The 142,988-nt window shown below is 53.3% G+C and overlaps 5 protein-coding genes across 9 annotated transcripts in view; 4 read left to right on the top strand and 1 right to left on the bottom strand.

The window, feature by feature from the left end:
• Positions 1–9,517: 9,517 nt before the first annotated feature.
• On the top strand, positions 9,518–18,045 carry LOC116955455 (tubulin beta-4 chain). The gene is made up of 6 exons (XM_076052972.1): positions 9,518–9,694; positions 13,286–13,394; positions 13,868–13,978; positions 15,320–15,564; positions 16,007–16,609; positions 17,009–18,045. The coding sequence occupies exons 1-6, from the start codon at positions 9,638–9,640 to the stop codon at positions 17,219–17,221; spliced, it is 1,338 nt and encodes a 445-aa protein (XP_075909087.1). The 5' UTR covers positions 9,518–9,637; the 3' UTR covers positions 17,222–18,045.
• Positions 18,046–22,732: 4,687 nt separating this feature from the next.
• On the top strand, positions 22,733–55,212 carry LOC116955370 (cystine/glutamate transporter-like). Of its 3 annotated transcripts, none has more exons than XM_076052976.1 (13): positions 22,733–22,850; positions 26,159–27,080; positions 29,079–29,205; positions 29,493–29,608; positions 30,278–30,403; positions 30,677–30,779; positions 33,418–33,462; positions 35,564–35,687; positions 43,875–43,978; positions 50,229–50,325; positions 50,916–51,065; positions 51,871–52,063; positions 53,603–55,212. In XM_076052976.1, the coding sequence occupies exons 2-13, from the start codon at positions 26,804–26,806 to the stop codon at positions 53,665–53,667; spliced, it is 1,527 nt and encodes a 508-aa protein (XP_075909091.1). In that variant the 5' UTR covers positions 22,733–22,850; positions 26,159–26,803; the 3' UTR covers positions 53,668–55,212. The 3 variants fall into 3 exon arrangements, with proteins under 3 accessions (XP_075909091.1, XP_075909092.1, XP_075909093.1); XM_076052977.1 differs by lacking the exon at positions 22,733–22,850 and adding an exon at positions 22,962–23,091; XM_076052978.1 differs by lacking the exon at positions 22,733–22,850 and adding an exon at positions 22,964–23,125.
• Positions 55,213–58,367: 3,155 nt separating this feature from the next.
• LOC142905821 (uncharacterized) lies at positions 58,368–76,523 on the bottom strand. Its single transcript, XM_076052973.1, has 14 exons — positions 76,410–76,523; positions 73,854–73,890; positions 72,955–73,231; positions 72,523–72,733; positions 72,254–72,279; positions 71,217–71,253; positions 69,761–69,786; positions 69,402–69,441; positions 68,472–68,502; positions 66,933–67,080; positions 63,713–64,478; positions 62,221–62,351; positions 60,862–60,957; positions 58,368–60,099 (listed from the first exon to the last, which is right to left on the bottom strand). The coding sequence occupies exons 1-14, from the start codon at positions 76,426–76,428 to the stop codon at positions 59,368–59,370; spliced, it is 2,577 nt and encodes an 858-aa protein (XP_075909088.1). The 5' UTR covers positions 76,429–76,523; the 3' UTR covers positions 58,368–59,367.
• Positions 76,524–76,971: 448 nt separating this feature from the next.
• LOC142905822 (uncharacterized) lies at positions 76,972–94,152 on the top strand. The gene is made up of 14 exons (XM_076052974.1): positions 76,972–77,092; positions 79,148–79,184; positions 79,789–80,062; positions 80,238–80,448; positions 80,682–80,707; positions 81,789–81,825; positions 82,678–82,703; positions 82,823–82,862; positions 83,772–83,802; positions 84,609–84,756; positions 87,476–88,238; positions 89,603–89,733; positions 92,750–92,845; positions 93,319–94,152. The coding sequence occupies exons 1-14, from the start codon at positions 77,074–77,076 to the stop codon at positions 94,051–94,053; spliced, it is 2,574 nt and encodes an 857-aa protein (XP_075909089.1). The 5' UTR covers positions 76,972–77,073; the 3' UTR covers positions 94,054–94,152.
• Positions 94,153–129,120: 34,968 nt separating this feature from the next.
• Positions 129,121–142,988, top strand: part of LOC116955308 (discoidin domain-containing receptor 2-like) — a 124,022-nt gene continuing 110,154 nt past the window's right edge. For 2 of the 3 annotated variants that reach the window (XM_076052980.1, XM_032976321.2), the window contains exon 1: positions 129,121–130,274. The gene's annotated coding sequence lies outside the window, so the exon portion shown is untranslated. The remainder of the gene's footprint in view (positions 130,275–142,988) is intronic. The other variant, XM_076052979.1, reaches the window with a different exon arrangement.

Below are 142,988 nucleotides of genomic sequence, written 5' to 3' on the forward strand. Positions count from 1 at the left end.
CCCAGGTACACGCAGGTAAATCCACCCAGGTACACGCAGGTAAACCCACCCAGGCACACACAGGTAAATCCACCCAGGTGAACGCAGGTAAACCCACCCAGGTACACGCAGGTAAATCCACCCAGGCACACGCAGGTAAACCCACCCAGGTGAACGCAGGTAAACCCACCCAGGTGAACGCAGGTAAATCCACCCAGGTACACGCAGGTAAACCCACCCAGGCACACGCAGGTAAACCCACCCAGGTGAACGCAGGTAAATCCACCCAGGTACACGCAGGTAAATCCACCCAGGTACACGCAGGTAAATCCACCCAGGTACACGCAGGTAAATCCACCCAGGTACACGCAGGTAAATCCACCCAGGTACACGCAGGTAAATCCACCCAGGCACACGCAGGTAAACCCACCCAGGTACACGCAGGTAAATCCACCCAGGTACACGCAGGTAAATCCACCCAGGTACACGCAGGTAAATCCACCCAGGTACTCGCAGGTAAATCCACCCTGGTGAACGCAGGTAAATCCACCCAGGCACACGCAGGTAAATCCACCCAGGTACACGCAGGTAAATCCACCCAGGTACTCGCAGGTAAATCCACCCTGGTGAACGCAGGTAAATCCACCCAGGCACACGCAGGTAAATCCACCCAGGTACACGCAGGTAAATCCACCCAGGTACTCGCAGGTAAATCCACCCAGGTGAACGCAGGTGAACCCACCCAGGTACACGCAGGTAAATCCACCCAGGTACACGCAGGTAAACCCACCCAGGCACACACAGGTAAATCCACCCAGGTGAACGCAGGTAAACCCACCCAGGTACACGCAGGTAAATCCACCCAGGCACACGCAGGTAAACCCACCCAGGTGAACGCAGGTAAACCCACCCAGGTGAACGCAGGTAAATCCACCCAGGTACACGCAGGTAAACCCACCCAGGTACACGCAGGTAAACCCACCCAGGTGAACGCAGGTAAACCCACCCAGGTGAACGCAGGTAAATCCACCCAGGTACACGCAGGTAAACCCACCCAGGTACACGCAGGTAAATCCACCCAGGTACACGCAGGTAAATTTACCCAGGTACACGCAGGTAAACCCACCCAGGCACACGCAGGTAAACCCACCCAGGTACACGCAGGTAAATCCACCCAGGTACACGCAGGTAAATCCACCCAGGTACACGCAGGTAAATCCACCCAGGTACACGCAGGTAAATCCACCCAGGCACACGCAGGTAAACCCACCCAGGTACACGCAGGTAAATCCACCCAGGTACACGCAGGTAAATCCACCCAGGTACACGCAGGTAAATCCACCCAGGTACTCGCAGGTAAATCCACCCTGGTGAACGCAGGTAAATCCACCCAGGCACACGCAGGTAAATCCACCCAGGTACACGCAGGTAAATCCACCCAGGTACTCGCAGGTAAATCCACCCTGGTGAACGCAGGTAAATCCACCCAGGCACACGCAGGTAAATCCACCCAGGTACACGCAGGTAAATCCACCCAGGTACTCGCAGGTAAATCCACCCAGGTGAACGCAGGTGAACCCACCCAGGTACACGCAGGTAAATCCACCCAGGTACACGCAGGTAAACCCACCCAGGCACACACAGGTAAATCCACCCAGGTGAACGCAGGTAAACCCACCCAGGTACACGCAGGTAAATCCACCCAGGCACACGCAGGTAAACCCACCCAGGTGAACGCAGGTAAACCCACCCAGGTGAACGCAGGTAAATCCACCCAGGTACACGCAGGTAAACCCACCCAGGTACACGCAGGTAAACCCACCCAGGTGAACGCAGGTAAACCCACCCAGGTGAACGCAGGTAAATCCACCCAGGTACACGCAGGTAAACCCACCCAGGTACACGCAGGTAAACCCACCCAGGTACACGCAGGTAAATTTACCCAGGTACACGCAGGTAAACCCACCCAGGCACACGCAGGTAAACCCACCCAGGTACACGCAGGTAAATTTACCCAGGTACACGCAGGTAAACCCACCCAGGCACACGCAGGTAAACCCACCCAGGCACACGCAGGTAAATCCACCCAGGTACACGCAGGTAAACCCACCCAGGTACACGCAGGTAAACCCACCCAGGTACACGCAGGTAAATCCACCCAGACACACGCAGGTAAATCCACCCAGGCACACGCAGGTAAATCCACCCAGACACGCAGGTAAATCCACCCAGGCACACGCAGGTAAATCCACCCAGACACGCAGGTAAATCCACCCAGGCACACGCAGGTAAATCTACCCAGGCACACGCAGGTAAATCCACCCAGGTACACGCAGGTGAGTGAACCCAGGTGAACGCAGGTAAATCCACCCAGGCACGCGCAGGTAAACCCACCCAGGCACACGCAGGTAAACCCACCCAGGTACACGCAGGTAAACCCACCCAGGTACACGCAGGTAAACCCACCCAGGCACACGCAGGTAAATCCACCCAGACACGCAGGTAAATCCACCCAGGCACACGCAGGTAAATCCACCCAGACACGCAGGTAAATCCACCCAGGTACACGCAGGTGAGTGAACCCACCCAGGTGAACGCAGACAAAGGCGATGCGCACTCTCACATCCACGTCACCACGCGCCATGCGACGACGCAACAACGCAACAACGCGACCAGGCGACCACGCAAACACAAACACACAGACACACACACGCACACATACACACACATACACACACACGCAACGCGCACACACACGCGCGCACACACAAACACGCACACACAAACACACACACACGCATGCGCACACACACACGCGCGCACACACAAACACACACACGCCCACACAAACACACACACACGCGTGCCGCGCAACGCGAGAAGAGATGGGCTGATGTGAAGGAGTGGGTGAGTGAGTGAGCGAGTTGGTATGTGGGTGAGTGAGTGGGTGAGTGAGTGAGCGAGTCGGTAGGTGGGTGAGTGAGTGGGTGAGTGAGCGAGTCGGTAGGTGGGTGAGTGAGTGGGTGAGTGAGCGAGTCGGTAGGTGGGTGAGTGAGTGGGTGAGTGAGCGAGTCGGTAGGTGGGTGAGTGAGTGGGTGAGTGAGCGAGTCGGTAGGTGGGTGAGTGAGTGTGTGAGTGAGCGAGTCGGTAGGTGAGTGAGTGGGTGAGTGAGCGAGTCGGTAGGTGGGTGAGTGAGTGGGTGAGTGAGCGAGTCGGTAGGTGGGTGAGTGAGTGGGTGAGTGAGCGAGTCGGTAGGTGGGTGAGTGAGTGTGTGAGTGAGCGAGTCGGTAGGTGAGTGAGTGAGTGGGTGAGTGAGCGAGTCGGTAGGTGGGTGAGTAGGTGGGTGAGTGAGTGGGTGAATGAGCGAGTCGGAATGTGGGTGATTGAGTTCGTTGGTGAGCGAGCGGCACGCGCTGGGGCAGTAGATGGGCTGATCTGGGTGTGGGTGATTTAGTGGGTGAGTAGGTGGGTGAGTGAGTAAGTAGGTGAGTGAGTGGTTGAGTGATTGATTGAGTGAGTGGGTGAGTGAGTGGGTGAATGATTGATTGAGTGGGTGAGTGATTGAGTGAGTGGGTGAGTGAGTGATTAGGTGAGTGAGTGGGTGGGTAAGTGATTGATTGAGTGAGTGATTGGGTGAGTGAGTGATTGGGTGAGTGAGTGAGTGGTTGAGCGAGTGAGTGGTTGAGTGAGTGAGTGGTTGAGTGAGTGAGTGGGTGAATGATTGAGTGAGTGGGTGAGCGATTGAGTGAGTGGGTGAGTGAGTGATTAGGTGAGTGATTGAGTGGGTGAGTGATTGAGTGGGTGAGTGAGTGAGTGAGTGATTAAGTGAGTGATTGGTTGAGTGAGTGAGTGGTTGAGCGAGTGAGTGGTTGAGTGAGTGAGTGGTTGAGTGAGTGAGTGGGTGAATGATTGATTGAGTGAGTGGGTGAGTGATTGAGTGAGTGGGTGAGTGAGTGATTAGGTGAGTGAGTGGGTGGGTAAGTGATTGATTGAGTGAGTGATTGGGTGAGTGAGTGATTGGGTGAGTGAGTGAGTGGTTGAGCGAGTGAGTGGTTGAGTGAGTGAGTGAGTGGTTGAGTGAGTGAGTGGGTGAATGATTGAGTGAGTGGGTGAGTGGGTTGGTGAGTGAGTAGGTGATTTAGTAGGTGAGTAGGTGAGTGATTGAGTGAGTGATTAGGTGAGCGATTGAGTGAGTGAGTAAGTGGGTGAGTCTGTGGCACGGGTTTGAGACGAGATGGACTGGTGTGGTACAGGAGGATGTGGAACCTAGTGGACTTGCCGATGAGCGGTACCAGCGATGATCGCCCGCTATGGAGGCGGCTTGTGAAGGACGCAGCTGCTTCTGGGCAGTTGGAGGCAGTCGCCCTCCAGCAACAACGGAGGGCGGAGGAGCGACACTCACAACAACGAGCGGAGCGCCGGGCGGATAAAGCCCAGCGATTTGGCACAGTAGGGAGCACAGGTGGTGCATCTACCGGTCATCTCAGTCGGTCACCCCATGATAAGTGGGTCTCCGCTCCCGTGACCTCTTGCACCTAGCCTGGCACACCAGGCAACCCATGATAACTGGGTCTCCGCTCCGGTGACCTCCTGCACCTAGCCTGGCACACCAGTCACCCCATGATAAGTGGGTCTCCGTACCCGTGACCTCCTGCACCTAGCCTGGCACACCAGTCAACCCATGATAACTGGGTCTCCGCTCCCGTGACCTCCTGCACCTAGCCTGGCACACCAGTCACCCCATGATAAGTGGGTCTCCGCTTCCTCGTGACCTCCTGCACCTAGCCTGGCACACCAGTCACCCCATGATAAGTGGGTCTCCGTACCCGTGACCTCCTGCACCTAGCCTGGCACACCAGTCAACCCATGATAACTGGGTCTCCGCTCCCGTGACCTCCTGCACCTAGCCTGGCACACCAGTCACCCCATGATAAGTGGGTCTCCGTACCCGTGACCTCCTGCACCTAGCCTGGCACACCAGTCACCCCATGATAAGTGGGTCTCCGCTTCCTCGTGACCTCCTGCACCTAGCCTGGCACACCAGCCTGGCTGCTGCTGCTGCCCCCCTTCGTCGGTGCTGCTACTCGCTCACAGCACTTGCCCTCGGACAGCCCGTCACAGGCTACACGGGGGACCTTTGTCTTTGTTAGGGTGAATGTGGGGAGCGGTGGTGCATTGGTTACGAACGCGGCAGAGAGCCAGGTTCAATTCCAGCTAGCGGGCAACACCACGTGACGATTCTCTGAACCGCTCCGGCGCCTCCCCCTAGGTCGACTCGGCCTCAAACAAGTGCCCGGTGCGGTGGTGTAGTGAACATCGCCACTGGGGGAGACAAAGGCGGCCGTGCGTGGTGCTGGCCACCCACACCCCCACTCGTCTGCCGTGCCGGCCTTCATAGGTGCTGCTCGCTAACAGCACTTGCCCCGATAGTCTGCTGAGGCTACACGGGGGTTCGTTGTCTTTGTGCGTGCGTGTGGAGCGGTGGGACAGTGGTTAGCATTGCGCTAGGAACCCGGACACCCGAGTTCGATATCCCGCTCACGGTAAACAGGATCATGGGCCTCCCCTAGGTCGACTCAGCCTCAAACGAATAGCCGGTGCGGTGTGTCAACATCGCCACCAGGGAGACAAAGGGTGACCCCCCCACCCACCCAGCCAGCCCCCTCGTGTGCCGTGCCGGCCTTCAGAAACTTTCCCCCACCGCCAAAAGTCTGCAGAGGCTCGCCAAGGAGCAGGAAGCTACTTTGTATTTGTTTGACGTTGTGTGCCGTGTCCAAGCGCACAGAAAAAAACCACGTGGACGGGCACGGGCGTAGCAACGCATTCCGTGGCAACTGCGAAGTCTCCACGAGCAGCAGGCAGAGTGCAGTGACAATGCCCTTGAAGGTCAGGGCCCCCCCAGACCCTGGCCACACAGCACCAGGCACAAACTACCCCCACGTCCGGGCGGTATTCGCCTTCACCGCAGCGAGGCGATGGCTGTTTCACGAGCTCGCAGTGGCTCGGAGATGTTTACTACCTCGCCTGGTATACAGGAGGTCGTGGGTTCGATTCCAACCTGATACCTGCTGTATATTTGGAGTTTGCGGCGTCTCTCTCCCTGTTTTGAGATGTTAACGACCTCGCCTGGTCTACAGGAGGTCGTGGGTTCGATCCCAACCTGATAGCTGCTGTATATTTGGAGTTTGCGGCGTCTCTCTCCCTGTTTTGAGATGTTAACGACCTCGCCTGGTCTACAGGAGGTCGTGGGTTCGATCCCAACCTGATACCTGCTGTATATTTGGAGTTTGCGGTGTCTCTCTCCCTGTTTTGAGATGTTAACGACCTCACCTGGTCTACAGGAGGTCGTGGGTTCCATCCCAACCTGATACCTGCTGTATATTTGGAGTTTGCGGCGTCTCTCTCCCTGTTTTGAGATGTTAACGACCTCGCCTGGTTTACAGGAGGTCGTGGGTTCCATCCCAACCTGATACCTGCTGTATATTTGGAGTTTGCGGTGTCTCTCTCCCTGTTTTGAGATGTTTACTACCTCGCCTGGTATACAGGAGGGCGTGGGTTCGATCCCAACCTGATACCTGCTGTATATTTGGAGTTTGCGGTGTCTCTCTCCCTGTTTTGAGATGTTTACTACCTCGCCTGGTCTACAGGAGGTCGTGGGTTCGATCCCAACCTGATACCTGCTGTATATTTGGAGTTTGTGTGTCTCTCCCCGTGGTCGTGTGGAACTTATAGAAACATGCGTTGAGATTATTTAGATTATTTTGGCTGCTATAAATGGGCCACTTTGTTGGGCTATCATTTGATGGTGGCCAGGTCGCTTCTGAAAAATAAGTTCATATGTTCAGCGGGCTTTCCCTGGTATATGATGGGAATGGTTTAGTGTTGTATTTGTTTGTGTTTGGGCGATTTGTTTACCTTGCGCGTAGTTTGCACTGCTATCGTGTTTGTTGTAGCTGTTTGTTGTCGAAACGTTCTTACCCCGTGCCCCGACCGGACAACGGTGAAGAAATAACTTTGAAGCTCATCTGATTTCTCCTGCAGTGTAAATAAAGATTCTGATTTGTAAAGGTTGTCACATGATGAACAAACGCAAGGTATCCATAGCAACGTTTTTTTATTGGGGGGGGGGGGGTGGGCTTTCTCGACCAATATCATCCAGAGTTTTATTTTCCCTTGGCTCAGATCGCGTCCAATATGAATGCGTCGCGAAGCCCGCCACCACCCGACTCAGCCAATTCTCCACGTGCCGGTTTAGTGACTCGCTCAGTACACCTTGCCGATCGTGTGTCGCACGGTGAGTGGGCCCACAACGACATTGTACAATTCTAGTAGCTGCAGGTGATCACAGCAACAACCACCACCAGCAGCAGCAGCTGCTTCAATCAGGCGATAAAGTCATAATGGTGAAGCAAACCGGTGAAATGTTGATTTAAAGCTTTCGTGACTGCAGTGATTCATATTCTTGGTTCTTTCGGTAAAGTCACGTAGAAGGGAAACTATAAAATAATAAAAATATAAAACAATACAATTCTCACGACGTTTCGACTGTAACACAAGCAGTCATCATCAGGTGTGTGGTTTTCACACACCTGATGATAAAACAATCAAATTCTCACGACGTTTCGACTGCAACACAAGCAGTCATAATCAGGTGTGTGGTTTTCACACACCTGTTGATGACTGCTTGTGTTGCAGTCGAAACGTCGTGAGGATTTTGTTTCATATTTTTATTATTTTACGGTTTCCCTTCTACGTGACTTTACCGAAAGAACCACGAATACAAACCGGTGAAGTTTTATTATTATTATTCCTCTTTCGCTCTGAGATAGGGGCCGTGGCATTGCAGCTGGGGACCGATCCACGCACATTTAAGTCACGGATCGACCCGGCCCACCAAATGAATACCAGCCGTGAACGAGACTTGTTATTTATAATACTATTTTGTCTTATCTGTTTTAATGTCTGTTTTTTTTTTCTCTCAAACAGGTGATTCCAACTTGGGAGTCCATTCTGAGGAAGCCCAATAACAAACAAAGGCACAAATCCCCCGGATAGCCTTAACGGACTTTTGGGTCAAGTGCTGTGAGCGAGTAGCACCTTTTGAAGACCGGAACGGCACGTGAGGTGGGGGTGGGTTGTAAACACCACGCCCGGCCGCCTTTGTCTCCCTGGAAGTATGGATTCCTGCAGTCACAAAAGCTTCAAATCAAACATCAGGTTAAACTCATTTTGTAGGCTGAGTCAACCTTGGGGAAGGCCAACTGGACATCTGTGCAAAAACTATTGGGCATTTGTGAAAAAAAGAGCTTCATAGCTCATCGGATTCCCCCAGTGTAGATAAATACTGTATTCTGAACCGCTACACTACCGCTCCCCATTTTTAAGAAATAATCATTCTTAATCGATTAAAAGCCAGAACTCCGTAACGCTATCATTCATAATCACTCCACATGGAGCACCACCCACATGATTAATCATCATTAGCAGGTGATGTCACTCCACATGCCCCCCCCCATCTCATTAATAATCATGAGCGGAATATGATTTTCGATTGAACATTTCAGATGTACTTTGGGGCCGTCCATAAATGACGTCACGCGATTTTGGACGATTTTTTTACCCCCCCCCCCTCGTCACACGACGTCACAAAAAGTCAGACCCCCCCTCAAATATGACGTCACAAAGCTCTGCCCCCCCCCCCCAAAAAAACCAAATCGCTTTAAACTATTGTCATTGTAGTGCGTATTTAATGTGGCACTGCACTCTGATGTTGTCGGAGAGAACATTTATCAAAAAGTCTATTTAATTAAGTAGAACGTGTTGTCTATATTTATTTAAAGTTGCACATTTTGATGTGACGTCACATTTATAACCCCCCCCCTTGCTGTGGTTTTCACACCTGATGATGGTTGCTTGTGTTGCAATCGAAACGTCGTGAGAATGTAAGTTTAACTTTTATTATTTTATTATTTCTCTTCTACGTGACTTTACCGAAAGAACCAAGAAGATGAATCCCTGCAGTCACGAAAGCTTTAAATCGCCCCCCCCCCCCCCTCGTCACAAATGTCTGATCCCAGCCCAACCCCATAGGTGCGTGACGTCATTTATGGACGGCCCCTTAGCAATACACCCGTTGCCTCGACGGGCTTATAAGCGAGTGTAACGAAAGGGTACAATAGAGGGCGGCATAGATGTATGTGCTAGGCCAGCTAGGCGATGTCGCGTGACGCCGCCCGCCTTTCCCCAGCCACTAGGGGCCGCCGAGACTCGCCACTGTTTGGCCATCTTTGTTTGAACGAGCAACTTGGTGGTGATCGAGATTGGTGATGGGGGTTCGTTGCACAACAGCGTGGCCCAGCGACGGGAGGCTGGAGGGGGTTCGGAGAGGTGGGAGGGGCGTGTTCAAAGCGTTCTCGACCAATCGCAATCCGCCGCGGCGTCTCGCGCTCGCGCCGCGGTTGGTCAATTCGAACGCGACCGCCCCCTTCTCGCTCGCCCCCGCCCCCCCGCCCTCCACGCCCGCCGCGGGTATATAAAGGCGCGGCGGAGCCGTTGGTGACAGTTGGAGCCGGGGACCACACAGCCGTAGAAGACTTCACCAGAGGGGGTTTTTTGGTCAACGTAACGTGACAGTCAAAACACATTTACATACTTCACCATGAGGGAAATAGTTCATCTGCAGGCGGGCCAGTGCGGCAATCAGATCGGCGCCAAGGTGAGGAAGACGCGCCCCCTCCTCCCCCGTCCGTGATATTTGTCTTGAGAAATGTTCGGCTTTAATGTCGCGAGGGGCCCCGGTGGTTTACGTGGCTGCGTGTTGAACGAACCCGGATCTTGCCCGCGACATTTGGACTTTGGGCATCGACCGTATGAATGGTAATTATGAGGCGCTCTGGAGAGAAAGTAAGACGCGCCCCAAGGAAATGTTTGTGCTGTACGTCGGTTATACATTTAATGCACATGGGATCGCGCCACTAAATGCCGATTTTAATAAGACCCACCACGCCTGCATGGTTAATTAAAAAAAATCCCATAATTTAGGGAGTAGTTTAAGAGGTTTTGAGGCTAAGATGGCAACTTCTATCTTTTATTGGGATTTTTTTAATTAACTCGTAACCGCGGTCGGTGCGCTGCCGGGTGAGCGCTTCGCCGCCATTTCCCGCCATCTCGCGTACGCAACAGATTGCAATCAAATATTTAACACCCCTCAGAAATCCATTGTCTTTTGTCAAAATTAAATCGTAGCGGTTCGAAAGGGTTTGGTTGTCCCAGGGACGCATTGTGGCAACACAAAATCGCCGCTAATGTTAGCCGTGCGGGCAAGGAATCTGAAGGCGGGCGGGAATGCCTTCATCCAGCAGTGGATTGATGCGGACGATGATTTCTGCCTCTTACGCTAAAGCACTTTACCTGTAAGATTGATTTTTCAATGCTTTTTAATAAAAACAAATTTAGGATGACGCAGCGTTTGTTAATTTCGCCCGCAGCCGTTAGCAACTCTTCGTGGGATGGGGGGGTCCGCCCGTACGCGTGAACGAGAAACAAACTATTATTAAAAACGTCACGCTTGATGTTAAAAACGTCACGTTTGATTTTTAAAATAGCGCGTTTCTGTAGTTTGCGATGGATTAAACGTGCGTGTGTGGTTTGCGCCTTTTTCAACGTTTATTCCCGCCCCGTGTGTGCGTGAGGCGGAGTGGGCGAAATGTAAAATGGTGGCCACTCGGGGGTGGGGGCTCAGGGGGGGTGGGGTGGGGGCTCGGGGGGGTGGGGGCCGCCGTTTCCCGCGCTCGGCCGCGACCGTTGCCGTGGGGCGGTCGTTGCCCCGCCCCCCTCCCCCCACCCCTTGCGTCGCTCGTCCAATCGCGGCTCGACTTTGGGGATTCAAACCGCCCGTGTCCAATCGTCGCTCGCCAAAATTCAAAAGAAGTGGGGGTCGGGCCTGTGTGGGCTGCGTCCAATCGGCGGGCGCCGCTTCCGTGCGTGACGTCGCTAACGGATCCCCGAGGCTCGGCGGGGGGAGGGGGTGGTAGTCGGGTGTGCTGACCACGTGGTTACAATTCCACGTTAGCATGCCGGGGCCGCGTTTAGGGAAAAAAAATGTTTTGCTCTGTGATATTAATGTGGTACGGTCAATCGCCACCCTCCCACCTCCCCTGTGGATTAAAGATTGTTACCCGTAAACCACCCCCTCTATACACCCCCAACCGGCCGCCATCTCGCGATGCATCGCAGTCCGTCTCCCCGCTCGGGGGATGTCGCCGTTCACTCGGCGCTCTTTGCCCCCCCCCCCCTTACACGTTTTATATTTTCACCCGTCGCACGGACGTGGCCTGGGCGGTCCGCCTAGGTTAATGTTGTGGCAATCGCTCACCGTTTATTGAATGTGGAAATAAAACAAACTAAAAAAATCCACCTTTGAACGATGGCTTGGTTCAATCGACTAATCCAGGGGAAGCACATCGCAAAATGGGGGTGGAATCGTCAACGCCCTGATTAGGGCCCGCACCGATTCTGCCCAGCCAGGCGATTCCATGAATTCGATTGTAAGCTTTCGCTTTCATTTGGGAATCGATTCTACGGTTTTATCCCACCCCCTCAAATCCTTTGTGTCGCATTGCGGGCTGGCCGTGAAATCTCGCCACCACCACACTACATTGGCAGGATGTGGGAATCGCGAATGTTGGATTCGACCTGGATTGGAATCGAGTGTGCACCGATGTTGGTTTTGTTCCACCCAAATGCATCATGGACCCCCCCCCGCCTCACTCGGTGTCCTGGCGGCGGCAAAGCCGCCACCCACAGCTGACAAAGCCCTGACAACACACGGCCGAGTCACTCGCATCCGGCGGCTATATACAGATTTGCTGACCTATAACGTCACCCACCCGCGCAATGCTCTCGCCTCGCAATCCATCTCGTGTCCACACAGCTCGCAAGCGAAGCCTGGATGCCAGAGCTGTGAAAGCGCCACGCCGCCGTCCTGCATAATAATGATGCCACTTTGCTGCATGGCAATGGAAAGCGCTTTCTCGAAGCTGGCAGGGGACATTGCTCTTGGATGGTCACGGCTAGGCTGCTGTTAGAAACAAACACGATTTTTGTTTAGATGACAAGGTGGAGTTGTATTCGGTGAACAATACAACGTGTTGATTTGTTTTAATGAGCAGAGTTGGGTTCTATCCAGAGTTTGTATTTCCAATCCAGCCGGTGAGGTTTGACTACCTAGCCTGGCACGGGGGGGGGGCGTGTTACTTGGTCCGGGGTGAGCAGTCACTGACATTGCAGGTAGTACCACATTGATTTAAAACCTTTAGGCACGTTGGCAAGTTACTTCCCGTTGCAGGTATTAACACATTGTCTTTAAACCTTTCTGTATAGGTACATTGGCAAGTTGCATCTTACTGTCAACTCTAGATGAGGAACGGTCACGTGTCAGAAACCGTGGCCATTTTAACAAAGCGCATGGGACAAAAGCAAATCGCATGAAGGTGCGCGATTGGGATCGTGTAGAGAGGCGGCCACAGCCAGGTTAAAAGGACGCGTTTCAAACGCGATACATTTGGGCTTGACAGGGGACATCTACACTCGGACGTTGTTCATGGCCGGTGGTCAAAATTTTTTGGGAGACATTCATCCAGCAGTGGATTGGCCACGAGAGCTTTTAATGAGGCTGCGCGGCGTTGAGCAGCTGCGTTTTAGAGGCTGAGGGGGATCGTGTATCCCAGCTGGCTCTTACGGGGCCGAGCCAGCAGATGGGGTGGCGTCTAAAGTCTGGCGGATGGTGCTGAGAGATGCGCCTGTTTGAGGGGGGGGAGGGTCGCCGAGATTGGATGGCAAGGGGCAGATGCTGAGATGGCAAAGCTGACGTCGCTGCATTCCTCTCCACTTGAGAATTGGCTGCCACGCGCGTTCACACTCGAACCTCGTGCGGTCGCGCGCATTCACTCACCCCATGCGCATGCAGTCATTCCTACGCGCTCGCCTCTACACGCTCGCCTCGCTCATCCACACGCCTAGAACCCACTCGCCTCGCACTCATCTGTGCCCTTGTGCACGCCCATACTTGCGCTCACCCTCGCTGAACAGGGCTCGCCCCTCACTTGCACTCTGCACAACCACTCGAGCCAAACCGCACATACCTCAACAGATCGTCACCTTGTACTCAGCCGCCGACGTGTAAACACACCGTGCGTGTATAACGACGGCTACTCGTCTAGCGTGCGCACGCATTGTTTCTACGCGCTGCTCGTGTGAGGCGTGTTTGTGTTGCCTGTTAACGAACCGTGTGCGCGTCTGGTTCCAGTTCTGGGAGGTGATCAGCGACGAGCATGGGATCGACCCCACGGGCTCTTACCATGGCGACAGCGACCTGCAGCTGGAGCGCATCAACGTCTACTACAACGAGGCGTCTGGTAACGAGGCGCACTCAATAACTCGCGCGTCCACTCGCCCATCCCCTCGGTCGCACACCCGCTTGACCACTCGCTCTTGTCCCATGGCTCGCTCACCCCATTCGCTATTACACATTCGCTTGCATATTCACTTCCGCTCACTCCCCACTTTGCTCGCTTGGCATGGGTGACATGGTCTAGATGAACACGACCGGCAGGTTCCTGCGTGTGGGGGCTGTGACAGGTGTTGAGTCTTTAAGGTTCTCTGGGTGATGTAAAGGCTGAGTGATGGGTGTGCGAGTACAACGCCCTGTGAGGTAATGCCCTGGTGTGAGGTGGGTAAACAATACTGTTGTGCCGTGTACGAGTGGCCCGGTGTGCTGTGTAACCGTGTACGAGTGACCCTGTGTGTTGTGCTTTGTGTGTATTTATGTGTAACCCTGTACAACCCTGTGTACAATTAATGCCTTGTGTGTGTTGTGTCTGCTGTGCAGGTGGGAAGTATGTTCCCCGCGCCATCCTCGTAGACCTGGAGCCCGGCACCATGGACTCGGTGCGGTCAGGCCCATTTGGCCAGATCTTCCGGCCCGACAACTTTGTGTTCGGTGAGTGCCGACGGCTGGGGTGGTGACTGGTGCTGCTGTGTCACCAGAAGAGAATCGACATTTACACTGCATGGAAATGAACTCTCAGTTCATGGGCCAGAACAGTAACTGCTCTCGCCAAAAGTATCAACCTCCACGGAACGCCCGATTTTTAGTCACATGGCTACATAAGAGTGAATTGCTTTAACGCCTGCTCATTTCAAATAATTATCACATGGTTTGCTCTAATTGGCCTTTTTAAACGAAATTATAACTGCCAACGTGGTGCCACCTCTGACGCTGACGAGGAAGAGTATCTGTACTATGAGCTTGTGGACTGTGTCCTGTGTTTAATGTCGCTGTGCTGATTAGTGCCCTCGGCAAGGAAATGGCCACTTGCCCATTCCTTGGCTCCAATAAACACCGCTTTGTAAAACGAGAGCACTGTGCGTGTGAGGTGATCATGAAGGCAACACCAGTTGTCCTATGTTGAGACTTGCCGCCTCTGTCATAGGAGTGGTATTTCTACCACTGGCCTCTTGCATGGCTGCAGACAGCAATTGAACGCCAACAATGCCGTTCATTTTGAGCAGCGGGAATTTGGACTTGATTATCTTGGACACGGATTACCTTGTCCATTGACGCCTACAATATTCGTTGAAACGACGCGAGAGACCTCGTCCGTTTAGCTGACGCTGTTAAAGTGAGAATGGGGTGCATTATTAATAGTCCCGGACAACGCTTGCAGCCGCAGGATCAGTATAGGGTGGTGTGAGAATGGCTCGTGTGAAGCCGCCCTTTGTTAGCCAGCGTTGGACAGGCCCCGTGTTTTTGTAAATGTGGTGTGTACATGCTGTGAATGTACAATCATTGCTCCCTCCCACTCCCCCTACTGTCACAACTTGGCAGGACCCTCCTGAGGGCCGCAGGCTTCCTGGGTACACACTTGGTGGTAATAATGGATGTGTAGTGTACGCCTTGTGTTAACGTGCTATATGCCTGGTGTTAGCTGACGTGTGCTGTGCCTCGTGGTATAACTTGGAATGGCATCCTCTTGTGCCATTGCTGCTTTACACTTGAGTTCAACGGTCCCCATCCCTCGCAGGTTTCTGTTACGTAATGTGATCAGTCTAAAAAGTAACTTTAGCTTGAGGGAGTTTATTATTGAACATGGACTTTTATAATATTTTCGATTTCTCACGTGAAGCCGTTTGTGCGCCGACATTTTTTTTGTGCAATTGCTACGCCGTTTAGTTTGTGCTTTTGACCCGGGTAATTTATTTTAAAAGAAACGACTGTACGAGCTCTCGCTTGTGGTTAAAACAAAAACTCAACCCCTTGCTGCGCTTCGTCGTCCACCAGGCCAGAGCGGCGCGGGTAACAACTGGGCCAAGGGCCACTACACGGAAGGCGCCGAGCTGGTGGACTCGGTGCTGGACGTGGTGCGCAAGGAGGCGGAGAGCTGCGACTGCCTGCAGGGCTTCCAGCTGACGCACTCGCTGGGCGGCGGCACCGGCTCGGGCATGGGCACCCTGCTCATCAGCAAGATCCGCGAGGAGTACCCCGACCGCATCATGAACACCTTCAGTGTGGTGCCCTCCCCCAAGGTGAGACCGAGTGCTTTAGTTACTGGTACTCTAACCCCGACCGCATCATGAACACCTTCAGTGTGGTGCCCTCCCCCAAGGTGAGACCGAGTGCTTTAGTTACTGGTACTCTAACCCCGACCGCATCATGAACACCTTCAGTGTGGTGCCCTCTCCCAAGGTGAGACTGCGAGTACTATACATAATACAAGTACTAAATACCGTGGTCGCTTCAGGGTGAGGTGGTGCTCTCCTACACGACGGTGAGAGGCAGAGACGGCCCAGGATGGTGGACACGCGAGTCCTAGCCCTGATGGAAGTACCGCGCCGTGATGTTTCACATGCTGGCACAAACAGTGGCCTAACCCCCCCACCCTGAACAACAACAGCCACGCTTGTACACCAAGCCACTTGCCCACCGATGCACCGGCTCACGCGGTCTCTCCCCCCCCGCCCCGCGCAGGTGTCAGACACTGTGGTGGAGCCGTACAACGCGACGCTGTCGGTGCACCAGCTGGTGGAGAACACGGACGAGACGTACTGCATCGACAACGAGGCTCTCTACGACATCTGCTTCCGCACCCTCAAGCTCACGACGCCCACGTACGGCGACCTGAACCACCTGGTGTCGGCCACCATGAGCGGCGTCACCACCTGCCTGCGCTTCCCGGGCCAGCTCAACGCCGACCTGCGCAAGCTCGCCGTCAACATGGTGCCCTTCCCGCGCCTGCACTTCTTCATGCCGGGCTTCGCGCCGCTCACCAGCCGCGGTTCGCAGCAGTACCGCGCGCTCACCGTGCCCGAGCTCACCCAGCAGATGTTCGACTCGAAGAACATGATGGCGGCGTGCGACCCGCGGCACGGCCGCTACCTCACGGTGGCCGCCATCTTCCGCGGCCGCATGTCCATGAAGGAGGTGGACGAGCAGATGCTGAACGTGCAGAACAAGAACAGCAGCTACTTCGTCGAGTGGATCCCCAACAACGTGAAGACGGCCGTGTGCGACATCCCGCCCCGAGGCCTCAAGATGTCGGCCACCTTCATCGGCAACAGCACGGCCATCCAGGTGAGGTGTGGCGTTGGTGGCCTGCGGTATTTGACGGCTGTGACGGAATCTTTTGAAATCCTGGGTTTTGGTCGCCCGCCTGTAATTTAAACGGTCAGCGATGGCCGACTCCTGAGCCGCGTGCGGTGGGCTCCTTAATCCCCCGCTCGTGTCTCTTATCAAAGGGGCATCACGTAAAGCCATGCTTTCAAAGTAGTGTGCCTATGTACAACTTGGTTGTACAGGTTGGCCACCCCTCTGAACTAGGTTCCCAAGTGTGTAGTGCGTTAGTTTAAGCCCATTTGCCAGTGACTCCCACAGACTCATGGACTGAGCTGCGATTTATGCTGGTATCTCAAGGCGTTGTCGTCTGCTGACTGCATTTCGTCTCTCCTTAACCCCCCACCACCGCGCGTGCAGGAGCTGTTCAAGCGAATCTCTGAGCAGTTCACGGCCATGTTCCGCCGCAAGGCCTTCCTGCACTGGTACACCGGCGAGGGCATGGACGAGATGGAGTTCACCGAGGCGGAGAGCAACATGAACGACCTCGTCTCCGAGTACCAGCAGTACCAGGACGCCACAGCCGAGGAGGAAGGAGAATTTGAGGAGGAGGAGGGTCAGGAGGATGCCTGAAAGTTGACAACGCCCCAACCAACCCCCCCCTCGCCCCCCCCCCCCCCACTCGTTCTCTTACACTTCTGTTTTCTGTGTTGTCGGTGTCGTGTTTGTCGTGACTGCACGTGTCTTGTTTTTGGGTTGCAGCCATGAGGTTGAAGCGGGGGTTTAATCGGGCTGCGATGAAAGTTTTGTTGTGTCCTGGGGGTGGGGGATGGGAGGGATGGATCCCCCATGGAGGTTTGTAAATGGAGGGGACTGAGCCCTGGTCGTGCCAGCTGTGCAGCCGCAACACTTCCACAGGATTTCAAAATTCATGACCCGGTGGACCTGGGAGAGATTATTAAATCCACTTGGCAGGTCGCACCCCAGCAATCCATCTGGTGATCCCCAGACGCCTTGCAATCAGACCTCGAAGAGACATAACGACCTGTCCGTCTTAGAGTTGGGCCAGAAATATAACTCGTTACAGATTCTCCAGAGCCCTTTTAATTCTGCCGGCAGTGGCGTGTTCTGGTCTAGAAATTTCAGAGCTGCACCCTAAATAGATCACTTTGTAATGATTGGACGGCAAGCCCCCCCGCTCTTAATGTACATGCTAGCACCTGATGAATAAAATTGTTATTTGAGAAGCACTTGTGTTGGTAGGGGAAACCACTGCCCCCCCCCCCCCCATTTTGTGAGGTGGCAGCAGTACTCTGGTTGCTGTGAGCCTCACCCCGAGGAAATCCCCGTGTCTCTCTGCTCCGTTTTGTACATTGCTACGCTACTTCTCCTTGTGACTTTGACTTGTCCCAAAGATCGGCCGTGTTGAGTGCCGAATAAAAGGTACATCTCGCTGACTCCCGTGTGGTGCGTGCTCTCTTACACTGCTGGGGCTGTCCAATGTTGTGCACTCCCGGTCGGCAGTGGTGGGCATCCGCAGGAATAAGACATTACGTGCCACGCTGACGAATGTAAATTTTAGAACTGCTTTGACCTTCCCTCGCCTCCAATTTCAATACGGTTGGCAATGCAACATAAGCTACACATTGCCCATATTCGGCACTGCCCCTCATCAACACTGCACTTCCGTTCTACATATGCCCATATTCGGCACTGCCCCTCAACACTGCACTTCCATAGAGCACGGTTAACTACAGCGTACGGTGCATAAAAGTTACAACATGCATTTGGCGCCTGCCAGAATTGTTACAATCCTGCGAAGTGGGTGAGTGCTGCAGTGAGCATCCCGGGGTTTCTGCGCTTGGAGTCATCCTGAGCGTTTGCCACCGACCTGTTTGTAGCGATGACTTTGTTTAGCAGAGAGACGGTGGTGGTTATTTGGTGGCACGCTTCGATCGGCACTGCACTGCTCCAGTGTCGTTGAACAATGGCACGGTTTTGAAATCTTCACCACACCCCCAGAATTACAAAGCAGTATACAGTATAGGGTTATGCACTGCGGACAGTTTAGCAGGTCAAAGTGTGGTGGGGTAATGAGGGCACGCTCACCCTGGAAAAAGATGTCCATCTTGGAAGGGTAGTCCCAAGCAGCGAGCGCTACGTCGCCTCACGTCGCCTGTGGCGTGAGCGAGCAAGTACAGGGGCTCTTCTGCATGCCGATTAATTTTCCGCCACGAGAGGGCAGTGTCGGTGCGAGCTTGACTGCTGGGAATGTATTGGTAGTTGTGCATTATAGAGGCGGTGATAGCGTGTACAAGTAGACAAACACACTTCCTTTAACCCTAAAGTGCTGATTTGTTAATTAACTTGTTATTTACCAGGTAAAGCTATAGCTCTTTTCAGAAGCAACCTGGCCACACATGACAGCTCAATGAGAAGTGGCTTATTGTGTGGAACTTGATGGCCAAATAGGTACCGCTGTATGCACGTTTTTAAATGTGGAGGGGAAAAACCGGAGGAATAGCGGCGGGGGAAACATGCAAACTCCAAATATATATCGGAGGCAGGGGCGGGATCCAGCCCACGCATACCAAGGGAGATGATTAACATCTCGCCACTGCAGCACACCCAGTCCCTACCTCACTGCTCTTAGATCGAAGCGAGTTGATGGTCTCAGCCTGACTATCGATGACTCGCACAGAGACCCAAGGAGTTTAAGTTGAGACCGGGTTTTCTCATGGGGTGCGTTGATCTCGGCCTGGTCACTAATTCTTCGACCCATTGACTCGCACTGCCATAGACCGAGTGAAAGATTTGGGGCAGAAGATCCCCTGGGGGTTTGATCTTCCCCGAGGCTGCTCATGGGTCCCACCCTAAACCGCATCACCAACCGCATAAAGCATTGGCAGCGACAGCCGATGGGGGGATCGCTGATAATGCACGAATGGAAATTTGAAAACTCCCAGTGGTGGTGGTGGCGGCTGTGGCCGTCCAGAGCGGAGAGAGTCCAACGGTAAACGACGCAATGCCCCGGTCCGCAAAAACAAAGACCTGGCAGCGCTCATGCACTCGGATGCGGTTATCTGGGCGTGACCATCTGAATGTGAAATTGTCGTCGTCTGCTCTACATCCAACATCGGCAGTCGTAAGACAAAAAAGACGCACTGGGGTTGTCAGTGCTGGATTAAGCAAAGTGAGGGGCCTGAAGCATGTTGTTATAAAGGGGCCCTAAATTATAAATACATACATATTAAAACAACATTTTTACTTGCATCGTAAAGTGAATGTATTTCTTCGTTTGCTATACAGCCAGACAATACGACAAATCGCTAACCTTAAACACCCAGTCGTTCATAAAAGTTGGAAGGCGGTGGCGTACTATAGTAATAGAGCAAGTGCAGAATCACTGAACCAGAATTGATAACTTGAAAGCATTTAGCGCTACTACTTATGCAGTAGTAGCTACTACTTATGCAGTAGTAGCTACTACATATGCAGTAGTAGCTACTACATATGCAGTAGTAGCTACTACATATGCAGTAGTAGCTACTACATATGCAGTAGTAGCTACTACATATGCAGTAGTAGCTACTACATATGCAGTAGTAGCTACTACATATGCAGTAGTAGCTACTACATATGCAGTAGTAGCTACTACATATGCAGTAGTAGCTACTACATATGCAGTAGTAGCTACTACATATGCAGTAGTAGCTACTACATATGCAGTAGTAGCTACTACATTTGCAGTAGTAGCTACTACATTTGCAGTAGTAGCTACTACATTTGCAGTAGTAGCTACTACATTTGCAGTAGTAGCTACTACATTTGCAGTAGTAGCTACTACATATGCAGTAGTAGCTACTACTACATATGCAGTAGTAGCTACTACTACATATGCAGTAGTAGCTACTACTACATATGCAGTAGTAGCTACTACTACATATGTACATATGTAGCTACTACTACATATGTACATATGTAGCTGCTACATATGTAGCTGCTACTACATATGCAGTAGTAGCTACTACATATGTAGCTGCTACTACATATATGCAGTAGTAGCTACTACATGTAGCTACTACTGCTACTTTTGCTGCTAGGATTAATCCGGCACTGGTCCCATAGGAGCAAAATTTCATCCGTTTGCTGAGCGGCAGCATTTGCGGCTTTGGGGAGGGCAATTTGGGGAGGGCCTTCGTCATCCAGCAGCGCATTGACCGCGGCTGACGACGAATCCACCGCGGACAGCGCTGCAGGCGGTGGCCCTGCCGCCCCGCGCCTGACCCTCGTGGTTCGGATTCCAAAAAATAAACTTTTCTCTCGCGATGGGGAACAAACGAACCCTCTGTGATCGTGAGGGATTACGGTGGGAGGCGGTGAGGGCGCAGGCTGGGGGCCTTGTGATGAACGCCAACAAACAAGACGTGGCGAGCAGCATCCTCCCTCTGAAGCCACGTGCAGCCCCGGCGGTGGCCATTCTCGACGGAGCTGGCAGCCTCGCTCACTCGCTCGCTCGCTCGCACTATGTGGTGGCGTTGTTGTTCGGCGCGATAGTGCTGACGTTTCGCCCTCCACCCCCTTCCCCGCCGTGCGAGGCGGGAGCTTCTTCAGCGACTGAACGAGAGCCGCACGAAGGGTTAAGAGCGAAGAGGGATTCCTGTCGAGCGGTGGCGAGGGATGTTCACGATGTGTTGGGACTTTCAGGGTTTCTGGGTGGGTGGGGTGAGGGGGGTTTGTTCGGTGGGTGAGTGGGTGAGTGAGTGGTTGGGTGGATGTGTGGGTGAGTGAGTGAATTGTGGGCTGAAGTGTGAGTGAGTGGTTGGGTGGATGAGTGGGTGAGTGAATTGTGGGTTGCAGTGTGAGTGGGTGCGTGGTTGGGTGGATGAGTGGGTGAGTGAATTGTGGCCTGCAGTGTGAGTCGGTGAGTGGTTGGGTGTATGCGTGGACGAGTGAATTGTGGGCTGCAGTGTGAATGGGTGAGTGAGTGGCTGGGTGGACGAATGGGTGAGTGAATTGTGTGCTGCAGTATGAGTGGGTGTTGGATGAGTGGGTGAGTAAAGTATGGCCTGCAGTGTTAGTGGGTGAGTAAGTGGGTGGGTAAGTGGTTGGGTGGATGACTGAGTGGGTGGGTGAGTGGTTGGGTGGATGACTGAGTGGGTGGGTGAGTGGTTGGGTGCATGAATGGGTGAGTGAATGCATTGTGGCCTGCAGTGTGAGTGGTTGAGTGGTTGGGTGGTTGAGTGAGCGAGTCCATTGTGGCCTATGGTGTAAGTGGGTGAGTGGTTGAGTGGATGAGTGAGTGGTTGGGTGGCTGAGTGAATTGTGACGAGCAGTCTTGATGCCAGGGTGGATGTGAATCACTGCAGCGGTTAGCGCCATGCTCTACGAACCCGGCCGCCCGAGTTCGACTCCCGCTCACGACCTATAACAGTGGCGAATATTGGAACCGGCCCTGTTACCTCCCCGAGGTCGACTCGTCCTTAGACGAAGCACCTGGTGCGGTGTGTAAAACATCAGCACTGGGGAGACAAAGGCGGCCGGGCGCGGCGTTGGGCCACCCACCCCCTCGTGTGCCCTTTTTGGCCTTCATCGGTGCTCATGAACAGCACTAACCTCCAACAGTCTGTTAAGGCGATCCCAGCATTCTTTGTGTGATTGATTGATTGGGCGAGTTAGTGGGTTAGTTAGTAGGTGAGTGTGTGAATTGTGCCCTGCAGTGTGGTGGTAGTGGTTGACTTAAGTGTGCACGTTTGTTGAACTTATTTCGCACCTTACGTACATGATCGGAGGTGCAGTGTTGAGTCTATGGGTAGTGTTGAGTCTATGGGCAGTGATGAGTCTATGGGCAGTGTTGAGTCTATGGGTAGTGTTAGTCTATGGGTAGTGTTGAAGCTATGGGGAGTGTTGAGTCTATGGGCAGTGTTGAGTCTATGGGCAGTGATGAGTCTATGGGCAGTGTTGAGTCTATGGGTAGTGTTGAGTCTATGGGTAGTGTTGAAGCTATGGGGAGTGTTGAGTCTATGGGCAGTGTTGAGTCTATGGGCAGTGATGAGTCTATGGGCAGTGTTGAGTCCTCCCGCCGCCCCCCACCCCACGTCCCCCCGAGGCCCCCCACCCACCAACCCCCCCCCCAAGTTCACAAGAACAACAAGATGTCTACACAAGATGTATAAATCTCCCCCAAATCCTCATCCAGCACATTCCTGAGACGCAGCGGCTCCCTCTGTAGCCAGGCGCACAAAGACGGCTGGGAGTCGCCGTGAGTCCACAACCAACGCCACAACAACCACCACAACCACCACCACAACCACCGTCACAACCACCACCACCACAACCACCACAACCACCACCACAACCACCACAACCACCACCACCACAACCACCACAACCACCACCACAACCACCACAACCACCACCACCACAACCACCACAACAACCACCACAACAACCACCACAACCACCACCACCACAACCACCACCACCACAACCACCGCCATCGTGTGAGTCCCCCTACCCGAGTTCCCGAGTCGGAGTGTAAGTAGCCCTGTGAGTCTGTGAGTGTGAGTCTGTGAGTGTGAGTCTGTGAGTGTGAGTCTCAGTGTGAGTCTGTGAGTGTGAGTCTGTGAGTGTGAGTCTGTGAGTGTGAGTCTGTGAGTGTGAGTCTGTGAGTGTGAGTCTGTGAGTGTGAGTCTCAGTGTGAGTCTGTGAGTGTGAGTCTGTGAGTGTGAGTCTGTGAGTGTGAGTCTGTGAGTGTGAGTCTGTGAGTCTCAGTGTGAGTCTGTGAGTGTGAGTCTGTGAGTGTGAGTCCGTGAGTGTGAGTCTGTGAGTGTGAGTCTGTGAGTGTGAGTCTGTGAGTGTGAGTCTCAGTGTGAGTCTGTGAGTGTGAGTCTGTGAGTGTGAGTCTCAGTGTGAGTCTGTGAGTGTGAGTCTGTGAGTGTGAGTCTGTGAGTGTGAGTCTCAGTGTGAGTCTGTGAGTGTGAGTCTGTGAGTGTGAGTCTGTGAGTGTGTGTCTCAGTGTGAGTCTGTGAGTGTGAGTCTGTGAGTGTGAGTCTGTGAGTGTGAGTCTGTGAGTGTGAGTTTGAGTGTGAGTCAGTAAGTGTGAGTCTGTGAGTGTGAGTTTGAGTGTGAGTCTGTGAGTGTGAGTCTGCGAGTGTGAGTCTGTGAGTGTGAGTTTGAGTGTGAGTCTGTGAGTGTGAGTCTGTGAGTGTGAGTCTGTGAGTGTGAGTCTGTGAGTGTGAGTCTCAGTGTGAGTCTCAGTGTGAGTCTGTGAGTGTGAGTCTGTGAGTGTGAGTCTATGAGTGTGAGTCTGTGAGTGTGAGTCTGTGAGTGCGAGTCTTTGAGTGTGAGTCTGTGAGTGTGAGTCTGTGTGAGTCTGTGAGTGTGAGTCTGTGAGTGTGAGTCTGTGAGTGTGAGTCTCAGTGTGAGTCTCAGTGTGAGTCTGTGAGTGTGAGTCTGTGAGTGTGAGTCTGTGAGTGTGAGTCTCAGTGTGAGTCTGTGAGTGTGAGTCTGTGAGTGTGAGTCTGTGAGTGTGAGTCTCAGTGTGAGTCTGTGAGTGTGAGTCTGTGAGTGTGAGTCTGTGAGTCTGAGTCTGTGAGTGTGAGTGTGAGTCTCAGTGTGAGTCTGTGAGTGTGAGTCTGTGAGTGTGAGTCTGTGAGTGTGAGTAGCCCAGTGAGTGTGAGTTTGAGTGTGAGTCTGTGAGTGTGAGTCTGTGAGTGTGAGTCTGTGAGTGTGAGTCTCAGTGTGAGTCTGTGAGTGTGAGTCTGTGAGTGTGAGTCTGTGAGTCTGTGAGTGTGAGTCTGTGAGTGTGAGTCTGTGAGTGTGAGTCTCAGTGTGAGTCTGTGAGTGTGAGTTTGTGAGTGTGAGTCTGTGAGTGTGAGTCTCAGTGTGAGTCTGTGAGTGTGAGTCTGTGAGTGTGAGTCTGTGAGTCTGTGAGTGTGAGTTTGAGTGTGAGTCTGTGAGTCTGTGAGTGTGAGTCTGTGAGTGTGAGTCTGTGAGTGTGAGTCTCAGTGTGAGTCTGTGAGTGTGAGTCTGTGAGTGTGAGTCTGTGAGTCTGTGAGTGTGAGTTTGAGTGTGAGTCTGTGAGTGTGAGTCTGTGAGTGTGAGTCTGTGAGTCTCAGTGTGAGTCTGTGAGTGTGAGTCTGTGAGTGTGAGTCTGTGAGTGTGAGTTTGAGTGTGAGTCTGTGAGTGTGAGTCTGTGAGTGTGAGTCTGTGAGTGTGAGTCTCAGAGTGAGTCTGTGAGTGTGAGTCTGTGAGTCTGTGAGTGTGAGTTTGAGTGTGAGTCTGTGAGTGTGAGTCTGTGAGTGTGAGTCTGTGAGTGTGAGTCTGTGAGTGTGAGTCTGTGAGTGTGAGTCTGTGAGTGTGAGTTTGAGTGTGAGTCTGTGAGTGTGAGTCTGTGAGTGTGAGTTTGAGTGTGAGTCTGTGAGTGTGAGTCTGTGAGTGTGAGTCTGCGAGTGTGAGTCTGTGAGTGTGAGTTTGAGTGTGAGTCTGTGAGTGTGAGTCTGTGAGTGTGAGTCTGTGAGTGTGAGTCTCAGTGTGAGTCTCAGTGTGAGTCTGTGAGTGTGAGTCTGTGAGTGTGAGTCTGTGAGTGTGAGTCTATGAGTGTGAGTCTGTGAGTGTGAGTCTGTGAGTGTGAGTCTGTGTGAGTCTGTGAGTGTGAGTCTGTGAGTGTGAGTCTCAGTGTGAGTCTCAGTGTGAGTCTGTGAGTGTGAGTCTGTGAGTGTGAGTCTGTGAGTGTGAGTCTGTGAGTGTGAGTCTCAGTGTGAGTCTGTGAGTGTGAGTCTGTGAGTGTGAGTCTTTGAGTGTGAGTCTCAGTGTGAGTCTGTGAGTGTGAGTCTGTGAGTGTGAGTCTTTGAGTGTGAGTCTGTGAGTGTGAGTCTGTGTGAGTCTGTGAGTGTGAGTCTGTGAGTGTGAGTCTGTGAGTGTGAGTCTGTGAGTCTGAGTTTGAGTGTGAGTCTGTGAGTGTGAGTCTGTGAGTGTGAGTCTGTGAGTGTGAGTCTCAGTGTGAGTCTCAGTGTGAGTCTGTGAGTGTGAGTCTGTGAGTGTGAGTCTGTGAGTGTGAGTAGCCCTGTGAGTGTGAGTCTGTGAGTGTGAGTCTGTGAGTGTGAGTCTGTGAGTGTGAGTCTGTGAGTGTGAGTCTGAGTCTCAGTGTGAGTCTGTGAGTGTGAGTCTGTGAGTGTGAGTCTGTGAGTGTGAGTAGCCCTGTGAGTTTGAGTGTGAGTCTGTGAGTGTGAGTCTGTGAGTGTGAGTCTGTGAGTGTGAGTCTTTGAGTGTGAGTCTGTGAGTGTGAGTCTGTGTGAGTCTGTGAGTGTGAGTCTGTGAGTGTGAGTCTGTGAGTGTGAGTCTCAGTGTGAGTCTGTGAGTGTGAGTCTGAGTCTGTGAGTGTGTGTCTCAGTGTGAGTCTGTGAGTGTGAGTCTGTGAGTGTAAGTCTGTGAGTGTGAGTTTGAGTGTGAGTCTGTGAGTGTGAGTCTGTGAGTGTGAGTCTGTAAGTCGTCCTCTCTGCGAGTCGTCCCCTCTGTCTGCACGCGAGTGACGAGTGACCGCTGTGGTGGTGGTGGTGACCTGCACAGGGACGAGTCGTCACCACCACCACCGCCGCCGCTGCCGTCGCTCAACCCGCAGGGTCAACCCCGGGGCGGGGCCGCTGGAAACCGAACCGCCAACCTCCGCAACAACAACAACAACAACGTCAACAACAACAACGTCAACAACAACAACGATAACAACAACAACGTCAACAACAACAACAACGTCAACAACAACGTCAACAACAACAACGTCAACAACAACGACAGCAACAACAACGTCAACAACAACAACGTCAACAACAACAACGTCAACAACAACGTCAACAACAACAACAACAACGTCAACAACAACAACGTCAACAACAACAACAACGTCAACAACAACAACGACAACAACAACAACAACGTCAACAACAACAACAACAACGTCAACAACAACAACGTCAACAACAACAACAACAACGTCAACAACAACAACAACGTCAACAACAACAACAACAACAACGTCAACAACAACGTCAACAACAACAACAACAACGTCAACAACGTCAACAACAACAACGTCAACAACAACGACAACAACAACAACGTCAACGACAACAACGTCAACAACAACAACACTGGTAACAACAACAACAACGTCAACAACAACGTCAACAACAACAACGTCAACAACAACAACGAGCGATGTCATCGCCCATTGGTGGCGGCGGCGGCGGTGACGTCGGCGTCTGTGACGTCACAGACGCCTCCCGCCGGCGGCCCGTGTCTGCCCCCCCGGCGGCAGGCCCGGGCCCCGTGGCCCTGCGCCGCAAGATCGGCCTCTGGCGTGGGGTCTCGGTGCTCGTGGGCACCGTCGTCGGCAGCGGCGTCTTCATCTCGCCCTCGGGCGTGCTCCGCCACTCGGGCTCGCCGGGTTGGGCCCTCGCCGTGTGGCTCGCCTGCGGCCTGCTCTCCCTGCTCGGTGAGGACGACGACCGCCACCTGGTGGCCGCCATTGGTCTCTCGCTCGTTGTCGGCGTCACGGTGGCCGGGAGATGTCGACTACCTCGCCCGGTACACAGGAGGTCGTGGGTTCGATCCCGACCCTGACTGCGCCTGCTGCTGCTGCTGCTGTATATTTGAAGTTTGCGTGTCTCTCTCATCATCATCATCATCACGGTAGCTAGGAGATGTTAACTACCTCGCCTGGTACACAGGAGGTCGTGGGTTCGAGCCCGACCCTGACGCCTGCTGCTGCTGCTGTATGTTTGGAGTCTGCATGTCTCTCTCTCTCTCTCTCATCATCATACTCAAGGTGGCTATGAGATGTTAACTACCTCGCCTGGTACACAGGAGGTCGTGGGTTCGATCCTGACCCTGACGCCTGCTGCTGTATATTTGGAGTTTGCGTGTCTCTCTCATCATCATCATCACGGTAGCTAGGAGATGTTAACTACCTCGCCTGGTACACAGGAGGTCGTGGGTTCGATCCCGACCCTGACCACGCCTGCTGCTGCTGCTGTATATTTGGAGTCTGCGTGTCTCTCTCTGTCTCCCCTCCACGTTTATCATCAAGGTCAGTGACGCCTTTGAGAGTATCTGTCTGCTGCTGCTGCTGCTGGACATTCCCATCGCCGATGACCACGATGATGGCGACGTTTGTGGCCAGATGGCTTCTAAAAGGAGCTACACGCCTCAGTGTTTGGCGCCTTGAGTCTGGCACAGCAACACAGAGCTCAGAGGAGTGAAGTCCAGTTGGTTCTTCACCTTTCACTGTGGACTTGCACCCCATTTGCTTCTCAGTCGTCAAGCAAGGCGACGATGTCAGGACAGGCATGGGGTAGGGTGACGCGACAAAGTTGGAACTTGATGTGGGCCCCGTGGCTTCACTTTGGGTTTTAGATTATTAAAACCAAGTCCCTGTCTCGCCACACCGCGGGGAAGGGAATCTCGCACCCCCCACTGGGGTGTGACGTGGACCCCCAGGGGGTGTGACGTGGACCCCCACTGGGGTGTGACGTCCACCCCCACTGTGGTGTGACGTCCACCCCCAGGGGGGTGTGACGTCCACCCCCACTGGGGTGTGACGTGGACCCCCACTGTGGTGTGACGTCCACCCCCAGGGGGGTGTGACGTGCACCCCCAGGGGGGTGTGACGTGGACCCCCACTGGGGTGTGACGTCCACCCCCACTGGGGTGTGACGTGGACCCCCAAGGAGGTGTGACGTCCACCCCCACTGTGGTGTGACGTCCACCCCCAGGGGGGTGTGACGTCCACCCCCAGGGGGGTGTGACGTCCACCCCCAGGGGGGTGTGACGTGGACCCCCACTGGGGTGTGACGTCCACCCCCACTGGGGTGTGACGTGGACCCCCAAGGAGGTGTGACGTCCACCCCCAGGGGGGTGTGACGTCCACCCCCAGGGGGGTGTGACGTGCACCCCCAGGGGGTGTGACGTCCACCCCCAGGGGGGTGTGACGTGCACCCCCACTGGGATGTGACGTGGACCCCCAAGGAGGTGTGACGTCCACCCCCAGGGGGGTGTGACGTGCACCCCCCAATGGGATGTGACGTGCACCCCCAGGGGGTGTGACGTGTACCCCCAGGGGGTGTGACGTGTACCCCCAGGGGGTGTGACGTGTACCCCCAGGGGGTGTGACGTGGACCCCCAAGGAGGTGTGACGTGTACCCCCAGGGGGTGTGACGTGTACCCACAGGGGGTGTGACGTGGACCCCCAAGGAGGTGTGACGTGGACCCCCAGGGGGTGTGACGTGCATCCCCCCCCCCAAGTTACGAATAAGAAGAACCTCCGGCTTAGTCTGAGACACACACACAGGACGTGTGTTACATGGAGTAACAAGTTGAGCCAGTCACTAATATAAATGTCGATAGAGAGTTATTGATATTAAGTCGCGACATCAAGGTCGGGCAAGGCAAAGGGTGATTGGGGGTCTCTGTGGCGGGGGGGGGGGGTCCTCAGGGGCTCTGTCGTACGCCGAGCTGGGCACCACGTACCACAAGTCTGGTGGCCACTACGTCTACCTGCTGGAGACGCTGGGGCCCGCCACCGCCTTCCTGCGCCTCTGGGCCGAGTTCATTATCGTGCGGTGAGCTCACAACCACCACCCCCCCTCAACCCACCCCCCCCACGTGTGTCTCCACCCCCCCCCTCAACCCACCACCCCCACGTGTCTCTCCCCCCCCCCCCGTGTCTCTCTCCCCCCCCCCGTGTCTCTCTCCCCCCCCCCGTATCTCTCCACCCCCCCCTCAACCCACCACCCCCCCGTGTCTCTCCCCCCCCCCGTGTCTCTCCACCCCCCGTGTGTCTCCCCCCCCCCCGTGTCTCTCCCCCCCCCGTGTCTCCCCCCCCCCCCGTGTGCGTGTCGTGGAGCAGGCCGGCCATCACGGCCGTGGTGGCGCTGGCGTTTGGCCGCTACGCCCTGGCCCCGGCCTTCTCCCCGTGCCCCCCGCCACTACTCGCGGTGCAGCTCGTGACGGCACTCGCCGTCAGTGAGTCCCCGCCTCCTCCTCCTCCACCTCGCTCCCCAGTGTCTCCATGTCCCCGTGTCTCCCCAGTGTCCCCCCGCGTCTCTCCGTGTGTCTCCCCGTGTGTCTCCCCGTGTCTCCATGTCCCCGTGTCTCCCAGTGTCTCCATGTCCCCGTGTCTCCTCCATGTCCCCGTATCTCCCCGTGTCTCCATGTCCCCGTGTCTCCCCGCGTCTCCCCGTGTGTCTCCCCGTGTGTCTCCCTGTGTGTCTCCGTGTCCCCCCGTGTCTCCCCGTATCTCCCCGTATCCCCCCGTGTCTCCTCGTGTCTTCCCGTGTCTCCCCGTATCCCCCCGTGTCCCCCCGTCCCCCCGTGTCTCCCCGTATCTCCCCGTGTCTCCCCGTATCTCCCCGTGTCTCCCCGTGTCTCCCCGTATCTCCCCGTGTCTCCCTGTGTCCCCCCGTGTCCCCCCGTGTCCCCGCGTATCTCCCCGTGTCTCCCCGTGTCTCCCCGTATCCCCCCGTGTCTCCCCGTGTCCCCCCGTGTCTCCCCGTGTCTCCCCGTATCCCCCCGTGTCTCCCCGTATCTCCCCGTGTCTCCCCGTATCTCCCCGTGTCCCCCCGTATCTCCCCATGTCTCCCCGTGTCTCCCCGTATCTCCCCGTATCTCCCCGTGTCTCCCCGTGTCTCCCAGCTCTCGTGGTGTTTGTGAACGCGTGGAGTGTGTCGTGGACGGCACGCATCCAGGCCGTGCTGGTGGTGGTGAAGCTGGGCGCCATCGCCCTCATCGCGGTGCCAGGCTTGGTGCACATCGCCCGTGGTGAGCAGCCCGAGTCGCTCGCTCTCTCCTGCCTCTCCCCTCTCATCTCACTCCACTCCCCTCCACTCACTCTCCTGCCTCTCCCTCTCATTTCACTCCACTCCCCTCCACGCTCTCTCTTGCCTCTCATCTCACTCCACTCCGCTCGACAGTGAGAAGTGCTCCACAACTCGTGATGCGATTCCCATGCTCCCCCTTCTCCCTCACCCTGCCCACCCCCACCCTGCCCCGCCCCACCCTGCCCCCCCCTGTCCCCCCGCCCCCACCCCCCAGGCCACACAGAGAACTTCGTGGGGGCGTTTGTGGTGCGGCCGGAGCGCAGCGTGGGGACTCTGCCCCTCGCCCTCTACGCAGGGATGTTCGCTTACGCCGGCTGGTACCACGTGACAACTACCCACTCACCACGTGACAACTACCCACTCACCACGTGGCAACTACCCACTCACCACGTGACAACTACCCACTCACCACACGGCAACTACCCACTCACCACGTGACAACTACCCACACACCACGTGACAACTACCCACACACCACACGGCAACTACCCACTCACCACACGGCAACTACCCACTCACCACGTGGCAACTACCCACTCACCACGTGACAACTACCCACTCACCACGTGACAACTACCCACTCACCACGTGGCAACTACCCACTCACCACGTGACAACTACCCACTCACCACACGGCAACTACCCACTCACCACGTGACAACTACCCACTCACCACGTGGCAACTACCCACACACCACACGGCAACTACTCACTCACCACGTGGCAACTACCCACTCACCACACGGCAACTACCCACTCACCACGTGGCAACTACCCACTCACCACGTGACAACTACCCACTCATCACGTGACAACTACCCACTCACCACACGGCAACTACCCACTCACCACGTGACAACTACCCACTCACCACGTGACAACTACCCACTCACCACGTGACAACTACTCACTCACCACGTGGCAACTACCCACTCACCACGTGGCAACTACCCACTCACCACGTGACAACTACTCACTCACCACGTGGCAACTACCCACTCACCACGTGGCAACTACCCACTCACCACGTGACAACTACCCACTCACCACATGGCAACTACCCACTCACCACGTGACAACTACTCACTCACCACGTGGCAACTACCCACTCAACCACACGGCACCTACCCACTCAACCACACGGCAACTACCCACTCACCACGTGGCAACTACCCACTCACCACGTGACAACTACCCACTCACCACGTGGCAACTACCCACTCACCACGTGGCAACTACCCACTCACCACGTGACAACTACCCACTCACCACGTGACAACTACCCACTCACCACACGGCACCTACCCACTCACCACGTCACAACTACCCACTCACCACGTGACAACTACCCACTCACCACGTGGCAACTACCCACTCACCACGTGACAACTACTCACTCACCACGTGGCAACTACCCACTCACCACGTGGCAACTACCCACTCACCACGTGACAACTACCCACTCACCACGTGGCAACTACTCACACACCACGTGACAACTACCCACTCACCACGTGGCAACTACTCACACACCACACGGCAACTACCCACTCACCACGTGGCAACTACCCACTCACCACGTGGCAACTACCCACTCACCACGTGGCAACTACCCACACACCACACGGCAACTACTCACTCACCACGTGGCAACTACCCACTCACCACACGGCAACTACCCACTCACCACGTGACAACTACCCACTCACCACGTGACAACTACTCACTCACCACGTGGCAACTACCCACTCACCACGTGGCAACTACCCACTCACCACGTGACAACTACTCACTCACCACGTGGCAACTACCCACCCACCACGTGGCAACTACCCACTCACCACGTGACAACTATCCACTCACCACATGGCAACTACCCACTCACCACGTGACAACTACTCACTCACCACGTGGCAACTACCCACTCAACCACACGGCACCTACCCACTCAACCACACGGCAACTACCCACTCACCACGTGGCAACTACCCACTCACCACGTGACAACTACCCACTCACCACGTGGCAACTACCCACTCACCACGTGGCAACTACCCACTCACCACGTGACAACTACCCACTCACCACACGGCACCTACCCACTCACCACGTCACAACTACCCACTCACCACGTGACAACTACCCACTCACCACGTGACAACTACCCACTCACCACGTGACAACTACTCACTCACCACGTGGCAACTACCCACTCACCACACGGCAACTACCCACTCACCACGTGACAACTACCCACTCACCACGTGACAACTACTCACTCACCACGTGGCAACTACCCACTCACCACGTGGCAACTACCCACTCACCACGTGACAACTACCCACTCACCACGTAGCAACTACTCACACACCACGTGACAACTACCCACTCACCACACGGCAACTACCCACTCACCACGTGACAACTACCCACTCACCACGTGGCAACTATCCACACACCACACGGCAACTACCCACTCACCACGTGACAACTACCCACTCACCACACGGCAACTACCCACTCACCACGTGGCAACTACCCACTCACCACGTGGCAACTACCCACTCACCACGTGACAACTACTCACTCACCACGTGGCAACTACCCACTCATCACGTGACAACTACCCACTCACCACACGGCAACTACCCACTCACCACGTGACAACTACCCACTCACCACGTGACAACTACTCACTCACCACGTGGCAACTACCCACACACCACGTGACAACTACCCACTCACCACGTGACAACTACTCACTCACCACGTGGCAACTACCCACTCACCACGTGACAACTACCCACTCACCACTTGACAACTACCCACTCACCACGTGACAACTACCCACTCACCACTTGACAACTACCCACTCACCACGTGACAACTACCCACTCACCACACAGCAGGTTATGTTGTTGCATCAGGTTGTTGTTGTTGTTGTTGCTGCGTCAGGTTCTACATGAACTTCGTCACGGAGGAGGTCAAGTCACCCGAGCGGTGAGTCACGTTGACGTGCACAACTCTCAACACACACACGCCGCACACAACACACACAACACACACTCCGCACACAACACACACAACACACACTCCCCACACAACACACACTCCCCACACAACACACCACACAACACACACTCCCCACACAACACACAACACACACTCCCCACACTCCCCACACAACACACAATCCCCACACAACACACACTCCCCACACAACACACAACACACACTCCCCACACAACACACACTCCCCACACAACACACACAACACACACTCCCCACACAACACACACTCCCCACACAACACACACAACACACACTCCCCACACAACACACACAACACACACTCCCCACACAACACACACTCCCCACACAACACATAACACACACTCCCCACACAACACACAACACACACTCCCCACACAACACACAACACACACTCCCCACACAACACACACTCCCCACACAACACACACTCCCCACACAACACATAACACACACTCCCCACACAACACACACTCCCCACACAACACACACTCCCCACACAACACACACTCCCCACACAACACACAACACACACTCCCCACACAACACACAACACACACTCCCCACACAACACACAACACACACTCCCCACACAACACACACTCCCCACACAACACACAACACACACTCCCCACACAACACACACTCCCCACACAACACACACTCCCCACACAACACACAACACACACTCCCCACACAACACACAACACACACTCCCCACACAACACATAACACACACTCCCCACACAACACACAACACACACTCCCCACACAACACACACTCCCCACACAACACACACAACACACAATCCCCACACAACACACACTCCCCACACAACACACACAACACACACTCCCCACACAACACACACTCCGCACACAACACACACTCCCCACACAACACATAACACACACTCCCCACACAACACACAACACACACTCCCCACACAACACACACTCCCCACACAACACACACAACACACACTCCCCACACAACACACAACACACACTCCCCACACAACACACACTCCGCACACAACACACACTCCGCACACAACACACACAACACACACTCCCCACACAACACACAACACACACTCCGCACACAACACACACTCCCCACACAACACACAACACACACTCCCCACACAACACACAACACACACAACACACACAACACACACTCCCCACACAACACACACGCGACACGCGCAACACAGTCAGAATCTGTATTTACACTGCAGGAGGAATCCGATGAGCTATAAAGCTCTTTTATCACAGATGTCCAGTAGGGGCACGGGGTAAGAACGTTACAACAACAGTTACAGCCAACACGATAGCAGTGCAAAGTACACGCAAGGTGAACAAATCCCCCAACACACAACACAACACCATCCCCATCCTAACTGGCAAAGCCCGCTGAGGACTAAAGGAATGTTTGAGAAGCGACCTGCCCAACACAGACGCAACACACGACAGGGCACGCCCCACCCACACACACCTCCACTGCCTCTCATCTCCAAGACTCCCTTGTGTTGGGGCTTTCAAATCAGGGCTGCAGGAATTCCAACACAATCTGGGTCATAACGGGGTCGTGTGGAGTGGGCGGGGCTATGTGGAGGGGGCGGGCCGCGTGGAGTGGGGCGGGGCCCTGTGGATTGGGCGGGGCTATGTGGAGTGGGCGGTGCTGTGTGGAGTGGGCGGGGCCCTGTGGATTGGGCGGGGCTATGTGCAGTGGGCGGTGCTGTGTGCAGTGGGGCGGGCGCCTGTGGATTGGGCGGGGCCATGTGGAGTGGGCGGTGTTGTGTGGAGTGGGGCGGGACCCTGTGGAGTGAGCGGGGTCGCGCGGAGTGGGCGGTGCTATGTGGAGTGGGCGTGGCTGTGTGGAGTAGAGTGGGCGTGGCTGTGCGGGGTGTCCAGGTTTGAAGCTGCCGGATTCCCCAGGTCAGAATCAGAATGATCGCTCTGTGCCGGAGGAATCCGATGAGCTATGAAGCTCTTTTTCACATTCACCGCGCCCCACCCTGTCCCCGGCGGCGCGTGCGAGCAGCACCCTGCCTCTGGCGATCTGCATCTCGATGGCCATCGTCACGGCCTCCTACCTGGTGATGAACGTCGCCTACCTCGCCGTGCTCAGTGAGCCGGCCATCCTCGCCTCGCCCGCCGTTGCCATGGTGAGTGGTCCTCCTGTCTCTGTGGGTCTCTGTGTGGTGGTGAGTCTGTGGGTCTCTGTGTGGTGAGTCTGTGGGTCTCTGTGTGGTGGTGAGTCTGTGGGTCTCTGTGTGGTGAGTCTGTGGGTCTCTGTGTGGTGAGTCTGTGGGTCTCTGTTTGGTGAGTCTGTGGGTCTCTGTGTGGTGAGTCTGTGGGTCTCTGTGTGGTGAGTCTGTGGGTCTCTGTGTGGTGGTGAGTCTGTGGGTCTCTGTGTGGTGAGTCTGTGGGTCTCTGTGTGGTGAGTCTGTGGGTCTCTGTTTGGTGAGTCTGTGGGTCTCTGTGTGGTGAGTCTGTGGGTCTCTGTGTGGTGAGTCTGTGGCTCTCTGTGTGGTGAGTCTGTGGGTCTCTGTGTGGTGAGTCTGTGGGTCTCTGTGGTGAGTCTGTGGGTCTCTGTGTGGTGAGTCTGTGGGTCTCTGTGTGGTGAGTCTGTGGGTCTCTGTGTGGTGAGTCTGTGGGTCTCTGTGTGGTGAGTCTGTGGGTCTCTGTGTGGTGAGTCTGTGGGTCTCTGTGTGGCGAGTCTGTGGGTCTCTGTGTGGTGAGTCTGTGGGTCTCTGTGTGGCGAGTCTGTGGGTCTCTGTGTGGTGAGTCTGTGGGTCTCTGTGTGGTGAGTCTGTGGGTCTCTGTGTGGTGAGTCTGTGGGTCTCTGTGTGGTGAGTCTGTGGCTCTCTGTGTGGTGAGTCTGTGGGTCTCTGTGTGGTGAGTCTGTGGGTCTCTGTGGTGAGTCTGTGGGTCTCTGTGTGGTGAGTCTGTGGGTCTCTGTGTGCTTAGTCTGTGGGTCTCTGTGTGGTGAGTCTGTAGGTCTCTGTGTGGTGAGTCTGTAGGTCTCTGTGTGGTGAGTTTGTGGGTCTCTGTGTGGTGAGTCTGTGGGTCTCTGTGTGATGGTGAGTCTGTGGGTCTGTGTGGTGAGTCTGTGGGTCTCTGTGTGGTGAGTCTGTGGGTCTCTGTGTGGTGAGTCTGTGGGTCTCTATGTGATGAGTCTGTGGGTCTCTCTGTGGTGAGTCTGTGGGTCTCTGTGTAGTGAGTCTGTGGGTCTCTGTGTGGTGAGTCTGTGGGTCTCTGTGTGGTGAGTCTGTGGGTCTCTGTGTGGTGAGTCTGTGGGTCTCTGTGTGGTGAGTCTGTGGGTCTCTGTGTGGTGAGTCTGTGGGTCTCTGTGTGATGGTGAGTCTGTGGGTCTCTGTGTGGTGAGTCTGTGGGTCTCTGTGTGGTGAGTCTGTGGGTCTCTGTGTGGTGAGTCTGTGGGTCTCTGTGTGGTGAGTCTGTGGGTCTCTGTGTGATGGTGAGTCTGTGGGCCTCTGTGTGATGAGTCTATGGGTCTCTGTGTGATGGTGAGTCTGTGGGTCTCTGTGTGGTGAGTCTGTGGGTCTCTGTGTGGTGAGTCTGTGGGTCTCTGTGTGGTGGTGAGTCTGTGGGTCTCTGTGTGATGGTGAGTCTGTGGGTCTCTGTGTGATGAGTCTATGGGTCCCTGTGTGGTGAGTCTGTGGGTCTCTGTGTGATGAGTCTATAGGTCTCTGTGTGGTGAGTCTGTGGGTCTCTGTGTGATGAGTCTGTGGGTCGCTGTGTGGTGGTGAGTCTGTGGGTCTCTGTGTGATGAGTCTGTGGGTCTCTGTGTGATGAGTCTGTGGGTGTCTGTGTGGTGGTGAGTCTGTGGGTCTCTGTGTGATGAGTCTGTGGGTCTCTGTGTGATGAGTCTGTGGGTCTCTGTGTAGTGAGTCTGTGGGTCTCTGTGTGGTGAGTCTATGGGTCCCTGTGTGGTGAGTCTGTGGGTCTCTGTGTGGTGAGTCTGTGGGTCGCTGTGTGGTGGTGAGTCTGTGGGTCTCTGTGTGGTGAGTCTGTGGGTCTCTGTGTGGTGGTGAGTCTGTGGGTCTCTGTGTGATGAGTCTGTGGGTCTCTGTGTGATGAGTCTATGGGTCTCTGTGTGATGAGTCTATGTGTCTCTGTATGATGAGTCTGTGGGTCTCTGTGTGATGAGTCTATGGGTCTCTGTGTGATGAGTCTGTGGGTCTCTGTGTGATGAGTCTGTGGGTCTCTGTGTGACTAGTCTGTGGGTCTCTGTGTGGATGAGTCTATGTGTCTCTGTGTGACTAGTCTATGGGTCTCTGTGTGATGAGTCTATGTGTCTCTGTGTGATGAGTCTGTGGGTCTCTGTGTGATGAGTCTATGTGTCTCTGTGTGATGAGTCTATGGGTCTCTGTGTGATGAGTCTATGTGTCTCTGTGTGATGAGTCTGTGGGTCTCTGTGTGATGAGTCTGTGGGTCTCTGTGTGATGAGTCTATGGGCCTCTGTGCGAGTAGTCTATGGGTCTCTGTGTGACTAGTCTGTGGGTCTCTGTGTGATGAGTCTGTGGGTCTCTGTGTGATGAGTCTATGGGCCTCTGTGCGATGAGTCTATGGGTCTCTGTGTGATGAGTCTATGAGTCTCTGTGTGATGAATCTATGTGTCTCTGTGTGATTAGTCTATGAGTCTCTGTGTGATGAGTCTGTGGGTCTCTGTGTGATGAGTCTATGTGTCTCTGTGTGATGAGTCTATGTGTCTCTGTGTGATGAGTCTATGGGTCTCTGTGTGATGAGTCTATGGGTCTCTGTGTGATGAGTCTATGGGTCTCTGTGTGATGAGTCTGTGGGTCTCTGTGTGATGAGTCTGTGGGTCTCTGTGTGATGAGTCTATGGATCTCTGTGCGAGTAGTCTATGGGTCTCTGTGTGATGAGTCTGTGGGTCTCTGTGTGATGAGTCTATGGGTCTCTGTGCGAGTAGTCTATGGATCTCTGTGTGACTAGTCTGTGGGTCTCTGTGTGATGAGTCTATGGGTCTCTGTGTGGTGAGTCTGTGAGTCTCTGTGTGATGAGTCTATGGGTCTCTGTGCGAGTAGTCTATGGATCTCTGTGTGACTAGTCTGTGGGTCTCTGTGTGATGAGTCTATGGGTCTCTGTGTGATGAGTCTATGGGTCTCTGTGTGATGAGTCTATGAGTCTCTGTGTGATGAGTCAATGTGTCTCTGTGTGATTAGTCTATGAGTCTCTGTGTGATGAGTCTGTGGGTCTCTGTGTGATGAGTCTATGTGTCTCTGTGTGATGAGTCTATGTGTCTCTGTGTGATGAGTCTATGGGTCTCTGTGTGATGAGTCTATGGGTCTCTGTGTGATGAGTCTATGGGTCTCTGTGTGATGAGTCTGTGGGTCTCTGTGTGATGAGTCTGTGGGTCTCTGTGTGATGAGTCTATGGATCTCTGTGCGAGTAGTCTATGGGTCTCTGTGTGATGAGTCTGTGGGTCTCTGTGTGGTGAGTCTGTGGGTCTCTGTGTGGTGAGTCTGTGGGTCTCTGTGTGGTGAGTCTGTGGGTCTCTGTGTGGTGAGTCTGTGGGTCTCTGTGTGATGAGTCTGTGGGTCTCTGTGTGGTGAGTCTGTGGGTCTCTGTGTGATGGTGAGTCTGTGGGTCTGTGTGGTGAGTCTGTGGGTCTCTGTGTGGTGAGTCTGTGGGTCTCTGTGTGGTGAGTCTGTGGGTCTCTATGTGATGAGTCTGTGGGTCTCTCTGTGGTGAGTCTGTGGGTCTCTGTGTAGTGAGTCTGTGGGTCTCTGTGTGGTGAGTCTGTGGGTCTCTGTGTGGTGAGTCTGTGGGTCTCTGTGTGGTGAGTCTGTGGGTCTCTGTGTGGTGAGTCTGTGGGTCTCTGTGTGGTGAGTCTGTGGGTCTCTGTGTGGTGAGTCTGTGGGTCTCTGTGTGATGGTGAGTCTGTGGGTCTCTGTGTGGTGAGTCTGTGGGTCTCTGTGTGGTGAGTCTGTGGGTCTCTGTGTGGTGAGTCTGTGGGTCTCTGTGTGGTGAGTCTGTGGGTCTCTGTGTGATGGTGAGTCTGTGGGCCTCTGTGTGATGAGTCTATGGGTCTCTGTGTGATGGTGAGTCTGTGGGTCTCTGTGTGGTGAGTCTGTGGGTCTCTGTGTGGTGAGTCTGTGGGTCTCTGTGTGGTGGTGAGTCTGTGGGTCTCTGTGTGATGGTGAGTCTGTGGGTCTCTGTGTGATGAGTCTATGGGTCCCTGTGTGGTGAGTCTGTGGGTCTCTGTGTGATGAGTCTATAGGTCTCTGTGTGGTGAGTCTGTGGGTCTCTGTGTGATGAGTCTGTGGGTCGCTGTGTGGTGGTGAGTCTGTGGGTCTCTGTGTGATGAGTCTGTGGGTCTCTGTGTGATGAGTCTGTGGGTGTCTGTGTGGTGGTGAGTCTGTGGGTCTCTGTGTGATGAGTCTGTGGGTCTCTGTGTGATGAGTCTGTGGGTCTCTGTGTAGTGAGTCTGTGGGTCTCTGTGTGGTGAGTCTATGGGTCCCTGTGTGGTGAGTCTGTGGGTCTCTGTGTGGTGAGTCTGTGGGTCGCTGTGTGGTGGTGAGTCTGTGGGTCTCTGTGTGGTGAGTCTGTGGGTCTCTGTGTGGTGGTGAGTCTGTGGGTCTCTGTGTGATGAGTCTGTGGGTCTCTGTGTGATGAGTCTATGGGTCTCTGTGTGATGAGTCTATGTGTCTCTGTATGATGAGTCTGTGGGTCTCTGTGTGATGAGTCTATGGGTCTCTGTGTGATGAGTCTGTGGGTCTCTGTGTGATGAGTCTGTGGGTCTCTGTGTGACTAGTCTGTGGGTCTCTGTGTGGATGAGTCTATGTGTCTCTGTGTGACTAGTCTATGGGTCTCTGTGTGATGAGTCTATGTGTCTCTGTGTGATGAGTCTATGGGCCTCTGTGCGATGAGTCTATGGGTCTCTGTGTGATGAGTCTATGAGTCTCTGTGTGATGAATCTATGTGTCTCTGTGTGATTAGTCTATGAGTCTCTGTGTGATGAGTCTGTGGGTCTCTGTGTGATGAGTCTATGTGTCTCTGTGTGATGAGTCTATGTGTCTCTGTGTGATGAGTCTATGGGTCTCTGTGTGATGAGTCTATGGGTCTCTGTGTGATGAGTCTATGGGTCTCTGTGTGATGAGTCTGTGGGTCTCTGTGTGATGAGTCTGTGGGTCTCTGTGTGATGAGTCTATGGATCTCTGTGCGAGTAGTCTATGGGTCTCTGTGTGATGAGTCTGTGGGTCTCTGTGTGATGAGTCTATGGGTCTCTGTGCGAGTAGTCTATGGATCTCTGTGTGACTAGTCTGTGGGTCTCTGTGTGATGAGTCTATGGGTCTCTGTGTGGTGAGTCTGTGAGTCTCTGTGTGATGAGTCTATGGGTCTCTGTGCGAGTAGTCTATGGATCTCTGTGTGACTAGTCTGTGGGTCTCTGTGTGATGAGTCTATGGGTCTCTGTGTGATGAGTCTATGGGTCTCTGTGTGATGAGTCTATGAGTCTCTGTGTGATGAGTCAATGTGTCTCTGTGTGATTAGTCTATGAGTCTCTGTGTGATGAGTCTGTGGGTCTCTGTGTGATGAGTCTATGTGTCTCTGTGTGATGAGTCTATGTGTCTCTGTGTGATGAGTCTATGGGTCTCTGTGTGATGAGTCTATGGGTCTCTGTGTGATGAGTCTATGGGTCTCTGTGTGATGAGTCTGTGGGTCTCTGTGTGATGAGTCTGTGGGTCTCTATGTGATGAGTCTATGGATCTCTGTGCGAGTAGTCTATGGGTCTCTGTGTGATGAGTCTGTGGGTCTCTGTGTGGTGAGTCTGTGGGTCTCTGTGTGGTGAGTCTGTGGGTCTCTGTGTGGTGAGTCTGTGGGTCTCTGTGTGGTGAGTCTGTGGGTCTCTGTGTGATGAGTCTGTGGGTCTCTGTGTGGTGAGTCTGTGGGTCTCTGTGTGGTGAGTCTGTGGGTGTCTGTGTGGTGGTGAGTCTGTGGGTCTCTGTGTGATGAGTCTGTGGGTCTCTGTGTGATGAGTCTGTGGGTCTCTGTGTAGTGAGTCTGTGGGTCTCTGTGTGGTGAGTCTATGGGTCCCTGTGTGGTGAGTCTGTGGGTCTCTGTGTGGTGAGTCTGTGGGTCGCTGTGTGGTGGTGAGTCTGTGGGTCTCTGTGTGGTGAGTCTGTGGGTCTCTGTGTGGTGGTGAGTCTGTGGGTCTCTGTGTGATGAGTCTGTGGGTCTCTGTGTGATGAGTCTATGGGTCTCTGTGTGATGAGTCTATGTGTCTCTGTATGATGAGTCTGTGGGTCTCTGTGTGATGAGTCTATGGGTCTCTGTGTGATGAGTCTGTGGGTCTCTGTGTGATGAGTCTGTGGGTCTCTGTGTGACTAGTCTGTGGGTCTCTGTGTGGATGAGTCTATCTGTCTCTGTGTGACTAGTCTATGGGTCTCTGTGTGATGAGTCTATGTGTCTCTGTGTGATGAGTCTATGGGTCTCTGTGTGATGAGTCTATGTGTCTCTGTGTGATGAGTCTGTGGGTCTCTGTGTGATGAGTCTGTGGGTCTCTGTGTGATGAGTCTATGGGCCTCTGTGCGAGTAGTCTATGGGTCTCTGTGTGACTAGTCTGTGGGTCTCTGTGTGATGAGTCTGTGGGTCTCTGTGTGATGAGTCTATGGGCCTCTGTGCGATGAGTCTATGGGTCTCTGTGTGATGAGTCTATGAGTCTCTGTGTGATGAATCTATGTGTCTCTGTGTGATTAGTCTATGAGTCTCTGTGTGATGAGTCTGTGGGTCTCTGTGTGATGAGTCTATGTGTCTCTGTGTGATGAGTCTATGTGTCTCTGTGTGATGAGTCTATGGGTCTCTGTGTGATGAGTCTATGGGTCTCTGTGTGATGAGTCTATGGGTCTCTGTGTGATGAGTCTGTGGGTCTCTGTGTGATGAGTCTGTGGGTCTCTGTGTGATGAGTCTATGGATCTCTGTGCGAGTAGTCTATGGGTCTCTGTGTGATGACTCTGTGGGTCTCTGTGTGATGAGTCTATGGGTCTCTGTGCGAGTAGTCTATGGATCTCTGTGTGACTAGTCTGTGGGTCTCTGTGTGATGAGTCTATGGGTCTCTGTGTGGTGAGTCTGTGAGTCTCTGTGTGATGAGTCTATGGGTCTCTGTGCGAGTAGTCTATGGATCTCTGTGTGACTAGTCTGTGGGTCTCTGTGTGATGAGTCTATGGGTATCTGTGTGATGAGTCTATGGGTCTCTGTGTGATGAGTCTATGAGGCTCTGTGTGATGAGTCTATGTGTCTCTGTGTGATTAGTCTATGAGTCTCTGTGTGATGAGTCTGTGGGTCTCTGTGTGATGAGTCTATGTGTCTCTGTGTGATGAGTCTATGTGTCTCTGTGTGATGAGTCTATGGGTCTCTGTGTGATGAGTCTATGGGTCTCTGTGTGATGAGTCTATGGGTCTCTGTGTGATGAGTCTGTGGGTCTCTGTGTGATGAGTCTGTGGGTCTCTGTGTGATGAGTCTATGGATCTCTGTGCGAGTAGTCTATGGGTCTCTGTGTGATGAGTCTGTGGGTCTCTGTGTGATGAGTCTATGGGTCTCTGTGTGAGTAGTCTATGGATCTCTGTGTGACTAGTCTGTGGGTCTCTGTGTGATGAGTCTATGGGTCTCTGTGTGGTGAGTCTGTGAGTCTCTGTGTGATGAGTCTATGGATCTCTGTGCGAGTAGTCTATGGGTCTCTGTGTGATGAGTATGTGGGTCTCTGTGTGATGAGTCTATGGGTCTCTGTGTGAGTAGTCTATGGATCTCTGTGTGACTAGTCTGTGGGTCTCTGTGTGATGAGTCTATGGGTCTCTGTGTGGTGAGTCTGTGGGTCTCTGTGTGATGAGTCTATGGGTCTCTGTGTGATGAGTCTATGGGTCTCTGTGTGATGAGTCTGTGGGTCTCTGTGTGATGAGTCTATGGGTCTCTGTGTGATGAGTCTATGGGTCTCTGTGTGATGAGTCTATGGGTCTCTGTGTGATGAGTCTGTGGGTCTTTGTGTGATGAGTCTGTGGGTCTCTGTGTGATGAGTCTGTGGGTCTCTGTGTGATGAGTCTATGTGTCTCTGTTTGATGAGTCTATGGGTCTCTGTGTGATGAGTCTGTGGGTCTCTGTGTGATGAGTCTATGGGTCTCTGTGTGGTGAGTCTGTGGGTCTCTGTGTGATGAGTCTATGTGTCTCTGTTTGATGAGTCTATGGGTCTCTGTGTGATGAGTCTATGGGTCTCTGTGTGATGAGTCTGTGGGTCTCTGTGTGATGAGTCTATGGGTCTCTGTGTGATGAGTCTATGGGTCTCTGTGTGATGAGTCTGTGGGTCTCCGCATTGCCAGAACTTTGCAGAGAAGACCCTGGGCAGCTTCTCCACCATCATCCCCATCCTAGTGTCGCTCAGCTGCATGGGCAGCATGCTCGGTGGCTTCTTCGCCTCGGCCAGGTGGGTTCCATCATCCAGGTGGGCATCGTCACCAGGTGAGCATCATCACCAGGTGGGTTCCATCATCCAGGTGGGTTCCATCGTCACCAGGTGGGTTCCATCATCCAGGTGGGCATCGTCACCAGGTGGGTTCCATCATCCAGGTGGGCATCGTCACCAGGTGAGCATCATCACCAGGTGGGTTCCATCATCCAGGTGGGCATCGTCACCAGGTGAGCATCATCACCAGGTGGGTTCCATCATCCAGGTGGGTTCCATCGTCACCAGGTGGGTTCCATCATCCAGGTGGGCATCGTCACCAGGTGGGTTCCATCATCCAGGTGGGCATCGTCACCAGGTGAGCATCATCACCAGGTGGGTTCCATCATCCAGGTGGGCATCGTCACCAGGTGAGCATCATCACCAGGTGGGTTCCATCATCCAGGTGGGTTCCATCGTCACCAGGTGGGTTCCATCATCCAGGTGGGCATCGTCACCAGGTGGGTTCCATCGCCAGCTGAGTTCCATCGTCAGGTGGATCACATGGCCAGGTGGGTCCCATCGTCAGGTGGATCACATGGCCACTGGGGTTCCATCGTTAGTTTTGGTGCCAATCGCGAGCTGGGTCCCATTGCCAGCTGGGCACCATGGCCGGCCTTTATAGTTGCCACTCGCAAGCAGCGCTTGCAACAACGACCTGTCTGAAGGCTGTGTGGTCTAAGTGTTGTCGCTGATCTTTGTCCGAGTGCAGGATGGTCTAAGTGTTGTCGCTGATCTTTGTCCGAGTGCAGGATGGTCTAAGTGTTGTCGCTGATCTTTGTCCGAGTACAGGATGGTCTCAGTGTTGTCGCTGATCTTTATCCGAGTGCAGGATGGTCTAAGTGTTGTCGCTGATCTTTGTCCGAGTGCAGGATGGTCTAAGTGTTGTCGCTGATCTTTGTCCGAGTGCAGGATGGTCTAAGTGTTGTCGCTGATCTTTGTCCGAGTGCAGGATGGTCTCAGTGTTGTCGCTGATCTTTATCCGAGTGCAGGATGGTGTCAGTGTTGTCGCTGATCTTTGTCCGTGTGCAGGATGGTGTCAGTGTTGTCGCTGATCTTTGTCCGTGTGCAGGATGGTCTAAGTGTTGTCGCTGATCTTTGTCCGAGTGCAGGATGGTCTAAGTGTTGTCGCTGATCTTTGTCCGAGTGCAGGATGGTCTCAGTGTTGTCGCTGATCTTTATCCGAGTGCAGGATGGTCTAAGTGTTGTCGCTGATCTTTGTCCGAGTGCAGGATGGTCTAAGTGTTGTCGCTGATCTTTGTCCGAGTGCAGGATGGTCTAAGTGTTGTCGCTGATCTTTGTCCGAGTGCAGGATGGTCTCAGTGTTGTCGCTGATCTTTATCCGAGTGCAGGATGGTCTAAGTGTTGTCGCTGATCTTTGTCCGTGTGCAGGATGGTGTCAGTGTTGTCGCTGATCTTTGTCCGTGTGCAGGATGGTCTAAGTGTTGTCGCTGATCTTTGTCCGAGTGCAGGATGGTCTAAGTGTTGTCGCTGATCTTTGTCCGTGTGCAGGATGGTCTAAGTGTTGTCGCTGATCTTTGTCCGAGTGCAGGATGGTCTAAGTGTTGTCGCTGATCTTTGTCCGTGTGCAGGATGGTCTAAGTGTTGTTGCTGATCTTTGTCCGAGTGCAGGATGGTCTAAGTGTTGTCGCTGATCTTTGTCCGAGTGCAGGATGGTCTAAGTGTTGTCGCTGATCTTTGTCCGTGTGCAGGATGGTCTAAGTGTTGTCGCTGATCTTTGTCCGAGTGCAGGATGGTCTAAGTGTTGTCGCTGATCTTTGTCCGAGTGCAGGATGGTCTAAGTGTTGTCGCTGATCTTTGTCCGTGTGCAGGATGGTCTAAGTGTTGTCGCTGATCTTTGTCCGAGTGCAGGATGGTGTCAGTGTTGTCGCTGATCTTTGTCCGAGTGCAGGATGGTCTAAGTGTTGTCGCTGATCTTTGTCCGAGTGCAGGATGGTCTAAGTGTTGTCGCTGATCTTTGTCCGTGTGCAGGATGGTCTAAGTGTTGTCGCTGATCTTTGTCCGAGTGCAGGATGGTCTAAGTGTTGTCGCTGATCTTTGTCCGAGTGCAGGATGGTCTAAGTGTTGTCGCTGATCTTTGTCCGTGTGCAGGATGGTGTCAGTGTTGTCACTGATCTTTGTCCGTGTGCAGGACGGTGTCAGTGTTGTCGCTGATCTTTGTCCGTGTGCAGGATGGTGTCAGTGTTGTCGCTGATCTTTGTCCGAGTGCAGGATGGTCTAAGTGTTGTCGCTGATCTTTGTCCGAGTGCAGGACGGTGTCAGTGTTGTCGCTGATCTTTGACCGTGTGCAGGATGGTCTAAGTGTTGTCGTTGATCTTTGTCCGTGTGCAGGATGGCGTCAGTGTTGTCGCTGATCTTTGTCCGTGTGCAGGACGGTGTCAGTGTTGTCGCTGATCTTTGTCCGAGTGCAGGATGGCGTCAGTGTTGTCGCTGATCTTTGTCCGTGTGCAGGACGGTGTCAGTGTTGTCGCTGATCTTTGTCCGTGTGCAGGATGGTGTCAGTGTTGTCGCTGATCTTTGTCCGTGTGCAGGATGGTCTAAGTGTTGTCGCTGATCTTTGTCCGAGTGCAGGATGGTCTAAGTGTTGTCGCTGATCTTTGTCCGTGTGCAGGATGGTGTCAGTGTTGTCACTGATCTTTGTCCGAGTGCAGGATGGTCTAAGTGTTGTCGCTGATCTTTGTCCGAGTGCAGGATGGTGTCAGTGTTGTCACTGATCTTTGTCCGTGTGCAGGATGGTCTAAGTGTTGTCGCTGATCTTTGTCCGAGTGCAGGATGGTCTAAGTGTTGTCGCTGATCTTTGTCCGTGTGCAGGATGGTGTCAGTGTTGTCACTGATCTTTGTCCGAGTGCAGGATGGTGTCAGTGTTGTCGCTGATCTTTGTCCGAGTGCAGGATGGTCTAAGTGTTGTCGCTGATCTTTGTCCGAGTGCAGGATGGTGTCAGTGTTGTCACTGATCTTTGTCCGAGTGCAGGATGGTGTCAGTGTTGTCACTGATCTTTGTCCGTGTGCAGGATGGTGTCAGTGTTGTCGCTGATCTTTGTCCGTGTGCAGGACGGTGTCAGTGTTGTCGCTGATCTTTGTCCGTGTGCAGGATGGTGTCAGTGTTGTCGCTGATCTTTGTCCGTGTGCAGGATGGTGTCAGTGTTGTCGCTGATCTTTGTGCGAGTGCAGGATGGTGTCAGTGTTGTCGCTGATCTTTGTCCGAGTGCAGGATGGTGTCAGTGTTGTCGCTGATCTTTGCCCGTGTGCAGGATGGTGTCAGTGTTGTCGCTGATCTTTGTCCGTGTGCAGGATGGTCTAAGTGTTGTCGCTGATCTTTGTGCGAGTGCAGGATGGTGTCAGTGTTGTCGCTGATCTTTGTGCGTGTGCAGGATGGTCTAAGTGTTGTCGCTGATCTTTGTCCGTGTGCCGGATGGTGTCAGTGTTGTCGCTGATCTTTGTCCGAGTGCAGGATGGTGTCAGTGTTGTCGCTGATCTTTGTGCGAGTGCAGGATGGTGTCAGTGTTGTCGCTGATCTTTGTCCGTGTGCAGGATGGTGTCAGTGTTGTCGCTGATCTTTGTCCGAGTGCAGGATGGTGTCAGTGTTGTCGCTGATCTTTGTCCGTGTGCAGGATGGTGTCAGTGTTGTCGCTGATCTTTGTCCGAGTGCAGGATGGTGTCAGTGTTGTCGCTGATCTTTGTCCGTGTGCAGGATGGTGTCAGTGTTGTCGCTGATCTTTGTCCGAGTGCAGGATGGTCTAAGTGTTGTCGCTGATCTTTGTTCGAGTGCAGGATGGTCTAAGTGTTGTCGCTGATCTTTGTCCGAGTGCAGGATGGTCTAAGTGTTGTCGCTGATCTTTGTCCGAGTGCAGGATGGTGTCAGTGTTGTCGCTGATCTTTGTTCGAGTGCAGGATGGTGTCAGTGTTGTCGCTGATCTTTGTGCGAGTGCAGGATGGTGTCAGTGTTGTCGCTGATCTTTGTCCGAGTGCAGGATGGTGTCAGTGTTGTCGCTGATCTTTGTCCGAGTGCAGGATGGTCTAAGTGTTGTCGCTGATCTTTGTCCGTGTGCAGGATGGTGTCAGTGTTGTCGCTGATCTTTGTCCGAGTGCAGGATGGTCTAAGTGTTGTCGCTGATCTTTGTCCGTGTGCAGGATGGTGTCAGTGTTGTCGCTGATCTTTGTCCGTGTGCAGGATGGTGTCAGTGTTGTCGCTGATCTTTGTCCGTGTGCAGGATGGTGTCAGTGTTGTCGCTGATCTTTGTCCGAGTGCAGGATGGTGTCAGTGTTGTCGCTGATCTTTGTCCGTGTGCAGGATGGTGTCAGTGTTGTCGCTGATCTTTGTCCGAGTGCAGGATGGTGTCAGTGTTGTCGCTGATCTTTGTCCGAGTGCAGGATGGTGTCAGTGTTGTCGCTGATCTTTGTCCGAGTGCAGGATGGTGTCAGTGTTGTCGCTGATCTTTGTCCGAGTGCAGGATGGTGTCAGTGTTGTCGCTGATCTTTGTCCGAGTGCAGGATGGTCTAAGTGTTGTCGCTGATCTTTGTGCGAGTGCAGGACGGTCTAAGTGTTGTCGCTGATCTTTGTCCGAGTGCAGGATGGTGTCAGTGTTGTCGCTGATCTTTGTCCGAGTGCAGGATGGTGTCAGTGTTGTCGCTGATCTTTGTCCGAGTGCAGGATGGTCTAAGTGTTGTCGCTGATCTTTGTGCGAGTGCAGGATGGTGTCAGTGTTGTCGCTGATCTTTGTCCGAGTGCAGGGTGGTCTAAGTGTTGTCGCTGATCTTTGTCCGTGTGCAGGATGGTCTAAGTGTTGTCGCTGATCTTTGTCCGAGTGCAGGATGGTCTAAGTGTTGTCGCTGATCTTTGTCCGATTGCAGGATGGTCTAAGTGTTGTCGCTGATCTTTGTCCGAGTGCAGGGTGGTCTAAGTGTTGTCGCTGATCTTTGTCCGAGTGCAGGGTGGTCTAAGTGTTGTCGCTGATCTTTGTCCGAGTGCAGGATGGTGTCAGTGTTGTCGCTGATCTTTGTCCGAGTGCAGGACGGTGTCAGTGTTGTCGCTGATCTTTGTGCGAGTGCAGGATGGTCTAAGTGTTGTCGCTGATCTTTGTCCGAGTGCAGGATGGTGTCAGTGTTGTCGCTGATCTTTGTGCGAGTGCAGGATGGTCTAAGTGTTGTCGCTGATCTTTGTGCGAGTGCAGGACGGTCTAAGTGTTGTCGCTGATCTTTGTCCGAGTGCAGGATGGTGTCAGTGTTGTCGCTGATCTTTGTCCGAGTGCAGGATGGTGTCAGTGTTGTCGCTGATCTTTGTCCGAGTGCAGGATGGTCTAAGTGTTGTCGCTGATCTTTGTGCGAGTGCAGGATGGTGTCAGTGTTGTCGCTGATCTTTGTCCGAGTGCAGGGTGGTCTAAGTGTTGTCGCTGATCTTTGTCCGTGTGCAGGATGGTCTAAGTGTTGTCGCTGATCTTTGTCCGAGTGCAGGATGGTCTAAGTGTTGTCGCTGATCTTTGTCCGATTGCAGGATGGTCTAAGTGTTGTCGCTGATCTTTGTCCGAGTGCAGGGTGGTCTAAGTGTTGTCGCTGATCTTTGTCCGAGTGCAGGGTGGTCTAAGTGTTGTCGCTGATCTTTGTCCGAGTGCAGGATGGTGTCAGTGTTGTCGCTGATCTTTGTCCGAGTGCAGGACGGTGTCAGTGTTGTCGCTGATCTTTGTGCGAGTGCAGGATGGTCTAAGTGTTGTCGCTGATCTTTGTCCGAGTGCAGGATGGTGTCAGTGTTGTCGCTGATCTTTGTGCGAGTGCAGGATGGTGTCAGTGTTGTCACTGATCTTTGTCCGAGTGCAGGATGGTGTCAGTGTTGTCGCTGATCTTTGTGCGAGTGCAGGATGGTGTCAGTGTTGTCGCTGATCTTTGTCCGAGTGCAGGATGGTGTCAGTGTTGTCGCTGATCTTTGTGCGAGTGCACGATGGTGTCAGTGTTGTCACTGATCTTTGTCCGAGTGCAGGATGGTGTCAGTGTTGTCGCTGATCTTTGTGCGAGTGCAGGATGGTGTCAGTGTTGTCGCTGATCTTTGTCCGAGTGCAGGATGGTGTCAGTGTTGTCGCTGATCTTTGTGCGAGTGCAGGATGGTGTCAGTGTTGTCGCTGATCTTTGTCCGTGTGCAGGATGGTGTCAGTGTTGTCGCTGATCTTTGTGCGAGTGCAGGATGGTGTCAGTGTTGTCGCTGATCTTTGTCCGAGTGCAGGATGTTCTTCGTGGCGTCGCGTGAAAGCCACTGGCCCCGGCTCTTCAGCATGATCCACGTGCGCAGGCACACGCCGCTGCCTGCCGTGCTCCTGCTGGTGAGCGTGCACCTAGCCTGGCACACACACGCGCGCAGACCCGCTGCGACGTCACCGCCCGTCACCGAGTGGTGAATGGCGGCCGCTGTTGGCGGGGCGACGGGTCCCCCGCCAGAGCCGCTGCTCGCACTTGCCCCAGCAGCCCGTTCAGGCTACACGGGGGAGCTTTGTCTGCCGTACCTGATGTTGTGCCTCCGTGTGGCGGTGAGCGCCGGTCGAGACAAAGGCGGCCGGGCGGCGGCGCTGGCCACCCACGCCCTCGTGTGCCGCAGTGCCGGCTCTTCGTTAGGTGCTGCTGCTGCTGCTCGCTAACGGCACTTGCCCCAGCAGTCTGTTAAGGCTACACGGGGGGTCTTTGTCTTAATGCCCGTGAGTGCTGTATCAGCAGCCGGTTTACTCAACTGCCAATTCAGATGTCGACTGCCTTAACGCTCTCTGTCACCCTCCCCTGCCGCCCTGCTCTGCCACTCTGCCATGCCACCCTGCTACCCTGCCACCCTTCCCCGCCACCCTGCTACCCTGCCACCCTTCCCCGCCGCCCTGCCACGCCACCCGACCCTGCGGCCCTGCCCCCGCCCTTGCGGTGGCAGTACCCGCTGCTGCTGTGCATGGTGTTTGTGGGCGACGTCTACAGCCTGCTGCACTTCTGCAGCGCCCCTCGCTGGTTCTTCATGGGGCTCGTCACGCTGGGGCTCGTGCGCCAGCGCCTCCGCAGGCCCGGCATCCAGCGGCCCTTCCGAGTGAGACGCACGGTGCAGCAGCAGCAGCAGCAACTCAACACTATTGTAAACTATTTTTATTCTACCAGGTGTAAGGCCCCCCTGAGCTATATAGCTCTTCTTCACAAGCGACTCCCCGTCATCCTGCCACCCTGCTTCCCTTCCCTGCCACTTTGCCACTCTGCCAAACGAAGTGGTTTTATTATCGAGTGGACTTTTTATAGAAGCCACTCCACTGGAGGAATCCGATGAGCTATAAAGCTCTTTTTTTCTCACAGATGTCCAGTAGGGTCCACTCGGTCAGAACGTTACAACAACAAACAGTACAACAACACGATAGGAGTGTAAATATATACACGAATAAAATTAAACTATTTGTATGTTACCAGGTAAGGCCCACTGAGCTACGTAGCTCTTTTTGGATATGTATAGCAGCCAAATATTCTAAACGCGCGATGATGATTCCGGAGGACGGGTTCGCCGTTTTTTTCCCACGCGACCACGGGGAGAGAGAGACACGCAAACTCCAAATATACAGCAGCAGGCATCAGGGTCGGGATCGAACCCACGCCCTCCTGTACACCAGGCGAGGTAGTTAACATCTCACCACGGGGAGAGAGAGACACGCAAACTCCAAATATACAGCAGCAGGCATCAGGGTCGGGATTGAACCCACGCCCTCCTGTACACCAGGAAGCTTCGTTGAGCTGTCACTTGTGGCCAGGCCGCTTCTGAAAACCAGCTACATAGCTCAGTGGTCCTCGCCTGGTAAAATACAAAACAAAGTAGCGTACGTTTAGTTTCCCCTCTCCGTCTCCGCCGGAAGGTACCGCTGCTGGTGCCCGTGACGTTCACCCTCTGCTGCCTGGGCATGGTGCTGGCGTCGCTGTACGCCGACCCGGTGAACGTCGGCGTGGGCTTCCTCATCACGCTCACCGGCGCGCCGGTCTACGCGCTCACCGCCTCGCCGTGGGGACGGCGCCTCCGCCGCCGCTGGAGATGGGCCGACCGCCTCCTCGGTGAGGGCACCGCCCCGGCCGAGCCGCCGACGACGACGGTGATCGTGACGACGACGACGGTGATCGTGACGACGACGATGATCGTGACGGCGACGATGATGATCGTGACGACGACGATGATCGTGACGGCGATGATGATCGTGATGGCGATGATGATCGTGACGGCGGCGATGATCGTGACGGCGGCGATGATCATGACGATGATCGTGACGGCGACGATGATCATGACGGCGGCGATGATCGTGACGATGACGATGATCGTGACGGCGGCGATGATCGTGAGTGCGATGATCGTGACGATGACGATGATCGTGACGGCGACGATGATCGTGACGGCGACGATGATCGTGACGGCGATGATTATGATGATCGGAAGCAAAAGTATAAGTTCGTTCAGTTTAACACACAGCAGGAGGCTTTCGCGACCGATATCATCCATAATAGAGGGGTTTTTTTGGGGGGTTAGGTCACGTAAACATGTAAATGTGTCGTTAAACCCGCCACCACCTGACACGGCAAATGAGTAAAGTTTGTCACGTAAACAGAACATGCCGATTTGTTACTAGTAGAGCACACCAGTTGTGTGTGGGAGAGCAAATCCACAACATTTACAATGTGGATTTGCTCTCAACACACATGGGTCTCGATGAGTCTATGGATCTCTATGGGGTCTCTGAGTCTCTGTGCATCTCTATTAATCTGGATCTCTATGGGTGTCTATGCTCTGGTGGTATATGATGATGGCATTGTCTCTGAAACTGATTGGTCCACACCAGAGCAGCTTTCTTTAGAGCCCTGTCTCAAACCGGTGTTAGTCCAGAGGACGTCAACAGGCGAACAGCACAGAGACAATGCCACTATCGGGACATTGAGAGCTCGCGGGGAGCAGCTGCATCATGGGAAAGACAATGCATCATATGCTATCAGAGAATGTTTTGTTTGCGTGTTCACCACAAGTATCTGTGGTTAATGCAGACATGATGCCTTGCAAAAGGTTTCGGTTTGGTGTTTTAACATCTTAACACAGCTCCTAATTTATTTCCAGAAAGGCTAAAACCTATTCTTATATCGATGGAGATTAGTCCACACACTTTGTGAGTACCGCCTGCTACCTGACAGACCCATGGGGTGGAAGGGAGTGAGATGGGACAGATGGAGATTAGTCCACACACTTTGCCGAGTACCGCCTGCTACCTTACAGAGCCACGGGGTGGAAGGGAGTGAGATGGGACAGATGGAGATTAGTCCACACACTTTGTGAGTACCGCCTGCTAGCTGACAAGAGTCACGGGGTGGAAGGGAGTGAGATGGGACAGATGGAGATTAGTCCACACACTTTGCCGAGTACCGCCTGCTAGCTGACAGAGCCACGGGGTGGAAGGGAGTGAGATGGGACAGATGGAGATTAGTCCACACACTTTGCCGAGTACCGCCTGCTAGCTGACAGAGCCACGGGGTGGAAGGGAGTTTCGAGTGGGGAGGTGCTGCCACGCGTTGACGCTGTCCCTCCCCACGGCGCCCTCTGTCCTCTCGTCACAGCGCGCCTCACCGTGGAGATGCAGCTGCTGATGGAGGTGGTGCCTCAGGAGGTGGTGACCTACTGAGCCGGCCGCCGCCACCGACCCCTTCATGCCTCCCCCCACCCCGCGCAGTGCCTGATGAAGCTCAGTGCGGGGCCTGTAGCACGTGTTGTTGTTACAGTGAGGGAAAAAAAGTGTTTGATCCCCTGCTGATTTTGTACGTTTGCCCAACTGACAAAGAAATGATCAGTCTATAATTTTAATGGTAGGTTTATTTGAACAGTGAGAGACAGGATAACAAAAAAATCCAGAAAAACGCATGTCAAAAATGAATTGATTTGCATTTTAATGAGGGAAATAAGTATTTGACCCCCTCTCAATCAGAAAGATTTCTGGCTCCCAGGTGTCTTTTATACAGGTAACGAGCTGAGATTAGGAGCACACTCTTAAAGGGAGTGCTCCTAATCTCAGCTTGTTACCTGTATAAATGACACCTGTCCACAGAAGCAATCAATCAATCAGATTCCAAACTCTCCACCATGGCCAAGGCCAAAGAGCTCTCCAAGGATGTCAGGGACAAGATTGTAGACCTACACAAGGCTGGAATGGGCTACAAGACCATTGCCAAGCAGCTTGGTGAGAAGGTGACAACAGTTGGTGCGATTATTCGCAAATGGAAGAAACACAAAAGAACTGTCAATCTCTCTCGGCCTGGGGCTCCATGCAAGATCTCACCTCGTGGAGTTGCAATGATCATAAGATGAGGAATCAGCCCAGAACTACACGGGAGGATCTTGTCAATGATCTCAAGGCAGCTGGGACCATAGTCACCAAGAAAACAATTGGTAACACACTACGCCGTGAAGGACTGAAATCCTGCAGCGCCCGCAAGGGCCCCCTGCTCAAGAAAGCACATATACATGCCCGTCTGAAGTTTTCCAATGAACATCTGACAGATTCCGAGGACAACTGGGTGAAAGTGTTGTGGTCAGATGAGACCAAAATGGAGCTCTTTGGCATCAACTCAACTCGCCGTGTTTGGAGGAGGAGGAATGCTGCCGATGACCCCAAGAACACCATCCCCACCGTCAAACATGGAGGTGGAAACATTGTGCTTCGGGGGTGTTTTTCTGCTAAGGGGACAGGACAACTTCACCGCATCAAAGGGACGATGGACGGCCCCATGTACCATCAAATCTTGGGTGAGAACCTCCTTCCCTCAGCCAGGGCATTTAAAATGGGTCGTGGATGGGTATTCCAGCATGACAATGACCCAAAACACACGGCCAAGGCAACAAAGAAGTGGCTCAAGAAGAAGCACATTAAGGTCCTGGAGTGGCCTAGCCAGTCTCCAGACCTTAATCCCATAGAAAATCTGTGGAGGAAGCTGAAGGTTCGAGTTGCCAAACGTCAGCCTCGAAACCTTAATGACTTGGAGAAGATCTGCAAAGAGCAGTGGGACAAAATCCCTCCTGAGATGTGTGCAAACCTGATGGCCAACTACAAGAAACGTCTGACCTCTGTGATTACCAACAAGGGTTTTTCCACCAAGTACTAAGTCATGTTTTGCAGAGGGGTCAAATACTTATTTCCCTCATTAAAATGTAAATAAATGTATAACATTTTTGACATGCGTTTTTCTGGATTTTTTTGTTATTCTGTCTCTCACTGTTCAAATAAACCTACCATTAAAATTATAGACTGATCATTTCTTTGTCAGTGGGCAAACGTATAAAATCAGCAGGGGATCAAATACTTTTTTCCCTCACTGTATAAAGGGACCCTAAATAAAAACAAAAATACATTTTAAAACACAATTTGTAACTCGCACAGTAAAGTAAGTGTATGTTTTAATTTGCTACACGGCCAGAATACGACGAATCGCTAACCTTAAACACCCGGTCGTTTGTAAAAGTTGAAGGCGGTATAGTACTATAGTAATAGAGCAAGTGCAGAATCACTGAACCGGGATTTATAGCTTGAAAGCATTTAGCGTGGGGCCCTTGAAAGTGCGGGGCCCGTAGCTACTACTACATAGGTAGTAGCTACTACTACTACCTATGTAGTAGTAACTACTACTACCTATGTAGTAGTAACAGCTACTACACGTGTAGGAGTAGTTTGTGTCTCTCTCTCCCAGTGGTGAGATGTAAACTCCCTCGCCTGGTATACAGGAGGTCGCGGGTTCCATTCCAACCCTGACGCCTGCTGCTGCTGTATATTTGTAGTGTGCGGTGTCTCTCTCCGTGGTCGCGTGGATTTATCTCCGGGTCTTTTACGTTTTTTCCCCTCCACATTTTGACCGCGATACATTTCCACGTGACGATGACGAGCCACTTACGTTGAGCTGCTATCATTTGTGATGGCCGGCTCGCCGCTTCTGAAACAGAGCTGCACAGCAATTCAGTGGTGGGCCTTACCTGGGTCAAATAAATGTACCTCCAAATGACTCAATTGGGATCGTGAGACTTCAGGCTCCCCTGGGTAAACAAGCGTAGCAATAAGAATTACGACGAAACAACAACCGCCATTCGCCGCTAAGTGGCGGTGACATCGGTACGGCGCCTGTGACAGGCTAGGTACACTTTGGGGCTATCACGCGAGGTGTCGAAGGCTCGCTGGCAAGAGGTCACGGTACGGACCCAGCAGGTGCCATGGGTTGACTCGAGATGACCGGCAGATGCATCACCACCATCAGCTGTGCCCCTCCCCGCTGCGCCAAAACCGCTGCGTTTTAGCCGCCCAGCGCTCCGCTCGTTGTTGCTGGAGGGCGACTGCCTCCCAACTGCCCAGTAGCGTCCTTCACGAACCTCCTCCACCCTCCTCCTCCTCACTTCTCCCCCCTCATCACCCTTCCCCCTCCTCTCCTTTCCCCCCCTCCTCCCCCAGAGGTGCGAGTCTATGCCACGTGACGACGGGGTGTGGCTCCGGGAGAGGTGCGAATTAAAGTGTGTGGTGCCAAGCCACGCGCCGCGCCCGTTACAGGGGGGCGATCTTGACACCGCTGGCACCAGTCCGTGGGCAGATCACAATCACCTCTCATGCCCTCCTGTGCCACGCAAATCCGTCACCACCACCACCACCACGTGGCGGTGACGTCACCAAGGCGCGCGTGCCAGGCTAGGTGCACTCTCGGGCCATCATTACCACACGCACGCATGCCTCGGCTCATAATCTGTTATTTATACTGGAGAAATCCCATGAGCTATGAAGCTCTTTTTCACAGCTGACCAAGTCAGGGCGGGGTCAAAGTTCCAGCTAACGGTGCAACGCATGGGCAAGGTAAGCACATCAATACAAGGTAAGCACATCAGTAAAAATACATATTAAAAACTCAACATTATTCATAATAAAGGTTTGTGGGTTAGATGGCGTGAGTATATAAATGTTGTATCGTAACCCTCCACCAGTGCAGTGTATATAGTGTAGTGTATAGTAGTATAGTGTTATAGTGCAGTGTATTGTATAGTGTAGTGTATAGTAGTATAGTGTTATAGTGCAGTGTATAGTAGTATAGTGTTATAGTGCAGTGTATTGTATAGTAGTATAGTGTTATAGTGCAGTGTATTGTAGTGTATAGTAGTATAGTGTTATAGTGCAGTGTATTGTATAGTGTTATAGTGCAGTGTATTGTATAGTAGTATAGTGTTATAGTGCAGTGTATTGTAGTGTATAGTAGTATAGTGTTATAGTGCAGTGTATAGTAGTATAGTGTTATAGTGCAGTGTATTATATAGTAGTATAGTGTTATAGTGCAGTGTATTGTATAGTGTTATAGTGCAGTGTATTGTATAGTAGTATAGTGTTATAGTGCAGTGTATTGTAGTGTATAGTAGTATAGTGTTATAGTGCAGTGTATAGTAGTATAGTGTTATAGTGCAGTGTATTATATAGTAGTATAGTGTTATAGTGCAGTGTATTGTATAGTGTTATAGTGCAGTGTATTGTATAGTAGTATAGTGTTATAGTGCAGTGTATTGTAGTGTATAGTAGTATAGTGTTATAGTGCAGTGTATTGTATAGTGTTATAGTGCAGTGTATTGTATAGTAGTATAGTGTTATAGTGCAGTGTATTGTATAGTGTATAGTAGCAGTGTTATAGTGCAGTGTATTGTAGTGTATAGTAGTATAGTGTTATAGTGCAGTGTATTGTATAGTGTATAGTAGTATAGTGTTATAGTGCAATGTTTTGTATAATGTTATAGTGCAGTGTATTGTATAGTGTATAGTGTTATAGTGCAGTGTATTGTATAGTGTAGTGCAAAGTAGTATCGTGTTATAGTGCAGTGTATGGTACAGTAGTAAAGTGTATAGTAGTATAGTGTAATTGAGTGTATTGTATAGTGTTATAGTGCAGTGTATTGTATAGTGTATAGTAGTGTAGTGTAATTGAGTGTATTGTATAGTGTTATAGTGCAGTGTATTGTATAGTGTATAGTAGTGTAGTGTTATAGGAGTGTAGTGGATAGTGTATAGTGTAGTGCAGTATATAGTATAGTTATAGGAGTGTAGTGTATAGTGTAGTGCAGTGTATAGTAGTGTAGTGTATAGTAGTGTATAGTGTAGTGTAGTAGCGCCGGCTGGTGACCAAAAGCGGCAACTGCGGTGTACAAACAGCACACGCGCCAGTGAGTGAACTGCATACACGGCTGTGTAGCCAGAATGGAAGCACTGGGGCAAGGTCACGGAGGGGTCCATCGGGAAGCCCCTGGGACCACGCCCGGCCGCCTTTGTCTCCCCACACACACAAGCACGTGCGCGAGAGTGAGTCGGCCACGTGCAGGGGGAATTGAATCATTTTAATGGCCGACGATGGAATGTCAATAACAGCGACTCTACTGACAACTCCCGTGCTTTGTAATTAACCGGGCGAGAACCGAGATTCACCAAATCTTACGAGCGTTGAGTGGGGGGGAGGGGGGTGGCGCTTGTGGTGGGGGAGCTTCTCACAGAGAAACAAGGGCACCGCGGTAGCTAGGAGATGTTAACTCCCTCGCCCGGTACGCAGGAGGTCGTGGGTTTGATCCCGACCCTGACGCCTGCTGCTGCTGTATATTTGGAGTTTGCGTTTCTCTCCCCGTGGCCGCGTGGATTTTTCCCGGGTTCGTCCGGTGTTTCCCCTCCACAATTTCGAACCGACGTCGTCACGCGTTCGAGAGAAATGTGGCTGCTGCTGCTGCTGCTGCTATAAATGTCCACGCGACGATGACATCATTGGCGATGGCCACACAGCTCGGTGGGGACCTCATCTGGTGAAGCGACAACCTCCCCCCAACTCTCTCTCTCTCGCACCCAACCACTGCCACGGCAGGGACGGCTCACCCCCCCCTTCCCCACCCAGTCCCACGCACGTGCTCGTTATAAAATAGTGATTTCATTTTAAACGTCGACAGGATTCTTCTTCACCACGTGAATTTAACTTCATTATTTTTATCGTTCACCGCAAGTTAAAACAACCCGCAGCCTGACGTGACTAGGGGCTTCAAGTTTGGGCGGCGCTCGGCCGACGACGACGAAAATCGATAACAAAAAACAGAAACCCCCCAGCGCGAAGGGGTTTGTGTGTCTAGAGCACTAACGCACGAGCGGCGAGCAAACGAGCCGACGCCGCTCGCGACCGTCGGCACCGTCGCCACCTCCTCCTCCTCCACCTCCTCCTCCTCCTCCTCCACCTCCTCCTCCTCATCCTCCTCCTCAACCTCCTCATCCCCCCCTCGACGGCCTGACGCGAGCTCTGCACGACCCGCGGCCCACGCGGGCGGGGGGATTGGGCGCCCCGCCACCTCAATTCTTCCCCTTCGCTTTCCCCCGGGTGCCACGGCCCCGACCCCTCTTGGGGGTCACCGTCGCCCTCTTGGGTGCCGCCGCCGGCGGCGGCTGCTGCTGCTGCTGCTGCCCACCCTCCCCCGCCACCACGGTGGGGGGCTCTGCCGCGTCCCCCAAGGGGGGCTCCGCCGCGCCCCCCGCGCCCCCCGCGCCCGCCGCGCCCGCCTGACCCTCCGTGGACTCGTCCGGCGCGTCGACGGAGACCGGGACGACGACGGCGGCGGCGCCCTCGCTGCCAACCTCCATCGCCTCCTCCGGGAAAGCCGATCCCTCGCCACCCTCGCCACCCTCACCACCCTCACGACCCTCACCACCCTCGCCACCCTCACGACCCTCGCCACCCTCACGACCCTCGCCACCCTCGCGACCCTCGCCACCCTCACGACCCTCGCCACCCTCACCACGCTCACCCTGCGATTCGACCGCTGCCCCCTCTGCCGGCTCAGCCTCTGCTACTGCTACGCCGTCCGCATCTCCCTCCCCTGCTTCCTCCTCCTCCTCCCCCCCCGTGCCTCCCTCCACTCCCTCTTTCCCCTCCGCTCCTCCCTCCGCCGCTCCCCCCTCAGCTTCGCCACTCTTGGCAGCGGCGGCGGTGACGGCAGCGGCCGCCTTCCGCTCGCTCTCCTTCTTGGCGTTCTCCACCATCTTCTTCTCGTGCTCCTTGAACTCCACCGAGAAGGGGTCCTCACCCTGCCAACACCACAACCGTCAAAGACGCGCGGCGGCGAGACGTTAACTCCCTCGCCTTGTACGCAGGAGGCGGTGGCTTCGATCCCGACCCCGACGCCTGCTGCTGTATATTTGGAGTTTGAGTGTCTCGCTCTTTCTGTACCCGTGGTCGCGTCGATTTCTCTCCGGGTCCTCCGGTTGTTCATTTTTCCCCCTCCACATTCAGAATCAACGTCACGCGTTTAGAGTATTTGGCTGCCGCTATAAATTTCCACGCGACGATAACGATTCGTGGCCAAAGCCGCTTCTGAACAAAGAGCTACGTAGCTCAGTGGGCCTTACCTGGTCAAATAAAAAATAGTTTCATAATTTAACAAACTCCACCCCCCCCACCCCCCCCCAACGCCGAAACAGAATGTTGGGCCAAGTGCTGTTAGCGAGCAGCAGCGCCTGCGAAGGCCGGCACGGCGCACGATCGGGGTGGGGTGGCCAGCATCACGACCGCCCACCTTTGTCTCCCCCAGTGACGATGTTTACCAGACACCGCGCCGGGAACTCATTTGAGGCCAATTCGACCTACGAGGAGGGGGCGGCCCAGAACCGGTTCGGTAAATCGTCACCGGTGCGTCGGTGTCGGCCGCGAGTGGGAATGGAACTCGGGTGGCCGGGTCCGAAGCGCGGACCGCCACGCCGCTCCCGAGAGAGAGGCACCGGCGTCGGGAATCGAACCCAGGCCACTCGGGAAGACAACCCCAAGTGCGTAACGTTTGCTCCGTCACTTGCCTTCTTAAATTTCTCAAACATCTCCTCCACGTCCGGCTGGTTGAGGATGCTCCTGGATATGTGGAGGATCTCAGACCGCTTTTCAAACATGTACTTCTGCAGGAGCACACGCACACAGGGACCGCGCGCCTCCGATTAGCGTGGTTGGCTCCGTACGGTGCGATACAAAGTTCAATATACGTACAAACTGCACCATAGACTCAACACTGCCCATAGACTCAACACTGTCCATAGACTCAACACTACCCATAGACTCAACACTGAGCATAGACTCAACACTGCCCATAGACTCAACACTGCCCATAGACTCAACACTGACCATAGACTCAACACTGCCCATAGACTCAACACTGCCCATAGACTCAACACTGAGCATAGACTCAATACTGACCATAGACTCAACACTGCCCATAGACTCAACACTGCCCATAGACTCAACACTACCCATAGACTCAACACTGAGCATAGACTCAACACTACCCATAGACTCAACACTGCCCATAGACTCAACACTACCCATAGACTCAACACTGACCATAGACTCAACACGTACAAACAGCCACGTTTGTTCTAATAGGCGACGCAGTGGCGAGGAGCCGGCGCTACCGACAATTGTCTGAGCTCTGCAGTCCTCGATGTATGAAGGTGCTATCGGCCAATTAACGAGTGGGAAGAAACCGGAGCGCCCGGAGTAAACCCACGCGTGCGTGCGAGGGGGAAACACGATATCCCATACAGACGGGACAGGTGGAGTCCACGCTGTTGGTGTGCCCGCCTCCTCCTGGCAGAGCCAGGGTGTGGCGGCTCGTCCTCGAAGCTAACCCACGGGAAAACGATAAACAAAATTATTCTAGCAGCTCAGGCCCGGTGAGCTATGTAGCTCTTTTTCAGAAGTGACCTGGCCACAAATGATATCTCAACGAATCGGCTTATCATCATCGTGTGGAGAGACGCAAACTCCAAATATACAGCAGGTGTCAGGATCAAGAATGAACCCACGATGACCTCCTGCATACCACGCGAGGTAGTTAACATCTCTTCACTGTGGCAGATGCTGGTCACACAGTGGGGTGGGGAGGGGGGGCGAAATGCCGGGAGAGAGATGGACAGAAAAAGAGATGGAGAGAGATAGAGATGGAGAGAGATGGAGAGAGAGATGGAGAGAGAGATGGAGAGAGAGATGAGTATTGAGAGAGAGAGATGGAGAGAGAGATGGAGAGATAGAGATGGAGAGATAGAGATGGAGAGAGAGATGGAGAGAGAGAGAGAGAGATGGAGAGAGAGATGAGGATTGAGAGAGAGAGATGGAGAGAGAGAGAGACTGAGAGAGACCATGACAGGTACGTGCAAGCGACTCGCCTCCCTCTTGTTGACGTGCGACGTTGCCGCCATGTGGCCCTCCACCTCATGTCGCGACAGCGGGATGTAGACGTTGCAGATGTAGCACGCCACCACCTCCTCGCGCTGCATCAGATCCTCAAGCTCCAGCCCTGTAGCAGCAGAGAGACGGTGGGAGCGTGGGGGGCGCAGAGACAGAGACAGCGCGGAGGGGCGGCGGTCGGCTGGTGACGGGGATTGGGGGGCGGCCGTGACGCTAAGTGGGGGAGCTCTCTCGCACTCTCAATCATTTTCTATCCTTTCAGATGCGACTCCGCGGCCCGCCCGTCTGGAACGCTCTTCCCCGTCCGATATTAGAAAGCCGCCGGGAGCTGTGATGAACTTTTAAATCGTCGTCTAAGATGGACAAGCTCACTTGTTTAGAACTGCCTTTTGTGTTTAGTTTTGTTGTCCTTCCCCCGCACCTCCGATTAGCGCGGTTGGCTACGTACGGTGGTGCGAAAGAAGTTCAACGTACACACTGCACATAGACTAACACTACCCAGACTAACACTGCACATAGACTAACACTACCCAGAGACTAACACTGCACATAGACTAACACTACCCATAGACTAACACTGCACATAGACTAACACTACCCATAGACTAACACTTCACATAGACTCAACACTACCCATAGACTCAACACTGCCCAGAGACTAACACTGCCCATAGACTCAACACTACCCAGAGACTAACACTACGCATAGACTCAACACTACCCATAGACTCAACACTACCCAGAGACTAACACTGCACATAGACTAACACTACCCAAAGACGAACACGGTCCATAGATTCAACACTGCCCAAAGACTGACACTGCACCTCCGACAAGCATGGTTGTGGCTACGTAGGGTGCGAAAGAAGTTCGCACCGTTCCCAGCAATTGCTGTTAGTGAAGAAGTGAAATGTTACATAGGCCCCTTCCATGTCGCATCCTCCACTACGCACGATTCCCCGCACACACACACACACGCGCACACATGCACACACACGCGCGCACGCGCTTGCACGCACGCCACTAGTTCGGCACATGTCGCATACGTACACACACACACACACACGCGCTCGCACACGTGGATACACGACGTCGCACGCATGCATACGCACATACGCGCGCACGCACCCCCACGCACAACGCAACTGGCTGGCCAAGCGAGCGTGGTGGCGCTCATCGACTTTGGGTTTGGCGGCGTGTCACTGCTTTCGCTTTGCTTGTTTTGACTCTTTTTTTATTTCGTTTCGGGTTTTAAAAAAACGCACGAGGGCCCCAAACGGAATCCAAATGGAATTTCCACTCCTCCTCGTTTTTAAACCGCAGATGGTTTAGAGAGGCGCACGCGCGGACGGCACCGGGCGGCGGAGGGGAGGAGGAGGGGGTGTGGGCGGGCGGTGGGGGGGTGGGGGTGAGGACGCGGAGCTGCCCGGCGCTCGTCAGCACTCCCTGCGACAGCCCTCTCCAGTTTACCTGCCAACGGGTCAAAGCTCTGCTCGGCCGGATCAACCACGGCCTCTCCCGCCTCATTCGTGGCTTCTGCCGGCGCCTTCTCGGCGTCTTGCTGCGCTTCGGCCGACGCCTCTGGCCGCTTCTCCGCCGCTTCCTCGACAGAAGACGACGAGGCCGGCGCTTTCGCATCCTGCGCGGGCGTGTCGCCCTTCGTCGCCGCAGACCCCTCCTCCTCCTCTTTGCGTTCGTCGTCGGCGACGGCGGCGGGTTCGACGGAGGTGGAATCATCGGCGGCGGCCTCCTCCGTGGGAAGAACAGCAGTGCTCTCAGAGTCTGCCACATCGCAGGCTTTACCGCCCGTTGTTGTTGTCGTTGTTGTTGTCGTTTCCCCCATTGTTGTTGTTTTCCCCCCCGTTGTTGTTTCGCCGGGCACCTCAGCCGCGACTTCTTCGGTTCCCAAGACCTCGGCCGTCACGGCGGCTGCGACAACGGCAGAGGCCTCTACCACTGTCCCAGTCGTGTCCATAGATTCGTCGTCGTCTTCTCGCTGCCCTTGTCGTTGCGGTTTAGCGTCGGCGGGGAGATCGGCGGCGGTTTCGTCGGCCGCGAGTGCCGGGTCGGCACCGGCCACCTCGGCGGCGGCTTTCCCTTCGTCCTCCGCGGCGACATCGCTCAAAGTCTTCTCCTCCTCCTTCGACTTGGAGCTCTTTGGCTTCTCGTGTCGGTTCACTTTGCCATACTCCTTCTTGCGAGTTGACAATTTCTTGTTTTTCAACGTTATGTATTGCTACAAGAGAAGAAGGGAAAATGTAAAAGTAGATCTGCAAAAGATCGCTCTTTCTCGAGTTGTGACTTCGTTGCGCAGTGCCGTTAGGGTTACACGCACGCAGACACGCACACGCTGGCGGACCACCCCACAAACCCCTCCCTCCCCGCCCAGTAACAGCACAAACACAACAACACAGCCCTGGCTTGCTGTGTGCGGGCTGTCTCGCACCTACCCCAGTTCCCGGCTCTCCAGAACAAGCGGCGTGCATCTCAAGCCTACTCCACGCAGACTCCCCCCCCACCATCCCCATCCCTCCCCCCACCCTCACTCCCCCCGCAGAGATGATTGATGTCTCGAGCGTTTATGGTAGCCGCATCGCACGCTTTTAGATGCACTTCTGCGGCCGTCTGGAACGCTCTTCCTTCGGATATTAGGAAGATTTACAAACTCTTTTCTTTAGAACTACTTTGTGTTTGGTTTGTTGTCCTTCCCCCGCACCTCCGATTAGCAGTTGGCTACGTACGGTGGTGCGAAAGAAGTTCAACATACGTACTGCCCATAGACTCAACACCACCCTCCAATATAGCACGGTTGGCTACGTACTGCGGTGCAAAAGATGTTCAACGTATGTACTTGCCCATAGACTCAACGATGCACCTCCGATTAGCACGGTTGGCTACGTACGGTGCAAAAAATGTTCAACGTACACACTGACGTACACATGGCTCCGCGTAGTCCAAGGGGTGCAAGTACCCATCCGTCACATCGCAACGCCAACCGCTTGGGCACACACGCTTGCTCGTAGCGATGCTCAAAACACGGCCGGTGGGCGTGGGGGGAGCGAACCTAACCCAGCGTTCACACAGAGAAGCTCCCCAAGTGGTGTTGATCCAAACATCCCAAGGCTGGACAGCTTGCGCTGGAAATCACCGAGGTGGGAATTACGCAGCGGCATCGCCACCCCACCCACACACCCCACCAACCCGCCCCCTACTGTGAAAACTTGGCAGGGACCCCTCCCGCAAAGAGTCTTGGGACTCATTAAGGCTTTCCTGGGTACAGGTGTAACGGTATCAATAGTAATAATAATAGTGAGCAAACTAGAAACCTATTATTTTTTTTTATTTTATTTTACCAGGTAAGGCCTACTGAGCTACGTGGCTCTGTTTCAAGTAACGACCTGGCTATCACGAACAACAGCTCAATGAAGTGGCGGCTCATCATCATCGTCGTGTGGAAACTTAGAGCGGCAGCCAATTACTCTAAAACACTTCACACGTTCACCCTAGATGCCCCGAGAAAAATCCACGACACCACGGGGAGACGGACAGACACGCAAACTCCAAATATACAACGGCAGGCATAGTCAGGGTCGGGGTCGAAAAGCTGAGCCTGGGTCATCGTAGCCCCAGCACTGACGCTCATCTAAGAGCAACTAAGGCCGAACGCTTTACTCACGCGGCACAACCGTCGGACAAATGAAAAGAACGGATTCTCCGCATCGCATTCGGAAGGCACACGGCCAAAACCCTACCCACGCATTCCCAGCAAACGCGGCATAGAAATCTCCAATTAGAAACCTCCCATTAGGATTGTTGGCTTACGTACGGTGCAAAGGAAGCTCAACATAGAGAACGGGCAACTGCATGCGCGCGCACACTCAAACAGGAAGACACATACGCACACACACACGCACACAAAAGACAAAGATCCCCCATATAGCTTTAACAGACTGTAGGGGCAAGTGCTTTTTGCGAGCACCTATGAAGGCCAGAACGGTACACGAGGGGGTGGGTGGCCAGCACCACGCCCCGCCACCTTTGTCTCCCCAGTGGCGATGTTTACGCACCACACCAGGTACTCGTTTGAGGCTGAGTCGACCTAGGGGAGGCCCAGGACCGGTTCAGATAATCGTCACTGGTGTTGGCCGTGAGCGGGAATCGAACTCGCGTCGTCGGGTTCATAGCGCAGCGTAGCGCTAACCGCTACACTATCGCTCCTCACACACTCGCACACACACACACAAACAGGAAAACACACACGCACACCGCCTCTCACAAGGCCCTGAGAAAATAGGGGAGGAGACCCTTTGCCCAACAAGTAGGAAGTTGGCCGACGGAGACAACTGTAGGCCGACTACAGTGTTCACTACCAACGGCTATCAGAAGTAACCAACGACATTTCGGTGACCCAGGTCGTGGGTCACTCTTGCGTACAGGGGACTCGTCACCGTCTCCGCTCGCTCTGCCCTGCTTAGACAAGGTCAACTTGAACTGGACAACGGCAGCAACTGATAAAGGGGCAGGGTGGTTGGGGGGGCGGGAGCGGAGAGGGAGGGATGGAGCGGATGAAGCGGAGGAAGCAAGCGGAGGGAGGGAGCGGAAAGAGCGAGCGGTGGGAGGAAGCAAGCGGAGGGAGGAGGGGAGGGAGCGGAGGGAGTGAGGCGTTGGGGTGCAGGCTGTGCAGCCTTACGTGCAGGAACTCGGACATGCCCTTCTCGTCGGGGAAGGCCTCCTTGACGAGGCGCAGGATGAACTGGTGGCAGGGGCTGCCCAGGTGGTACTCGATGTCAGCCTCCTCCGCCGTGCCGTACTTGCACACGGCGCAGTAGTACTGCTGCCTGCAGACACGGCGCCCGCGTCACCGACTCGCCTGTTCACGGACTCGCCCGACCGCGGACTCGCTTGCCCGCCCGCCCGCCCGCCGGCGCATGCGCTACCACCCGGTAAAACCAGTAAAGCGCAAGCGACCTTGGCTAATGATGAAAACATCAATTAGAGTACTCTTTGGTTCTTTCGGTAAAGTCACGTAGGGAGAAAAATAATCGATCATGACGTTTCGATAACAACACAAGCAATCGTCATCAGGTGGAACAACCACAGCAAGAAAAAACACCTGATGACGATTGCTTGTGTTGCGATCGAAACGTCGTGATATATTATTTTTCTACCTACGTGACTTTACTGAAATAACCAAAGAGTATGGATTCATGCAGTCGCAAAAGCTTAAAATCAAGATCAATTATAGCTCTGGTGAAGGCCAATCAGTTCAAAAGACAATGCAAGTATTATCAGAGCACCTTTATTTGCATGTTTTGCCACAAGCGTGTGTGCGATTAATGCAGACTTGACGCCTTGGGATAGGTATCTTATTTGGCGTTAGAACATATAAACACCTCCCGTTTTACATTGCCAGAAAGGGTGACGCTTATTAAATTTTTCATCATTTTCATAATGGCAAAAAAAACCGTCCCATAGGTATCAACTGCCGCCCTGCAACGTGTTTGTCACCATGGGCACCACGCACGCTCACGTCAGCTGTGTGGCAGTGCCACCCATCGTGACACAGCCACTCATCCCAACCAGCCTTGGCCGTGACGTCACCGCCCCAGGGGAGAGAGGCTCGTGCCAGGCTAGGTGGCACTTCTGAGGACGTCACGCGTGAAGTTTGCAAGGCTTTCTCGCTGCTGGCTGGAGAGATCACGGGACCCCAAGTGGATGACCGACTGGGGCATATGCATGGGGTGCTGGCAGTGGCGAGATGTTAACTCTCTCACCTGGTATGCAGGAGGTCGTGGGTTTGATCCCGACCCTGACGCCTGCTGTATCTTTGGAGTTTGCATCTCCAACCGTGGCAAGAGATGTGAATTCCCTCGCCTGGTAAGCAGGAGATCGTGGGTGTGATCCCGACCCTGACGCCTGCTGTATCTTTGGAGTTTGCGTCTCTCCTCTCTCTCCCAATGGTCGAGTAGATTTTTTTCAGGCCTCCGGTTTTTCCCTCCCCATGTAGAATCGACGTCACGCACTTAACAAGTGTTTGGCTGCTGCTATAAATTTCCACGCGATGATAAGCCACTTCGTTGAGCTACCATTACGTGAGGCCAGATCGCTTCTGAAAGAGAGCTACATAGCTCAGTGGGCCTTAGCTCGCATCCACGTGTCATTATACAATAGGACACGGGGGGAAATAGGAATTGATGACATCTGGTTTTACTCTGAATATGAACCTTACTTGAAGGACTCCCGTCTGTTCTTCATCCTGCCTGTGGAGAGACGTGAAACACAGAGGGGAAGATAATGATGAGAATGCGCGCGCGTAAAACATCGTCACTTCCTAGGTCACGGTCACAACAACAATAACAAGAGTGATTTCCTGCCCTCCTGTTTACAGCTCCTGCACAGAGCCAGTGCTGGAAATTCCACATTCCTATGGCGGAGGAAAAGTCTCTCCACAGGACAACCACACGGTTTAACTTCCTCACTCAAAGTGGTACTCGTTTTAACCACCCCGGAGGGATAATGAGCCAAACACACTTCATTACGGATCGGTTTTTAGTATTTGTTCACGCATTTGACTGAGGCGTGATGCTCAGTGCATTAATAAAGCAGCCCCTGTGTAGGTTACAGACCTAACGACGTTTTGTAGACGCGTCATCACGCGCTTGCTGCGTGCGTGTGTGCGCACGTATCCAGCGACATCCCTGGGCCACGGGGAACTTCCAAGTGCGACATGCGGACGGCCTGACAAGCCAGCCGGTCTCTCTCTCTCTCTCCACCAAAGACAAAGCTCCCCTGACAAGCCAGCCGGTCTCTCTCTCTCTCTCCACCAAAGACAAAGCTCCCCCGTGTAACCTTAAAAGACCCGAGTTCGATTCCCGCTCACGGCCAACACCAGTGACAATTATCTGAACCGGTCCTGGGCCTCCTCCCCTAGGTAGACTCGGCCTCAAATGAGTACCCGGTGCGGTGTGTGAACATCGCCACTGGCGGACGGGCGCGGTGTTGGCCACCCACCCCCTGAGTGTGCCGTTCCGGCCTTCATAGCCGCTGGCTGCTACTCGCGATCAGCACTTGCCCCTGACGGTCTGCAGAAGGCTACACGGGGGGAGGTGGGGATCTTTGTCTTGTTGTGGATGAGGTTGTGAGTGAGCGAGAAACTCACGGCCAGAATCATCGTAGTCCAGCTTCTCAGAGCGCTGCCTCTGTGAACAGACAGCACAATGGATGAGCGGATGCCAACCACCCACCCTGTACAGCCTACAACTGGGTACATTTTGATTTAAAGCTTTCGCGACTGCAGGGATTCATATTCTTGATTCTTTCGGTAAAGTCACGTAGAAGGGAACAGTAAAATAATAAAAATATAAAGCAACACATTTTATAAAACAATACATTTAATTGTTTTATATTTTTATTATTTTATTGTTTCCCTTCAACGTGACTTTACCGAAAGAACCAAGAACTGGGTAAATGTTTTATGAAATCAACCACGTGAACAAGATGAACTCATTGCACACTCACCCCGTGCTTGTCATCTCGGTCGAAACCTGGGCGCAGCGACACATGGCAAACAAGGCAAACGTTATTCACACGGACAGGGGATGCCCCCCCACCCCGAGAACCGCAGTCAAAGATTCAAATTCAGGGGAGCGTGAAGGGCCCTGGCGATGCCCACTCACAACTGGGGCGCCACGGAGGCAAGATGCCAGCTCCCTCGCCCGGCACGCAGCAGGTTGTGGGCGCGATCCCCAAGCTCGCGACGTCTGCTGACGTGTATTTGGAGTCTGCGTGTCTCTCGCCCCGTGGTCGCGTCGATTCTTTCCCCGGGTCCTCTGGTTTTTCCCACCGCATTTAGAATCGGCGTCACGCGTTTCAGAGTATTTGGCTGCCGCTATATATTTCCACACGATGACGACAAGCCGCTACGTTGAGCCATCATTTGTGATAGCCAGGTCGCGTCTGAAAAACGGGCTACATAGCTCAGTGGGCCTTACCTGGTAAGACAACAAATAGTTTTTTGCAAAGGGACGTGGAAATGTGATAAACGGTCACCCACGCAGTGCCGAGAATAAATTCAATGATCGACTCTGGGTTTTGTCTAATTTTTGTTCGTCTTGGTTTGTGTTACTTTGTCATTTATTTTCGTTCAGTTCGTACCACTGAACCTCTACGCAGGGCACAATCAATGCAAAGACAAAGATCCCCTCTAAAGCCTTAAAAGACCATTGGGGCAAGTGCTGTTAGCGAGCAGCACCTATGAAGGCTGGCGCGGCACACGAGGGAGTGGGTGGCCAACACCACGCACGGTCGCCTTTGTCTCCCCAGTGGCGATGTTTACACACCGCACCAGGTGCTCATTTCAGGCTGAGTCGACCTAGGGGAGGCCCAGGAAAGGTTCAGATAACCGTCACTGGCGGTAGCCGTGAGCGGCAATCGAACTCAGGTCGCCGGCTTTGTAGCGCAGCTCTCTGACCACTCCCCTACCGCTCCGCACACAATCAACGCTCACGCACACACAAACACACACAAACCTACGCTTGTACCGGGGGCATTACCTACAGTGTACACTGTGTGTGTGCCGGTTGCGTTGTGTGTGGGTGCGTGTGATTTGTTGTGCGATGGTTGTGGGGCGCGGCAGTGTTTTGGTTAGCGCACCGCGCTACCAACCCGGTGACAAGAGTTCGATTGCCGCTCATGGCAGATAAGAGTGGCGGATTTCTGACAGGTATATAGGTCGACCCAGGCTTAAATAATGAGCTGGTGCGATGTGTGTGAACATCAGATATTGGGGAGACAAAGGCAGCCGGGCGCGGTACCGGCCACCGCACCCCCCCGTGTTGCATGCCGTGACGACCTTCGTAGGTGCTGCTCGCTAACAGCACTTGCCCCAACAGTCTGTGCAAGGCTACACGGGGGATCTTGTTGTTGTGTGACGGTGAAGAGGTGCTATCTGTAGGCAGGCGTGCGCTGTACTTACTGCGCCCATCGGTGTCGCGGTCGCTCCTGCTGTGTCTCTGCAAACAAATAAAGAATAAAAACCACGGTGAGCGGGTGTTGGAAATTCCACATTCCCTACGGCGAGAGCGAGTCTACCCGTAGCGCACAGCCGCCGTTGACCCTTCCCCACACAGAGTGGTGCTCAATGTATTGACCCTGGAAAGAGGGATGACAATGATGACGACGACGATAATGATGTTGACAATGATGATGATAATGATGATTATGTTGACGACAATGATGATAACAATGATGACAATCACGATGTTGACGACGATGATGACAATGACGATGATATTGACAACGACGATGATGACATTGAGACAACGACGATGATGACAACGATGACGGGCCAAGTTCAACCCCCACCACAGCCAGGAGGTGAACTCGCGCGACCCTTCAGAATGCGAGCCGCTCGCTCTACGGCCGAGCAGCCACCTGGCCCACAGGCAGGTAAGCGACTTGACGTTGTAGAAACTCGTGCAAGGAAGTCCTTACTCTAACTATCTGTAAAGTGGCTCATTTCATCCGTAGATCCCAATGCGCCACAGTGTATGGAAAGCCACAAAATAACCAGAACCTGTAAGGTACACGGCCAGAAGTAGGCAGGGAGTAAAGGCCAATTTAAAGAGGCGAGTTTTCCCTCGTTATTCACGAACTTGCTTTATGCACGAACTTGGCTCTCCGCCACGTTGGCTATCCGCGAATCGCTTCTGGAAGTCTACACGACGACTGCTTCAAGAGAGAGAAAAAAAAATTGATGAGATGAAGTGATGAGTGAGAATGTGATGAGAGATGCAGTGATGAGAGAGAATGTGAAATGAAGTGATGAGAATGTGATGAGAGATAACGCTGTGAGATATAAAGTGATGAGAGAAAGTGATGTGTTATTCTGATTCTTTTCACGTATTTAATAGCTTATTTATGGGTTTATATAAGGCAATGAAAAATGAATGACTCCCGTAAAAGAGTGGAGTAATAACGGTGAGAAAGCCAGCAAGAAACAAAGTTGCTCACCTCCTCTTTGTCGTAGCGCTCGTGCTCTGCAGGAGAGAATGGCACAGACACGCTGGTGACCACTTCATCTGCGGTGCGCTGGTGCTGGTGGTGGCCCAACACAGCGCGAATGAGACGAAACCGTCAAGTCCGGTAGACCGAGTTTACTCAACGCGGGCGGAGGCAGAACCGGTGCGCGGTTGTAATAGCGAAGGAAGAGCGCCGGGGAAGCGAGTGACCGCACACACGCAGGGCGCGCCGTGCGTGTGGGGGGTGGGGGTGGGCGCTACCTCTGCTGTCGTCTCGACGCGGTCTCTTGGGCTGGGACCCGCCGGACCAGGAGCGGTCGCGGCGCTGGTAGCTGCCGCCCTCGCGGCCGCCGCGGTCGTGATCAAGGTGGTGGTAGTGGTGCTCGCGCTCCCCGTAGCCGGAGCGCCTGAAGCCGGAACCGCCGCCGTAGCCTCCGCCATAGCTGCCTCCTCCGCCATAGTCCCTGCCGTGCTGCACCAAGATGTTCACGAAGATATTCACTCTCAACACACGGACCCCTCGGCAAGACACTCGCGCTGACGCTCGTCGCGCCAACGACTCGCGGGTCGTACTAGCGCGAGTACGAGCGTGAGTACGAGTGTGAGTACGAGCGTGAGTACGAGCGTCAACGAGCGTCAACGAGCCCAAACGCTCCCGCGTTCACGTCACGACGAGTGGTGGCGCGCCCTCACCCCAGAGGCCGCGGCGCGGTGCGGCGGCCCCCCGTAGTCGCGCGACGAGGACCCCCCGCCGACCCCGCCGCCGCCCCCCTCGTAGTAGTCTTGGCGGCCCCCGTATCCGTACGAGGCGGGCGCCTTGGCTGGGTACGGCGCCGCGTGGTGGCGCTCGTACGCGCGGTCGTCCGAGCGCCACCCGGCGGGTCGCGCGTAGCCCGCGTGGTGAGCGCCGCCTCCTCCTCCTCCGGGGCCGTGGTGGTAGTCGTCCCCCCGGGAGTCGTATGGCTGGTAGCTGAACCGCGTTCACGCGCAGAGACAAAATCCCGGGGGCTGTGAACGCGGATGCAGGCGCGTTCGTTCGTGGTTCGGGTCCCGGCAGGCCGCCCCGAGGTTCTTTATGTGTTTGGTTTTGTTGTCGATTTGCGCGGTTGGCTATGTATGGTGCAAAAGAAGTTCAACATACGTACATACACCCCCTGACTCAACACTGCCCATAGACTAACACTGCCCAAAGCCTCAACACTCCACCTAGGATTAGCACGGCTGGCTACGTATTGTGTTAAAGAAGTTCAACATACACACAGGCCATAGACTAAACCTACCCATAGACTCAATGCTCCCCCATCGACTAAGACTACCCATTGACTCAACACCGCATCTCCGATTAGCACGGCTGGCTACGTACACACGTGCGCACACCGCACAACACACATCGCTAGCTCGGCAACACAAAACCAGCTTCACGTAGGCATTGGCAAAATCCCGCGCGCGACGATGCAACGGCGTCGCGGTCCGAATCGCGTCCCGCGCCAACAGCGCGTGGACAGCGCACTGCGGTGGGAATGGCGGCAGACGCTTGTGAACTGCCGTGAAGGGGAGAGCGAGCGAGCGAGAACGAGCGTGGAATCACTCACTCCTTTGGGTGGCCTCCGCCGTAGCTGGTACCGGGACCTGCGCACGGCGACAGAAACGCACGCACGGGAGAGAGAGAAAGTCTGAGCGTTGTTTATTTTCATCGACCGGAGAGGCGAGTTGTCATTCGCAAGGGTGACCCCCGTGGGGGGGGGCTCAGAAAGAAACAACATGACAAAATGCAAATAGATCTGTTTACTGCGATGCAGCATTTTTTTGGCTTCAGAAAAAAAACCGCGTCGCATGGGACATCGAACATTTGCACAAAATCGCTGTTAAATAGTCAATTAACAACTAAGTGAAAATACTCAACAACTATTTTAAACTATGAGCCAGGTAAGGCCCCAAATGCGCTACTACAGAGCTCTGTTTCAGAAGTGACCTGGCCACAAATGACAGCTCAACGAAGTGGCGTATCAAGTGGAAGTTTATCGCTCTGAACGCATTGTGATGTTGACTCTAAATGTGGAGGGAAAACCCGGAGGACCCGGAGAGAAATCCACGCGACCACGGGGAGAGAGAGACACGCAAACTCCAAACATACAGCAGGTATCGTCAGGGTCGGGATCGAACCCATGACCTCCTGTATACCAGGCGAGGTAGTTCACATCTCGCCACCCAGCACAGAGAGCAACACGAGCATCGCTCCATCTCCACGGTGGGCGGTCCCTCTGGGACACGTCCGTTCCATCCCTTGTCTGCGGCTCCGCTATTATTCTCGACCATCGGCCAACATCTGCACTTGTGTGCAACAAAAACAGAGAACTTGATAGCTCATCGGATTCCTCCTCCAGTCTAAATACGGCGGTGCCTCGGTTTACAATGCCATCAATTAACAATATTTAGACTCACGATCCGCCTCCCATAGGGGTCCCATTGTTCCCATTAACTGATGTTCGATTAACGATCATGTTTACGATATCACGCGGACCCGCAAATTTTGGCCAATCAAAGCGGTCCCTAAGTCGGACTCTGCAGACCTCAGCCAATCAGCGATCCCTTCAGCCATTCATCTTCTTAGCCTAAGGTAAGAATTGTTACTTCACGCACCTTTTTATGCTGTTAATTATTTATCCGTGTTTCTATTAATATTAATTATTTAAACATTTAATGTGTTCTTATAACGTTTATTGCGTGGTTAAACGTCAAGCTATTTTTTTAGGGTGAAAAACATCACCTTCTTCTTACATGTATATCCTATGTTCGATCAACGACAATTTCAATTAACGATGGGTTTTCGTGGAACCAATAAATATCGTTCAGCGAGGAACCGCTGCAATGATTGTTCCGACACCCCAATTCCGGAAGAGCTGCCCGCGTTTCGGTGGCAATCATTCCGGAATCTGTTCCATCCAGAATAACTGCCATTCCGATATCCGGAAGATTCGTTCCCTATCTTCACAGCGTCTTCCGGAAGAACCGCCGGCGTTTCGGTGGGCCTCTTCCGGAATCCGTTCCATCCAGAATAACTGCCATTCCGATATCCGGAAGATTCGTTCCCTATCTTCACAGCGTCTTCCGGAAGAACCGCCGGCGTTTCGGTGGGCATCTTCCGGAATCCGTTCCATCCAGAATAACTGCCATTCCGATATCCGGAAGATTCGTTCCCTATCTTCACAGCGTCTTCCGGAAGAACCGCCGGCGTTTCGGTGGGCATCTTCCGGAAGCGGCATGCTGCCCGCGCTCACCGCTTGTTCAAAGGGGCCGCCATTTTGTCGGGCCCCAAAGTGTTCGCTCGCTTAGCAGGAACGCAAACAAACTCCTTCGGCTGCTCGCCGCAATACACCACCACACCCCCCTCACGAAATTCGCCTCGTCGTTTAGGCGGCTCGACGATTCGTTTCGTCCGTCGCCAGTGCCGGCTTTAGCAGTTGCCACCGCTCTCACTCTGCGTTGTTTCTCGCGCGGAACTTTCTACATTCGGTAGGGCCGGATGCAGTGCCGGATTAAGTGCGGGGCCTCTAGCACATGTTGTTATAAAGGGCCCTAAGTAAAAAACACACGTAAATATTGAAACACATTTTTTTAACTTGCATAGCTTTAAGTAATTGTATACGGCCAGATAATACAACAAATCGCTAACCTTAAACACGCAGTTTTTAAAAGTTGAGGGCGGTATAGTAATAGAGCAAGTGCAGAATCACTGAACCGGAATTGATAGCTTGAAAGCGTTTAGCGCGGGGTCCTTTGAAAGTGGGGCCCGTAGCTGCTACTACATGTAGCTACTTGTGCTGCTAGGATAATCCGGTACTGGCCGGAGTACGGCGGCCGTGAGACGCCAGGGCACGACTACAACTGGCTTCACATTCAGGCGGGGCGAGACGGCTAACGCGCAACCGCGTCAGGAGCCGGAGCGATGTTTCCTTTCGTATTTGTCGGTGTGGGGGGTGGGGGGGGCATTGCGTCGTTATACGTTGTCACGGTGTCTGGTGTGCAACGACGATGAATGCGTGAGGGAATAACACCGGGGGCTCGTTCTCTGCAGCAAAACAACCAACGCCCCTCTCCCTCCATCCCCTCACGACAAAACCGTGGACGAGTCGGGACCGTCACCTCACCTCGTTCAAAATACGCCATCGCTGTTGTCCCGCGTGACGGGAAGGGGGGGCGCTGCTTTTTTTTGGGCGGGAAGCGTGGTGACGTCAGCGCGCTCGCTGGCGTGGTGACGTCGTCGCGCCCACTTCGCGTGGTGACGTCAGCGCGCTCGCTGGCGTGGTGACGTCGTGGCGCACACTTCGCGTGGTGACGTCAGGCGCGTATTATAATAGCTCAGTGGTGGGCCGAAACGTCGTGAATTTAATTTAGTTTTCATTTTTGTGACTGCAGGAATCCATATTCTTTGGTTCTTTCGGTAAAGTTACGTAGGTAGAAAAATAATAGATCACGACGTTTCGATCGCAACACAAGCAATCGTCTTCAGGTGGGATAACCACAGCTGCTGAAGTAGGCGATCGGTATAGTATTATTGGTATAGATGTTTGACAGTGATTTACCTTTCTGACCCCGTGCCCCCGCATTAGACGTGTCAAAAAAGAGCTTTACAGGTCATCGGATTCTTCCTGCAGGATATTTACGTCACCACGCGAGGTGGCCGCGGGCGTCACGACGCGAGCTGACGTCACCGCGCTAGCGCGCTGACGTCACCACGCTCGCCACGCTTCCCGCCCAAAAAAGCAGCGGCAGCCGTTCACCCCCCCCCCTCCGTCACGAGGGACAACAGCGATGGCGTATTTTGAACGAGGTGAGGTGACGGTCCCGACTCCTCCTCCACGGTTTTGTCGTGGTTGTTTTGCTGCAGAGAGCGAGCCTCGGTGTTATTCCCTCACGCATTCATCGTCGTTGCAAAGCAGACGCCATGACAACGTATAACGACGCAATGGCCACCCCCACACCGACAAATACTAAAGGAAACATCGCGGCGATAACGCTGGCTCCTGGCGCGTTTGCCGTCTTGTTCGGCCCGAATGTTGAAGCCAGTTGTGGCCGTGCGACGGGCGGATCGCCTTCGCACGCGGTCGAAACGGATCGTCGAGCCGACTAAACGACGAGGCGAATTTCGTGAGGGGGGGCGGTGTATTGCGGCGCGTTGGCGACAGTCTTGGGCAGCCGAAGGAGTTTGTTTGGGTTCCTGCGAGCGAGCGCTTTGGGACGCAGCCGCGACAAAATGGCGGCCCCTTTTAACAAATCCGTGAGCGCCGGCAGTCTGCCGCTTCCGGAAGATGTCCACCGAAACGCCGATAGATCTTCCGGAAGACGCTGTGAAGATAAGGGAACGATCTTCCGGAATCGGAATGTAAATTATTGTGGATGGAACGGAAACGGATTCCGGAAGATTGCCACCGAAACCCGGGCAGCTCTTCCGGAATGCGGTGTCGGAACAATCAATGCAGCGGTCTCCTCGGTGAACGATATTTATTGGTTCCACGTTAACATGTATTGAAATTGTCGTTGATCGAACATAGGAAATACATTTTTGATTTAAAGCTTTCGTGACTGCAGGGATTCATATTCTTGGTTCTTTCGGTAAAGTCACGTAGAAGGGAAACAATAAACTAAAAATATAAAACAAAATATTGTTTTATATTTTTTATAAAATGATAAAAATATAAAGAACCAAGAATATAGGAAATGCATGTTAAATGAAGTTGATTTTTTTCACCCTAAAAAAATAGCTTCACATTTAACCACGCAATTTAATACATAAACATAAGAACGCATTAAATCATTAATATTAATAGAAACACGGATAAATAATGAATAGAGCATAAAAAGGTGCATAAAGTAACAATTCTTACCTTAGGCTAAGACGATGAATGGCTGAAGGGATCGCTGATTGGCTGAGGTCTGCAGAGTCCCACTTAGGGACCGCTCTGATTGGCCAAAATTTGCGGGTCCGCGTGATATCGTAAACATGATCGTTAATCGAACATTTTCCGTTAATGGAAACAATGGAACCCCTATGGGAGGCGGATCGTGAGTCTAAATATTGTTAATCGATGGCATTGTAAACCGAGGCACCGCCGTATTTATACTGGAGGAGGAATCCGATGAGCTATGAAGGTCTCTGTTTTTGTTGCACACAAGTGCAGATGGTGGCCGATGGTCGAGAATAATAGCGGAGCCGCAGACAAGGGATGGAACGGATGTGTTCCAGAGGGACCGCCCACCGTGGAGATGGAGCGATGCTTCTGTTGCTCTCTGTGCTGGGTGGCGAGATGTGAACTACCTCGCCTGGTATACAGGAGGTCATGGGTTCGATCCCGACCCTGACGATACCTGCTGTATGTTTGGAGTTTGCGTGTCTCTCTCCCCGTGGTCGCGTGGATTTCTCTCCGGGTCCTCCAGGTTTTCCCTCCACATTTAGAGTCAACATCACAACGCGTTTAGAGCGATAAACTTTCACTTGATACGCCACTTCGTTGAGCTGTCATTTGTGGCCAGGTCACTTCTGAAACAGAGCTCTGTAGTAGCGCATTTGGGGCCTTACCTGGTGAAATAAAAAAAAGCTCATAGTTTAAAATAGTTGTTGAGTATTTTCACTTAGTTGTTAATTGACTATTTAACAGCGATTTTGTGCAAATTTTCGATGTCCCATGCGACGCGGTTTTTTTTCTGAAGCCAAAAAAATACTGCATCGCAGTAAACAGATCTATTTGCATTTTGTCATGTTGTTTCTTTCTGAGCCCCCCCCCACGGGGGTCACCCTTGCGAATGACAACTCGCCTCTGTGGTCGATGAAATAAACAACGCTCAGACTTTCTCTCTCCCGTGCGCGCGTTTCTGTCGCCGTGCGCAGGTCCCGGTACCAGCTACGGCGGAGGCCACCCAAAGGAGTGAGTGATTCCACGCTCGTTCTCGCTCGCTCGCTCTCCCCTTCACGGCAGTTCACAAGCGTCTGCCGCCATTCCCACCGCGGTGCGCTGTCCACGCGCTGTTGGCGCGGGACGCGATTCGGACCGCGACGCCGTTGCATCGTCGCACGCGGGATTTTGCCAATGCCTACGTGAAGCTGGTTTTGTGTTGCCGAGCTAGCGATGTGTGTTGTGCGGTGTGCGCACGTGTGTACGTAGCCAGCCGTGCTAATCGGAGATGCGGTGTTGAGTCAATGGGTAGTCTTAGTCGATGGGGAGCATTGAGTCTATGGGTAGGTTTAGTCTATGGGCTGTGTGTATGTTGAACTCTTTAACACAATACGTAGCCAGCCGTGCTAATCGGAGATGCAGTGTTGAGTCAATGGGTAGTCTTAGTCGATGGGCTGCATGTACGTATGTTGAACTTCTTTTGCACCATACATAGCCAACCGCGCAAATCGACAACAAAACCAAACACATAAAGAACCTCGGGGCGGCCTGCCGGGACCCGAAGCACGAACGAACGCGCCTGCATCGGCGTTCACAGCCCCCGGGATTTTTGTCTCTGCGCGTGAACGCGGTTCAGCTACCAGCCATACGACTCCCGGGGGGACGACTACCGCCACGGCCCCGGAGGAGGCGGCGGCGCTCACCACGCGGGCTACGCGCGACCCGCCGGGTGGCGCTCGGACGACCGCGCGTACGAGCGCCACCACGCGGCGCCGTACCCAGCCAAGGCGCCCGCCTCGTACGGATACGGGGGCCGCCAAGACTACTACGAGGGGGGCGGCGGCGGGGTCGGCGGGGGGTCCTCGTCGCGCGACTACGGGGGGCCGCCGCACCGCGCCGCGGCCTCTGGGGTGAGGGCGCGCCACCACTCGTCGTGACGTGAACGCGGGAGCGTTTGGGCTCGTTGACGCTCGTACTCGCGCTAGTACGACCCGCGAGTCGTTGGCGCGACGAGCGTCAGCGCGAGCGTCTTGCCGAGGGCTCCGTGTGTTGAGAGTGAATATCTTCGTGAACATCTTGGTGCAGCACGGCAGGGACTATGGCGGAGGAGGCAGCTATGGCGGAGGCTACGGCGGCGGTTCCGGCTTCAGGCGCTCCGGCTACGGGGAGCGCGAGCACCACTACCACCACCTTGATCACGACCGCGGCGGCCGCGAGGGCGGCAGCTACCAGCGCCGCGACCGCTCCTGGTCCGGCGGGTCCCAGCCCAAGAGACCGCGTCGAGACGACAGCAGAGGTAGCGCCCGCCCCCACCCCCCACACGCACGGCGCGCCCTGCGTGTGTGCGGTCACTCGCTTCCTCGGCGCTCTTCGCTATTACAACCGCGCACCGGTTCTGCCTCCGCCCGCGTTGAGTAAACTCGGTCTACCGGACTTGACGGTTTTGCCTCATTCGCGCTGTGTTCGGCCAGCACCAGCGCACCGCAGATGAAGTGGTCACCAGCGTGTCTGTGCCATTCTCTCCTGCAGAGCACGAGCGCTACGACAAAGAGGAGGTGAGCAACTTTGTTTCTTGCTGGCTTTCTCACCGTTATTACTCCACTCTTTTACGGGAGTCCTTCATTTTTCATTGCCTTAAATAAACCCATAAATAAGCTATTAAATACGTGAAAAGTATCAGAATAACACATCACTTTCTCTCATCACTTTATATCTCACCGCGTTATCTCTCATCACATTCTCATCACTTCATTTCACATTCTCTCTCATCACTGCATCTCTCATCACATTCTCACTCATCACTTCATCTCTCTCATCATTTTTTTTTTCTCTCTCTTGAAGCAGTCGTCGTGTAGACTTCCAGAAGCGATTCGCGGATAGCCAACGTGGCGGAGAGCCAAGTTCGTGCATAAAGCAAGTTCGTGAATAACGAGGGAAAACTCGCCTCTTTAAATTGGCCTTTACTCCCTGCCTACTTCTGGCCGTGTACCCTACAGGTTCTGGTTATTTTGTGGCTTTCCATACACTGTGGCGCATTGGGATCTACGGATGAAATGAGCCACTTTACAGATAGAGTAAGGACTTCCTTGCACGAGTTTCTACAACGTCAAGTCGCCTACCTGCCTGTGGGCCAGGTGGCTGCTCGGCCGTAGAGCGAGCGGCTCGCATTCAGAAGGGTCGCGCGAGTTCACCTCCTGGCTGTGGAGGGGGTTGAACTTGGTCCGTCATCGTTGTCATCATCGTCGTTGTCTCAATGTCATCATCGTCGTTGTCAATATCATCATTGTCATCGTCGTCATTGTCATCATCGTCGTTGTCAATATCATCATCATTGTCATCGTCGTCATTGTCATCGTCGTCAACATCGTGATTGTCGTCATCATTGTCATCATTGCTATCGTTGTCATCATCATTGTCAACATAATCATCATTATCGTCATCATTGTCAACATCGTCATTGTCATCGTAGTCGTCATCATTGTCATCCCTCTTTCCAGGGTCAATACATTGAGCACCACTCTGTGTGGGGAAGGGTCAACGGCGGTTGTGCGCTACGGGTAGACTCGCTCTCGCCGTAGGGAATGTGGAATTTCCAACACCCGCTCACCGTGGTTTTTATTCTTTATTTGTTTGCAGAGACACAGCAGGAGCGACCGCGACACCGATGGGCGCAGTAAGTACAGCGCACGCCTGCCTACAGATAGCACCTCTTCACCGTCACACAACAACAAGATCCCCCGTGTAACCTTTCACAGACTGTTGGGGCAAGTGCTGTTAGCGAGCAGCACCTACGAAGGTCGTCACGGCATGCAACACGGGGGGGTCGGTGGCCGGTACCGCGCCCGGCTGCCTTTGTCTCCCCAATATCTTATGTTCACACACATCGCACCAGCTCATTATTTAAGCCTGGGTCGACCTATATACCTGTCAGAAATCCGTCTTGGTAAGTAACACATACCAAGACGAACAAAAATTAGACAAAACCCAGAGTCGATCATTGAATTGATTCTCGGCACTGCGTGGGTGACCATTTATCACATTTCCACGTCCCTTTGCAAAAAACTATTTGTTATACCAGGTAAGGCCCACTGAGCTATGTAGCCCGTTTTTCAGACGCGACCTGGCTATCACAAATGATGGCTCAACGTAGCGGCTTGTCGTCATCGTGTGGAAATATATAGCGGCAGCCAAATACTCTGAAACGCGTGACGCCGATTCTAAATGCGGTGGGAAAAACCAGAGGACCCGGGGAAAGAATCGACGCGACCACGGGGCGAGAGACACGCAGACTCCAAATACACGTCAGCAGACGTCGCGAGGTTGGGGATCGCGCCCACAACCTGCTGCGTGCCGGGCGAGGGAGCTGGCATCTTGCCTCCGTGGCGCCCCAGTTGTGAGTGGGCATCGCCAGGGCCCTTCACGCTCCCCTGAATTTGAATCTTTGACTGCGGTTCTCGGGGTGGGGGGGCGTCCCCTGTCCGTGTGAATAACGTTTGCCTTGTTTGCCATGTGTCGCTGCACCCAGGTTTCGACCGAGATGACAAGCACGGGGTGAGTGTGCAATGAGTTCATCTTGTCACGTGGTTGATTTCATAAAACATTTACCCAGTTGTAGGCTGTGCAGGGTGGGTGGTTGGCATCTGCTCATCCATTGTGCTGTCTGTTCACAGAGGCAGCGCTCTGAGAAGCTGGACTACGATGATTCTGGCCGTGAGTTTCTCGCTCACTCACAACCTCATCCACAACAAGACAAAGATCCCCACCTCCCCCCGTGTAGCCTTCAGCAGACCGTCAGGGGCAAGTGCTGATCGCGAGTAGCAGCCAGCGGCTATGAAGGCCGGAACGGCACACTCAGGGGGTGGGTGGCCAACACCGCGCCCGGCCGCCTTCGTCCGCCAGTGGCGATGTTCACACACCGCACCGGGTACTCATTTTAGGCCGAGTTTACCTAGGGGAGGAGGCCCAGGACCGGTTCAGATAATTGTCAGTGGTGTTGGCCGTGAGCGGGAATCGAACTCGGGTCTTTTAGGGCTACACGGGGGAGCTTTGTCTTTGGTGGAGAGAGAGAGAGAGACCGGCTGGCTTGTCAGGGGAGCTTTGTCTTTGGTGGAGAGAGAGAGAGAGACCGGCTGGCTTGTCAGGCCGTCCGCATGTCGCACTTGGAAGTTCCCCGTGGCCCAGGGATGTCGCTGGATACGTGCGCACACACGCACGCAGCAAGCGCGTGATGACGCGTCTACAAAACGTCGTTAGGTCTGTAACCTACACAGGGGCTGCTTTATTGATGCACTGAGCATCACGCCTCAGTCAAATGCGTGAACAAATACTAAAAACCGATCCGTAATGAAGTGTGTTTGGCTCATTATCCCTCCGGGGTGGTTAAAACGAGTACCACTTTGAGTGAGGAAGTTAAACCGTGTGGTTGTCCTGTGGAGAGACTTGTCCCCCGCCATAGGAATGTGAAATTTCCAGCACTGGCTCTGTGCAGGAGCTGTAAACAGGGGGGCAGGAAATCACTCTTGTTATTGTTGTTGTGACCGTGACCTAGGAAGTGACGATGTTTTACGTGCGCGCATTCTCATCATTATCTTCCCCTCTGTGTTTCACGTCTCTCCACAGGCAGGATGAAGAACAGACGGGAGTCCTTCAAGTAAGGTTCATATTCAGAGTAAAACCAGATGTCATCAATTCCTATTTCTCCCCGTGTCCGATTGTATAATGACACGTGGATGCGAGCTAAGGCCCACTGAGCTATGTAGCTCTCTTTCAGAAGCGATCTGGCCTCACGTAATGGTAGCTCAACGAAGTGGCTTATCATCGCGTGGAAATTTATAGCAGCAGCCAAACACTTGTTAAGCGCGTGACGTCGATTCTACATGGGGAGGGAAAAACCGGAGGCCTGAAAAAAATCTACTCTACCATTGGGAGAGAGAGGAGAGACACGCAAACTCCAAAGATACAGCAGGCATCAGGGTTGGGATCACACCCACGATCTCCTGCTTACCAGGCGAGGGAATTAACATCTCTTGCCACGGTTGGAGATGCAAACTCCAAAGATACAGCAGGCGGCGTCAGGGTCGGGATCAAACCAACGACCTCCTGCATACCAGGTGAGAGAGTTAACATCTCGCCACTGCCAGCACCCCATGCATATGCCCCAGTCGGTCATCCACTTGGGGTCCCGTGATCTCTCCAGCCAGCAGCGAGAAAGCCTTGCAAACTTCACGCGTGACGTCCTCAGAAGTTCCACCTAGCCTGGCACGAGCCTCTCTCCCCTAGGGCGGTGACGTCACCGCCACGGAGTGGCAAGGCTGGTTGGGATGAGTGGCTGTGTCAAAATGGGTGGCACACAGCTGACGTGAGCGTGCGTGGTGCCCATGGTGACAAACACGTTGCAGGGCGGCAGTTGATACCTATGGGACGTTTTTTTGCCATCAAAATGATGAATGTCTGCAGGCAGCAGTACTACTGCGCCGTGTGCAAGTACGGCACGGCGGAGGAGGCTGACATCGAGTACCACCTGGGCAGCCCCTTCCACCAGTTCATCCTGCGCCTCATCAAGGAGTCCTTCCCCGACGAGAAGGGCATGTCCGAGTTCCTGCACGTAAGGCTCCACAGCCTGCACCCCAGCGCCTCCCTCCCTCCCCTCCTCCCCTGCCTCCGCTCCCTCCCTCCTTTCACTCCCTCCCTCCCCTCCGCTCACTCCCTCCCCTCCCTCTCCACTGCCTCCGCTCCCGCCCTCCCAACCACCCCGCCCCGTCACTTTATCAGTTGCTGCCGTTGTCCAGTTCAAGTTGACCTTGTCTAAGCAGGGCAGAGCGCGCGCGAGCGGAGACGGTGACGAGTCCCCTGTACGCAAGAGTGACCCACGACCTGGGTCACCGAAATGTCGTTGGTTACTTCTGATAACCGTTGGTAGTGAACACTGTAGTCGGCCTACAGTTGTCTCCGTCGGCCAACTTCATACTTGTTGGGCAAAGGGTCTCCTCCCCTATTTTCTCCCGGCTGTGTGCGTTTGCCTGTTTGTGTGTGTGTGTGTGTGCGTGTGTGCGAGTGTGTGTGCGTTTGTGTTTTCCTGTTTGTGTGTGCGCGTGTATGCGCGTGCAGCTGCCCGTTGTTCTCTGTGTTTGTTGAGCTTCTTTTGCACCGTACGTAAGCCAACTGTTCTAATGGGAGGTATCTAATGGGGGGCTTCTAATCGGAGGTACGGAGGATTCTCCACCACGTTTGCTGGGAATGCGTGGGTAGGGTTTTGGCCGTGTGCCTTCCGAATGCGATGCGGAGAATCCGCCACGTAAGTTAAGATCCCCAGCGGTGCTCGCTGGACCGTCGGCGGTTTGGGCTGAATCTCCGAGTTTTACAGAGGCAGGTTTAAGGCGGCCAGGTTAAGCAGCGTGGCTTCATTTGCGAAGCCAAATCTACATTTCCTCGCTTTTTAAGACGAGAAACCCCAGCCTTGAATCTCGGACTCTCAGAGTTGGCAGCCTCGTTGAGGAACGAGAGCTGCATCCCCTAAAGCGCCACGGCGGCGAGGAGATGTTCACTACCTTGCTTGGTATACAGAAGGTCGTGGGTTCGAGCCCAACCCCGACGCCTGCTTTATCTTTGGAGTTTGCACGTTCTCTCCGTGGTCACGTTGATTTTTCTCCGGGGACCTTCAGTTTTCCCGTTCCACATTTAGAATGATTCGCTCACAGTATTAGCCTGCTGCTATAAATTGACACGTGACGATAAGCCACTTCGTTGAGCTTCCAGTTGTGGCCAGCTCAGTGGGCCTTGCCTGGTAAAATAAAAATTCTTTGTTTTTTTTCGGTAAAGTCACGTAGGTAAAAAATAAAATTAAAATAAATGAAAACAACTAAATTAAATCACGACGTTTCGGAGGCAACACAAGCTTCCTTCATCAGGTGTAAAAAAGGCACAGTTTCCATTTATTTATTTATTTTCCCTACATGACTTTACCGAAAAAAAAACAAAGAGTATGAATCCTTGCAGTCACGAAAGCTTCAAATCTAGGAAAACAAAACGAGTTTAGGGTTTAGTGGACAGGAGATCATAAGAGCTGGGGAAAAGAGATGATGGGGAAGAGAAGTGAGGTGACCTGTGATGTGGTGGGTGAGTTTGGTGAGTGAGTTCGGGGGTGAGTGGGTGAGCGGGTGACCTGCAGTGTGGTGATGGTGGGTTGAACACCGTTGTGGACGAAATGAAATGGTCGGTCTGGTTAAACCACGAGTTCTCAACGCGGGTCGATGAGAGGTAAGCTCGGTGTAGACGTTAATGAATATCACAAGTCAGGTCTAAGAGATCTCTGATGTAGACGTAGAGCAACAACGACAATGTCACATTCAGGCGGTCAAGACAGATAACCGCGTCGGGAGCAGCGGATGTTTCGCCGTGAGGGCCGCTGTCTTAAGAGATGCTCGCTGGACACTTGCAGCATTAATCTTCTATCGTAGGGACCGAGTCTAGGATGTGCCGTGGATGTGTTTAATCCAGGCTTGGTCTTGTTGTTTCTGTGAAACGCTTGTCCTTAATTACATGGCAGAGAACCTTTCGCAAATGTGCGTGTGTTTGTGCGCGTGTAAACCCCTAAGCCCTGTGCGTGCGAGTGTGTGGTACTCGCAGTGTGCTGTGTATGGTGCTCTGAGATGAGCGTTAGTGCTGAGCACGAGGACCCAGGCTCAGATTTTCGTTCCCGACCCTGACTATGCCTGCCGTTGTATATTTGGAGTTTGCGTGTCTGTCCGTCTCCCCGTGGTGTCGCGGATTTTTCTCAGAGTCCTCTCAGTTTTTTTCCCCGCCGCATTTAGGATGAACGTGACGTGTTTAGAGTATTTGGCTGCCGCTAGAAGTTTCCACACGCCGATGATGTTGAGCCACTTCATTGAGCTGTCGTTTGTGATAGCCAGGTCGCTTCTGAAACAGAGCCACGTAGCTCAGTAGGCCTTACCTGGTCAAATCTATTTTTTTTAATAGGTTTATAGTTTATTCACAAGTTTTCACAGTAGGGGGCGGGTGGGTGTGTGTGTCTGGGGGGTGGGGGGGGAGTCTGCGTGGAGTAGGCTTGAGATGTACGACCGCTTGTTGTTCTGGAGAGCCGGGAACTGGGGTAGGTGCGAGACAGCCCACACACAGCAAGCCAGGGCCGTGTTGTTGTGTTTGTGCTGTTACTGGGCGGGGAGGGAGGGGTTTGTGGGGTGGTCCGCCAGCGTGTGCGTGTCTGCGTGCGTGTAACCCTAACGGCACTGCGCAACGAAGTCACAACTCGAGAAAGAGCGATCTTTTGCAGATCTACTTTTACATTTTCCCTTCTTCTCTTGTAGCAATACATAACGTTGAGAAACAAGAAATTGGCAACGCGCAAGAAGGAGTATGGCAAAGTGAACCGACACGAGAAGCCAAAGAGCTCCAAGTCGAAGGAGGAGGAGAAGACTTTGAGCGATGTCGCCGCGGAGGACGAAGGGAAAGCCGCCGCCGAGGTGGCCGGTGCCGACCCGGCACTCGTGCCGGACGAAACCGCCGCCGATCTCCCCGCCGACGCTAAACCGCAACGACAAGAGCAGCGAGAAGACGACGACGAATCTATGGACACGACTGGGACAGTGGTAGAGGCCTCTGCCGTTGTCGCAGCCGCCGTGACGGCCGAGGTCTTGGGAACCGAAGAAGTCGCGGCTGAGGTGCCCGGCGAAACAACAACGGGGGGGAAAACAACAACAATGGGGGAAACGACAACAACAACAACAACGGGCGGTAAAGCCTGCGATGTGGCAGACTCTGAGAGCACTGCTGTTCTTCCCGCGGAGGAGGCCGCCGCCGATGATTCCACCTCCGCCGAACCTGCCGCCGTCGCCGACGACGAACGCAAAGAGGAGGAGGAGGAGGGGTCTGCGGCGACGAAGGGCGACACGCCCGCGCAGGATGCGAAAGCGCCGGCCTCGTCGTCTTCTGTCGAGGAAGCGGCGGAGAAGCGGCCAGAGGCGTCGGCCGAAGCGCAGCAAGACGCCGAGAAGGCGCCGGCAGAAGCCACGAATGAGGCGGGAGAGGCCGTGGTTGATCCGGCCGAGCAGAGCTTTGACCCGTTGGCAGGTAAACTGGAGAGGGCTGTCGCAGGGAGTGCTGACGAGCGCCGGGCAGCTCCGCGTCCTCACCCCCACCCCCCCACCGCCCGCCCACACCCCCTCCTCCTCCCCTCCGCCGCCCGGTGCCGTCCGCGCGTGCGCCTCTCTAAACCATCTGCGGTTTAAAAACGAGGAGGAGTGGAAATTCCATTTGGATTCCGTTTGGGGCCCTCGTGCGTTTTTTTAAAACCCGAAACGAAATAAAAAAAGAGTCAAAACAAGCAAAGCGAAAGCAGTGACACGCCGCCAAACCCAAAGTCGATGAGCGCCACCACGCTCGCTTGGCCAGCCAGTTGCGTTGTGCGTGGGGGTGCGTGCGCGCGTATGTGCGTATGCATGCGTGCGACGTCGTGTATCCACGTGTGCGAGCGCGTGTGTGTGTACGTATGCGACATGTGCCGAACTAGTGGCGTGCGTGTGTGTGTGCATGTTTGCGCGTATGTGTGTGTGTGTGTGCGGGGAATCGTGCGTAGTGGAGGATGCGACATCAAGGGGCAGATGTAACATTTCACTTCTTCACTAACAGCAATTGCTGGGAACGGTGCGAACTTCTTTCACACTCTACGTAGCCAACCATGCTCGTTGGAGGTGCAGTGTCAGTCTTTGGGTAGTGTTGAGTCTATGGTCTATGGGCATTGTTAGTCTATGGGTAGTGTTGAGTCTATGGGCAGTGTTAGTCTATGGGTAGTGTTGTCTATGGGCAGTGTTAGTCTCTGGGTAGTGTTGAGTCTATGGGTAGTGTTGAGTCTATGGGTAGTGTTGAGTCTATGGGTAGTGTTAGTCTATGGGTAGTGTTGAGTCTATGGGCAGTGTTAGTCTATGCGTAGTGTTAGTCTATGGGTAGTGTTGAGTCTATGGGCAGTGTTAGTCTCTGGGCAGTGTTAGTCTATGGGCAGTGTTAGTCTCTGGGCAGTGTTAGTCTATGGGCAGTGTTAGTCTCTGGGTAGTGTTAGTCTATGTGCAGTGCGTATGTTGAACTTCTTTCGCACCACCGTACGTAGCCAACCGCGCTAATCAGAGGTGCGGGGGAAGGACAACAAAACTAAACACAAAAGGCAGTTCTAAACAAGTGAGCTTGTCCATCTTAGACGACGATTTAAAAGTTCATCACAGCTCCCGGCGGCTTCCTAATATCGGACGGGGAAGAGCGTTCCAGACGGGCGGGCCGCGGAGTCGCGTCTGAAAGGATAGAAAATGATTGAGAGTGCGAGAGAGCTGCCCCACCTAGCGTCACGGCCGCCCCCCAATCCCCGTCACCAGCCGACCGCCGCCCCTCCGCGCTGTCTCTGTCTCTGCGCCCCCCACGCTCCCACCGTCTCTCTGCTGCTACAGGGCTGGAGCTGGAGGATCTGATGCAGCGCGAGGAGGTGGTGGCGTGCTACATCTGCAACGTCTACATCCCGCTGTCGCGACACGAGGTGGAGGGCCACATGGCGGCAACGTCGCACGTCAACAAGAGGGAGGCGAGTCGCTTGCACGTACCTGTCATGGCCTCTCTCAATCTCTCTCTCAATCTCTCTCTCAATCTCTCTCTCTCAATCTCTCTCTCAATCTCTCTCCATCTCTCTCCATCTCTCCATCTTTTGGCAGTGTTGAGTCTATGGACAGTGTTGAGTCTATGGGCAGTGTTGAGTCTATGGGGAGTGTTGAGTCTATGGGGAGTGTTGAGTCTATGGGTAGTGTTGAGTCTATGGGTAGTGTTGAGTCTATGGGCAGTGTTGAGTCTATGGGTAGTGTTGAGTCTATGGGTAGTGTTGAGTCTATGGGGAGTGTTGAGTCTATGGGTAGTGTTGAGTCTATGGGTAGTGTTGAGTCTATGGGCAGTGTTGAGTCTTTGGGTAGTGTTGAGTCTATGGGGAGTGTTGAGTCTATGGGTAGTCTTGAGTCTATGGGCAGTGTTGAGTCTATGGGTAGTGTTGAGTCTATGGGGAGTGTTGAGTCTATGGGCAGTGTTGAGTCTATGGGCAGTGTTGAGTCTATGGGTAGTGTTGAGTCTATAGGCAGTGTTGAGTCTATGGGTAGTGTTGAGTCTATGGGCAATGTTGAGTCTATGGGCAGTGTTGAGTCTATAGGCAGTGTTGAGTCTTTGGGGAGTGTTAGTCTATGGGCAGTGTTAGTCTATGGGCAGTGTTGAGTCTATGTGTAGTGTTGAGTCTATGGGCAGTGTTGAGTCTATGGGCAGTGTTGAGTCTATTGGCAGTGTTGAGTCTATGGGTATTGTTAGTCTATGGGCAGTGTTGAGTCTATGGGCAGTGTTAGTCTATGGGCAGTGTTGAGTCTATGGGCAGTGTTTAGTCTATGGGCAGTGTTGAGTCTATGGGCAGTGCTGAGTCTATGGGCAGTGTTGAATCTATGGGCAGTGTTGAGTCTGTGGTGCAGTGTTGAGTCTATGGTGCAGTGTTGAGTGTATGGGTAGTGTTAGTCTACGGGCAGTGTTGAGTCTATGGGCAGTGTTGAGTCTATGGGTAGTGTTGAGTCTATGGGCAGTGTTGAGTCTATGGGTAGTGTTGAGTCTATGGGCAGTGTTGAGTCTATGGGTAGTGTTGAGTCTATGGGCAATGTTGAGTCTATGGGCAGTGTTGAGTCTATAGGCAGTGTTGAGTCTATGGGGAGTGTTAGTCTATGGGCAGTGTTAGTCTATGGGCAGTGTTGAGTCTATGTGTAGTGTTGAGTCTATGGGCAGTGTTGAGTCTATGGGCAGTGTTGAGTCTATGGGCAGTGTTGAGTCTATGTGTAGTGTTGAGTCTATGGGCAGTGTTGAGTCTATCGGCAGTGTTGAGTCTATGGGCAGTGTTGAGTCTATGGGCAGTGTTGAGTCTATGGGCAGTGTTGAGTCTATCGGTATTGTTAGTCTATGGGCAGTGTTGAGTCTATGGGCAGTGTTAGTCTCTGGGCAGTGTTGAGTCTATGGGCAGTGTTTAGTCTATGGGCAGTGTTGAGTCTATGGGCAGTGCTGAGTCTATGGGCAGTGTTGAATCTATGGGCAGTGTTGAGTCTATGGTGCAGTGTTGAGTCTATGGTGCAGTGTTGAGTGTATGGGTAGTGTTAGTCTACAGGCAGTGTTGAGTCTATGGGCAGTGTTGAGTCTATGGGTAGTGTTGAGTCTATGGGCAGTGTTGAGTCTATGGGTAGTGTTGAGTCTATGGGCAGTGTTGAGTCTATGGGTAGTGTTGAGTCTATGGGCAATGTTGAGTCTATGGGCAGTGTTGAGTCTATGGGCAGTGTTGAGTCTATGTGTAGTGTTGAGTCTATGGGCAGTGTTGAGTCTATGGGCAGTGTTGAGTCTATGGGCAGTGTTGAGTCTATCGGTATTGTTAGTCTATGGGCAGTGTTGAGTCTATGGGCAGTGTTAGTCTCTGGGCAGTGTTGAGTCTTTGGGCAGTGTTGAGTCTATGGGCAGTGTTGAGTCTATGGTCAGTGTTGAGTCTATGGTGCAGTGTTGAGTCTATGGGCAGTGTTGAGTCTATGGTCAGTGTTGAGTCTATGGTCAGTGTTGAGTCTATGGCTAGTGTTGAGTCTATGGGCAGTGTTGAGTCTATGGTGCAGTGTTGAGTCTATGGGTAGTGTTGAGTCTATGGTGCAGTGTTGAGTCTATGGGTAGTGTTAGTCTACGGGCAGTGTTGAGTCTATGGGCAGTGTTGAGTCTATGGGCAGTGTTGAGTCTATTGGCAGTGTTGAGTCTATGGGTATTGTTAGTCTATGGGCAGTGTTGAGTCTATGGGCAGTGTTTAGTCTATGGGCAGTGTTGAGTCTATGGGCAGTGCTGAGTCTATGGGCTGTGTTGAATCTATGGGCAGTGTTGAGTCTATGGGTATTGTTAGTCTATGGGCAGTGTTGAGTCTATGGGCAGTGTTAGTCTATGGGCAGTGTTGAGTCTATGGGCAGTGTTGAGTCTATGGGTAGTGTTGAGTCTATGGGCAGTGTTGAGTCTATGGGTAGTGTTGAGTCTATGGGCAGTGTTGAGTCTATGGGCAGTGTTGAGTCTATGGGCAGTGTTGAGTCAATGGGCAGTGTTGAGTCAATGGGCAGTGTTGAGTCTATGGTCAGTGTTGAGTTTATGGTGCAGTGTTGAGTCTATGGGCAGTGTTGAGTCTGTGGGCAGTGTTGAGTCTATGGTCAGTGTTGGTCTATGGGCAGTGTTGAGTCTATGGTTAGTGGTAGTCTATGGGCAGTGTTGAGTCTATGGTCAGTGTTGAGTCTATGGGCAGTGTTAGTCTATGGTCAGTGTTGAGTCTATGGTGCAGTGTTGAGTCTATGGTTAGTGGTAGTCTATGGGCAGTGTTGAGTCTATGGTCAGTGTTGAGTCTATGGGCAGTGGTAGTCTATGGTCAGTGTTGAGTCTATGGTGCAGTGTTCAGTCTATGGGCAGTGTTGAGTCTATGGTGCAGTGTGTACGTATATTGAACTTTGTATCGCACCGTACCGAGCCAACCACTCTAATCGGAGGCGTGCGGTCCCTGTGTGTGTGTGCTCCTGCAGAAGTACATGTTTGAAAGGAGGTCTGAGATCCTCCACATATCCAGGAGCATCCTCAACCAGCCGGACGTGGTGGAGATGTTTGAGAAATTTAAGAAGGCAAGTGACGGAGCAAACGTTACACACTTGGGGTTGTCTTCCCGAGTGGCCTGGGTTCGATTCCCGACGCCGGTGCCTCTCTCTCGGGAGCGGCGTAGCGGTCTGCGCTGTTGGAGTTTGTTAAATTATGAAACTATTTTTTATTTGACCAGGTAAGGCCCACTGAGCAACGTAGCTCTTTGTTCAGAAGCGGCTTTGGCCACGAATCGTTATCGTCACGTGGAAATTTATAGCGGCAGCCAAATACTCTAAACGCGTGACGTTGATTCTGAATGTGGAGGGGGAAAAATTTACAACCGGAGGTCCTGGAGAGAAATCGACGCGACCACGGGTACAGAAAGAGCGAGGCACTCAAACTCCAAATATACAGCTGCAGGCGTCGGGGTCGGGATCGAAGCCACCGCCTCCTGCGTACAAGGCGAGGGAGTTAACGTCTCGCCGCCGCGCGTCTTTGACGGTTGTGGTGTTGGCAGGGTGAGGACCCCTTCTCGGTGGAGTTCAAGGAGCACGAGAAGAAGATGGTGGAGAACGCCAAGAAGGAGAGCGAGCGGAAGGCGGCCGCTGCCGTCACCGCCGCCGCTGCCAAGAGTGGCGAAGCTGAGGGGGGAGCGGCGGAGGGAGGAGCGGAGGGGAAAGAGGGAGTGGAGGGAGGCACGGGGGGGGAGGAGGAGGAGGAAGCAGGGGAGGGAGATGCGGACGGCGTAGCAGTAGCAGAGGCTGAGCCGGCAGAGGGGGCAGCGGTCGAATCGCAGGGTGAGAGTGGTGAGGGTGGTGAGGGTCGTGAGGGTGGCGAGGGTCGTGAGGGTGGTGAGGGTGGTGAGGGCGGTGAGCGTGGTGATGGTGGTGAGGGTGGGGAGGGTGGTGATGGTGGTGAGGGTGGGGAGGGTGGCGAGGGATCGGTGCTCCCGGAGGAGGCGATGGAGGTTGGCAGCGAGGGCGCCGTCGTCGTCGTCGTCGTCCCGGTCTCCGTCGACGCGCCGGACGAGTCCACGGAGGGTCAGGCGGGCGCGGCGGAGCCCCCCTTGGGGGACGCGGCGGAGCCCCCCTTGGGGGACGCGGAGCCCCCCACCGTGGTGGCGGGGGAGGGTGGGCAGCAGCAGCAGCAGCAGCAGCCGCCGGCGGCGGCGGCGGCACCCAAGAGGGCGACGGTGACCCCCAAGAGGGGTCGGGGCCGTGGCACCCGGGGGAAAGCGAAGGGGAAGAATTGAGGTGGGGGGGCGCCCAATCCCCCCGCCCGCGTGGGCCGCGGGTCGTGCGGAGCTCGCGTCAGGCCGTCAAGGGGGGGATGAGGAGGAGGATGAGGAGGTGGTGGAGGAGGTGGATGAGGAGGAGGATGAGGAGGATGAGGAGGAGGATGAGGAGGAGGATGAGGAGGAGGATGAGGAGGAGGTGGAGGAGGAGAAGGAGGAGGTGGCGACGGTGCCGACGGTCGCGAGCGGCGTCGGCTCGTTTGCTCGCCGCTCGTTCGTTAGTGCTCTAGACACACAAACCCCTTCGCGCTGGGGGGTTTCTGTTTTTTGTTATCGATTTTCGTCGTCGGCGGCCGAGCGCCGCCCAAACTTGAAGCCCCTAGTCACGTCAGGCTGCGGGTTGTTTTAACTTGCGGTGAACGATAATAATAATAATAATGACGTAGCTAAATTGACGTGCTGAAGAAGAAGAATCATGTCGACGTTTTTTAAAAAAAAAAGGCACTATTTTATAGCGAGCTCGTGCGTGGGACCGGGCGGGGGCGCGAGGTGGGGCGGGCCGTCGTTGCCGTGCGTGTGGCCGTGGTGGTTTTGGCGAGCGCTCATCGGCGGCGGTCGGTCGCGCGACTTCGGGGTTCGCGTTCGACCGCCGAATCCGTTTTTTCGCGCAGACCGTCCCCCCCCCCCACCCCCCACCCCCCCCCCAACCCCCCCCCCCCCCACCCGCAACCGGTTGCCGGAGGAGGTCTGCCGCAACCCGGTTGCAAACACGGCAGGGACGAGAGCGGTGGCTCATCGCCGGGTTCGCCCAACTCGCGGTCGTCTCAATGCCGATCGAGGGGCGGGCGGGCGGGGGGGTGGTGGTGGTGATGGTGGAGCTGTGCGAGGCGTGTGGGCGGCCTGGTCACGTGCCCCACCCCCACCCTCCGTTGCGCGGCTGCTGGCTCGGATGTGGACGGGCGAGTTGCGCGGCTTCAACTGGTGGCACCCTGTCCCCCCACCCCGCCCACCATTGGTGGTTTTAGCAGGCAAGCGGTGAGAGGGCAAGCGGTGAGAGGGCAAGCGGAAGGAGCCGCCGCCGCTGCCGTGGCGGTGGTTGGGTGCGAGAGAGAGAGAGAGAGAGTTGGGGGGAGGAGGTTGTCGCTTCACCAGATGAGGTCTCCACCGAGCTGTGTGGCCATCGCCAATGATGTCGTCATCGTCGCGTGGACATTTATAGCAGCAGCAGCAGCAGCAGCCACATTTCTCTCGAACGCGTGACGACGTCGGTTCGAAATTGTGGAGGGGAAACACCGGAGGAACCCGGGACAAATCCACGCGGCCACGGGGAGAGAAACGCAAACTCCAAATATACAGCAGCAGCAGGCGTCAGGGTCGGGATCAAACCCACGACCTCCTGCATACCGGGCGAGGGAGTTAACATCTCCTAGCTACCGCGGTGCCCTTGTTTCTCTGTGAGAATCTCCCCTACCACAAGCGCCACCCCCCCCACTCACCGCTCGTAAGATTTGGTGAATCTCGGTTCTCGCCCGGTTAATTACAAAGCACGGGAGTTGTCAGTAGAGTCGCTGTTATTGACATTCCATCGTCGGCCATTAAAATGATTCAATTCCCCCTGCACGTGGCCGACTCACTCTCGCGCGCGTGCTTGTGTGTGTGTGTGTGGGGAGACAAAGGCGGCCGGGCGTGGGGCTGCTCACGCCACCCCCCCCTCGTGTGCTGCGCGTTCGTGATGGACTCGTAAGGGTGCGAAACATCAAATGTTCTTGCTTACTCTGCCGGCCTTCATAGGTGCTCGCAAACAGCACTTGCCCCAACAGAGTTTGTCCACGCTAGTCGGGGGATCTTTGTCTTTGCCAGTCATCGCAATCAGTCCACCCATGGCACCTGGGTATGTCACGTGACCTCGTGCCAGCGAGCGTTCGACGCTGCACGTGAACTTAACGTGCACCTAGCCTGGCACAAGCGCGGTGGTGACGTCACTGCCACTTTGTGGGATTGAACCCACGACCTCCTGTAGACCAGGCGATGGAGTTAACATCTCACCATGGGGAGAGAGAGACACGCAAACTCTAAATATACAGCAGCAGGCGTCGGGATTGGGATTGAACCCACGACCTCCTGTAGACCAGGCGAGGGAGTTATCCTCCTAGCCACCCTCCTACCAAACTTTCCAACGCGCGCACACAGGGAGAGAAGGGGGCTGGTGATGTTTGTTCGGCGGCGAGAGAGCATGGTGACCCCTCCCGAGAGACCATTTCACCACCGGCTCGCGGACACCACACACAATCCTCGGTTTGGCATCGGCCATGGTCAATCCACTGCTGGATGAAGAGCCTGCATCAGGAAGCCACTGAGAGCAGCGCCGTTATTATCCAATAGGCCACAGTAGGCACTGTGCCTCGGGTGTACTCACCCAGACACCTACTCATTCACCCTCTCACTCACCCAGACACCTACTCATTCACCCTCTCACCCAGGCACCTACTCATTCACCCTCTCACCCAGACACCTACTCATTCACCCTCTCACCCAGGCACCTACTCATTCACCCTCTCACCCAGGCACCTACTCATTCACCCACTCATTCACTCATCCAGGCACCTACTCATTCACCCACTCACTCACCCAGGCACCCACTCATTCACCCACTCACTCACCCAGGCACCTACTCATTCACCCACTCACCCAGGCACCTACTCATTCACCCACTCACTCACCCAGACACCTACTCATTCATCCACTCACTCACCCAGGCACCTCATTCACCCACTCACCCAGACACCTCATTCACCCACTCACTCACCCAGGCACCTACTCATTCACCCACTCACCCAGACACCTACACATTCACCCACTCACTCATCCAGACACCTACTCATTCACCCACTCACCCAGACACCTACTCATTCACCCACTCACTCACCCAGGCACCTACTCATTCACCCACTCACTCAACCAGGCACCTACTCATTCACCCACTCACTCACCCAGACACCTACTCATTCACCCACTCACTCACCCAGACACCTACTCATTCACCCTCTCACTCACCCAGACACCTACTCATTCACCCTCTCACCCAGGCACCTACTCATTCACCCACTCATTCACTCATCCAGGCACCTACTCATTCACCTACTCACTCACCCAGGCACCTACTCATTCACCCACTCACCTAGGCACCCACTCATTCACCCACTCACTCACCCAGACACCTACTCATTCACCCACTCACTCACCCAGGCACCTACTCATTCACCCACTCACTCACCCAGACACCTACTCATTCACCCTCTCACTCACTCACCCAGACACCTACTCATTCACCCACTCACTCACCCAGACACCTACTCATTCACCCACTCACTCACCCAGGCACCTACTCATTCACCCACTCACTCACCCAGACACCTACACATTCACCCACTCACTCACCCAGACACCTACTCATTCACCCACTCACCCAGACACCTACTCATTCACCCACTCACTCACCCAGGCACCTACTCATTCACCCACTCACTCACCCAGGCACCTACTCATTCACCCACTCACTCACCCAGACACCTACTCATTCACCCACTCACTCACCCAAGCACCTACTCATTCACCCACTCACCCAGGCACCTACTCATTCACCCACTCACTCACCCAGACACCTACTCATTCACCCACTCACTCACCCAGGCACCCACTCATTCACCCACTCACTCACCCAGGCACCCACTCATTCACCCACTCACCCAGACGCCTACTCATTCACCCACTCACTCACCCAGGCACCTACTCATTCACCCATTCACTCACCCAGGCACCTACTCATTCACCCACTCACTCACCCAGGCACCTACTCATTCACCCACTCACTCACCCAGGCACCTACTCATTCACCCACTCACTCACCCAGGCACCTACTCATTCACCCTCTCACTCACCCAGACACCTACTCATTCACCCTCTCACCCAGGCACCTACTCATTCACCCACTCATTCACTCATCCAGGTACCTACTCATTCACCTACTCACTCACCCAGGCACCTACTTATTCACCCACTCACCCAGGCACCCACTCATTCACCCACTCACTCACCCAGACACCTACTCATTCACCCACTCACTCACCCAGGCACCTACTCATTCACCCACTCACTCACCCAGACACCTACTCATTCACCCTCTCACTCACTCACCCAGACACCTACTCATTCACCCACTCACTCACCCAGGCACCTACTCATTCACCCACTCACTCACCCAGACACCTACACATTCACCCACTCACTCACCCAGACACCTATTCATTCACCCACTCACCCAGACACCTACTCATTCACCCACTCACTCACCCAGGCACCTACTCATTCACCCACTCACTCACCCAGGCACCTACTCATTCACTTACTCACTCACCCAGACACCTACTCATTCACCCACTCACTCACCCAAGCACCTACTCATTCACCCACTCACCCAGGCACCTACTCATTCACCCACTCACTCACCCAGACACCTACTCATTCACCCACTCACTCACCCAGGCACCCACTCATTCACCCACTCACTCACCCAGGCACCCACTCATTCACCCACTCACCCAGACGCCTACTCATTCACCCACTCACTCACCCAGGCACCTACTCATTCACCCATTCACTCACCCAGGCACCTACTCATTCACCCACTCACTCACCCAGGCACCTACTCATTCACCCACTCACTCACCCAGGCACCTACTCATTCACCCACTCACTCACCCAGGCACCTACTCATTCACCCACTCACTCACCCACCCAGGCACCTACTCATTCACCCACTCACCCAGGCACCTACTCATTCACCCACTCACCCACCCAGGCACCTACTCATTCACCCACTCACTCACCCAGGCACCTACTCATTCACCCTTTCACCCACTCACTCACCCAGGCACTCACTCACCCAGGCACCTACTCATTCACCCTCTCACCCACTCACTCACCCAGGCACTCACTCACTCACACAGGCACCTACTCATTCACCCACTCACTCACCCACCCAGGCACCTACTCATTCACCCACTCACTCACCCGGACACCTACTCATTCACCCACTCACTCACCCAGGCACCTACTCATTCACCCTCTCACTCACCCAGACACCTACTCATTCACCCACTCACTCACCCGGACACCTACTCATTCACCCATTCACTCACCCAGGCACCTACTCATTCACCCACTCACTCACCCGGACACCTACTCATTCACCCTCTCCCTCACCCAGGCACCTACTCATTCACCCACTCACTCACCCGGACACCTACTCATTCACCCATTCACTCACCCACTCACTCACCCAGGCACTCACTCACCCGGACACCTACTAATTCACCCACTCACTCACCCAGACACCTACTCATTCACCCTCTCACTCACCCAGGCACCTACTCATTCACCCTCTCACCCACCCAGGCACCTACTCATTCACCCACTCACTCACCCAGGCACCTACTCATTCACCCTCTCACCCACCCAGGCACCTACTCATTCACCCACTCACTCACCCAGACACCTACTCATTCACCCTCTCACTCACCCAGGCACCTACTCATGCACCCACTCACTCACCCAGGCACCTACTCATTCACCCACTCACTCACCCAAACACCTACTCATTCACCCTCTCACTCACCCACTCACTCACCCAAGCACTCAGTCACTCACCCAGGCACCTCATTCACCCACTCACTCACCCAGGCAGCTACTCATTCACCCACTCACTCACTCACTCACCCAGACACCTACTCATTCACCCACTCACTCACCCAGGCACTTACTCATTCACCCACTCACTCACCCAGGCACCTACTCATTCACCCTCTCACTCACCCAGACACCTACTCATTCACCCTCTCACCCAGGCACCTACTCATTCACCCACTCATTCACTCATCCAGGTACCTACTCATTCACCTACTCACTCACCCAGGCACCTACTCATTCACCCACTCACCCAGGCACCCACTCATTCACCCACTCACTCACCCAGACACCTACTCATTCACCCACTCACTCACCCAGGCACCTACTCATTCACCCACTCACTCACCCAGACACCTACTCATTCACCCTCTCACTCACTCACCCAGACACCTACTCATTCACCCACTCACTCACCCAGGCACCTACTCATTCACCCACTCACTCACCCAGACACCTACTCATTCACCCTCTCACTCACCCAGACACCTACTCATTCACCCACTCACTCACCCGGACACCTACTCATTCACCCATTCACTCACCCAGGCACCTACTCATTCACCCACTCACTCACCCGGACACCTACTCATTCACCCTCTCACTCACCCAGGCACCTACTCATTCACCCACTCACTCACCCGGACACCTACTCATTCACCCATTCACTCACCCACTCACTCACCCAGGCACTCACTCACCCGGACACCTACTAATTCACCCACTCACTCACCCAGACACCTACTCATTCACCCTCTCACTCACCCAGGCACCTACTCATTCACCCTCTCACCCACCCAGGCACCTACTCATTCACCCACTCACTCACCCAGGCACCTACTCATTCACCCTCTCACCCACCCAGGCACCTACTCATTCACCCTCTCACCCACCCAGGCACCTACTCATTCACCCACTCACTCACCCAGACACCTACTCATTCACCCTCTCACTCACCCAGGCACCTACTCATGCACCCACTCACTCACCCAGGCACCTACTCATCCACCCACTCACTCACCCAAACACCTACTCATTCACCCTCTAACTCACCCACTCACTCACCCAGGCACTCACTCACCCAGGCACCTACTCATTCACCCTCTCACTCACCCACTCACTCACCCAAGCACTCACTCACTCACCCAGGCACCTCATTCACCCACTCACTCACCCAGGCACCTACTCATTCACCCACTCACTCACCCACCCAGACACCTACTCATTCACCCACTCACTCACCCAGGCACTTACTCATTCACCCACTCACCCAGGCACCTACTCATTCACCCTCTCACTCACCCACTCACCCAGGCACTCACTCACCCAGGCACCTACTCATTCACCCTCTCACTCACCCACTCACTCACCCAGGCACTCACTCACCCAGGCACCTACTCATTCACCCACTCACCCTGGCACCTACTCATTCACACTCTCACTTACCCAGGCACCTACTCATTCACCCAGGCACCTACTCATTCACCCACTCACTCACCCAGGCACCTACTCATTCACCCTCTCACTCACCCACTCACTCACCCAGGCACTCACTCACCCAGGCACCTACTCATTCACCCTCTCACCCACTCATTCACCCAGGCACCTACTCACTCATCCACCCACTCACTCACCCAGGCATCTAGACATTCACCCTCTCACCCACTCATTCACCCACTTACCCAGTCACCTGCTCACCCAGCCCCCCACTCACCCAGGCACCTACTCATTCACCCACTCACTCATCCACTCACCCAGCCACCCACCCACTCACCCAGCCACCAGCCACTCATTCACCCACCCACTCACCCAGCACCCACTCACTCATTCAACCACTCACTCATTCGCCTACTCACTCATTTACCCACTCACTCACCCAGCCACCCACTCACCCAGCCACTCATTCACCCACTCACCCAGCCATTCACTCATTCACCCACTCACTCATTTACCCATTAACTCACTCACTCAATCACCCAGCCACTCTTTCACCCACTCACTCATTTATCCATTCACCCACCCACCCACTCACCCACCCACCCACTCACCCACCCACCAGGGCCGGGTTATCCAACAGGCCACAGTCGGCACTGTGCCTCGGACCTACGAAAAACAAAATGTTGACCACGTGTTTTTTTGTTTGTTTAATGGAAAATGTAACCAAGATATCGTGAATAAATATGTGTGTGTGTGTATAGCAAGGATAGGCACAGTGTAGATACAAAGAGGCAGAGTCGTGTCAATCGTTTTTATTTTTTGTCATAAGGCGAGAGGGAAATTAACAGCTGGGATGAACATTTCGAGATGTTTTGGTTCATTGCAAAATTAGCAAAATGAACGTCTCGCGCAGTGCCGGATTAGCCTAGTAGCACAAGTAGCTACATGTAGCTACTACTACTACATATGTAGCTACTACTACTACATACGTAGCTACTACTACATATGTAGCTACTACTACTACATATGTAGCTACTACTACTACATATGTAGCTACTACTACTACATATGTAGCTACTACTACTACATATGTAGCTACTACTACATATGTAGCTACTACTACATATGTAGCTACTACTACTACATATGTAGCTACTACTACATATGTAGCTATTACTACTACTACATATGTAGCTACTACTACTACATATGTAGCTACTACTACTACATATGTAGCTACTACTACATATGTAGCTACTACTACATATGTAGTAGTAGCTACATATGTAGCTACTACTACATATGTAGTAGTTTCAAGGGCCCCTCGCTAAACACTTTCAAGCTATCAATTCCGGTTCAGTGATTCTGCACTTCGTCTGTTACTATAGTACTATACTGCCTTCGACTTTTACGAACGACCGGGTGTTTAAGGTTGGCGATTCGCCGTATTATGTGGCCGTGTAGCACATGAAAACATACAATTACTTTACTCTGCAAGCTAAAAATGCGTGTTTTTAATATTGATGTGTTTTTGTATTTAGGGCCCCTTTAAAACAACAACAACAACATCACGTGCTACAGGCCCCTACGCTTCGCTTGATCCGGGCCCGGACGCACGTGGCGCTGTTCGCATCATCTCATGCTCAACAGACGGTGGCAGTGCAAGGTGGAGACCAGGCGGCTGCGTTGTTGTCCGACGGTTTAATCGGAGGCAGCTTTTTGAAACGAAATCAGCTTTAGCGAGCGTGACAGCGGGGGCAGCAGCAGCAGCAGCATCAACTGAGAAGTTCTCACTGAAGGCCCCAGCGAAACAGAAATCCCAAGGGTTCGACAGGCACCTTCATCCCCCGCCTGACTGGGAGCTGCGGACCACTTTGAAATGATCGCAGATTGATGACTAATTTTGTGTTTGTTTTGGAACTGCTGGTTGTGTTCACAAATCATTCTCCCTGTGTCTCTCTCTGTCTCTCTCTCGGTCTCTCTTCAGTTTGTCTGGGGCTGTCTGCGGCACCCGCGGCTCTCTCCAACTGCAGCGACAGCCGCGCGTGCCGCCCTCGAGCGTCGCTGGAACAGCTCACGACGACGAAGGCGACGACAGTGAGTACACACACAGTGAGTACACACACAGTGAGTACACACACAGTGAGTACACACAGTGAGTAAACACACACACAGTGAGTACACACAGTGAGTACACACACACACACAGTGAGTACACACAGTGAGTACACACACAGTGAGTACACACAGTGAGTAAACACACACAGTGAGTACACACAGTGAGTACACACACACAGTGAGTACGCACACACAGTGAGTACACACACAGTGAGTACACACAGTGAGTACACACACAGTGAGTACACACACACAGTGAGTACGCACACACAGTGAGTACACACACAGTGAGTACACACAGTGAGTACACACACAGTGAGTACACACAGTGAGTACACACAGTGAGTACACACACAGTGAGTACACACAGTGAGTACACACACACACAGTGAGTACACACACACACAGTGAGCACACACACACAGTGAGTACACAGTGAGTACACACAGTGAGTACACACACAGTGAGTACACACACAGTGAGTACACACACACACAGAGTACACACACAGTGAGTACACACACACACAGTGAGTACACACACAGAGTACACACACACAGTGAGTACACACACACAGTGAGTACACACAGAGTGAGTACACACACAGTGAGTACACACAGAGTGAGTACACACACAGAGTACACACACACAGTGAGTACACACACAGTGTACACACACACAGTGTACACACACACAGTGAGTACACACACACAGTGAGTACACACACAGTGAGTACACACACATAGTACACACACACAGTGAGTACACACACAGTACACACACAGTGAGTACACACACAGTGAGTACACACACACACAGTGAGTACACACACAGAGTACACACACAGTGAGTACACACACACACAGTGAGTACACACACAGAGTACACACACAGTGAGTACACACACAGTGAGTACACAGTGAGTACACACACACAGTACACACACAGTGAGTACACACACAGTGAGTACACACACACAGAGTACACACACAGTGAGTACACACACACAGTGAGTACACACACAGTGAGTACACACACAGAGTACACACACACAGTGAGTACACACACAGAGTACACACACACAGTGAGTACACACACACAGAAAGTACACACACAGTGAGTACACACACACAGTGAGTACACACAGTGAGTACACACACAGTGAGTACACACACAGTGAGTACACAGTGAGTACACAGTGAGTACACACACAGTGAGTACACAGTGAGTACACACACACAGTGAGTACACAGTGAGTACACACACAGTGAGTACACACACACAGTGAGTACACACACAGTGAGTACACACACAGTGAGTACACACACACAGAGTACACACACAGTGAGTACACACACGGTGAATACACAGTGAGTACACACACAGTGAGTACACAGTGAGTACACACACAGTGAGTACACACACAGTGAGTACACACACACAGTGAGTACACACAGAGTGAGTACACATACAGTACACACACAGAGTGAGTACACACACAGTGAGTACACAGTGAGTACACAGACACAGTGAGTACACACACACAGTGAGCACACACACAGTGAGTACACAGTGAGTACACACACAGTGAGTACACACACAGAGAGTACACACACAGTGAGTACACAGTGAGTACACACACACACAGTACACACAAAGTGAGTACACACACAGTGAGTACACACACACAGAGTACACACACAGTGAGTACACACACAGTGAGTACACACACAGAGTACACACACAGAGTACACACACACAGAGTACACACATAGTGAGTACATAGTGAGTACACACACAGTGAGTACACACACAGTGAGTACACACACAGTGAGTACACACAGTGAGTACACACACACACAGTGAGTACACACACAGTTAGTACACAGTGAGTACACACAGTGAGTACACACACACACAGTGAGTACACACAGTGAGTACACACACGGTGAGTACACACAGTGAGTACACACAGTGAGTACACACACACACACAGTGAGTACACACAGTGAGTACACACACAGTGAGTACACACAGTGAGTAAACACACACAGTGAGTACACACAGTGAGTACACACACACAGTGAGTACGCACACACAGTGAGTACACACACAGTGAGTACACACAGTGAGTACACACACAGTGAGTACACACACACAGTGAGTACGCACACACAGTGAGTACACACACAGTGAGTACACACAGTGAGTACACACACAGTGAGTACACACAGTGAGTACACACAGTGAGTACACACACAGTGAGTACACACAGTGAGTACACACACACACAGTGAGTACACACACACACAGTGAGCACACACACACAGTGAGTACACAGTGAGTACACACAGTGAGTACACACACAGTGAGTACACACACAGTGAGTACACACACACACAGAGTACACACACAGTGAGTACACACACACACAGTGAGTACACACACAGAGTACACACACACAGTGAGTACACACACACAGTGAGTACACACAGAGTGAGTACACACACAGTGAGTACACACAGAGTGAGTACACACACAGAGTACACACACACAGTGAGTACACACACAGTGTACACACACACAGTGTACACACACACAGTGAGTACACACACACAGTGAGTACACACACAGTGAGTACACACACATAGTACACACACACAGTGAGTACACACACAGTACACACACAGTGAGTACACACACAGTGAGTACACACACACACAGTGAGTACACACACAGAGTACACACACAGTGAGTACACACACACACAGTGAGTACACACACAGAGTACACACACAGTGAGTACACACACAGTGAGTACACAGTGAGTACACACACACAGTACACACACAGTGAGTACACACACAGTGAGTACACACACACAGAGTACACACACAGTGAGTACACACACACAGTGAGTACACACACAGTGAGTACACACACAGAGTACACACACACAGTGAGTACACACACAGAGTACACACACACAGTGAGTACACACACACAGAAAGTACACACACAGTGAGTACACACACACAGTGAGTACACACAGTGAGTACACACACAGTGAGTACACACACAGTGAGTACACAGTGAGTACACAGTGAGTACACACACAGTGAGTACACAGTGAGTACACACACACAGTGAGTACACAGTGAGTACACACACAGTGAGTACACACACACAGTGAGTACACACACAGTGAGTACACACACAGTGAGTACACACACACAGAGTACACACACAGTGAGTACACACACGGTGAATACACAGTGAGTACACACACAGTGAGTACACAGTGAGTACACACACAGTGAGTACACACACAGTGAGTACACACACACAGTGAGTACACACAGAGTGAGTACACATACAGTACACACACAGAGTGAGTACACACACAGTGAGTACACAGTGAGTACACAGACACAGTGAGTACACACACACAGTGAGCACACACACAGTGAGTACACAGTGAGTACACACACAGTGAGTACACACACAGAGAGTACACACACAGTGAGTACACAGTGAGTACACACACACACAGTACACACAAAGTGAGTACACACACAGTGAGTACACACACACAGAGTACACACACAGTGAGTACACACACAGTGAGTACACACACAGAGTACACACACAGAGTACACACACACAGAGTACACACATAGTGAGTACATAGTGAGTACACACACAGTGAGTACACACACAGTGAGTACACACACAGTGAGTACACACAGTGAGTACACACACACACAGTGAGTACACACACAGTGAGTACACAGTGAGTACACACAGTGAGTACACACACACACAGTGAGTACACACAGTGAGTACACACACGGTGAGTACACACAGTGAGTACACACACACAGTGAGTACACACACAGAGTGAGTACACACACAGTGTACACACACAGAGTACACACACACAGAGTACACACATAGTGAGTACACGCACACAGTGAGTACACACACAGTGAGTACACACACACATTGTACACACACAGATTGTACACACACAGAGTACACACACACACACAGTGAGGACACACAGTGAGTACACACACACAGAGTACACACACAGTGAGTACACACACACACAGTGAGTACACACACAGTGAGTACACACACACACAGTGAGTACACACACACAGAGTACACAGTGAGTACATACACAGTGAGTACACACACAGTGAGTACACAGTGAGTACACACGGTGAGTACACAGTGAGTACACACACAGAGTACACACACAGTGAGTACACAGTGAGTACACACACAGTGAGTACACACACAGAGTACACACAGTACACACACAGAGTACACACACAGTGAGTACACACACAGAGTACACACAGAGTACACACACAGTGAGTACACACACAGTGAGTACACACAGAGTGAGTACACACACACAGAGTACACACACACAGAGTACACACACACACACAGTGAGTACACACACAGTGAGTACACACACAGTGAGTACACACACAGAGTACACACACAGTGAGTACACAGTGAGTACACACAGTGAGTACACACACAGTGAGTACACACACAGAGTACACACACAGTGAGTACACAGTGAGTACACACAGTGAGTACACAGTGAGTACACAGTGAGTACACACACACAGAGTACACACACAGAGTACACACACAGTGAGTACACAGTGAGTACACACAGTGAGTACACACACAGTGAGTACACACACAGTGAGTACACACACACAGTGAGTACACACACAGTGAGTACACAGTGAGTACACAGTGAGTACACACACAGTGGGAACACAGTGAGTACACACACACAGAGTACACACACAGTGAGTACACAGTGAGTACACACAGTGAGTACACACACAGTGAGTACACAGTGAATACACAGTGAGTACACACACAGTGAGTACACAGTGAGCACACAGTGAGTACACACACAGAGTACACACACAGTGAGTACACACACACACAGTGAGTACACACACAGTGAGTACACACACACACAGTGAGTACACACACACAGAGTACACAGTGAGTACACACACAGTGAGTACACACACAGTGAGTACACAGTGAGTACACACGGTGAGTACACAGTGAGTACACACACAGAGTACACACACAGTGAGTACACAGTGAGTACACACACAGTGAGTACACACACAGAGTACACACAGTACACACACAGAGTACACACAGAGTACACACACAGTGAGTACACACACAGAGTACACACAGAGTACACACACAGTGAGTACACACACAGTGAGTACACACAGAGTGAGTACACACACACAGAGTACACACACAGTGAGTACACACACAGTGAGTACACACACAGAGTACACACACAGTGAGTACACAGTGAGTACACACAGTGAGTACACACACAGTGAGTACACACACAGAGTACACACACAGTGAGTACACAGTGAGTACACACAGTGAGTACACACACAGTGAGTACACACACAGAGTACACACACAGTGAGTACACAGTGAGTACACACGGTGAGTACACAGTGAGTACACACACAGAGTACACACACAGTGAGTACACAGTGAGTACACACACAGTGAGTACACACACAGAGTACACACAGTACACACACAGAGTACACACACAGTGAGTACACACACAGAGTACACACAGAGTACACACACAGTGAGTACACACACAGTGAGTACACACAGAGTGAGTACACACACACAGAGTACACACACACAGAGTACACACACACACACAGTGAGTACACACACAGTGAGTACACACACAGTGAGTACACACACAGAGTACACACACAGTGAGTACACAGTGAGTACACACAGTGAGTACACACACAGTGAGTACACACACAGAGTACACACACAGTGAGTACACAGTGAGTACACACACAGTGAGTACACAGTGAGTACACAGTGAGTACACACACACAGAGTACACACACAGAGTACACACACAGTGAGTACACAGTGAGTACACACAGTGAGTACACACACAGTGAGTACACACACAGTGAGTACACACACACAGTGAGTACACACACAGTGAGTACACAGTGAGTACACAGTGAGTACACACACAGTGGGAACACAGTGAGTACACACACACAGAGTACACACACAGTGAGTACACAGTGAGTACACACAGTGAGTACACACACAGTGAGTACACAGTGAGTACACAGTGAGTACACACACAGTGAGTACACAGTGAGCACACAGTGAGTACACACACAGAGTACACACACAGTGAGTACACACACACACAGTGAGTACACACACAGTGAGTACACACACACACAGTGAGTACACACACACAGAGTACACAGTGAGTACACACACAGTGAGTACACACACAGTGAGTACACAGTGAGTACACACGGTGAGTACACAGTGAGTACACACACAGAGTACACACACAGTGAGTACACAGTGAGTACACACACAGTGAGTACACACACAGAGTACACACAGTACACACACAGAGTACACACAGAGTACACACACAGTGAGTACACACACAGAGTACACACAGAGTACACACACAGTGAGTACACACACAGTGAGTACACACAGAGTGAGTACACACACACAGAGTACACACACAGTGAGTACACACACAGTGAGTACACACACAGAGTACACACACAGTGAGTACACAGTGAGTACACACAGTGAGTACACACACAGTGAGTACACACACAGAGTACACACACAGTGAGTACACAGTGAGTACACACAGTGAGTACACACACAGTGAGTACACACACAGAGTACACACACAGTGAGTACACAGTGAGTACACAGTGAGTACACACACAGTGAGTACACAGTGAGTACACAGTGAGTACACACACACAGAGTACACACACAGAGTACACACACAGTGAGTACACAGTGAGTACACACAGTGAGTACACACAGTGAGTACACACACAGTGAGTACACACACACAGTGAGTACACACACAGTGAGTACACAGTGAGTACACAGTGAGTACACACAGTGGGAACACAGTGAGTACACACACACAGAGTACACACACAGTGAGTACACAGTGAGTACACACAGTGAGTACACACACAGTGAGTACACAGTGAGTACACAGTGAGTACACACACAGTGAGTACACAGTGAGTACACAGTGAGTACACACACACACAGTGAGTACACACACTGAGTACACACACAGTGAGTACACACACAGTGAGTACACAGTGAGTACACAGTGAGTACACACACAGTGGGAACACAGTGAGTACACACACACAGAGTACACACACAGTGAGTACACAGTGAGTACACACACAGTGAGTACACACACAGTGAATACACAGTGAGTACACACACAGTGAGTACACACACACAGAGTACACACACAGTGAGTAAACAGTGAGTACACACACAGTAAGTACACACACACAGAGTACACACACAGTGAGTACACAGTGAGTACACACACAGTGAGTACACACACACACAGTTAGTACACACACAGTGAGTACATAGTGAGTACACACACAGTGAGTACACACACACAGCGCCTATGGCAGATGTGTGTGTGTGTGTTCTCACGTGTTATCACGTGTTCTCTCCTTGTGTCACGTGTCTCTCTCCTTGTGTCACGTGTCTCCCTCCTTGTCTCACGTGTCTCTCTCCTTGTGTCACGTGTCTCTCTCCTTGTGTAACGTGTCTCTCTCCTTGTCTCACGTGTCTCTCTCCTTGTGTCACGTGTCTCCCTCCTTGTCTCACGTGTCTCCTTGTCTCACGTGTCTCCTTGTCTCACGTGTCTCCCTCCTTGTGTCACGTGTCTCTCTCCTTGTCTCACGTGTCTCTCTCCTTGTGTCACGTGTCTCCCTCCTTGTCTCACGTGTCTCCTTGTGTCACGTGTCTCTCTCCTTGTGTCACGTGTCTCTCTCCTTGTGTCACGTGTCTCACGTGTCTCCCTCCTTGTGTCACGTGTCTCTCTCCTTGTCTCACGTGTCTCTCTCCTTGTGTCACGTGTCTCCCTCCTTGTGTCACGTGTCTCCTTGTGTCACGTGTCTCTCTCCTTGTGTCACGTGTCTCCTTGTCTCACGTGTCTCTCTCCTTGTGTCACGTGTCTCTCTCCTTGTCTCACGTGTCTCTCTCCTTGTGTGACGTGTCTCACGTGTCTCTCTCCTTGTGTCACGTGTCTCCCACCTTGTCTCACGTGTCTCCTTGTGTCACGTGTCTCTCTCCTTGTGTCACGTGTCTCCTTGTGTCACGTGTCTCTCTCCTTGTGTCACGTGTCTCTTTCCTTGTGTCACGTGTCTCTCTCCTTGTGTCACGTGTCTCTCTCCTTGTCTCACGTGTCTCTCTCCTTGTCTCACGTGTCTCTCTCCTTGTGTCACGTGTCTCCTTGTCTCACGTGTCTCTCTCCTTGTCTCACGTGTCTCTCTCCTTGTGTCACGTGTCTCTCTCCTTGTCTCACGTGTCTCTCTCCTTGTCTCACGTGTCTCTCTCCTTGTGTCACGTGCCTCCTTGTGTCACGTGTCTCTCCTTGTGTCACGTGTCTCCTTGTGTCACGTGTCTCCTTGTGTCACGTGTCTCTCTCCTTGTCTCACGTGTCTCCTTGTGTCACGTGTCTCTCTCCTTGTGTCACGTGTCTCTCTCCTTGTGTCACGTGTCTCTCTCCTTGTGTCACGTGTCTCTCTCCTTGTCTCACGTGTCTCTCTCCTTGTCTCACGTGTCTCTCTCCTTGTGTCACGTGTCCCCATGTCTCACGTGTCTCTCTCCTTGTCTCACGTGTCTCTCTCCTTGTCTCACGTGTCTCCTTGTGTCACGTGTCTCTCTCCTTGTGTCACGTGTCTCTCTCCTTGTGTCACGTGTCTCTCTCCTTGTGTCACGTGTCTCTCTCCTTGTGTCACGTGTCTCTCTCCTTGTCTCACGTGTCTCTCTCCTTGTCTCACGTGTCTCTCTCCTTGTCTCACGTGTCTCTCTCCTTGTGTCACGTGTCCCCATGTCTCACGTGTCTCTCTCCTTGTCTCACGTGTCTCTCTCCTTGTGTCACGTGTCTCTCTCCTTGTGTCACGTGTCTCACGTGTCTCTCTCCTTGTCTCACGTGTCTCTCTCCTTGTCTCACGTGTCTCTCTCCTTGTCTCACGTGTCTCTCTCCTTGTCTCACGTGTCTCTTGTGTCACGTGTCTCCTTGTGTCACGTGTCTCCCTCCTTGTGTCACGTGTCTCTCTCCTTGTGTCACGTGTCTCTCTCCTTGTGTCACGTGTCTCTCTCCTTGTGTCACGTGTCTCTCTCCTTGTGTCACGTGTCTCTCTCCTTGTCTCACGTGTCTCTCTCCTTGTCTCACGTGTCTCCTTGTCTCACGTGTCTCTCTCCTTGTGTCACGTGTCTCTCTCCTTGTCTCACGTGTCTCTCTCCTTGTGTCACGTGTCTCTCTCCTTGTGTCACGTGTCTCTCTCCTTGTCTCACGTGTCTCTCTCCTTGTCTCACGTGTCTCTCTCCTTGTCTCACGTGTCTCTCTCCTTGTCTCACGTGTCTCTCTCCTTGTCTCACGTGTCTCTCTCCTTGTGTCACGTGTCTCTCTCCTTGTGTCACGTGTCTCTCTCCTTGTGTCACGTGTCTCTCTCCTTGTCTCACGTGTCTCTCTCCTTGTCTCACGTGTCTCTCTCCTTGTGTCACGTGTCCCCATGTCTCACGTGTCTCTCTCCTTGTCTCACGTGTCTCTCTCCTTGTCTCACGTGTCTCCATGTCTCACGTCCCTCCTTGTGTCACGTGTCTCCCTCCTTGTGTCACGTGTCTCCTTGTCTCACGTGTCTCTCTCATTGTGTCACGTGTCTCTCTCCTTGTGTCACGTGTCTCCATGTCTCACGTGTCTCCTTGTGTCATCGTCGTCTCTGGCTGTCCATCTCCCTGCCTCTGTGTCACCAGTCCCATTCATCGCTGTGCCTCTCTGTCCGCTGTCTCTCTGTCCGCTGTCTCTCTGTGTCTCAACTGTCCGTCTTATCATCACTCCGTCTCCCTGCTGTTTGGGTTGTCTTAGTCAGTTGTCTTAGTCAGTTGTCTTAGTCAGTTGTCTTAGTCAGTTGTCTCAGTTGTCGCAGTCAGTTGTCTTAGTGAGTTGTCTCAGTCAGTTGTCTCAGTCAGTTGTCTTAGTCAGTTGTCTTAGTGAGTTGTCTCAGTCAGTTGTCTCAGTCAGTTGTCTTAGTCAGTTGTATTAGTGAGTTGTCTTAGTGAGTTGTCTCAGTCAGTTGTCTTAGTCAATTGTCTCAGTTGTCGCAGTCAGTTGTCTCAGTCAGTTGTCTTAGTCAGTTGTATTAGTGAGTTGTCTTAGTGAGTTGTCTTAGTGAGTTGTCTTAGTGAGTTGTCTTAGTGAGTTGTCTCAGTCAGTTGTCTTAGTCAGTTGTATTAGTGAGTTGTCTTAGTGAGTTGTCTCAGTCAGTTGTCTTAGTGAGTTGTCTCAGTTGTCGCAGTCAGTTGTCTTAGTCAGTTGTCTTAGTGAGTTGTCTTAGTGAGTTGTCTTAGTGAGTTGTCTCAGTCAGTTGTCTTAGTGAGTTGTCTCAGTTGTCGCAGTCAGTTGTCTTAGTCAGTTGTCTTAGTGAGTTGTATTAGTCAGTTGTCTTAGTGAGTTGTCTTAGTGAGTTGTCTTAGTCAGTTGTCTTAGTGAGTTGTCTCAGTTGTCTTAGTCAGTTGTCTTAGTCAGTTGTCTTAGTCAGTTGTCTTAGTGAGTTGTCTTAGTGAGTTGTCTCAGTCAGTTGTCTTAGTGAGTTGTCTCAGTTGTCGCAGTCAGTTGTCTTAGTCAGTTGTCTTAGTCAGTTGTCTTAGTGAGTTGTCTTAGTGAGTTGTCTTAGTGAGTTGTCTCAGTCAGTTGTCTTAGTGAGTTGTCTCAGTTGTCTTAGTCAGTTGTCTTAGTCAGTTGTCTTAGTGAGTTGTCTTAGTGAGTTGTCTTAGTGAGTTGTCTTAGTGAGTTGTCTTAGTGAGTTGTCGCAGTCAGTTGTCTTAGTCAGTTGTCTTAGTCAGTTGTATTAGTCAGTTGTCTTAGTGAGTTGTCTTAGTGAGTTGTCTCAGTCAGGATGCCGCTCCCCCAACTCTCTCCCATCTCTCTAAATCTCCCGTCTCTCTCTCTGTATCTCCTTCCTCTCCCTCCCCCCGTCACTCTCTGTCTCCCCCCGTGTATCTCCCTTTGTCTCTCTCCCTCTGTCTCTCTCCCTCTGTCTCTCTCCCTCTGTCTCTCTCTGTCTCTCTCCCTCTGTCTCTCTCCCTCTGTCTCTCTCTGTCTCTCTCCCTCTGTCTCTCTCTGTCTCCCCCGTCTTTCTCCCTCTGTCTCTCTCTGTCTCCCTCTGTCTCCCTCTGTCTCTCTCTGTCTCTCTCCCTCTGTCTCTCTCTGTCTCTCCCGTCTTTCTCCCTCTGTCTCTCTCTGTCTCTCTCCCTCTGTCTCTCTCTGTCTCCCTCCCTCTGTCTCTCTGTCTCCCATCCCTCTGTCTCTCTCTGTCTCTCTCCCTCTGTCTCTCGCTGTCTCCCTCTGTCTCTCTCCCTCTGTCTCCCTCTGTCTATCTCTGTCTCTCTCCCTCTGTCTCTCTCTCTCCCTCTGTCTCTCTCTCTCCCTCTGTCTCTCTCCCTCTGTCTCCCTCTGTCTCCCTCCCTCTGTCTCCCTTTCTCTGTCTCTCTCTCTCCCTCTGTCTCCCCGCGTCTCTTCGCGACGCGTAGCGTGGCTCTCGAGTCCCTTCGACGCGTGTACCTTGAACTTCTTTCGCGCCGTACGTAGCCAGCCGTGCAAATCGGAGGTGCAGTGTTGAGTCTATGGGCGGTGTTGAGTCTATGGGAAGTGTTGAGTCTGTGGGCAGTGTTGAGTCTATGGGCAGTGTTGAGTCTATGGGCAGTGTTGAGTCTATGGGCAGTGTTGAGTCTATGGGCAGTGTTGAGTCTATGGGCAGTGTTGAGTCTATGGGCAGTGTTGAGTCTATGGGCAGTGTTGAGTCTATGGGCAGTGTTGAGTCTATGGGCAGTGTTGAGTCTATGGGCAGTGTTGAGTCTATGGGCAGTGTTGAGTCTATGGGCAGTGTTGAGTCCGCAGCAGGGCGTTCGCTGCACGAGCGGCATCGGTACCACGTGGTGCAAGCTGCAAGCGAGGGGTGTGCAGGCGGTGGAACTGCAACCGGGGCTCAAGGGCTAGAGAAGTAACCGCATCGGGTAAACAAGTTGTGGAGGTTGGGAGTAGAACGTGGTCGCAAAGAGTTGTCGATTTTGTTGTTGAAGAAGTTCACGGTTTTCTAAGAAGCATAGATAGGTAAGGTGAGTGGTTGGGTGAGTGTGTGAGTGAGGGTGTCAGTGAGTGGACGAGTGTGTGGGTGAGTAAGTGAGTGTGTGGATGAGTTAGTGAGTGGCTAGGTAAGTGAGTGTATGGGTGAGTAGGCAAGTGAGTACGTGGGTGAGTGGGTAGGTAAGTATGTGGGTGAGTTAGTGGGTGAGTGGGTAGGTAAGTGAGTGTGTGGGTGAGTTAGTGGGTGAGTTGGTAGGTAAGTGAGTGTATGGGTGAGTAAGTAGGCAAGTGAGTGCGTGGGTGAGTGGGTAGGTAAGTGAGTGTGTGGGTGAGTTAGTGAGTGAGTGGGTAGGTAAGTGAGTGTGTGGGTGAGTTAGTGGGTGAGTGGGTAGGTAAGTCAGTGTGTGGGTGAGTTAGTGGGTGAGTGGGTAGGTAAGTGAGTGTATGGGTGAGTTAGTGGGTATGTGGGTGAGTTAGTGTGTGGGTGTGCGGGCAAGTCTGTGGCTGAGTGGGTGGGTGAGTTAGTGGGTGAACAAATATCTGAGTGAGTCTGTCGGTGAGTTAGTGGATCAGTGAGTGAGTAGGTGAGTGAGTCTTTGGGTTGATGAGTGAGTAGTTGAGCGAGTCTGTGGGTGGGTGAGTCTGTGGGTGGGTGACTGAGAGAGTCCGCGAGTGAGTCTCTAGCTGGGTGGGTGAGTAGGTGAGTGAGTCTGGCTGAGATAATGGGTGTATGAGTGAGAAGATGAGTCAGTCTGTGGCTGAGTTAGTAGGTGAGTGAGTCTGTGGGTGGGTGAGTGAGTGAGCAGGCGAATGAGTCTCTAGGAGTCTAGGTGAATGAGTGGGTGAGTAGGTGAGTGAGTCTCGAGTTGAGTGAGTAAGTGAGTGAGTCTGTGGGTGAGTGAGTAGGTGAGTGAGTGTGGTTGAGTGAGTAGGTGAGTGAGTCTGTGGGTAAGTGAGTAGGCGAGTGAGTCTCTAGCTGAGTGGGTGAGTAAGTAGGTGAGTGAGTCTGTGGGTGAGTGAGTCTGTGTGTGGGTGAGTGAGTGAGCAGGCGAATGAGTCTCTAGGAGTCTAGGTGAATGAGTGGGTGAGTAGGTGAGTGAGTCTCGAGTTGAGTGAGTAAGTGAGTGAGTCTGTGGGTGAGTGAGTAGGTGAGTGAGTATGTGGCTGAGTGAGTAGGTGAGTGAGTATGTGGCTGAGTGAGTGAGTGAGAGGGTAGGTGAGTGAGTGGGTGAGTAGGTGAGTGAGTCTGTGGGTGAGTGAGTAGGTGAGTGAGTCTGTGGGTGAGTGAGTAGGTGAGTGAGTCTGTGTGTGCGTGAGTAGGTGAGTGAGTCTGTGGCTGAGTGAGTAGGTGAGTGAGTATGTGGCTGAGTGAGTGAGATGGTAGGTGAGTGAGTCTGTGGCTGAGTGAGCAGGTGAGTCTGTGAGTGAGTGAGTAGGTGAGTGAGTCTGTGGGTGAGTGAGTAGGTGAGTGAGTAGGTGAGTGAGTCTGTGGGTGAATGAGTGAGAGGGTAGGTGAGTGAGTCTCTGGCTGAGTAAGCAGGTGAGTGAGTCTGTGGGTGAGTGAGTGAGTAGGTGAGTGAGTCTGTGGGTGAGTGAGTGGGTGAGTGAGTCTGTGGGTGAGTGAGTAGGTAAGTGAGTCTGTGGCTGAGTGAGTAGGTGAGTGAGTATGTGGCTGAGTGAGTGAGTGAGTCTGTGGGTGAGTGAGTGAGTCTGTGGGTGAGTGAGTAGGTTAGTGAGTCTGTGGGTGAGTGAGTAGGTGAGTGAGTATGTGGTTGAGTGAGTGAGTGTGAGGGTAGGTGAGTGAGTCGGTGGGTGAGTGAGTAGGTGAGTGAGTCTGTGGGTGAGTGAGTGAGTAGGTGAGTGAGTCGGTGAGTCTGTGGCTGAGTGAGATACACTGATAAGCGAGGAGGACCACGTGGTTGGTGGGGGGGGGAGCCCAGCCACGTGGTGGACCAGCAGCAGATCTGGGCAGAGAGAGAGACGCAACACTGCACAGCTCCCCACGATCTCCGCCTGCACCTCCTCCACCTCCTCCTCCACCTCCTCCTCCACCTCCTCGCCGTCGTCGCCGTGAGCTCGGCGTGGGACGTGGGAGGGAGAGAGGCAGCCGCCGAGATCCGAGCCAGGCTTCCCAGTGTGCCGACTGCCTGTGCCGACACTCGACAAGTGCACAGTCGTCTGCACGCTGGCCACGCTGCACCTCGACGAGCCGCTGCCGCTGCTGTTTCACCCGGAAGTGCCACTCCAAGTCTCCCCCCCCTACCCCCCCACCCCACCAGCGCCACAGGTAACGGAGACCCCCTGGACCTCAAGGTGAGTGTCACGTCTCTCTCCATGGCTGTCCATCCCAGACGACGAGGACGGTATTCATATCCTTAGCTCTTTCGGTAAAGTCACGTTGAAGGGAAACAATAAAATATATATATAAAATAATAAAACAATTTTCACGACGTTTCGACCATAACACAAACGGTCGTCATCAGGTGTGTCGGTTTTTCTTGTGGGGGGGGGGGGCAGTGGGGGGAGTGGGGGGAGAGAGCAGGGGGCCGGTTTAACTAAAACTAACAAAAGCTCACACACCGAGGAAATTAAAATCACGAACAAGTTGATGTCGGATAGCAGCTGCGGTGTCGCGTGAGCGAAATGTCACGAGGCAAAGTGAAGGACGAACAACGAACGTCCTTCGCTGGCTTTGCGCGTGATGAACGAGCGAACGACACGGAGAGAATGACGCAGAGCGGAGGGGAGAGGGGGTGGGTGTGGAACTCCGCTCTTGATGCGAGTGAGCCCAGGACGCCGCGGTGGCTATGAGATGTTAACTACCTCGCCTGGTGTACAGGAGGTCGTGGGTTCGATCCAGACCCTGACGCCTGCTGCTGTATATTTGGAGTTTGCGTGTCTCATCATCATCATCACGGTGGCTATGAGATGTTAACTACCTCGCCTGGTGTACAGGAGGTCGTGGGCTCGATCCAGACCCTGACGCCTGCTGCTGCTGTATATTTGGAGTTTGCGTGTCTCTCTCTCTCCGCGTGCTCGCGTGGATTTTTCTCCGGGTCCTCCAGTTTCCCCTCCACGCTGAGAATCGCGAGTTGAGAGCGTAGAGACGATTTGGCTGCTGCTGGAACTTTCCACGTGACGATGACGAGGATGAGGACGATGACGATGATGACGCTGATGATGATGAAGAGCCACTTCGTCGAGTTCTCATCCGTGATAGACCAAGTCTCTTCCGATACAAGAGCGACGTCGCTCAGTCGTGGCCTTACCTGGTGAAATAAAAACATTAATCTAGACTTAGGCGCCGTCCATAAATGACGTCACGCACCTAGGGGGGTGGGGGGTCAGACGATGTGTGACGGGGGGGGGGGGTGAGAAATGTGACGTCACATCAAAATGCGCAACTTTAAATAAATAAAGACAACACGTTCTACTTAACTAAATAGACTTTTAAATAAATGTTTTCTCCTACAACATCAGAGTGCAGCGCCACATTAAATACGCACTACAATGACAATACTTTAAAGCGATTTGAAGCATGTTTTATATATTTTTTTTGGGGGGGGGCAGAGCTTTGTGACGTCATATTTGAGGGGGGGGTCTGACTTTTTGTGACGCCATGTGATGAAGGGGGAGGGAGGGGGGTAAAAAATCGTCCAAAATCCCGTGACGTCATTTATGGACGGCCCCTTAAAGCTTTTGTGACTAAAGGAATTCATATTCTTTGGGTCTTTCGGTAAAGTCACGTAGATAGGTTCAAAGAAAATAAAAAAGTACGACGTTTCGACCGCAACACAAGCGGTCACCATCAGGAAAAGGGGGGGGGTCAGATTCTCAAGGCAAACTGTTGATAGAGGTTTGAAATGGGCGTAGCCCAAATGTCAGCAGCATGGGCGGGGCAGCTTATGTTAATGTGAGTGGTGGGAAGCGACCGCGACCGTGGTGGGTTTTCCACCAATCAAAGGGCTGCCAGGTAAAAATTAGCATATTGTGAGATCGCTGTGCGGCCTCCACGGCGAGCGCCCTGAGGTGGCTATGTTAATGTGAGAGATTAGCGTGTTGGTGTGCCAGGCTAGGTGCACCTTGAGGCCACGTGGATTGTCGAACGCCCGCTGGCAGGAGGTCACGGGGCAGACTCAGGTGCCACGGGTCGACTGAGATGACTGGCTGATGCACCATCTGTGCCCCCTACTGTGCCAATCTGCTGTGCTTTAGCCACCCGGCGCTCCGCTCATTGTTGTGAGCGTCGCTCCTCGGCCCTCCGTTGTTGTTGGAGGGCGACTGCCTCCAACTGCCCAGTAGCGTCCTTCACGAGCATCCTCCACAGAGGCCGATCTTGACACCGCTGGTACCAGTCATCGGCAAGTCCACTCAGCTCCACGTCCTCCTGTACCACATCACTCCATCTCTTCTCTAGCCCGTGCCGCGCCGGCTTAGCCCCCTCAATCCGGCCAAACAAAAGCTGTTTCGGCATGCGGTGGCTGGGCATGCGGGCTACATGACCCAGCCATCGCAGCCTTGCCTGCCGGAGGAGCTCACCGATGGGACCCTGCCCAGATCTTTCAAGGATTTGTGAGCTCCTCACACAATCCAGTCTGGTTAAACCCAGGATGGATCGTAGGCAGGCCAGCCTAAATGTTTCTAACCGGCGAAGATGTTCCATTAGGGGGGTCCACGTTTCGCAAGCGTAGAGAAGGCACACACTGACAAACACACACACACCCACACACACTCACACATACTGACACACACACACCCACCCACACACTCACACATACTGACACACACACACTGACAAACACACACACACCCACACACTCACACATACTGACACACACACACTGACAAACACACACACACTCACACATACTGACACACACACACTGACAAACACACACACACCCACACACACTCACACATACTGACACACACACATACACACATACACTCACACACACACACACTGACACACACACACTGACAAACACACACACACCCACACACTCACACATACTGACACACACACAATGACAAACACACACACACCCACACACTCACACATACTGACACACACACACTGACAAACACACACACACTCACATACACATACACACATACACACACATACACACACACTCACATACACATACACACACATACACACACATACACACATACACACACACATACACACACATACACACACACATACATACACACACATACACACACATACACACATACACACACATACACACATACACACACACATACACACACATACACACATACACACACATACACACATACACACACACATACACACACACATACACATACACACACACATACACACACATACACACATACACACACACATACACACACATACACACATACACACACACATACACACACATACACACACATACACACACACATACACACACACATACACACACATACACACACATACACACACACATACACACACACATACACACACATACACACACATACACACACACATACACACACACATACACACACATACACACTCACCCACTCCCCCCGTGTCTGTTTGCCCAGCTGCTGCCCTCCGCCACGGGGGGGTGGGTAGGTGGGGGGTGAGTTGGGGTGAGTTGGGGTGAGTGGGGGGTGAGTAGGTGGGGGGTGAGTGGGGGGTGAGTAGGGGTGAGTAGGGGTGAGTTGGGGGTAAGTGGGTGGGGGGTGAGTGGGTGGGGGGTGAGTAGGGGTGAGTGGATGGGGGGTGAGTAGGGGTGAGTGGATGGGGGGTGAGTAGGGGTGAGTGGATGGGGGGTGAGTAGGGGTGAGTGGATGGGGGGTGAGTAGGGGTGAGTGGATGGGGGGTGAGTAGGGGTGAGTGGGGGGTAAGTGGGTGGGGGGTGAGTGGGTGGGGGGTGAGTAGGGGTGAGTGGATGGGGGGTGAGTAGGGGTGAGTGGATGGGGGGTGAGTAGGGGTGAGTGGGGGGTAAGTGGGTGGGGGGTGAGTGGGGGGTGAGTGGGTGGGGGTGAGTTGGGGTGAGTGGGTGGGGGGTGAGTGGGTGGGGGGTGAGTTGGGGTGAGTTGGGGTGAGTAGGGGTGAGTGGGGGGTGAGTAGGGGGTGAGTAGGGGGTGAGTGAGGGTGAGTGGATGGGGGGTGAGTTGCGGTGAGTGGGGGGTGATTAGGGGGTGAGTAGGGGTGAGTGGGGGGTGAGTGGGTGGGGGTGAGTTGGGGTGAGTGGGCGGTGAGTAGGGGGTGAGTGGATGGGGGGTGAGTAGGGGTGAGTTGGGGTGAGTGGGGGTGAGTGGGGGGTGAGTAGGGGGTGAGTGGGGGGTTAGTGGGGGGTGAGTGGGGGGGGGGTGAGTGGGGGCTAGGGGGACATAAGTATATTTATTTATTTTATTAGTACAGTTGCCCGGTCGTAGGTTCCCACAACGTCGGAGCGACCAGCAACAAACAGCGCGGCTGACCACGTGGTCCCTCGCCCACGTGGTCCCTCGCCCACCCACAGCGGGGACCGCGCGTGGAGCTCGCGGCGCGGTGCAGTGCGCAGGAGTGGCCACGTGGTGGCGCTGTCCCGACACGCACGGCAACGACGTCTCTGTGGGTCTCTGTGTGTGTCTGTGGGTCTCTGTGTGTGTCTGTGGGTCTCTGTGTGAGTCTGTGGGTCTGTGTGTGGGTCTCTGTGTGTGTCTCTGTGTGGGTCTATGGGTCTCTGTGTGGGTTTCTGTGTGGGTCTCTGTGTGAGTCTGAGAGACTCTGTGTGAGTCTGTGGGTCTCTGTGTGTGGGTCTCTGTGTGAGTTTCTGTGTGGGTCTCTGTGTGGGTCTCTGTGTGTGTCTGTGGGTCTCTGTGTGTGTCTCTGTGTGTGTCTGTGGGTCTCTGTGTGAGTCTGTGGGTCTCTGTGTGGGAATCTGTGTATGTCTGTGGGTCTCTGAGTGTGTCTGTGGGTCTCTGTGTGAGTCTGTGGGTCTCTGTGTGTGGGTCTGTGTGTGTCTGTGGGTCTGTGTGTGGGTCTGTGTGTGTCTGTGGGTATCTGTGTGGGTCTGTGGGTCTCTGTGTGTGTCTATGGGTCTCTGTGTGTGGGTCTGTGGGTCTCTGTGAAGGTCTCTGTGTGTGTCTGTGGGTCTCTCTGTGTGTTTGTGGGTCTCTGTGTGTGTCTGTGGGTCTCTGTGTGGGTCTCTGTGTGTCTGTGGGTCTCTGTGTGTGTCTATGGGTCTCTGTGTGGGTCTGTGGGTCTCTGTGTGTGTCTTTGTGTGTGTCTGTGTGGGTCTCTGTGTGGGTGTCTGTGTGGGTCTCTGTGTGGGTCTCTGTGTGTGTCTGTGGGTCTCTATGTGGGTCTCTGTGTGTCTGTGGGTCTCTGTGTGGGTCTGTGTGTGTCTGTGGGTCTCTGTGTGGGTCTGTGGGTCTCTGTGTGGGTCTCTGTGTGGGTCTGTGTGTGGGTCTCTGTGTGGGTCTCTGTGTGTGTGTCTCTGGGTCTCTGTGTGGGTGTCTGTGTGGGTGTCTGTGGGTCTCTGTGTGTGTCTGTGTGTGTGTCTGTGGGTCTCTGTGTGTGTGTCTGTGGGTCTCTGTGTGTGTCTCTGTGTGTGTCTGTGTGTGTCTCTGTGTGTGTCTGTGGGTCTCTGTGTGAGTCTGTGGGTCTCTGTGTGTGGGTCTGTGTGTGTCTGTGGGTCTGTGTGTGGGTCTGTGTGTGTCTGTGGGTCTCTGTGTGGGTCTGTGGGTCTCTGTGTGTGTCTATGGGTCTCTGTGTGTGGGTCTGTGGGTCTCTGTGAAGGTCTCTGTGTGTGTCTGTGGGTCTCTGTGTGTGTCTGTGGGTCTCTGTGTGTGTCTGTGGGTCTCTGTGTGGGTCTCTGTGTGTCTGTGGGTCTCTGTGTGTGTCTATGGGTCTCTGTGTGGGTCTGTGGGTCTCTGTGTGTGTCTTTGTGTGTGTCTGTGTGGGTCTCTGTGTGGGTGTCTGTGTGGGTCTCTGTGTGGGTCTGTGTGTGTCTGTGGGTCTCTGTGTGGGTCTGTGGGTCTCTGTGTGGGTCTCTGTGTGGGTCTGTGTGTGGGTCTCTGTGTGGGTCTCTGTGTGTGTGTCTCTGGGTCTCTGTGTGCGTGTCTGTGTGGGTGTCTGTGGGTCTCTGTGTGTGTCTGTGTGTGTGTCTGTGGGTCTCTGTGTGTGTGTCTGTGGGTCTCTGTGTGTGTCTCTGTGTGTGTCTGTGTGTGTCTGTGTGGGTCTTTGTGTGGGGCTCTGTGTGTGTCTCTGTGTGTGTGTGTGGGTCTCTGTGTGTGTCTCTGTGTGGGTCTGTGTGGGTCTCTGTGTGTGTCTCTGTGGGTCTCTGTGTGGGTCTCTGTGTGTGTCTCTGTGTGGGTCTCTGTGTGGGTCTGTGGGTGTCTGTGTGGGTCTCTGTGTGGGTCTCTGTGTGGGTCTCTGTTTGGGTCTGTGGGTCTCTGTGTGGGTCTGTGGGTCTCTGTGTGGGTTTCTGTGTGGGTCTGTCGGTCTCTGTGTGTGTCTGTGGGTCTCTGTGTGGGTCTCTGTGTGGGTCTCTGTGTGTGTCTGTGGGTCTCTGTGTGTGTCTGTGGGTCTCTGTGTGGGTCTCTGTGTGGGTCTGTGTGTGTGTATGTGGGTCTCTGTGTGGGTCTGTGTGTGGGTCTCTGTGTGTGTCTGTGGGTCTCTGTGTGGGTCTCTGTGTGGGTCTGTGTGTGGGTCTCTGTGTGTGTCTGTGGGTCTCTGTGTGGGTGTCTGTGGGTCTCTGTGTGGGTCTCTGTATGGGTCTCTGTGTGTGTCTGTGGGTCTCTGTGTGGGTCTGTGGGTCTCTGTGTGTGTCTGTGGGTCTCTGTGTGGGTCTCTGTGTGTGTCTGTGGGTCTCTGTGTTGGTCTTTGAGTGGGTCTGTATGTGGGTCTCTGTGTGGGTGTCTGTGGGTCTCTGTGTGGGTGTCTGTGTAGGTGTCTGTGGGTCTCTGTGTGGGTCTCTGTGTGTGTCTGTGGGGGGTGAGTGGGTGGGGGGTGAGCAGGGGTGAGTGGGGGGTGAGTAGGGGTGAGTGGAGAGTGGGTGGGGGGTTAGTAGGAGTGAGTGGAGAGTGTGTGGGGGTGGGTAGGGGTGAATAGGGGTGAGTGGAGGGTGAGTGGGTGGGGGGTGAGTAGGGGTGAGTGGGGGGTGAGTTGGCGGGGGTGAGTTGGGGTGAGTGGGGGGTGAGTAGGCGTGAGTGGGGGTGAGTGGGTGGGGGGTGAGTAGGGGTGAGTGGGGGGTGAGTGGGTGGGGGGTGAGTAGGGGTGAGTGTGGGGTGAGTGGGCGGGGGTGAGTAGGGGTGAGTGGGGGTGAGTTGGTGGGGGGCGAGTGTGGGTGAGTGGGCGGGGGTGAGTGGGGGTGAGTGGGGGGTGAGTAGGGGGTGAGTTGGGGTGAGTGGGGGGTGAGTAGGGGGTGAGTAGGGGGTGAGTTGGGGTGAGTGGGGGGTGAGTGAGCGGGGGTGAGTAGGGGTGAGTAGGGGGTGAGTAGGGGGTGAGTGGGGGGGTGAGTGGGGGCTAGGGGGATATAAGTATATTTATTTATTTTATTAGTACAGTTGCCCGGTCGTAGGTTCCCACAACGTCGGAGCGACCAGCAACAAACAGCGCGACTGACCACGTGGTCCCTCGCCCACGTGGTCCCTCGCCCACCCACAGCGGGGACCGCGCGTGGAGCTCGCGGCGCGGTGCAGTGCGCAGGAGTGGCCACGTGGTGGCGCTGTCCCGACACGCACGGCAACGACGTCTCTGTGGGTCTCTGTGTGTGTCTATGGGTCTCTGTGTGTTTCTGTGGGTCTCTGTGTGAGTCTGTGGGTCTCTGTGTGGGTCTCTGTGTGGGTCTCTGTGTGTGTCTCTGTGTGTGTCTGTGGGTCTCTGTGTGGGTTTCTGTGTGGGTCTCTGTGTGGGTCTCTGTGTGTGTCTGTGGGTCTCTGTGTGTGTCTGTGGGTCTCTGTGTGAGTCTGTGGGTCTCTGTGTGTGGGTCTCTGTGTGGGTCTCTGTGGGTCTCTGTGGGTCTCTGTGTGTCTCTGTGTGTGGGTCTGTGTGTGTCTGTGGGTCTCTGTGTGAGTCTGTGGGTCTCTGTGTGTGGGTCTGTGTGTGTCTGTGGGTCTCTGTGTGTGTCTGTGGGTCTCTGTGGGTCTCTGTGTGTCTCTGTGTGTGGGTCTGTGTGTGTCTGTGGGTCTCTGTGTGTGGGTCTCTGTGTGGGTCTCTGTGGGTCTCTGTGGGTCTCTGTGTGTCTCTGTGGGTCTCTGTGGGTCTCTGTGTGGGTCTCTGTGTGGGTCTGTGTGTGTCTGTGGGTCTCTGTGTGAGTCTGTGGGTCTCTGTGTGTGGGTTTGTGTGTGTCTGTGGGTCTCTGTGTGTGTCTGTGGGTCTCTGTGGGTCTCTGTGTGTCTCTGTGTGTGGGTCTGTGTGTGTCTGTGGGTCTCTGTGTGTGTCTGTGGGTCTCTGTGTGGGTCTCTGTGTGGGTCTCTGTGTGTGTCTGTGGGTCTCTGTGTGTGTCTCTGTGTGTGTCTGTGTGGGTCTCTGTGTGGGACTCTGTGTGTGTCTGTGTGGGTCTCTGTGTGGGACTCTGTGTGTGTCTGTGGGTCTCTGTGTGTGTCTGTGGGTCTCTGAGTGTGTCTGTGGGTCTCTGTGTGAGTCTGTGGGTCTCTGTGTGTGGGTCTGTGTGTGTCTGTGGGCCTGTGTGTGGGTCTGTGTGTGTCTGTGGGTCTCTGTGTGGGTCTGTGGGTCTCTGTGTGTGTCTGTGTGTGTCTGTGGGTCTCTCTGTGTGGGTCTGTGGGTCTCTCTGTGTGGGTCTGTGGGTCTCTGTGGAGGTCTCTGTGTGTGTCTATGGGTCTCTGTGTGTGTCTGTGGGTCTCTGTGTGGGTCTCTGTGTGTCTGTGGGTCTCTGTGTGTGTCTATGGGTCTCTGTGTGGATCTGTGGGTCTCTGTGTGTGTCTTTGTGTGTGTGTCTGTGTGTGTGTCTGTGTGGGTCTCTGTGTGGGTCTCTGTGTGTGTCTGTGGGTCTCTGTGTGGGTCTCTGTGTGGGTCTCTGTATGGGTCTCTGTGTGTGTCTGTGGGTCTCTGTGTGGGTCTGTGGGTCTCTGTGTGTGTCTGTGGGTCTCTGTGTGGGTCTCTGTGTGTGTCTGTGGGTCTCTGTGTGTGTCTGTAGGTCTCTGTGTGGGTCTCTGTGTGGGTCTCTGTATGGGTCTCTGTGTGTGTCTGTGGGTCTCTGTGTGGGTCTGTGGGTCTCTGTGTGTGTCTGTGGGTCTCTGTGTGGGTCTCTGTGTGTGTCTGTGGGTCTCTGTGTGGGTCTCTGTATGGGTCTGTGTGTGGGTCTCTGTGGGTCTCTGTGTGAGTCTCTGTGTGGGTGTCTGTGGGTCTCTGTGTGGGTGTCTGTGGGTCTCTGTGTGGGTCTCTGTGTGTGTCTGTGGGTCTCTGTGTGGGTCTTTGTGTGGGTCTCTGTGTGGGTCTCTGTGTGGGTCTTTTTGTGGGTCTATATGTGGGTCTGTGGGTCTCTGTATGGGTCTCTGTGTGGGTCTCTGTGTGGGTCTCTGGGTCTCTGTGTGGGTCTTTGTGTGGGTCTGTGTGTGGGTCTCTGTGTGGGTCTCAGTGTGGGTCTCTGTGTGGGTCTATGGGTCTCTGTGTGGGTCTGTGTGGGTCTCTGTGTGGGTCTCTGTGTGTCTGTGGGTCTATGTGTGGATCTTTGTGTGGGTCTGTGTGTGGGTCTCTGTGTGGGTCTCAGTGTGGATCTCTGTGTGGGTCTGTGGGTCTCTGTGTGGGTCTCTGTGTGATGAGTCTGTGGGTCTCTGTGTGATGAGTCTGTGGGTTTCTGTGTGATGAGTCTATGGGTGAATGTGTGATGAGTCTGTGGGTATCCGTGTGATGAGTTTGTGGGTCTCTGTGTGTGTCTGTGGGTCTCTGTGTGGGTCTCTGTGTGTGTCTGTGGGTCTCTGTGTGAGTCTGTGGGTCTCTGTGTGTGTCTGTGGGTCTCTGTGTGGGTCTCTGTGGGTCTCTGTGTGGGTCTCTGTATGGGTCTGTGTGTGGGTCTCTGTGGGTCTCTGTGTGAGTCTCTGTGTGGGTGTCTGTTGGAATCTGTGTGGGTGTCTGTGTGGGTGTCTGTGGGTCTCTGTGTGGGTCTCTGTGTGTGTCTGTGGGTCTCTGTGTGGGTCTTTGTGTGGGTCTCTGTGTGGGTCTCTGTGTGGGTCTTTTTGTGGGCCTCTATGTGGGTCTGTGGGTCTCTGTGTGGGTCTCTGTGTGTGTCTGTGGGTCTCTGTGTGGGTCTTTGTGTGGGTCTGTGTGTGGGTCTCTGTGTGGGTCTCTGTGTGGGTCTGTGGGTCTCTGTGTGGGTCTGTGTGGCTCTCTGTGTGGGTCTCTGTGTGTCTGTGGGTCTCTGTGTGGATCTTTGTGTGGGTCTGTGTGTGGGTCTCTGTGTGGGTCTCTGTGTTGGTCTCTATTTGTGTCTGTGGGTCTCTGTGTGGGTCTCTGTGTGGGTCTCTGTGTGTGTCTGTGGGTCTCTGTGTGAGTCTGTGGGTCTCTGTGTGTGTCTGTGGGTCTCTGTGTAGGTCTCTGTGGGTCTCTGTGTGGGTCTCTGTATGGGTCTGTGTGTGGGTCTCTGTGGGTCTCTGTGTGAGTCTCTGTGTGGGTGTCTGTTGGTCTCTGTGTGGGTGTCTGTGTGGGTGTCTGTGGGTCTCTGTGTGGGTCTCTGTGTGTGTCTGTGGGTCTCTGTGTGGGTCTTTGTGTGGGTCTCTGTGTGGGTCTCTGTGTGGGTCTTTTTGTGGGCCTCTATGTGGGTCTGTGGGTCTCTGTGTGGGTCTCTGTGTGTGTCTGTGGGTCTCTGTGTGGGTCTTTGTGTGGGTCTGTGTGTGGGTCTCTGTGTGGGTCTCTGTGTGGGTCTGTGGGTCTCTGTGTGGGTCTGTGTGGCTCTCTGTGTGGGTCTTTGTGTGTCTGTGGGTCTCTGTGTGGATCTTTGTGTGGGTCTGTGTGTGGGTCTCTGTGTGGGTCTCTGTGTTGGTCTCTATTTGTGTCTGTGGGTCTCTGTGTGGGTCTCTGTGTGGGTCTGTGGGTCTCTGTGTGGGTCTCTGTGTGATGAGTCTGTGGGTCTCTGTGTGATGAGTTTGTGGGTATCTGTGTGATGAGTTTGTGAGTCTCTGTGTGAGTTTGTGGGTCTATGTGTGATGAGTCTATGGATCTCTGTGTGAGTTTGTGGGTCTCTGTGTGAGTCTATGGGTCTCTGTGTGATGAGTCTATGGGTTTCTGTGTGAGTCTATTGATCTCACAATCAGAATGTTTATTCATACTTGAGGAAGCCGTTGAGCTTTCAAGCTCGTTTTGTCCCACATCTGAATCCAGGATCGTAGCGTTGCCGACTCGATAATTTATGCTAATTTGAGGTAATTGCAACCATGAGCTAACGAACCGGCATTACCGGATGTCAAACCTACATTCTTTATTAATTTAATTATAATGAGCCCCGGCGTGACGTCACAAGGAGCCCGGCCTGACCCTGACGCGTGGTGCTGTCAATCACGGAGGGGGAGAGGGGGGCAGGGAGGGAGAGGGGGGGGAGAAGCGGCGAGAGAAAATCTCGCACAGTGAGTGGGAGGGAGGACACGGGGAGAGACACAGAGAGAGAGAGAGGCACAGACACACAGAGACACACAGAGAGACACAGAGACACACAGAGAGACAGAGAGAGACATACACAGAGAGAGGCACAGAGACACACAGAGAGACACAGAGAGAGACAGAGAGAGACAGAGAGACACACACACTGAGAGAGAGAGACACACACACAGAGAGACACAGAGAGTCAGAGAGGGGCACAGAGAGAGAGGGGCACACACACAGAGAGAGAGGGATACACAGAGAGAGACACAGAGAGAGAGGGGCACACAGAGAGAGGGGCACACAGAGAGAGAGACGGGCAAAGAGAGAGAGATACACACAGAGAGAGGGGCACACACACACAGAGAGACACAGAGAGAGAGGCACAGAAAGAGAGAGGCACACAGAGAGAGATACACACACAGAGAGAGAGAGGCACATAGAGAGAGGGGCACACACAGAGAGAGATACACACAGAGAGACACAGAGAGAGAGAGGCACACAGAGAGAGATACACAGAGAGAGAGAGGCACACAAGAGAGAGAGGGGCACACAGAGAGAGAGGGGCACAGAGAGAGAGAGGGGCACAGAGAGAGAAGGGCACAGACACACTCACACAGACACACTCACACAGACACACTCACACAGACACACACACAGACACACTCACACAGACACACTCACACAGACACACTCACACAGACACACTCACACACAGACACACTCACACAGACACACTCACACAGACACACTCACACAGACACTCACACAGACACACTCACACAGACACACTCACACAGACACTCACACAGACACACTCACACAGACACACTCACACAGACACACTCACACAGACACTCACACAGACACACTCACACAGACACACTCACACAGACACACACTCAGACACTCACACAGACACACACTCAGACACTCACACAGACACACTCACACAGACACACACTCAGACACTCACACAGACACACTCACACTCAGACACTCACACAGAGAGTGAGAGACGGAGTGACCAATACTCTAGGGCAGAGGGACCCGGTCGGGTCTCCACCCCGACACCGCGAGAAGGCAGCCTGCGAGGAGGTGGACGAGGTGGACGAGGTGGGTGACGTTGACGCTCGTCGTCTTGTTCTATTGCACTTGCCGGTCTGCGTGTGAACACATCCGCACTGGGGGAGACAAAGGCGGCTGGGCGCCTTTGTCTTCACGGACGCTGCTGATACTCGCAACAGTGTGGGTGGGCTATACGGGGAATCTTTGTCTTTATCTTTAATTGTGTGTGCACGTGTGTGTGTGTGCACGTGTACATGTGTGTGTGTGTGGTGCTGGCCACCCAGGTCGACTCAGCCTCAAATGAGTACCTGGTGCTGTGTGTAAACGTCGCCACTGGGGAGACAAAGGCGGTCGGGCGTGGTGCTGGCCCCCCACCCCTTCGTGTGCCGTGCCGGCCTTCATAGGTGCTCGCTAACAGCACTTGCCCCTACAGTCTGTTACAGGCTACACGGGGGATCTTTGTGTGTGTGTGTGTACAAAGACAAAGACCCCCCGTGTAGCCTGGTCGTTACACGGGTGGGTGGCCAGAACCACGCCCGAGCGCCTTTGTCTCTCCAGGGGCGATGTTTACACACGTGTACACACACACACGTGTACACACACACACGTGTACACACACACACGTGTACACACACACACGTGTACACACACACACGTGTACACACACACACGTGTACACACACACACGTGTACACACACACACGTGTACACAGTGCCGATAGCCTTCGTAGGTGCCGCTACTCGCTAACAGCACTTGCCCCAACAGTCTGTTAAGGCTATACGGGGGAGCTTTGTCTTTGTACTCGTTAACAACAAGTTTTGGTGTGTGTACAATTTTGAACACGTTTTGTGTGCGTGAATGCGTGTGCTCACATTTTGTGTATGTGTGTGTATGTATGTGTGTGTATTATGTGTGTGTACGTATGTGTGTGTACGTGTACACGCAGCACACAATTTGCGTGTGTGTGTATGTGTGTGTACGTGTACACGCAGCACACAATTTGTGTGTGTATGTGTGTATGTGTGTGTATGTGTGTGTACGTGTACACGCAGCACACAATTTGTGTGTGTATGTGTGTATGTGTGTGTATGTGTGTGTATGTGTGTGTACGTGTACACGCAGCACACAATTTGTGTGTGTATGTGTGTATGTGTGTGTATGTATGTGTATGTGTGTGTATGTGTGTGTACGTGTACACGCAGCACACAATTTGTGTGTGTGTATGTGTGTGTGTACGTGTACACGCAGCACACAATTTGTGTGTGTATGTGTGTGTATGTGTGTGTACGTGTACACGCAGCACACAATTTGTGTGTGTATGTGTGTGTATGTGTGTATGTGTGTGTATGTGTGTGTACGTGTACACGCAGCACACAATTTGTGTGTGTATGTGTGTGTATGTATGTGTATGTGTGTGTATGTGTGTGTACGTGTACACACACATACACACAATTTGTGTGTGTGTATGTATGTATGTGTATGTGTGTGTATGTGTGTGTACGTGTACACACACATACACACAATTTGTGTGTATGTATGTATGTGTATGTGTGTGTATGTGTGTGTACGTGTACACACACATACACACAATTTGTGTGTGTGTATGTATGTGTATGTGTGTGTATGTGTGTGTGTACACACACACACATACACACAATTTGTGTGTATGTGTGTGTGTGTACGTGTACACACACACACATACACACAATTTGTGTGTATGTGTGTGTGTGCTGCTCTCCGAACCCGGTGTCCCGAGTTAAATTCCCGCTCACGGCCAACACCACCAACGACGATTGTCTGAACTGGTCCTGGGCCTCCCCTAGGTCGACTCGGCCTCAAATGAGTACTTGGTGCGGTGGTGCAGTTAAACATCGTTGTTGTTGGTTCCCGTGACTGCGTCGTGATCTCCGCGTCCGTGAAGGAGTTGTGTGGATTGTCATCTGTAGACTTTCACAAATCAGCCCCGTGGGGTGGCCTCGCCGAGTCTCGTGTCGACGTTTCTGGCGAGGGTCCTGCCCAGTGGGTTTTTGTTGTTCATCTGCAGTAGAGGATGTTGCTGCTGCTGCCCGCTGCTGCTGCTGCTGCCCACTGCTGCTGCTGCTGCCCGCCGCTGCTGCTGCTGCCCGCCGCTGCTGCTGCTGCCCACTGCTGCTGCTGCTGCCCGCCGCTGCTGCTGCTGCCCGCTGCTGCTGCTGCCCGCTGCTGCTGCTGCTGCTGCCCGCTGCTGCTGCTGCTGCCCACTGCTGCTGCTGCCCACCGCTGCTGCTGCCCGCTGCTGCTGCTGCCCACTGCTGCTGCTGCTGCTGCCCACCGCTGCTGCTGCTGCTGCTGCCCACTGCTGCTGCCCACTGCTGCTGCTGCTGCCCACTGCTGCTGCCCACCGCTGCTGCTGCTGCTGCCCACCGCTGCTGCTGCTGCCCACCGCTGCTGCTGGTGCTGGTGCTTGGTGTCACCCCAGCACAGTTCATTCGCTCGTTGTTTGTGAATGGGCCACGCCAGGAGTCGCCACGCCACCGGCACGCGCAGCGGCCACGCTCTTTGTGAACGACGTCACGGGGATCCGTCCATTCGTGTCCACAGCACACACACAGCACACACAACACACACACACACAGCACACACAACACACACACAGCACACACACAACACACACACACACAACACACAGCATACACACACAGCACACACAACACACACACAACACACAGCACACACACACACACAGCACACACAACACATACAACACACACACAGCACACACAGCACACACACACAACACACACAACACACACAGCACACAACACACACACCACACACAGCATACACACACAACACACACAGCACACAACACACACAACACACACAGCATACACACACAACACACACAGCATACACAGCACATCATAGCAGTATTAACCAGGGCGGGCCAGCGAATTAGACCGCGAACCTAGTCAACTACCCAGCTGAGTGTTGAGTGCTGGGTAGTTGCTGGGTAGTTGCTGGGTAGTTATTGGGTAGTTGCAGGGTGCTGGGTAGTTACAGGGTGCTGGGTAGTTGCTGGGTAGTTACTGGGTAGTTGCTGAGTAGTTGCTGAGGAGTTGCAGGGTGCTGGGTAGTTGCTGGGTAGTTATTGGGTAGTTGCAGGGTGCTGGGTAGTTACTGGGTAGTTGCTGGGTAGTTGCTGGGTAGTTGCAGGGTGCTGGGTAGTTGCTGGGTAGTTGCTGGGTAGTTACTGGGTAGTTACTGGGTAGTTGCTGAGTAGTTGCTGAGTAGTTGTAGGGTAGTTGCAGGGTGCTGGGTAGTTACTGGGTAGTTGCTGGGTAGTTGCAGGGTGCTGGGTAGCTACTGGGTAGTTGCTGGGTAGTTACTGGGAAGTTGCAGGGTGCTGGGTAGTTGCAGGGTAGTTGCTGGGTAGTTGCAGGGTGCTGGGTAGTTGCTGGGTAGTTTCTGGATAGTTACTGGGTAGTTTCTGGATAGTTACTGGGTAGTTGATGGGTAGTTGCAGGGTGCTGGGTAGTTGCAGGGTAGTTACTGGGTAGTTACTGGGTAGTTGCTGGGTAGTTACTGGGTAGTTGCAGGGTGCTGGGTAGTTGCTGGGTAGTTGTAGGGTAGTTGTAGGGTAGTTGCAGGGTAGTTACTGGGTAGTTGCAGGGTGCTGGGTAGTTGCTGGGTAGTTGCTGGGTAGTTACTGGGTAGTTGCTGGGTAGTTGCTGGGTAGTTGCAGGGTGCTGGGTAGTTGCTGAGTAGTTACTGGGTAGTTACTGGGTAGTTGCTGAGTAGTTGCTGAGTAGTTGTAGGGTAGTTGCAGGGTGCTGGGTAGTTACTGGGAAGTTGCAGGGTGCTGGGTAGTTGCAGGGTAGTTGCTGGGTAGTTGCAGGGTGCTGGGTAGTTGCTGGGTAGTTTCTGGATAGTTACTGGGTAGTTGCTGGGTAGTTACTGGGTAGTTGCTGGGTAGTTGCAGGGTAGTTACTGGGTAGTTACTGGGTAGTTGCTGGGTAGTTACTGGGTAGTTGCAGGGTGCTGGGTAGTTGCTGGGTAGTTGTAGGGTAGTTGCAGGGTAGTTACTGGGTAGTTGCAGGGTGCTGGGTAGTTGCTGGGTAGTTGCTGGGTAGTTATTGGGTAGTTGCAGGGTGCTGGGTAGTTGCAGGGTAGTTACTGGGTAGTTGCTGGGTGCTGGGTAGTTGATGGGTATAGGAATAGGTTTTACCCTTTTAACTGGCACAAAAACTGACACCTTTATTCAAGGCATCATGTTTGCAATAACCACAACACAAGCAGTAAAAATGCAAACAAAAAAGACAACTCTGATAATAATATAGACGTCAAAATGCTTACCCCGAGCTCTCATACTCTGATGGTGCATTGTCTTTGAGTTGTGCGCCTTTTGGCGTCTTCTGGTCCAACACCAGTGGAGACTAGGCTCTAAGAAAAGCCGTCTCGGGTGTGGACCAATCAAATTCAAGGACAGTGGATATTATTATCAGAGTTGTCTTTTTTGTTTGCATTTTGACCGCTTGTGTTGTGGTTATTGCAAACATGATGCCTTGAATAAAGGTGGCAGTTTTTGTGCCAGTTAAAAGGGTAAAACCTATTCCTATATCTTGTTACTGGCAAAGGAGGTCTCATAATCTAGTTACTGGGTAGTTGCAGGGTGCTGGGTGGTTGCTGGGTAGTTGCTGGGTAGTTACTGGGTAGTTGCTGGGTAGTTGCAGGGTAGTTACAGGGTGCTGGGTTGTTACTGGGTAGTTGCTGGGTAGTTACTGGGTAGTTGCTGAGTAGTTGCTGAGTAGTTGTAGGGTAGTTGCAGGGTGCTGGGTAGTTACTGGGTAGTTGCTGGGTAGTTTCAGGGTGCTGGGTAGTTACTGGGTAGTTGCTGGGTAGTTACTGGGAAGTTGCAGGGTGCTGGGTAGTTGCAGGGTAGTTGCTGGGTAGTTGCAGGGTGCTGGGTAGTTGCTGGGTAGTTTCTGGATAGTTACTGGGTAGTTTCTGGATAGTTACTGGGTAGTTGATGGGTAGTTGCAGGGTGCTGGGTAGTTGCAGGGTAGTTACTGGGTAGTTACTGGGTAGTTGCTGGGTAGTTACTGGGTAGTTGCAGGGTGCTGGGTAGTTGCTGGGTAGTTGTAGGGTAGTTGTAGGGTAGTTGCAGGGTAGTTACTGGGTAGTTGCAGGGTGCTGGGTAGTTGCTGGGTAGTTGCTGGGTAGTTACTGGGTAGTTGCTAGGTAGTTGCTGGGTAGTTGCAGGGTGCTGGGTAGTTGCTGGGTAGTTACTGGGTAGTTACTGGGTAGTTGCTGAGTAGTTGCTGAGTAGTTGTAGGGTAGTTGCAGGGTGCTGGGTAGTTACTGGGAAGTTGCAGGGTGCTGGGTAGTTGCAGGGTAGTTGCTGGGTAGTTGCAGGGTGCTGGGTAGTTGCTGGGTAGTTTCTGGATAGTTACTGGGTAGTTGCTGGGTAGTTGCAGGGTGCTGGGTAGTTGCAGGGTAGTTACTGGGTAGTTACTGGGTAGTTACTGGGTAGTTGCTGGGTAGTTACTGGGTAGTTGCAGGGTGCTGGGTAGTTGCTGGGCAGTTGTAGGGTAGTTGCAGGGTAGTTACTTGGTAGTTGCAGGGTGCTGGGTAGTTGCTGGGTAGTTGCTGGGTAGTTATTGGGTAGTTGCAGGGTGCTGGGTAGTTGCAGGGTAGTTACTGGGTAGTTGCTGGGTGCTGGGTAGTTGATGGGTATATGAATAGGTTTTACCCTTTTAACTGGCACAAAAACTGACACCTTTATTCAAGGCATCATGTTTGCAATAACCACAACACAAGCAGTAAAAATGCAAACAAAAAAGACAACTCTGATAATAATATAGAAGTCAAAATGCTTACCCCGAGCTCTCATACTCTGATGGTGCATTGTCTTTGAGTTGTGCGCCTTTTGGCGTCTTCTGGTCCAACACCAGTGGAGACTAGGCTCTATGAAAAGCCGTCTCGGGTGTGGACCAATCAAATTCAAGGACAGTGGATATTATTATCAGAGTTGTCTTTTTTGTTTGCATTTTGACTGCTTGTGTTGTGGTTATTGCAAACATGATGCCTTGAATAAAGGTGGCAGTTTTTGTGCCAGTTAAAAGGGTAAAACCTATTCCTATATCTTGTTACTGGCAAAGGAGGTCTCATAATCTAGTTACTGGGTAGTTGCAGGGTGCTGGGTGGTTGCTGGGTAGTTGCTGGGTAGTTACTGGGTAGTTGCTGCGTAGTTGCAGGGTAGTTACAGGGTGCTGGGTTGTTACTGGGTAGTTGCTGGGTAGTTACTGGGTGCTGGGTAGTTGCTGGGTGGTTGCTGGGTAGTTGATGGGTAGTTGCAGGGTAGTTGCTGGGTAGTTACTGGGTGCTGGGTTGTTACTGGGTAGTTACTGGGTAGTTGCTGGGTAGTTGCAGGGTGCTGGGTAGTTGCAGGGTGCTGGGTAGTTGCTGAGTAGTTGCTGAGTAGTTGCAGGGTGCTGGGTAGTTGCTGGGTGGTTGCTGGGCAGTTGATGGGTAGTTGCAGGGTAGTTGATGGGTAGTTGCAGGGTGCTGGGTAGTTGCTGGGTGGTTGTTGGGTAGTTACTGGGTAGTTGCAGGGCTCTGGGTAGTTGCAGGGTGCTGGGTAGTTGCTGGGTAGTTGCAGGGTGCTGGGTAGTTGCTGAGTAGTTGCTGAGTAGTTGCAGGGTGCTGGGTAGTTGCAGGGTGCTGGGTAGTTGCTGGGTAGTTGCTGGGTAGTTGCAGGGTGCTGGATAGTTTCAGGGTGCTGGGTAGTTGCTGAGTAGTTGCTGAGTAGTTTCAGGGTGCTGGGTAGTTGCTGGGTAGTTGCTGGGTAGTTGCAGGGTGCTGGGTAGTTTCTGGGTAGTTGCAGGGTGCTGGGTAGTTGCAGGGTGCTGGGTAGTTGCTGGGTAGTTATTGGGTAGTTACTGGGTAGTTGCAGGGTAGTTGCTGGGTAGTAGCAGGGTGCTGGGTAGTTGCAGGGTGCTGGGTAGTTGCTGGGTAGTTGCTGGGTAGTTGCAGGGTGCTGGGTAGTTGCTGGGTAGTTGAGTGCGCCGTGTGAGACGCTACCGTGGGGAGTGTAAAAGTCTCGGTGCCAGAAATAAAAATACTTTTCTCGAAATAGCGCAGAGACACAACCACTACAACAACCACCACCACCACTACAACAACCACTGCAACAACCACTACAACAACCACTACAACAACCACTACAACAACCACTACAACAACCACCACCACTACAACAACCACTGCAACAACCACTACAACAACCACTGCAACAACCACTACAACAACCACTACAACAACCACTACTGCAACAACCACTACAACAACCTCTACAACAACCACTACAACAACCACTGCAACAACCACTACAACAACCACCACCACCACTACTACAACCACCACCACAACCATCACTACAACAACCACTACAACCACCACCACAACCACCACCACCACAACCACCACCACCACAACCACCACCACCACAACCACCACCACAACCATCACCACCACCACCACCACCACAAGCACCACAACCACCACCACAACCACCACCACCACAACCACCACCACAACCACCACCACAATCACCACCACCACCACAACCACTACAACCACCACCACAACCACCACCACAACCACCACCACAACCACCACAACCACCACCACCCCAACCACTACAACCACCACTACAACAACCACCACTATAACCACCACCACCACAACCACCACTACAACAACAACCACTACAACAACCACTACCACAACCACAACCACGACAACCACCACAACCACCACCACCACAACCACCACATCCACCACCACAACCACCACCACCACAACCACCACCACAACCACCACCACCACAACCACCACAACCACAACCACCACCACCACAACCACCACCACCACAACCACCACCACCACAACCACCACCACAACCATCACCACCACCACCACAAGCACCACAACCACCACCACAACCACCACCACCACAACCACCACCACAACCACCACCACAATCACCACCACCACCACAACCACTACAACCACCACCACAACCACCACCACAACCACCACCACAACCACCACCACAACCACCACAACCACCACCACCCCAACCACTACAACCACCACTACAACAACCACCACTATAACCACCACCACCACAACCACCACTACAACAACAACCACTACAACAACCACTACCACAACCACAACCACGACAACCACCACAACCACCACCACCACAACCACCACATCCACCACCACAACCACCACCACCACAACCACCACCACAACCACCACCACCACAACCACCACAACCACAACCACCACAACCACCACCACAACCACCACAACCACCACAACCACCACCACAACCACCACAACCACCACAACCACCACCACAACCACCACCACCACAACCACTACCACCACAATCACCACCACCACAACCACCACCACAACCACCACAACCACCACCACAACCACTACAACCACCACAACAACCACCACCACTACCACCACAACCACCACCACAACCACCACCACAACCACCACCACCACCACAACCACCACCACCACAACCACCACCACCACAACCACCACCACCACAACCACCACCACCACCACAACCACCACGACACGTGACGAGACTAGCGGCTGGGTTGTGCGCCGTGCCCCCAACTTGGGGGGTAGATGCGGTGGTGGTGCGTGTGGGGGGCAGGTGGGTTGTGATACTCCCTCCCTCCCTCCCTCCCTCCCTCCCCCACTCCCTCCCTCCCTCCCTCCCCCCCTCCCTCCCTCCCTCCCTCCCTCCCCCCCTCCCTCCCTCCCTCCCTCCCTCCCTCCCTCCCTCCCTCCCTCCCTCCCTCCCTCCCTCCCCCTCGGGTCGGGATGATCGATTAATCGACTTCAAATAGAAATCGCAATTTGAAACAATGCGATTGGCTAATCGCAAAAAGGCTGCGATTCTTTACGATTTTAAAAGTCCTATTACTTTGCTATTGGAAATTTTTTTTATTATTACAACTTTATTTATTTAACTTAACAATTGTTCTATGTTTGATTGTTCCATTTCTATTAAAACATTTTAATGAATACATGTTGGAAGCAATTCATATCTAGCTTAAAAGACGCTGCGAATCTTAGCAGCGTTCATTGAAGCGCTGTCATCCCGACAGTTCTGTTCCTTCACCTGAAGAAGGCTACTTGTGTTGTGGCCGAAACGTCGTGAGAATTTGATTGTCTTATTTTGTTTTATTGTTTTATTCTCATTCTACGTGGTGACTTTACCGAAAGAATCAAGAAGACAATTAATATATTTTAAGTTATCATCCTTGCTCTTAGAATATAAAGAGCAGTTGATATTGTGATGGTATCACGTGGTGATGCTCCATCACGTGTTTTACATCGATGACGCAGTGAATATTGAACTGAAGCTTGACTTTAAGCAATGTAAACGCAAATCAAATCGCAATCGATCTGTAAGAGAAATCGCAATTCTCCCCAAATCGCTCAGCCCCCCCCCCCCCATTCCCATTGTGAAACTGCCGCGCTAGGAGATGGAATCGAACCGGGACGCTCTGGGTCGCAGGTCCCGGGTCCCTGCTGCTCAGCGCTACACAGCCACTGCTACTACTGGCAGCGTACCAACATTGTCATGATCATTGTGGTGGTGGTGGTGACGGTGGTGACGGTGGTGGTATTGATGGTGATGATGGTGGTGGTGATCGTGGTGATGATGATGGTGGTGGTGATGGTGGTGCTGGTTGTGATGATGATGATGGTGGTGGTAATGATGGTGGTGGTGCTGGTGATGGTGCTGGTGATGGTGGTGGTGCTGGTGATGGTGGTGGTGATGCTGGTGGTGGTGATGATGGTGGTGGTGGTGGTGATGATGATGATGGTAGTGGTTATGATGATGATGATCGTGGTAATGATGGTGGTGGTGGTGATGGTGGTGCTGGTGGTGATGATGATGATGGTGGTGGTGATGATCGTGGTGATGATGGTGGTGGTGGTGCTGGTGGTGATGATGATGGTGGTGATGATCGTGGTGATGATGATGGTGCTGGTGGTGGTGCTGGTGGTGACCCGGTAAAGGAATGTGGCACATGGGTGTGAGAATCGACGAGTACACGCAGACTCACACTCACTCACACACTCACTCACACACACTCACACACTCACTCACTCACACACTTACTCACTTACACACTCACTCACACACTCACTCACTTAAGCACACACTGACTCACACACTCACACACTCACTCACACACTCACTCACACACTCACATACTCACACACTCACTCACACAGTCACTCACTTACACACTCACTCACTCACACACTCACTCACTTACACACTCACTTACACACTCACTCTCACACACACTCACACACTCACTCACACACTCACTCACACACTCACTCACTTACACACTCACTTACACACTCACTCACACACTCACACACTCACGCACTCACTCACACACTCACTCACACACACACTAACTTACACACTCACTCACACACTCACACACTCACTCACACATTCACCTACATACTCACTAACTCACTCACACACTCACTTACACACTTCCATACTCACACACTTACACACTCACTTACACAATCACTAACTCACTTACACACTCACTCACACACTAGCTCACTTACACACTCACTTACACACGCACTTACACACTCACTCACACACATTCACTCACACACACACTGACACACTTACACTCACACACTCACTAACACACACTCACACATTCACTCACACATACTCACACACTCACGCACTCACTCACTAACACATACTCACTCACACACTCACTCACGCACACACTCACTAACTCACTCGCACATTCGCTAACTCACACACTCACTCACACACTTACTAACTCACACACACTCACTAGCTCACTCACACATTAGCTCACTCACACACTCACTCACACACTCACTCACACACTCACACACTAGCTCACTTACACACACACTCACACACACTCACTCACACACTCACACACACAGTTGAGTCTAACAGCGGGAGGACACACGTGTGGTGGGGTAAAGTGTGAGCAACTCCCAGCGAGCAGGAAGAGTAAGCCAACTACCCTCTGCAGCCCTAACCAGAGTGACTCTGTCAGGTCTTGAGCTGCCTAGCGTAGTGTGACCCGCATCAGAAGGGATTCACCTTCACCAGCAGGCGTCACGGTGGCTATGAGATGTTAACTACCTCGCTTGGTATACAGGAGGTCGTGGGTTCGATCCCGACCCTGACGCCTGCTGCTGTATATTTGGAGTTTGCGGTTTCTCTCATCATCATCACGGTGGCTAGGGGATGTTAACTAGCTCTCTTGGTACACAGGAGGTCGTGGGTTCGATCCTGACCCTGACGCCTGCTGTATATTTGGAGTTTGCGGTATCTCTCATCATTATCACGGTGGCTAGGGGATGTTAACTACCTCGCCTGGTATGCAGGAGGTCGTGACTTCGATCTCGACCCTGGCTATGCCTGCTGCTGCTGTATATTTGGAGTTTGCGGTGTCTCTCTCTCTCATCATCATCTCGGTGGCTAGGAGATGTTAACTACCTCTCCTGGTGTACAGGATGTCGTGGGTTCGATCCCGACCCTGACTACGCCTGCTGCTGCTGTATATTTGAAGTTTGCGTGTCTCTCTCTCTGATCATCATCACGGTGGCTAGGAGATGTTAACTACCTCTCCTGGTGCACAGGAGGTCGTGGGTTCGATCCCGACCCTAACTATGCCTGCTGCTGCTGCTGTGTATTTTGAGTTTGCGTGTCTCTCTCTCTCGCCATGATCTTGTGGCAACGCCACGCGTTCCGAGTGTTTTGTCTGCCGCTATAAATTTACACACGACGACGACCATGGCGGTGGCCATGATAATTGTGAATTATAAAACATTTAGTTCAGATTATAAAACATTTAGTTCAGATTTAGTTAGTTTAGTGGCAATGGGGGAGATATTGCAGGGCTGCGCTTTTAACTGGGGTTCGTGGCAGGCTTGGGGTTAGTGGGGGGAGGGCGGTAGTGGGGGTGAGTTAGTGGGTGGGGGGGTAGTGGGGGTTTAGTGGGTGGGGAGGTAGTGGGGGGGTTAGTGGGGGGGGGTAGTGGGGGTTAGTGGGTGGGGGGTAGTGGTGGGGTTAGTGGGTTGGTTAGTGGGGGGGGTAGTGTAGGTTAGTGAGGGTGGGGAGTAGTGGGTAGGTTTGTAGGTGGGTGGGGGGGGGGTAGTGGGGGGGGGTGAAGATGTTGGGAGCCGAGATCTGTGGCTGTGATGAGGAGCCTCTGGAACCTGTTCACTGTGAGGCCTCGTCTAGACGTCGCGACGTCTAGACAAGGTGTTGGCGAGCGCCTATTAAGGGCGGCCCCGGCGCCACGTGCGTTGTCCCGGCACCACCAGAGACAAAGATCCCCCGTGTAGCCTCAACCAGGCTGATGGGGCAAGTGCTGCTAGCGAGCAGCACCGATGAAGGCCGGCACTGTGGCTGCAGGGGGCTACCGCTCGCGCTAAGGCTGAGCGCACCCTAGGGGTCTCACGGCCAAGGTCGGGGTTGAGATGTTTGGTGGTGGTGGTGGTGGTTGTGGTGGTGGTGGTGGTTGTGGTGGTTGTGGTGGTGGTGGGGAGCGGTGGTGCAGCGGTTAGCGCTACGCCGCGCTACGAACCCGGCGACCCCAGTTCGATTCCCGCTCACGGCCAACACCGGTGACGATTGT

Source organism: Petromyzon marinus, chromosome 59 (genome assembly GCF_048934315.1).
Source record: "Petromyzon marinus isolate PM22_M1 ecotype Great Lakes invasive population chromosome 59, UKy_Petmar_22M1.pri1.0, whole genome shotgun sequence".
In the NCBI taxonomy this organism is placed as follows: Eukaryota; Metazoa; Chordata; class Hyperoartia; order Petromyzontiformes; family Petromyzontidae; genus Petromyzon; species Petromyzon marinus.

Coding starts and splice junctions, on each gene's coding strand:
- LOC142905821 (XM_076052973.1), bottom strand. Junction 71,254..72,253: donor AGCGCTACGACAAAGAGGAG/GTGAGCAACTTT, acceptor ATTTGTTTGCAG/AGACACAGCAGGAGCGACCG. Junction 60,100..60,861: donor TGTTTGAGAAATTTAAGAAG/GCAAGTGACGGA, acceptor TGGTGTTGGCAG/GGTGAGGACCCCTTCTCGGT.
- LOC116955370 (XM_076052976.1), top strand. CDS start 26,804: ATGTCATCGCCCATTGGTGGCGGCGGCGGCGGTGACGTCGGCGTCTGT. Junction 30,780..33,417: donor ATGTTCGCTTACGCCGGCTG/GTACCACGTGAC, acceptor TTGCTGCGTCAG/GTTCTACATGAACTTCGTCA. Junction 50,326..50,915: donor TGCCTGCCGTGCTCCTGCTG/GTGAGCGTGCAC, acceptor TTGCGGTGGCAG/TACCCGCTGCTGCTGTGCAT.
- LOC116955455 (XM_076052972.1), top strand. CDS start 9,638: ATGAGGGAAATAGTTCATCTGCAGGCGGGCCAGTGCGGCAATCAGATC. Junction 15,565..16,006: donor GTGTGGTGCCCTCCCCCAAG/GTGAGACCGAGT, acceptor CGCCCCGCGCAG/GTGTCAGACACTGTGGTGGA. Junction 16,610..17,008: donor GCAACAGCACGGCCATCCAG/GTGAGGTGTGGC, acceptor CCGCGCGTGCAG/GAGCTGTTCAAGCGAATCTC.
- LOC142905822 (XM_076052974.1), top strand. Junction 82,863..83,771: donor GGACTACGATGATTCTGGCC/GTGAGTTTCTCG, acceptor GTCTCTCCACAG/GCAGGATGAAGAACAGACGG. Junction 88,239..89,602: donor GAGCTTTGACCCGTTGGCAG/GTAAACTGGAGA, acceptor CTGCTGCTACAG/GGCTGGAGCTGGAGGATCTG.